General features: G+C 48.3%; 3 protein-coding genes across 4 annotated transcripts; 1 reads left to right on the forward strand and 2 right to left on the reverse strand.

The window, feature by feature from the left end:
- Nucleotides 1-49,423: 49,423 nt before the first annotated feature.
- On the forward strand, nt 49,424-78,692 carry ARHGEF26 (Rho guanine nucleotide exchange factor 26). Its single transcript, XM_050977912.1, has 15 exons — nt 49,424-49,954; nt 50,099-50,515; nt 51,889-51,925; nt 53,946-54,091; nt 57,446-57,502; nt 59,389-59,549; nt 65,383-65,535; nt 66,048-66,177; nt 67,286-67,360; nt 67,942-68,031; nt 70,773-70,927; nt 72,722-72,937; nt 74,195-74,262; nt 74,452-74,556; nt 75,318-78,692. Exons 1-15 carry the CDS (start codon nt 49,424-49,426, stop codon nt 75,458-75,460), a joined length of 2,484 nt encoding a protein of 827 aa, XP_050833869.1. The 3' UTR covers nt 75,461-78,692.
- A 138-nt stretch (nt 78,693-78,830) lies between these two features.
- DHX36 (DEAH-box helicase 36) lies at nt 78,831-94,657 on the reverse strand. The gene is made up of 25 exons (XM_009088980.3): nt 94,410-94,657; nt 94,131-94,252; nt 93,020-93,221; nt 92,320-92,358; nt 91,016-91,186; nt 90,473-90,552; nt 89,533-89,607; nt 89,242-89,408; nt 88,599-88,680; nt 88,005-88,145; nt 87,412-87,514; nt 87,015-87,102; nt 86,096-86,151; nt 85,925-85,989; nt 85,302-85,445; nt 84,698-84,815; nt 83,973-84,071; nt 83,231-83,404; nt 82,859-82,945; nt 82,124-82,207; nt 81,925-82,024; nt 81,749-81,839; nt 81,223-81,343; nt 80,486-80,638; nt 78,831-79,879 (listed from the first exon to the last, which is right to left on the reverse strand). The coding sequence occupies exons 1-25, from the start codon at nt 94,623-94,625 to the stop codon at nt 79,694-79,696; spliced, it is 2,964 nt and encodes a 987-aa protein (XP_009087228.2). The 5' UTR covers nt 94,626-94,657; the 3' UTR covers nt 78,831-79,693.
- A 739-nt stretch (nt 94,658-95,396) lies between these two features.
- GPR149 (G protein-coupled receptor 149) lies at nt 95,397-113,241 on the reverse strand. Of its 2 annotated transcripts, XM_009089390.4 has the most exons (4): nt 104,238-105,340; nt 103,207-103,399; nt 102,194-102,591; nt 95,397-96,198 (listed from the first exon to the last, which is right to left on the reverse strand). In XM_009089390.4, the coding sequence occupies exons 1-4, from the start codon at nt 105,216-105,218 to the stop codon at nt 95,644-95,646; spliced, it is 2,127 nt and encodes a 708-aa protein (XP_009087638.4). In that variant the 5' UTR covers nt 105,219-105,340; the 3' UTR covers nt 95,397-95,643. The 2 variants fall into 2 exon arrangements, 1 of the variants encoding a protein (XP_009087638.4); XR_007778252.1 differs by lacking the exons at nt 95,397-96,198; nt 102,194-102,591; nt 104,238-105,340 and adding an exon at nt 113,191-113,241 and having other exon boundaries at nt 103,266-103,399.
- Nucleotides 113,242-131,691: the final 18,450 nt, after the last annotated feature.

A 131,691-nucleotide genomic window follows, 5' to 3' on the forward strand; every position in this document is an offset into this window, starting at 1 on the left:
TGGTTTCAGTAGCAATCTGTTCTCCACTGACTGTCACTTTTTAAGTATCCCTCTAGTTACGTCTCTGGTGCCCTTTGCAGTGAGTATTTTTAGCCTGCCAGCAGAACACAGGCAGAATAAACCTGGACTTTCTGGAATACCATTTGTTCTCTTGTGTTTCAGAAGACTTAAAAGGTTGACTAAGAATTACAGTTCTGTAGACTATGCTGCTTTGTGCTGCTGTCTTTATCCATCTGTAGAGCTCCCCATCTCTTCCACAATGGGCATTTTGGTGTCTGTCAAGTGCTCAGGAAAATGGACTCATTTATGTTTTCCTGTCCCTCTCACTAGTCATTTACAACCATTTGAAATGGATGTGTATTTGCAGCAAAGAAAACTCAAATTCACTAATTGATGCACAAATACGCTCATTTACATGCAATTTGGGTTGGTTTTTTTTTTTCAGAAATGCATCTATTTGCATAAGTAAAAGCTCTTTCCCAAATATTAGTGTGAACAAAAGCCGTTTTCAGGGATGCCAAAAAATGGCTGAATAGAAAAGCCAATTCAGAATTTGCATAATAGTTACTAATTGTTTTCCTTGCTATTAGCCTGTCTCTGCTTAATAGGCAATATTGGCTTCTGTTTCCTTTCTGGGTGCAGTTTGATGCAAGAATATTGAGCTACTGTGGAAGATCTTAATAGTTTAACTTACCTAGTGTGCATTTCCAGGCCTGGTTCCACACAGGAGCAGAGCAGTGGCACTGGCAGAGGCCAGCGTGTGGCCCCTCGCCAGGAACGTACTTCCCTCACTGGGGGAGGACTAGGAGATTATTTATTCTCACAAGGCATTATGAGGTTTGGGGGAAATCTCAGGTTATTTGGGGGGAAGGAAGATGTATCTTGGTTACATCCAACATCTTTGGTTGAATGTTTCGTTCTTTCCAAATAGTATTGCTAAAGCCTTGAGAGAAATTAGGGGAAACGGACGCAGTTCAAATTGGCAGTAAATAAATAAATACATAAATAAATAAAGCACTGCTTTGCTCCAGTCTATTTTATCAATTTCCTTCATTTAGAGATACAGAGAAAGAACTCACGTGTTTTTACTGTTCTTGGTATTTATTGCAGCATTCCTGTGTTAAAATGTGTTAAGTCAGTATGGCTCAAGACCATTAAGTCAGACTGAGCTATCAACTGTCTGCAGGAAACACAACCTGGTTTGCTGGGCAGGGATTTGTTCAATAGAGAACTATTGATTCTCCTTAGAAATAAAGGGAAGGAGAGAAAAGCAGAAATGTTTTATGCTAGAGCAGAAAGGATAATTGCTTTATTTCACGGATGTTTTGCTGCACCTTAATAACTTCACTGTTAAAAACTAATTACTTCATTTCAGTGGAACTGGGGATTCCAGTGTGCCTGCCTGGAGCAGCAGTAGGGAGCAGGGAAGGTGGAACAAGCTGTGCTTCACCTGCAGCATGGCCCCATGGCAAAGGGACTGCCTGTGCTGGGAAACACTTGGGGCTATTTAGAGCGTGCACAGTGAAAGGATTCAGAGAAGCTGTGCAGATTCAGGAGCTGGAGAAGATTTGTAAAGCACAGGAGAGAGGAAAATCAAATGGCCTGCTTGGAGGATTATTGGGAAGTGTAACTGAGATCCCTTTTTAACTCAGATTTGTCTGTCAGCATGGGATAAAATCTGGTTTGTGCTACAGCAGTTATTAATAGAAGAATTGCATTTCCTTAGAAAGCTGAGAAGCAACAGGGTAATTTTGGGCGAGTTTACCACAGCAAATTGCAAAGATTTGCAATTAATCCTGAGAGGAATGCATTGGGTTTTTATTTTAAAGATCAAATTTTAGAGGGGATCTGCTAGGTTTGTATAATATTTATTCAAATACATATACAGAAAGGAGAAAACAGTGTGTCTGCATCTGTATATACTCTTGTCACTTAATATTCTGAAATTCAATATTTAGGGATGGAACACTGTATTCAACACCCTCATCCTCTTAAGTCCAGTATAGCTTGGGAAAGCTGGCATTCCTTGTCATCAAGGGTTCATTTTTAGAGTGCCAGTTTGGGTTGCAGTGACCTGCTGTGAGCATGCCGTGGTAAAGGTTTGTTCATCCCTGCTGCAGCCCAGCTTGGCTGGGGTGGAAAGGGGCTCTGCCTTGGGAATGTTCACCCTGCCACCACCACTCCTCCTGCTCCCCTGCAGCCAGGTGGAAAGCTGGCAGATGACAGCAACCACACTGCTGGCTCTTTCTCTCTATTATCAGGGCAGAGAGATCCCACTAAGGACACCTCCAGTCTCATCTCCTGCACCATTCTGCAACCCAGCCAGTTTTGGGGGTGACAAAGATTTCTTCCCTTATTTGCAACTCTTTTTCCTTCTCTTGCCCATACTTCCTGCTTTTCACAGCAGTAGCTGTAAAAGAATTTCAGGAAGTGAATCTATTATCAGTCTTTACAGATGTTTCTTCAACTTCTTGCCCCTTTCTGAAGCAAATCTGTTTCCTTTGAAGAGGCAGTGCCCCTTTCCACGGCCCCAGTGGGAGCTCAGCATCCCCTGAGCAGGGCTGTGACTGGCCTCAGGAACACCCTGGTGAAGTTCTGGCTGGACATGTGCTGCTGTGTTCCTGTCTGCTCAGGAAAAGTGTGACACTGTGGTTTCCTTGGTAAGAAACGTATCTCTGCTGAAAAGGAAACATACTTCCTTTAGACAAACGGTGTCACAAAGAAACCCAGAGGCCATTCAGAGTGGTGAGGCTGGAAGTGTTGTGTGTGACAAGGTCTGTGCCCTGTCCCCCTGGGCACAGCCTGTGCTGGGTCAGTGTGCCATGAGAACTGTGTCACCCAGCACACAGGTGACTGCACTGCCTTTCTGTGCGATGCTCTTCCCTCTCAGCAAATTCCAGGATGTCTGACAAAAGGAAAGGGATTAGTGCTACCATTTCCAGTGTGCAAAGGAAGAAGTAAAGCAAGGAAGAGTTAAATTTGTAGGAAAGAAACAGAGTGCAGTGTAAGATTCAGGTCTCCTGAGACTGTTTTTTCTGTCATTCTGTTACATCCTATTGCCATTTATGATGATCCTTTTTTAGAAATAAATGGTGAATTAGAGCAAGAGAGATGAGATTTAATTTATTTATTGGCTAGTGATGTTCATCCATTTTTTGTTGGTTGCATTGTCCAAGGTGCCAAAAATATTTTGTGTAATCTCCTTTTCCTAGATGTTTCTAAACTGTTTATCAGTTTAAAAACATCAAAGATGAGCAAGTCAGTTGCGATATTTAATTTTTGCGTAGTCATTCAGCAAAGATCAGTGTAAAGGCTTTATCCTCCACAGTTTTTAATTTCATGTAGATAAGCAAATGCTACATTAATCTTTTCTATGTCATGCTTAGCAGGGGTCACCATCCCCATTAACCTTTTGACCCACGTGTGTCTCAGCCTGGTTGGTTTGGGGGTGTGCAGTGAGGTGCTAGTGGGTGGTATTGGAGCTATCAGTGCAAACATCTCATGTTGCCAGGTTCTCTAGAGAGCAGAAGAAATTGCTTTACTTTAATCTCCTCATTTAGTGTGAAAAAAAAAATCTAAAAATCAAAATTTACAAATACAGTCTTGGCAAGATTGATCATCCTGTGTTTTAGTCATGGTGATTTCAATGATGAGATTTGTTTATTATTATTGCTACAAGTATTGGGGAATTTCCTTCTGCAAAATGCATCTCTTAATGGAGCATTCAGCAATCACCAGTTCTCTCTAAATCTGTGGTATCTTGCCTACTTTTTTAACCAATATAACATAAACCTGTGGCATAAAGAGGCAGGAATAACAGGATTGGTAAAGAACTAAATTCGGATTAAAGTCTCCTGATACCTTTTGCTTTTATTTGTATGCCATCGGTATGAACGATCGTTATCATAATTAAATAAAAAAGGCACTGTGTGAATTTTATATTCCCTTGATGATACCACAAAAACAATTTACATGAAATAAATGTGATAGTTGCTATAAAGTCAACTTCCGCAGTAGCTTTTAAACTTTGCTGTAAAAGACTTTGGTGGTTGTACCGTTCCCAGTGAATTAGTCTCTTGCTTTTTAGTTCATTGTATATTTTGAAGCTATAAAATTAATATTTACAGCTGTGTTATTGTATTGCTGTGTTACTCGTTGCTGTATTAATGAACAGTTCATCACAAATAGAAATAACTTTATATTCTCCTACAGCTTACTTGTCAATGCTATTTATTTCTATTATATTATTTCAGACATCCTCACCTTAACAGCACTTGGATATCTGTAAATATTATGCTGCTTTTGGGCAGGACTTAAAATGCTCAGTAGCTTCAGAATTACAGACCAGTTTCCCTTTGCTGTTAGAATATGTCAGCTACACATAATTTTAAATAAAATTAGAATACCAGGTGTCATGTGTAAAGCAGGGTGTGTCTTAACACATTGTATGAAATGTGGTATTTTAGACAATATTTCACTCCAAGGAGATATTTCATTTAAACCCTTGATGATTTTGTATTTGCCTCTTATTTTCTTTCAAAAACTAGAAGTCTGTTTTGACAAGAATTTCACACATAGAAACACTAATAGCATGGTAATTCTGCTCAGAAGCTGACAGTGCACAACTGGCATTGGGATAACCCCTTTCCCTGGTTGGAATTACAATCAGCCTTCAAAACTGGTGTTTAGGAGACATTGTTAATCTGCCTTGTGCTTACTCACTTGAACAATAAGATCAGTTTAGGATTCCCTCAGGCAAAGTGTAATAATGATTTGTCACTTTTGGAAAAGGACGTTTCCATTTATTAATTTTCACTTTCTGATGGGGACTTGGGCTTCAGCAATTGTAGTTTTTTGAACACACAGTGTTTCATCTGATTGAATTTTTCCCAATGCATTTGTGTTCTGCGAGTTTTGTGGCAGAATTGTCAAGACTCTAGAGCTACATCAAAAATTCTGAGCATCAACTGGGCTTAATTCAGTGGAAATTTTATTTCACAGCCGGTAATTCCAGAGCTGCCTGGTGTAGCTGTCCCGGAGCGTGACGCTGGCTGTGAGGAATGGTTTTCCTCCCGCAGGATGTCGGCTGTGCCTCGCGGCTGTGCCAGCTGTGAAATGTGCTCAGGAGACACCGGGGAGCCTCTGCATGAGCCAGAGCCGGGGCAGGAAGCTAGGGCTGCTGGTGTGAAATCCCTGGAAAGCGAGGAGGAGGGGGCCCAACCCCTGTGGGGCCGTGGGCAGACAAAAGGAGACTGCTGGAGGTCGGATCAGAGCTCACAGGAGTCTTCTCTGTGTGGCAAAAGGAGTCTGTTATCCCAGGGAAGGGATGGGGAAACCATTATAGTTTGGAGAAATTTTAAAAGGCCGTAGAGAAAACATGGGAAATCACAGTGTAGAACACCTTGTGCATCATGTCGTGTGGCACAAGAGAAACGGGGACGAGCCTTTGGGAACCTCTCCTTAATCCCAGGAGAGAGGACGTAGATCTGCACTTCTCCCTGACAAGGGTCAGATCCCAAATTAGTCTGTGAGTCTTTGTACTCTCATACTTCTTTATGCTGTCTTGATGTCACCTGAGAAAACAGTCCAGACTGATAGCATGGCTTAGCTGGATGTTTGCATCTCCTTCTGCCCTTCCTTCTGCTCATAGGTGATATGTATTTCTGATATTACTTCAAAATTATAGCAAGGGTTTCTGGGCCATGTTAACTTCATTATTAGCAGTGTTGAGCAGAATATCAAAGCAAAATTGGAGAAAAAAAAGAATTTGAAGGCAGGGCCTGACTGTGTTATTTTTAGCACTTTTTGGAGTGACTGTTCTTAACTGCCAGGAGCTGACAAGCAGGAGAAACACAGTGTGAATCAAGATGTTCACTTGTCATCTGTTCACATGTTTAATTTGTGAATTTGACATGCAAATGGTTCCTGTGCCACTGGTGTTGATGTGGCTGAGTGATGTACCAGCCGTGCTGGTGCCTTAGAGCAGCTCTCTGGGGGCTGGGATCTCACAGAAACGGGAACTCCAGTCATGGCCTGGAGGCCCTGTGGGGCTGGGCATGAGGCATCCTTGTTGCATTGCCAAGGCAGGACAGCCTAATGTGTGTTGGTTCTCCGTTGTGAGTGGGCTTGTTTATAATTTTTATAATAAAAATAGAAAAAAGAAATCCCAAGAGGAGTTTTCAAAAGTAGGCAGTATTTTTATGTACGCTGAAAGTGGGAAAATAGTCAAAAGCCTCCCAAAGAGAATGAATACTTCTCACTCTCCAGTAGGCTCCAAGATGTTCAGCAGGAGACAAAACGCTCACTTGAATGAGATCCTTATTTTCAGGTTTCTCCCCATAGCATGGGGTGCTGCCCCCTAGTCCAGGCATGACCATCCAAGGCCTCCAGGCCCCTGCTGGCCAGTGTTCCTGGCACAAGAAGCCTGGCAGTGTGACTGTCACAGGAGAGAGAGAAGACTCATCACACAGAGCAGAGGGAGAGGCTTTAAAAATCAGCAAATGTACCAGGAAACGAAACGGAATAAATTTCTCAAATAGTGGAGATACAGAAGGAGGAGGAGAAAGAATGCATGAAGATGGATTGCTGCAAGAGAATGAAGGAAGCTACAAGTGAAAAGTGAGGTGAACTCAGAGAAAAATGGGGTGAATTTAGCAAGGAAAACAACCATACCTCAGTGAGTCTGGAAATCAAAATGTCAAGATGTTGTGTTAAGAGGTTTAATAGTTCTATGATGTGCTTTGTGGCATGTACTGAGATACAGCAATTTCATATAGTCAAAAAGACAATAGAAATGTTTCCACTTGCCAGTTTTTCCCAAGGCTTTCTGGTTTTTTACACTTTTATGTCTATGGGGTTTTTTCACATGGCCAAAAGATTTCCCAGTGTAATGTGTGTGAGGGCTGAACAGTGGGTACAAGTGGGGTCTAACAAGATCTGTAGAAGAGTAATCAGCATCTACTAAAGCTAGAGCTGACAAGATCCAGCAGCAGAGCCTGCAGAATGGCAGAAGGGCACAATATCCTTTATTCATGTCATGGTGCCCATTGTGGCTCCAGTGGATGGCAAGAAGGGGGCGAGATTTCCTGAGCTGCAAAATGTCCAGGATGACTCGCAGCAAGGATTTACTCTCCTACCGACATACACACTGCTCCTTGTGCAATTGTATGTGATATTTTCATTTGTTTCTTGCCCATTGCCTGGGTCCAGTGCATGGCTTGTGCAGCAGCCCCACGAGGAGGGCCCAGCATGAGCCCCTGGGGCTCCTCCCTGGCTCTGCTGGGACAGAAAGCCCCACTGCCCGTGGCCTGACACTCGGCAGATTCTTTTGCTTGGTCTTGGCTTTTTATCTGAAAGAGAAACAGCTCCCACCTTTGTGTGGAGTAGTGGGGAAAAGGTTCCATTGCTTCAGCCCCTTCTGATAGGGATGATATTCCAAACACTTCAGCAGCTGATCTGGTGAAGGGACAGGAAAACATGTTGTATTCCATAGTACAGCTGGGCTCCAATTCCACTGGATTTTTTAAAGCACTAGTTTAATATTTTTGTCTGTGATTCAAGTTAGCATTAAAACTCTGACAACAGCTGCTGCTTAATGTAGAAATGGCAAATAGATTTTAAAATCCAAGACATTTTCCTTCCCAAATCACTTACATTCTTCCTACAGTACCTAATGATTGCTGCTGGCTCATAGAGCTAATGAATTGGATTTTAAACTCTGTATTTGTTACAGTTTATGACCCCTAATTTAGAAGGTATATGAAACGTGGAAAATGGGTACAGAAACAATTCTCCACTATTTGCATTTCCTTGTCTGATGATATGTAAGGGACTGATTTTAAAAAAATATTTTCCAAGTTCAATATATGAAGGCATTGGCACATATTGATTTATTATTATTGTTATAAACAGATTTTAAAAAATTCCACTTCTTTTGGGAAGGAATATGTTAGTAAAACTAAATGTTACAAAGTAAGCAAAATATTTCTCTAAAAATATCAGATGATCTCAATTTTGGGAAGGGCTAAACCTTCAGTGCTGTATTGGCCTTGCAGTGTTTTATTACTTTTGTATTCCAGTAATTCCAGAGGCTTCACATGGGGTCAAGATGCCTGTGTGCTGCTGTTCCCTGCATAAGCTTAAGAATCAAGACCATCAGAAGGGTACATTAATAAAAATTGTACTAAAGGTGATCAATAAAATCAGGCTATAGAAGTCCTGATCAGCGTTCATCTACTTGTAGCTGTTTTCCTAATTAGTGCACGTGGGCCTCTTCTCTTTGTATTTAGTTCCAGTGGAACAGAGCAGGGGCTTTCCAGAGGAGTCAGATGGTCAGGATCACTCACTGGGAACCCCCAGTGTGGGTCTTTGCCTTGTTGTGGGGTGGCACCTCTGCAGACATGTGGCTTTGGGGCTGGGTTCTGCAGGCAGACAGCACGTCAGTGTTGCAGAGCAGAGTCCATCTGAGGTGCAGAACCCTTCATCCTGAATAAAGTGTTGCAGTGGGGTACCTGTGTCCTCACCAGTGGGAATGATGATTTCAACCCCAGCCATGGTTGGTGTGTTTATCAGTAGCTAAGTGGCTACATCACCAAAAAATATTCTTCTTTTTTTTAATACCTAATTTCCTTCTTATCAAAGTGTATGACTACTGCAACTTCCTCATGTGAAAACGAGAGATCTGACTGTGCTGTCAGGGGATGGGAGGATTAATGACTCATGCTAACTGTATGCTTGGAATATGCTGTTTGGAAGACTGTAAATATCTACATTCAGCTTGAATGATCTGGAGTTAATGCCCTGGCCGGGCATTTACATCCTCCGCAGAACTGAAAGTACCAAAGGCTTTTGTGGGACCCGTCTGAAGACACAGTTCCTTCCTCTTCTTCTCCCAGACCATACAGCACTAAGTGATGATTAAAAATCTCTGCTAATGCAAGAATTTGAAAGTCACACAAGCTGTCAGCTCAGTCGGACAGAGTTGGAGCTGTGTGGCTCTCCCCAGAGACCTTGGCACTGGCAGCGATCGTCTGCCAGCCCTCAGTCCTTTCATTAGTTCTGCTTGTCTAAAGAGATTTTCCTTGGCTGTTGTGGCTGCTGGTGGTTTCAGCCATCCCCCATCTGGCTGCAGAACATGCTTCCATCCCCTCCTTCCTGGAGCACAGCAGAGCCACAGCCAGGGGCTTGGCCTGGCTGGAGAGCCTCCCCAGCTGCCCAGATAGTGCCTTCCCTTGGAGACACTGCCTCCCGAGGGCTCAGCCACCTCCCTCACTTCCACACTGTACTGCCTTCAAACTTGGCCTTTCCTGCTCTTCTCGAGCCCTGCCCTGCCCTCTGCCCTGACTTTGGTTTCCAGCCATGCAGCCCTGCTTCTTGTCAGCGTTCCATGGAGTGCAGCATAAAAAGCTGACAACCTGGCATTTTTTCCCTATACTCTGTAATTTAAAGCTAAATATGGATCCGGGTCTGCCTTGGCTTGTTTTGGAATTGCCTCTTAGTTATTTTGGCACCGTTTCCCTACTACAGAGTAGTAGGCTGCCATGTGTATAGACTGTTAGCTGTCATGGATGTGACTCACTGTTCACTTCAAACTGTACCTGGATTACAATCAATCAATGAAACATAACCTGACTTTCTGTATGGCCCTTCAGGCAGAGCCTTCGTGAGGCTGCCCCAGCACCTTACCTCAGCTAGCCCTCCCCAGTCCCTTGGAATTAACACAAGGTGGCACTCTCGGGTATTACCACTTTCAGATTCACTTTGCTTGGCTCTTAGAATCCCTACTTAACCCAACAGACTTTGTTTCCCAAATGATTCCAGAGCTTTTCTGCTTCAGTAAGATGGCTTTTAGGTATAATGAGTGAGAAAATGTAACCAAAATGCTACTGATGGCTGCAAAAGTCAAGCTGAACCCCAGGACCAGGAGCGTGTGGAATTCAGGCCCTGCTCAGAGTATCAGTTCCTCCTTTTTCAGAGAAAAAGTCCAACACCCCCCTGCTTTTGCTGGTTTGTTAGCACAGTGTATGTGTTAGCAACTTGTTGCTTAGATGTTTGTGTGAGTTTGAGTCAGATGTCATCTCTAAATGTGTGGATAGTGCTAGAACATAAGTAGAAAAGTTCATCCTCTGCACATTCGTTGGGTGGTGGGTAAACTGAGCATTTTGAAGATTTATCACTGGTTATACAGTATGAAAACTTTTCACCAAGTTAGTGATTTCTTGGAATTTGGATGGATCATTCTCCCTTATTTATCAGCTCAGATGAAGGCAGCCAGATTCCAGAAGATGAGAACAGTTTCAGCGAAAAGTCACTGACAGTTTAATAGAGAGAATAAATTTGTAGCTGCAACACTCACAATAGCAAAAATGGGTGTGTTTTCTGTTCTGATAATAGAAGCAGCATTGTCAAAAATATCAATGTGGGAAAGCTCTTGTGAGTGCTATCAATAGGGAATTTTCTGAGGAAAAATTATAGGCTTTGGCTGGTGCCTAGAGTGGATAAATTCCCTTTTCATTGGATATCATTACTCAATGCAGCTTCAATATTTACAGTTCAACACCTACAAGAAACTCAGGATTTATCTTAGGGACAAATTGGTCCCATTCCAGCACTCACAGAGCAGGGCTCACAGCTGTCAAATTGAGTTTCCAAGTGCATTTAATTTTGTTCCTTTCTTGGAATGTAGAGAGGACTGGCCTTGGTAAGCCCCGAAACTGCTCATGGAGCACTTGCTCTTTGCTCCTTCCTACTCTGCTTTAGGAATCAACCTGGACAGTCCCTGTTATTCCCAGAGTTCAGTGCTGGTGGATTAAACATAAAAATTAACACTGGGGCACGGTGAAGGGCCCCAGTGTGGGCTGTACTTTGCTACATCACAGATCACACTGCACACAGTCACGTCAGGTGACTTTGCAATGGATACAGGGCAGCAGATGTATGTCTCATTGTAATTTCAACTTTATCAGCTTTCTGTGTTTCAAAGCATATAGATCCTGTTCTTTCGACACGTGTATTACCTAAATGTTTCCCAGTCATTCCTTGGGCACAGCATCTCTCAGTTCCATAAGATGCTCCAGCATTTACACAGTACATTTCCTTCCTGTCGCAACATCCTGGAGCTATTTCTTCAGAGACAGATTGTTTGAGTTTCTGCAAGTCAAAGAATGTTCAGTACTGCAGAAGAATCACTGAAGCTACCATCACACGGTACTTCTGGCTGCACACACTGCATTCTGTTCATTTCTTTCACCTTCCAAAACCTATTTGGAGAGCTCCCTTGGAGTGCTTTAAAAATGTTAACACGTTGTCAGTCAGTATGTTGTCAGAGCTGTTCATTTGTCCTTTCTTGCTTACTTGGAGCTTAGAAATGATTAAGGAATGGAGCTGTTCCAGAGGCTTGTAAATACTGACAGGTTTTTCACTGCTCCCAGCTCCCAATAGATTTGGTCAAACTCAACAACAGTGAGCAAACACACAGGTAGTTCACGTACTCAACTTTCTCCTGGTTTTGTGTCTAATTCCATGCTAGAAGAGATGCCACACATTGTCTGGAGTGCAGCTCTGTGTGCCAGGCACAGAAGTTGGGTGGAGAAAATAAGTGCTCCCTCTGAGCCCTCGGTGCTCACAGAGGTGCCACATCTGCCCTGGGCTGGCCACACTGCCCGCAGAGCTGCTGGGTGTCTTTCCTTGTTCCTTCTCCAGGTGCTGTGAAATCACCATCCATAACAACTGATGGCCACTGCAAAAATGACCTCTTTCTTTAAACAACCCTCTTACTACTGGAGGTCATATGTTTTCTGTGAGAATCCAAGCAATGTTTTTGTCACAGGCAAAAAATGCTGAGGAAGAAGCTCTGAAAGAGCGAATAGAATGGATCTCTGTCACATTAAGAGCGTTCTCCCACTCTCATGATCTCAAACGTGGTATTTGAGTGGTTGCTCAAGAACAAACGTGGCCTTCAGCAGGGTGCCAAGCAAGGCAGAACTGTAGCTTGTCCTGCATCATCTGCACTTCCCATGGCTCTTGTCTGGAGGGCAGGGCTGGGCTCTCGAGCTGGCCACATGATAAGGGACAGGGAGTGCTTTCTTTGCTGTTTATGTCTCTGGCAGATACCAGGAGAGTGAGCAGCTCAGCTGGCCTTGCCTTGCCCAAGGCTGACTCCAGAGCTCCCTCCTGTGCACAGCAGTGATCTCCGTGATGGGATCCCAGAGGCTGCACAGCAAGGTGTCCATGCAGACACAGTCCACCCCTTCCCTCTGCTGAATGCAGAGACACAGCTAGGGCAGGAGAGCTCCATTCTGCACAACCCAAATGTTCTGTAACTCTTCAAATTATTTCCTGTGCCAAAATAATTTGGACATACATATTTGAGCATAAAAAATTGTAGTTCTGTTACCCTGTTTGTCTTTTTCCACACAAAGTGGAAGCTTGAATACACAGCTTCCTTGAACACGTGTAGATTTTCAGAGAAATATCAAGGAATTATTTCCTTTTTTCTGACTTTTAAACTCAACAGCCAATGTACTCAACCAAAACAGCAGAAAATACTAAAATGGATGTGAAAGGACAGTGCAAACCTCTTTCAAGGCCTACTGGTGTGCAGTGGCTCTGTGCTGCAAACAGGCCATGTGCTCCAGCCTCAGTTGTCAGAGCTGCTCTCTGCCTATGCTCTGGAGACACGGGAGCAGATGGTGCTGGAGCTGTGCCACCGACAAGGCTCACACATGCGAGTTTCTAAACAGAGACAAATCCACTGAAAAGGGGAGTTCATCTTACCCGCGGCTGCTTGGTGGAACTCTGAGAAAACTTCTCCAGGTGCTTGCAGAAAATGCGGCTTTTACTCCTGCTCTGAGAGTTTGGAAAAATTTCCAGACACTTGTGAAACCCCACAATAACCAGGAGTTTGGTATAAAATGAAATGATGTCTCAATCCTGAACTCATTCACCACTGCAAGTCCATCAAACGGCTGTTAAGGATTCTGCAGTGTGAAAGCTGGTAGGAACAACTTCTCTGAAAGGAAATAGCTCTGTGTTTGCTTCCACCCTCAGATATGGTTTTCTCTGATGTGAAAAGCAAGAGTTATACATTTTTACATTATATCTTGCATGACAGGTCAGGTTTTTAAAGAATCTTTGGTGAAGGATCCCAAGAAGAGCATTTTGAAAATGCATGTGCACTTCCCAGGGAGGTTTATGCCCAGTGTCCTCAGCCCTGACATGAAGTGATGGTGTGACCAGCTTGCAGTGCCCATTGCTCCCCACATCCAAAAGGCCAGGTTGAACAGGAAAAAAGCTTATGACTTTTAAACACCTACAGTTCATGAACGTGATAATAGATATTGAATATTACATGGTGTGACACCAGGCCTTCTCTGTGGTGGTGTGTGATCCCAGCAATTGGAGCTAAAAGTGGTGGTGGTCCTGGAGCTCACTTTCATGAATAGCAAAAAGATCAAATTCATAACTGATTAAAACAAAGCTAAAAGCAAAGTTTATGCAACACTGACCAGAAGGAAAATTGCAGCCCAGTGTCTATCAATTTGCTGTGTTTACACAGTTAATCATCTCCAGCGGCCAGCAAGTTTTATTTTAAAATCTTTTGTGTGTTTTGATTTAAAATATAAATATGGATGCAATATATAATGTTCAAAACTTATCCCAAAACATCTGGAGGCCATAAAAGAAAAAAAAATAGCTCAGTCCTTTGTAAAGATGAGCACAGCTTTGCAAATTGGCCATTGGAAAGCAGTGGCTGGACTCCCTGGGCCGCCCTTAGCAGGTGACCAAGCCACGATGGCCAGGCTCTGCAACTCCAGCAGTCTCTGCTCTGGAAGCACTGAACAGGGCATTTAAACTGTTCAGTCTCAAATCTCCTGTGGTTTCACAATATAAACCCCGAGCAACCAAATCCACAGATCATTCACATGCAGGGTAATGTGGATACATTTGGGGAAGGTTTGGACATTTTCTTAATGTGCAGATAAAATATTCTTTCTTTGTGTCACTTTTAAAGATAAACTAAAGCAGTTTGCAGTTCAGAATTGACTCAACCTGTATCTTTTGTTCTTGGAAAAGACCTTAGGGCCAAGCCCCAGTAACCTAGGTCTGAGCACAGCCACTGCCCAGAGCCTGCTGAGTAACCCAACTGTGATTAATGTCAGAAAACCCTAGGGTGTGAATTCCCAGCAAGCATGAAGGGATTACAGTCCAGCCCTTGGTGATGGAATGTCAGTGTGCACAACCTTTAAACCTAGCAGCAAGTCTGTGCACACAGGTACTAGTTTTGCATTCTTGTTTTGTCTGTGCAAAATTTTAACAGGACCATCCCCATTCTCAGCCCCTCTTTAGTACTGAGCTGTTCAGTGTTAAATAAAATTGGTGAATATGAGTATTTTTTACACACAAAGTAAGAAATTCAGGATATTAAAATCAGGAAGTAGCTGAGGTTTTTAGGATGCCTGAGAATTCAGCTTAATGCTGAATATGAAGACTAATACTCATAGAAAGTGAATAAGTAGAACCGACAACATATCAGGAGTTTAGTCTAGGTGGAGGTGAAAATGATAATCCATAGATTTGTGTGTTACTTTTGCCAGCACAAAACTCTGCCTTGGCAGGGCTTTGTTCCCCTTGCTTTCCCTGCTCGTTGATCACTGTCTCCTAGGTGCTTTGGCTGTTAACACAAGCAATATTTACCCAAATGTCACGCCTAATTGCACGTGCTAATGCTCTGTGCATGAGAGATGAGGAGTACAAAGGAGCTTCCTTTCACCTACTCCAACAGCGCAGAACAGCTTAAGATGCAACCTACATTTTACGGGGTGGAACTAAGATTAAAGGACAATTTTTCATGTAGATAAATTTTATCTACATATAAGTTTTATTCTGGTGACAGCAGCGTTTTCAGACCAGGACATACCTGATTGTACTGCAGTGTGGCTTAGAACATCCAATATTCACTCCAGAAACAAGCTTTTAGATACCAAAACGGCGAGGAGTACTTTTCATGGGAAGGTAGGAACCTGGAGACTGTGCTTAATAATGCCTTATGCTTAGACTCACTTGTTTAAAGCAAAAGGATCAGATCCTGGGTCTGATAAGCTCAAAAGGCATCTTTTGCCAAAAAATCCGGCAATTCAAACCCAAGAATGTCACTATGGTCTATTTTTGAAAATGTCTGGTCACCTATTGCTTATAAGAGTGTCACGTTTTCTCAGCCTTGTCTGAATGAAAACAGATCTGGAAGGGCTGGGAGCACCCCAGGATGTTTGCCTGCCAGGCAAACCAGCCCAGAGTCGTGCTGAGCATTCTGTTCCAGTTGTTACTACTGGTTCTGTTACTGAGGAGTATGACTTTCCTTGGGAGTGGAAGCAGTCTCTGCGGTTTAATTTCTACATGCAAGCAGTGCCCTCAGTAACTCATCTGGCAGACACTGGATGGAGCCCTACTCTCTGAGGATACCCGCTCCAGCTGCATCCGATGTGGCAGCGGGGATCAGAGAGGAAAAGCCGCCTTAATGAATCCTTCAGGCGTTTTCTCAAGAAAGGTTGGATCTAAAAATAGAGTGTGGAGCAGCAGCTGTGGCTCCCATCCCGGGCAGAGACTGGCCCAGCCCAGGCAGGACAGGGCCTTCCTCTGGGGCCGGCTGGAGAGACGGCGAGTCTGGGAATGGGGAAGTGCCTGAAATGAAAGGCAACGATAAAAATAAGTCTATTCCAAAAACCAGTCAATCTGGGTTTGATTGCACCGGAGAGGGGAGTTCCTCTGGAACTGGCTGCAAAGGGAAGAGGGCTGGAGCCAGCAGCTGAAGCCCCTAGGCACAATGACAACATGTTTTGGAAAGTTCTGGATCAAGTCTTTTGTTTCTTTATTATTCTGTGGTTGAGCGTATGCCTCTGCTGGAAACGCAGTTATGTTTCATGAACCACACTGGTTTATTTATAGATTTATTTTTTTAATCAAAATTATAGACTAGCTCTGCCAGTGCTTATTACACCAAAATAAAGTCAGGACAAAGCCCTTTGAAGCTACAAACATTTCAGGCCTTTCATTAGTATATTGAGGGTTTAATTCTTAGAAAGAAAAAATAAGCATTGGAAGCATAAAGGTAACATTTCCTGGTTGGTTTTTAATAATTTTTTAATATAAGTAAAGGCATTTTTGAGATTACTAATTTCCATTTTCTCTTGTCCTGCTTCCCCCAGGCACTAGCATCTGTCTCTGGTCAGAGGGACCCCAGGGCAGTCAGTGCCAGGCCTTTTCCTTTAAATTATGTTGCAAATTCAAGAGTTGCACACACACAACAGAGTAATCCAGGCTGGGTCCCGTTCTGCATGCAGAGAGGAATGCCTGTGAGACATTTTCCAGTGTATTGAAGAAAGAGAGTCTCAGCTTCTCTAGTACCATTCTCTTTCCGAGCCCTGAGCTTCCTGGAGTGTCTGGAAGAAGCAGTTACAGGCAGGAGTGTGTCAGCCACAGCAGGGCTGAGGAGACAGGGAGCAAGTGCAGATCTGCAGGAAAGCACCAGCTCTGCCTCCCAGTCCTGCTCACCAGGAGCTCTGGAAGCATTCCCTCACGTACAGGACTTCACAGAAACCTCACTTATTTGCTTTGTCCTCTCCAGGTGCTGCAAAGTGGTTGGTGATGGTGGCACGGGAAGGAAAGGGGCCCAGAAGTGCACAAAAGCTGTTAAAAATTTCTGATTGCTAAAAAACCATTACTTCCTGTGTCCTTCCTCAAATTCCTGGTCACTGCATGGGACCCGCCAGGAGGCAGCTCAGCTGTTCATCTCCCACCTCAGTGACACAGTCAGATATCTCTGGCAAACTCAGGATATCTCTTAAAAATAATTTTATTAGCCTAAGTATTTTCAAATAATTAGTTGTAAAAGCTATTACCAGCAATTCCATATGCAGGGCTGCAGCCTGAGTTTGGGAAACATATGGACATCCCGAACTGTAATGAGCAGGCACTGTCTTTAGAGGAGAAAGAAAAGCTGTTTTCCTTTATTCTGAAATCATGAAGTGAATGCTAATCAGAATAGTTACCATTTCAGCTGGTATCCATCGGGATTCAGGGAAACACAAAATAGCAGCATGTCAGTCTATTCCCAGCTGGGAATACAGTCCAACACACCACCTGGCAGCTTGCTCCTCTGGGTAGGAGATCTAGGAAAAGAGGAAGTATTAGTTGTGAGATTTCCTCTCATTGCTTTAGCACACTTCCTCTGGATCTCTGTAGCTGCGGTGCTTGTTGGGACATGGTGTCCTCAGTGGGCTCTGCACAGGGATCCTGGTGACAGGCTGAGAGCAGAGCCCAGGCTGCACAGGGCAGCTGTGACCTGCAGGGTCACCTCCCTGCAGAGCAGCTTGGCTTTTCCTGGTTTTCAATGGATAGCTCACTACAGCAAAAACAACCCCCCACAGGACAGCAAGGTGGGAGAGTGTCACAGGGTGGGAATCATCTCAGACCCCACGGGAGGCAGGAAGGAAGGAGGAGTGGGGATCTGCCCTCTGATAGCCCCCAGACTCAGCTCCGCTCTTTGAACAGGCCCCAGCTGAAGTCCCACCTCATATTCTTTTTCTGGTGTTCTACTTCTTTCTTCTATTGCTAATCATCAATCATCAGGCTGACCAAGCTTCCTTGTCTGGCAGGCACAGGAGCCAGGGCTTCCTCTGTGCATTTGCTGCCTTGGTTTTTAATTGCAGGAAAAGAAAGGCTGCTGGGGAAATCCAGGGTGAGATTTCTCATTCACTGACACTCGGTGTGTTTGTACATTCAAATTCTGTCAGGACCTGCCCAACCACTGTTTTAATTGCTCTGTGGCACATTCTGTCCCTTGGGTCTGTCCCTCCTTTGAACTGAGATCACCTTAACCCCATCCCAAGGCTGATGCTCTCCACAGACTTCAGTGCTGCCACAGGCCAGTAATTACAGCCTTAGTTCTGCTCTTACTTCAAGTGAAGCACTGTCAGTTTGTCTTTCATGGCAAAACCAGGCCTGTTCCACCTCACAACAGTTTTCTGAAAGCAACTCTTCCTGTTAAGTGAATTGTGTGTTTTCGTCCATCTATCTCTCTTCTGGGCTCAGGAATGTCAAGTTCAGTTCACTCTTATTAGTGAGTATTTACCTGTCCACTACTACGGCCAGTACTTAACACAAAAGGCAGAGAAGTTCTCATTTGAGGAATAAATACACTCGATGCAGACCGGAAATATTTTTGGCTCAAGAAATATTACTGTTGTGAAAGTAAACTGATAGTTCCACATATCAAAGGAACTCTGTAGTGTGGCTCCTGTGCTGGATGAATGACCACCCTGATGCTCTGCATGCAGAGGGACATTAGTTTCATTCAGGGAACACTAGAGGCAACTGAAGGGTATTTTCAAGCCATAGAGCAGAGACAGAAGCTTGTGAAGTACTGTCTACCTTTGGAGAGGAGCCAAGCACTATATTGAAGATGTCTGGATTTTTCCTGGGGAACATCCAATTGCTACAGCAGTTCCTACATGAATAAGTGTAAGCAACATTTTTCAAGGTTAGCTGGGGAAAAAAGAGTTGAATAAACCCGTCAGTGATTTTGAAGTGAATGCAAGGTGAGACAACAAAAATGCAGAATGAGCAAAGATCTAAATATTCCATCTGGACATTCACAACCCAGAAGGGATGGTGGTGGCTCTGTCAGAGGAGGCTGGGTGTAAAACAGCTTGGGCAATCCAGTCAGCTTCAGCACAGTGCATTTGTTGATCAAATCCACATCTTCCAGTGGAACCATCTGCAATGAGATTGTCTTGCCTGACCAGAATGTAATGAGAACACATTCGTGTGTGGCAGGACATGACTTTCTGTACTGCTGTTGACAGCTTCAATGGCTATGTTCATAAAATTGGAAAATAATCATAATGCTGTCCGTGTAGAAAGTGAAATATTCTGAGAAAGTTGAATTGTCTTTGAGAGCTCTAGGTTAAAGGGATGGAGGCAATGCAACACTGAATTACCAAAGGATTCCAGCCATGGAACAGCAGAATCCAGGGCATGGGAGGAAAAGTACAGAATTTACAGGAACTGTCTGGCTGCCTTGGAGAGAATATCTTGCAAACCTGTCGAATGTGGCCATTCCTTCAACATCTGCAGATGCAAGTAAATGTCTGATGACAAGTTTAGGTTCTGAATGGAACAGCTGCACTGTTATTAGAAGATTCATAAAACCTACAAAAGACCTCATGAATTTCTAAAGCCTCTGAAATGAAGAGTGTGCAGAATAACATCTGCTCATCTTTCCTGAGGTCTATTGTTGCATCTGCCCTGACAAAGAATCCCAAAGAATGCACATTGTTTGCATGTTTTCTAAACACTTTAGGAGACATCATTTTTAACAGCTCATTTGAATCTCCAGGAATATCCTTTGACACGAATCCCCCCTGCAATCAAACAGGAATTAAGAAGAAAATCTGTTCTTGTTTTACTATTTGAAAAAGAAATCTGCTGAAAATCAAACAAGTACGGTTGCCGGAGGCACTGATGGGAATGGTCAGGAGCTGAATGATTGGTCCTTTTCTGTGGTTTTGCTTTGGTCACACAAAGCTTTTGCTCCCGCTAGTGACTGGGGGGAGGGAGAATACCCAGAATTTTCAATGCCTGCAAAAACATTACAGGGCTTCAACAGTACTGAAATAACTGAATTATGGTAACAGGAGTGTTAGAAGAGCGTACAGGGAAATGTACCACTTCTTTTTTTCCCCTTCTTCAAAATATTTCAAATAATAACAGATGCAAGAGTGGTAAACCAGAAAGTAAAATTTATGCCCTGTTATTGATTTAGCTTCCGAATAAGCTTTAGTTCTTCATCCTTCTGAGTGTTATCCAAGTCAGAGGGGTATTTTGTAAGATGGAAGATTTTCTGTGGAGAAGGTTGAAAAAGGCAGTGTTGTAGGATATGCTCTATAGAATCACGGAGCTATTTGGGTATTGTGCAGGAAAAACAGAAGTACTGCTGCTGCTAGAAAAGCCACTGTCTTTCTTCACTCCATCACCAATGAATAAACAGGGCTTCATTTAGTGTTGGACCAATGGGATCCTGAGATTTAATATGTTTGAAAGAGGCAACACAAAGAAAACTTGGAACATTTGAATTTTTCTAACTGGGTAATTCTGGTTTCCTTCTCTATGACCTTGTGAGTGTCTTGGGTAATCTCAACAAGATACAGGGAGTTCCTTCTTGACTGACATTTTCTAATTGTCTTTTCCTCTCTCTCTCTCTCTTTTCTTCACACTCAAGTCAGTCCTTATTAAAATAAATTCAAAAATTTTACATAATTAAAACTGATTACTGTAGTTAGTGGTGCTGAAAATGCAGTTTATTGGCTGTGCTGCCTCACAGATCCTCCTGCAGAAGCTGAAAATGTAGATCAGAGTGGTGGAATGCCTTTAGAATCTGCTCCTCTAGTCTACTCCAAACAGGTCCAGATGACAGGCCCAGTCTCTTGGACTGGACTGGAATAGGATAACATTTCAAATATGAAAAATAAAGTGATAATTTTAATCCAGATTGATAATATTATTTTATTGTTATTTTTAATGTACATAAATATTATTTCAATATAATCTCTAAATTAGGCTACAGGCCTCTTTGTTACTTTGAATAATTGGTAATTGAAAAATCTTTCCCATCTGTTTATAATAAAAAGCTTCTGTCCAATATCTGCCAGAGAAGAAAAGTCTTTGGTGAGAGAGAATCTGTGGCTTGGAAAAAAATGTGGTCTCTGTTCAGAGGGCAGAAATCATTGGGTGCACCTGCATTATCTGCCTGTTCCAATTTAAAATTCACTCACTCCAGAGATGCTTTCCAGGGAGGAGGAAGGGCTGCCAGCTCTGCCTCAGCCTCATCTCCACATCCCCCTCTCCAGGCATTGTCTAGCCCTGCCTGGATTTAATTTATTATTACTGCATCATTAATGAGAATCACACATTCATCTGAGAATCACACCACACTTAAATTTTACCTAGTAAAGTCAATTTGCATTTTGTTTAGTCCATTCATACTATGGAATCTTCTATTCCACCTTCCATTGGCTTAGATACATGAAGAACTTGAGGGACTAAATAAATCCTTATATGTTCTACACCATGTTATTCCTGTGATGGCTTCTCATAGCAGAATCAGGAAGTTTGCATGTCAATCACCTGCAATCCGTGATGACCAAAAGGTCAGCCTCAAGGATCCTGATAGATCTGTACTTGGAAGTGCGTCACTCATCATGCTCACATGGAATTTCAGTTTCATCTAGAAAGATCTCTTCAAAATTAATGCAAGCAAAAGATTCCTTTTACCAGGTCAGAAATACCCGAACCCTCGGGATCTGGACAGTTTTTCGGTCACCATCACATAGAACTGCTCTGAGCCTGGGTGCTACATGCAGAGTTCACAAGCATTTTGGTGTTTTATCTCTTAGATGTGGACTGGCAGAAGGCAGAGTGCTGGTTTCAGCAGCAGAGTGTCAGTGCTGATGCCAGCCGGGGCTCGCAGTGCCGTGCAGGTGTGTGCGGGCTGCAGCGCTCCTGGGATGCGCTGGGACTCTGAGCAGCAGCCAGGAGGGGAGGCCGAGCAGCGGGGCGCTGCGCCAGCTGCGAGGCGGGGAAGGTGCCGCTCCTGCCCAGCCCTGCCCGGCTCTGCCGGCTCCCCAGGGCCCCGCTGTGGCCCCGCATCCCGGAGCAGGTGGGCAGAGCCGGCACCAAGGGCGGCCTCAGCCGCGGCTGCCTCCTCCGGGCATCTCTGCTGGCTTTGTTCTACCTCAGCTGCGGCCAGCCTGACCTGACAGCTGCCATCAGGCATGAATTGCCCTTGGAGACATTAACCCGATCAATTATTCCATACTTGTCTTTAATAAATTCTCATTTTGCATTAATACTGAACGACAACCAAAGGAGAACCACTGTGTGTGCAGCTCAGGCCATAACAAACAGTCCACGGAGTTTGTCCTGGCCAGTGTCTCTCATCTCCTCTTTGGTGATATGGACTGAGTGTGATGAGTGTAGCACAGGGGATGTGGCAGAAAGCTCTCTCTGCAGCCATCCTTCCCTGGTGCACAGTGAGAACCATGTGCTGGTTTGTGCCCTCAAAGCTCATTAAATCCTGCCTGCATTTAGGTTTCTCTGTATCCCTCGTCTCTAGTCACAAATGCATTTGTTACCAACCAAAGCAGTGAGGAGACACGTCTGTCTGCACCTTGAGAGGACACACGTGTCTGAACCTCTGCCACTCAGTCACATCCTCCTTTGAGCCCCTTGGTGGAAAATACCTTCAGCTCTAAGAATCAGGAGTCCCTTCAGCCGCTGAGCTGTGACAAAGTTGTGCCTTTAATCAATGTCAGAGCCAAACACACGAAGGCTGCAATGGAGTAAAGGCTTTGGAAGCGCATAGCGTGTCAGAAGGCTGCCCTGGGGCATCTGAGACAGTGTCTGGCAGGTGACTATTTCCATGGCAGCAAACCCAGGCCAAGTTCACGGCGGGGACACTCAGAGCCAGCCATCTACAGCTCCAGGTTATCATTTGCAAGCAGTGGGAACAGTGATACATGGAATGCAAGAATGTCCTGTGAATCGTGTTTATTGATGCAACTTCCAATCTTCATTTCATTGGATATATCAAACAGCTCGAATAACGCTGGCAAGGAATTATCAAACAATTACAGGATTAATTTGCCCTTTCAAAATTTGATTACATGTTTTGTGTCATCTTATCCTGTCACTCAGGGAAATCATAATTATGTTTCCCTGCAGCATAAATGTTAGTGAAATGTGCTGTCCAAGTCAATCAGTGTTATGAAGAAATTAATCTAACCCAATTCCTGTTGCTAATGAACTTTTCCATTAGCTGTGAGCTCTTGTCTGTGGTCTGTGCTGGTCAGGCAGAGCAGCTTCAGCAGCAGCTTTGCTGCCTCTGTCACTGTGTCCCCATGTGAAGATGGCATGGAGTGAAGGTTTTTGTGGAGAGCTGTGTCCCCTGACCATGGATCAGAACATGGGCTTTTGGTGTGATGGATCTGCAGGTGCATTCAGGCAAAGTTAGAATATGAATACCCAAAACGAGACAGGCTGAGCCTGGCACGGTGACAGCAGCACAGGGTTTGCCTCTCACAGTCCTACCCCACATTTGACAGTGCACTGGCAAAGGGTTTACCTACACAGCAATTAGAGAGCACAAGTTCACTGTACCAAATAATTTTGGTAAGAAATTTGTTTTCTGTGCCGGTTCCTTTTAAAACCTCCATGATTTGCTGCCCCAGTCTCTTGGACATAAGTGACTGGGGAGTGGTGGAGATGGAGCTGCAAACACAACAGTATTATCAGGAGGCAAATGTTGCAGATTTGAGAGTCCCTCCTCTTTGTAACTAAGTTAGACACAGAGTCCATATTACATTATACTGGTCCTCTATGAAAAGCTGTAGGATAAGTTAAAATCTGTATTATATTTGATAAAATATGATAGAAGACACAATGTAAGAAAAAGTGAAGTGCTGTGATGTAGCCCCATATTCCTGCTCATTACCTAGCTCCTCATTCTTCCTATTGTAACTCCTTTCACACTGTCCTCTGGTTCTGGAATTATTTCTTCAGCCATTCCTCCAACAAAGCACTTGAGGGCAGAGACAGTCAGTTGCTTAGAAGACGCTTACTTAGGTGCCAACACTTTAGGTGGCAGTTAAGCATGAAAGAAATAATACTGTGGCATCCTCACTGCAGCTTCCTATCTGAGTCAGCAAGGAGGGAGTTGGTCTTTATTGAGTTTCTCTTTAGCATATGATTAGTAGAGAGGTTTTTTTCAAGTGCTTTGCTCATGGATGTTTCATGTGGACTTTTGGTTTCCAAGAGAACATTCCTCCTCACTGAAAGACAACATAATTTTTCTGACTTGTCTTTTCATTAATTATGCCATGACTTCCCCCTGATAATACAGAAGGAAGATATTTCATTTCCATTTTAATAGCAGAACTCCGTTCTGTACAGTGATGAATGGTTGAGATCCTGACCTGGCCTGAAGTCTGCTGAAATCAATAAATACCTTCTCTTGGCTTTTGTTGTCTTTGGATCAGGCTGTGGAGCATGATCCTGTCCAATGAAGTCAGTGGGAATTGTGTCTTTGCTTTCACTGAACACTGATGAAGACATTTAATGAACAGTGCATTTCATGGTGGCAGGCTGTTTCTCTGGTAAAATGAGCTACTGGCAAAACCCAGCATGCCTGGGGACATGATGCTATAGGTGGAAAAATGAAAAGTCAGATGGTCAAGTCTTCTAGAAATTCACAGGGCTTTTCCTCCTGTGTTTAGTGTTTCTTTATGACCAACATGACAGCAATTGTTGTTCCAGATATTGTTATGATAAAATTTCATGTGTCACTCAGCAAACTGAATACCTCACTCTCCTGGGACATTCAATCGTCCCTGAAGAGTCATTCAAAAATATTTTGTTGGCAATTTGGATTTGGAGATTATTGATAATTTGATGACAAATACAGTTTTTCCTTTCCCTTTCCCAACCAGAAAGGCTCATTTAAAGTTTAGGTACATGGGTTCTGTGAGCCTGAGGAACACAGAGCAGGTTCTCAAAGCACTGGTTGTTCCCCAGTGCACAGGAACCACCATATCCAGACCACAGCTCCAACAAGAAGGGGGAAGAATGGCTGTAAGGTCCACTGTTTCCTCTTCAATGCACGGGGAGCCTCTGGAAACTCATGAGGACATGAACTTTCTGTGTCCGTTCAATTCTTAATTGCATGCTACGTGGTTACCACATCATCTACATGTGGCCCCTGGCTTTGCAGCCAGCTCATTTCTGAGTAGCTCCCTGAGTAGCAGGTCACAGACAGCCTGACCTGGGCCAGCTGCTCCCTGAGGTGCCACCTCTCGAGGCTCTGGGAGGCTTCTGTAGGGAAGGCTGTCATTAGACTACAGAAGCAGGCTCTGTATTTAAAGCCTTGCTTCTGTATTTGAAGTTAACATGTTTAAGTCCCAATTGTAGGCATACAGACACGGGATTTTAAGACTGTTCCCTTGTTTAGGCTCATGGCAGGGTGAATACAATGGCTCCATGTTATCTGGAGCAGTATTTGGATGAGAGATATGTCGTCAGCTGAAGTTAACCTGCGTGTGTCTCAGAGGAAGACAAAGAGCATTAAATATGCCAGCTGGAGAGCACGTGCTGTTTCCTTTGCTCCCCTCTGACCCTGACGGTCCCACAATGTGCAGCTGTGTAGGGCTCAGAGTGTTAAAGGAGCAGGAGGGTTGTGTGGCCTTAGGCCTGTTAAGCCATTTAGGCAGCCCTGGTGTGTCAGTAATCCCCTCCTGGATTAAAGCTGGGCAGCAGCTCCTGCTCAGCCTCCTGGGCGCTCCTGCCTGCTCCATTTGATTTGCTCAGGTTAGCAATGGCTTCATTAGGGAAGGAATGCTTTTGGGAACAGAACTCCCTGGCCAAAGCTGGTGGGAGGCTGCTAAGGATTAGTCCCCCCTCCTTATCTCAGGCATCATCTCTGGAAAGTGCTTGGAACAGAAATCACTCGCCGTTGGAACAACACACAAAGACATCATCAATGACTCCAGTTTACCCTGCACACTGGGCCAGAGCTGCCTGCTCCCTTTGGATGCCCAAGCACTCCTTTGAGCAGGCTGGACTGGGAACATGGCTGGGAATTGGTTTATTCCACTGTCGCCTGAGGACTAAGCCAGACCCTTTTGCACCACCCTGTACCAAAACAGATCCAGTGCAAAAGTGAAACTGAGAGAGGTGGATGTGTGCTCCTCCTGAGTCCCTGGGCCTCAGCTGTCCTTGTTTTCTGGTTCTGTAGGAATGCAGGCAGACATTCCAGTATGAGTTTGCTGGCCCCTCCCAGCTCAGCCCCAGATGTCAGCCCTTCTCTTGGCTCCCTTCTGCACAGGACAGACCTCACCACTCCAGCTCTGAAGGCCCCTTCATATGGAATCCATTGGCTTCAGCAGCAGCAAAGTCTGAGCCATGTTTTGACATGAGAAAACTCCTTGTTTTCTTTAGAAGGTTCAGGCAATTCCCAACTGTCTTCAACCGCTGATGACAAAATCCCTTTTCCACTCCTCCAGGGATGTAAGCCCTATCCTGTCTCTCCAAATGAGGGAAAGACTCCTGCTGGTCCTGAACTTTAGGAATGGATCTGCATGTTCATTAACTGCCTGAACAGTAAATTGAGTTTAAGCATCCATAGCACTATTCATTTTTGTGTTCAAAGCTTTGGAAATCCATCTTGCTCGGCAATTATATGGAGAAAGCAAATAAAGCAAAAGGAAGCACAGTTACAGAAATGTAGAATATGTTGTATCTAAAAATGCATTTAACCTCAACTGAAAAATCAGAATAATCTATGCCAAGATCTGCTTAATCACAGAGAATGGAAGGATAAAACATTCTTGATATGTGAAAAGCAAAGCTTTGTCCAGTTTTGGTCCATGTTGGAAACTGATCAGCAGTCACTGGTAAGGGCACACACTGCTGGGATGGATGGGAAGCAGGTGAGCTGCTTCAGATTAACATTCTGGTGCAACCAGAGGGGCTCAGCACGTCTGAGTAATCGACTGCAAATTGGCAGATGGCTGTGGTAAGAGGATTACCATGAATCAAGTTAGATGGCAAGTGTAACAAAGCAATAGCAAGCAAAAAGAACATTGCTTTTTTCATTCCAATTAAAAACTAAGTGAACACCAATAGCTTTGAAGCATGCTGAATGACAGCAGCTTTTGATGCCAGCTCAGAGCTTCCCCAAAGCTCCTCTTCCCTTTCCCCTGTCCTGACCTCCCTGGGGCTCTGCCCTTGCTGCCTCCACTTGCACAGAGTGTCTGGAAGTTTTTCCCTGCTGCATTGCTCTGGCAGCACCTTGGCTGCTGGACTGTCACAGGCAGAATTGCCCTTGAGGCACACCAAGAGAAGGGCCCCGACATCCCTTGTTCTTCCCAGCATCACCAAAAAGCCTTGTGAATGCAATGTGTCAGGCCTTGAGCCATCCCAGTGCCCCAGCCTCTGAGCACGTGGCACTGGGGGACAGGGATTGTTCACTGGTGTGTGTTTGCTCTGGCACCTCTTCCCTGGTCCGTTCAATGTCTGGTCCCATCTCCCCTCTGCTACCAAGGGAGGACACAGCCCACTCTAGACAGATCTGAGACAGCCTGAGTTAAGTTTTAAAGAGCTCAACTCCGGGCTGGCAAGAGAAGGTGGAACAGGAATCATCTCTTCTTGTACATGTCCCACAGGACACCCAGCCCTGGGCAGGTCATGCCAGAACCAGCTGCTGGTGGAGAGGGCTCTGTTCCCATGGGTGCTATTCCCAGTTCCCCTTCCCCAGCACCAGCTGATCCCATTCAGTTCCTGAAGCTCTTTGTATTTTATTACACTTCCAGCTGCAAGAATTTCAGAGGTCATAGAGCCATAGAGCCTGTTTGGGAAGCAAAGGCTGATAGTTAAAAATGAGACATTCCAAAAATCAGTGTGTGCTTGGTGCTGAGGGAAGGCCCCCAGGAGCCACAGCTCCCTCCCCACTTCTCTAACCAAAAGAAGGTTGGTGTGGAAGGAGGCAGGTTGGTGAAGAGCAGAAGGCTTAAGGTTTGCTTGGCTCCACAGACCCTGAATTTCACACAAAAACCCAGGATGGCAAAACACCTGCCAAGGAACAGATCTATTTGGCTCATCAATTGCTTGATTTTTCTGTAGAGATTACTACTTAGGTCAAATTATTACCCAAGCAAGGCCGTGTAATGTGTCAAGGCAGACAAGTTTTCCTACAGAGCATGGTGCAACATGGAGTCTATTTTATTTATCACCTGCACAGTGCTTACATGTGCAGTGGTGTCCATGTCACAGGGGTGTCTGACAGAATGAAATAGGTGCAACATGCAGTGGTGCTTCGTTCTTGCAGAGAGAGCTCAGAAATAACAGTCTGCTTCCTTGCCTCCCTTCCCTGGGTCCTGGCCCTTCTGGTTTCCAGCTGAGGCCTCATTCATACCGAGAGGCTCCTTTTGGGTCTCTCTGTTCCAACAGCAGCAGGGAGGGTGAGCCCACACAAGGCATCCTCTCTCTCAGACATTTGGGCCATTTTGATGTGCTGCACCCCAGATGAATTCAAAGATGAGCTCGTATTTCTCAGAGGAAGCTGACACATTAGAAGAGTGAGAGGTGGCATGAAATCTGTGGCACTGTGTTGATGAGCTCTTTTGGTTCCTTCGTTCTCTAGTCTCACACTCATTTTAGACAATTTCCAGTAGTAAGGGCTTCCTAAGAGTGGCTTCCCCTGTGGCCAGTTCCCAACTGGCTTCCCCTTTCTGTCCTTCCTCTCCATTCTGTTGTTAGTTCCTTTAGCTCTCACTCCACTGCTTTCCCTCCAGCTGGGGGGTATTTCCTGTGACTGCAGAGGGATTAGGTTTTGGGAGCATGACTTTACCTGGCCAGGTCCCCAAGCCAAGCCCTGACAGCACCACCCCATGAGGGGAGCGGCTCCAGCTGCCAGACAGGGCTGGCAGCAGCTGAGAGCAGCAGCACTTCAGTGGCAACAAATCATCCCAAACCAGTCCTGCCATGAGAGGGAGACGATAACTGCAGCCTGGCTTGCCAGCTGCCCCAGCAGGACTGCCAGAGCCAGCTCTATCTCCAGCTCCCCATAGGAAGGAAGGCAGCAGAGGAGTGTGTGAGCCAAGCCAAAAAGATAATCCTTGCTGTGGCAACACAGCGTGTCTGCAGGCAGGCAGGGAGCTGGCCTCTGTGAGGATAGCTGCCTTGGTAAATCCCCCAGGGATGTTCCAAACTGCCGTAAACCTGGCACTGCTGGCCAGAGACAGCTTGATTATAGCCTTGAAACTGGAGAGGAATGAGGACAAAGGTATCACTATAGAAATAAAACATATATCATTATATACAGCTGACACTAACATTAATGGAGATCTTTTCAAGAGTTTCAGTGGGCCCAAACCATTCAGTCTTCAGAGGAAGAAAGTGCTAGAGATTTTGAAAGACTGTCTCTGTTCTTGGTTTTCTCCCTGAGATGTTTCCCTTCAACTGGTGTCTCTGATACTTGGTGTTTCTGCTAAAGCAACTGGATCATTTTGCTTGTTGTTAGTTCAGTTTAGGCAGAAGTTGGTAGAAGGACTAAGCAGAAATTCTGCACGAGGTTTCTGCCATGGAAATGAGGCAGGAAAATTCCCGTCGAAATGGCTCAGGCAAGTGCAAGGGAGGGTCACCAGCTCTTCCTCGGGAATGGATGGCAATTGCTGCAGTGCCACTTTGTGGTGGGATCGAGAAACAGATCCGCGGGAAATCTACCTTCACCGAGAACAGCTGCGGGAGCGAGGAGCTGCGGCACTGAGCCGTGGTTTAACGCGGCTCACCTCGGGTCGGCTCTGCAGAGAGAAGGGTCACGGTCTGACCTACGGGTGGGTGACCTCCAGCCTTTGGCGAAAGCGAGTGGGGATACCCAAAGCACTACTGACCTCACCAGGCTGCCACCCCCCAACCTCTGCAACCTCCAGAGCAGAGCACGGATACTCAACCTCCGGACTGTGTATCCGTGTCTGAATCTTCCTTGCAGTGTTTCCCACACACCTGCTGGTGCTTCTTTCTGCCTTACACATCTTCAAAACCTCACCAGTCCTTGCCAATGTGCAGAGACCATCAGAGGAACTGACAAAGGGATCAGAGTTTCCTTTTTCTAATTTCCAGATGGATATGACCAACCCCTGAATTCTTTCAAAATTCAGCAAAAAGTGAGGAGGCCACAGGTACAAGAAATGGCATTGAGTTCAGGAGCTTTACAGCAATAATTAGCAGTGGAAATTGCAATGACTAATGACCTCAGTTTAAGTGCTGGTGGCTGGGCCGTGCCCCTGCACGTTTCCCAGGGCAGGAGGAGCAGCTCAGCCCTGCTGTCCCACAGAGCAGCCGCTCCTGCCCAGCCCTGCTCCCCCTCGGAGCCGGCTTTGGGCAGGGCTGGTGCTGACAGAGCAGAACCGAACGTGCATCCACCTCCTGCCTTGTTGTGCAGGAACACCAAGGCAGCCTGCGGGCTTTTATCTCACCTCCAGTCACTGCTGAGCTTTTATCTCACCTCCAGTCACTGCTGAGCATGATGCAGGGTGACAGGAGGGTGGCTGGGGCAGAGCAGCTCGCTGTGGGAAGCACCAGTGTGGGACCAGGGCAAGGGCTGACAGGACGTGACTGCCAAGGTCAGAGTTAGCTGAGTAGGTGAGGAAAAGCAGCCGCAGGCATGTTCTTGAGCAACAAATACATTGGCTAAGGGCCTGGGGTGTGATACGTGGGCAGTTTCAGCCCTGCCGTGGCCTGTGCACATCCTTAGAGGGTCCCTGGCGGGCAGGGGCCGTGCCCTGCCCAGCCTGGCACAGGGACGGCACCTGCACACCAGCCGGGAGCAGCAGGGACACACGAAGTGACGCCTTTGGAAGTGTTGCGGCAGCCCTGCTCTGTGCCACGGCCCGCAGCTGGGGCTGTGCAGCTGCTTAACTCCAATCACAAGGGGAAATCAAGGCTGCAGCTACTGCTGCAGAAATTCCAGAAATTCCTGCTTCGGGTTGCCTGTGATGCAAATCAGGGTGTGAACCCGGGAGAACCAGTGCTAATGCTGATCTCTCTCTGCTTCCTCCCGAAACGACAGCTTGCTTTTCTCTAAAGAAAATGCACGGCTCCAAGCACTTAAGTTCCTGGGTGATTTCTGCATTACCTGGTGGGAAGGACTGGGCAATCCTGCACCAGCCACAGTCAGGCATCACCTAGTGATTAACTGCAATGTTGGGTTTGAGCAACCTGCATTGTTCTAATCCTTGAGTCCAGCCCACTGGCACTCCCTTAAGGACTCTCTGAATGCATGTTCCCTACCTGGAATGGAAACCTCTCTGTTTTCCAGAGACACTGTTATTTGAGCCTTTCCCAAATTCTGGTAAAATGTCTTTGACAGTTACTCCACAGCCAGGGACTTGTCACAGCACTTTTAGATCTCCAGGTGTACTCTTCATTTTCAAGTTCAACACATGCACTGTAGTTTAACCAAGAAAAAACAGATTTTTTTTTTTTTCATCTGTCATCTCTTTATCACTCGCTCTTGGTGAGTGACCAGAGAATTCATAAGGGGCAGATGCAGCTCTCAGCTCCAGTGAGGAGATTATTTATAGTGTGTGCCAAAGCTACACCCTGGCTGCACACACCAGGCAGTTCTTACAGGTGTGTGCCACTTCTCTGAAGTAGTCTGTAATACAAACTCCTCTTGGATTTCTAGCACATCACTGCACTCATAAATATTTCTGAGGTTAGAAATCAGATGAACAGCTCTGTCTAGTGGCACTTGCAATAACTACATGAGAAGGTCGTTATTTCTAACAGAATTCAGCCCATGTGTTGAATCAAGTGAGTCTAAAAATAGCTGATTGGCTTGCTTTTCCACATGGCAAGTGCTCCAAGTACTTCTGGAGACACGGGATAAACATGTGAGGCCACACTCTGCCATGAGCTTCCTGTTCTTTTAAGAGCTTTACTGCCTTTATTTAGTTTTCACCAAAAGCAGTAAATCCCAGAGGCTTTGCCTTTTCTAAAGCTGTGATTGTGATTTGAGGGCTCTGTGCTTCCCTGCCCCTGAGGTGTTTGGTGCTGATGTCCCAAATCCATCTCAGCTCACCAGCCTGTTGTGTGGCACAGTCACTTTGCTTTGGGTTTTGGGCAAGTTCCATGGTAGTGCTCTGTGTAGTTCTTAACAAAACCACACAACTGAGGAAATGGTTCTGGACCCTGCCAGAACCTGGGCTTGGGGATCCCTCACTTGACCAGTTTTCAGCCTGGACAGGTCCTGGTTCAGGACCTGGTTCAGGAGAGTGAAGAAGCCCCAGTTACAAACAGGACACCAGTGTGCCCTTCTCTGAGTTTTAGCTCCCAGGATGTGGCCAGATAGTGAGTTACCTTTGGGCTGCTTGTTCTGTACAGTGAATATAAGATGTATGATACTGGTTATTCCTTACAACAGCTCTCTGGGCATCTTGCTGCAGTCCAAAGTGTTCTAAAACACTGTAAAAATTCTAAATTGCCTCAAATTTTCTAAAAAAAAAAGCCACAAAAGCCACCAAAGGATAGGAGTTTTTTTTCATGAAATGTAAAAATTATGAAAACATTATTCAAAGAATTTCTTTATTCTCATGATTTTGGTACAGCAAATTCATTATGTGATGTATGAAAGGGGAGCAGCAGCACCCATAGCAGCTGGTGGCTATTCTGTTACAGCTTTGGGTTTCCTGTCTCCATGGATGCTCTGAGTGCACCTCTGGGTGTGCTCAGGTTGGCACAGAGCTGGTGTTCCACCTGGAGAAAGGGGACAGTAAGTGTTTGCTGTGCTTGCAGGTGTCCTGGTATCCCAAGGCCTTGGATGCCAGCGCTGCCAGCCTGAGTGTCCTGAGGTTCAGGTAAGTGTGCCATTGCACTCCCCTGTGCACAGAGCTCTTTGGCCTCAGGAGCTCCCAGGTGTTAAAGCCTGATCTCTGACAGGTCTGAGCAGTCTGACACCCACCCACTGGGTCTGCCTTTTCTTCCCTGTCACACTGAGCTGCGAGCTCAGCAAGCTTTGGGAGCCCAGAGCAGCCCACCTGTCTCCTCCACGCCCACACACTCACTCTTACCTACCCCAATTGCTGCTTAGAGAGTGATTTAGGTGCACTTGTATGTCAGATGCTGATGGTAAAACAACACCTTTGCATCAAATGGGAAAATGGGAGTAAAGGGAGAAGGTAGTGAAGTTGCTGGGGTTTGAACTGAGTGGTTTGTGTTGGATGTGTGAGTGTGAGTCCATGTGCAGTGCTGCTGGGTCTGACTGCAGCCCCTGTGCTACCTGTGTAATCAAAACTAGAGAGCACAAATAATAAAGAGAACACACTAATTACTACAGGGTAAGGATTCAGCATGTATCCTTGTGTAGTGACTTATGTGGCACCAGAGGTCAGAGCCTGAAGAGGGAGATGAGGGCACTGGAACTTGCTCAGCATTTTGGGTGAGCCACAGCATATGTGCTACCCCTGTGCCCAGGTCACAGCTGAAGACCAGATGCTGCAGAGATTGCAAAGCAAGTGGCACATTCTTTTATATTTAAATCTCTCTTAAAACAAGGGCTCTGCCTTTTCTTAGCAGGCAAGGCTCTGTTCCTTTACCATGGCAAGCAGGTAGAGACAGAAATAAAGCTGTGACTGGCTGGGAGTCATGTCCAGCACAACTTTCATAAGAGTCTAAACTTGCAGGTTTTTCTGAAATCTCCAATGAAGCCAACAGAATTTCCAAAGGAATGCATTCCTGTTAAATCTGCTCCTCCCTCCCTCCAGCAGCATCCTGCAGCCCTGCCTCGCTTTGCATAGCAGAGCCTGGAGATAAGGAGAGAAGTGGTCACAGAAACCTGCGCCTCCCCTGCCCACGAGGGATTCCGGGCTCCCATTCCATTGCCTTCTCTTGCTTTATATCCTGGTTCCCTGCAACTGCTTCTCTGTGTGTGCCCCATCACCCTGGGCTGTTGCCTTTCTCTGCCAGAACCCTGAATCTGGGGTTTTTCAGTTATTTCTGTCCAAAATGTAAAGCTGCGAGTCCTGGATTGTGTCTCCTTTCCCTCCTTCTCCCTTGGGCTGAGTTTTCTTTCTCACATCTCCTTCTCCAGGTTCTGATTCATTTCACTGTTTGTGAGCTCTCATTTGGCATCTCCCATGCTGTCTGCCTGCCAATTCCTTGCAATCCCCACTGTCTCTCCACTATGTTACTTGGATGTCTGCCAGTTCTCAGCCTTTAAACTTCAGTATTTCTAGGATCTGCTCTCCTGAGATTTTTTTTTTCTTTTTTTTTTATTTCCTCTCCCTTTTTAATATTTCTAACCATTTCTCCTTTGGCCCTGTGCTGAACTCTCTCTAGGCACAAGGAAAATAAGAAGGTTCTTTTGAGACCTGACTTGGAACAGATTGAATTCCAAAGGGTGGTGCAGAGATTTGTTGCAATATGCTCCTGGAGGCTTTATTCAAAATGCAGGGGCTCTCAGCTGCGTCTTTAAAGGGATAGTCTGTAGATAAACCAAAATTCACAGTTTTAATATGCTCCAGTGATCTATATATGCTAAACACTTTCATTTTTGACAGCCTTGGGAAAGGCGGGAGTTGACAGACAGCGTTATTCTGATAATTTTATTCAGTGTTCTTCCTATTTGCTATAAAGGGCATTTTCCACAAACAATCAAGTACAGCTGAATGAGGGAAGCTTACTAATTTACAGGGGAGAAAAATTTCTGGGACGTTTTTCCATGCCAACCCTTTGATCAGTACTACAAATTTGGAAAAAGTATGTCAGTTCTAATGTGTACATCCATGCCTCCCTATGGAAGGCATCTCCTCTGTTCTCCTTACAAACACATCTCTGAGCCTTCCTTCAATCTCACACCTGCTCTGAAATTCTGCTGCTGCTGAACTGTGGGTCCAGCTCCTACCAAAGGGCTGGATTGGGGCTTTTTGTTGTAACAAAGAGTGCCTGGTATGTTATCTGCATGGGGTGTCCTTCCCAAGCAGGAGCCTGACCAGGAGCTCAGCTTCATGCTGGGCCTGTGCTGGCCCCAGCACCAGCCCACAGCTTCCCCAGCAGCTCTCCCACCCTCCTGGACACAGCCCCAGCTCCCGGCCAGGAGGTTTATTTATCTTTGCCTGAGGCTTCACATAAACTCCAAGTCCAGTAATAAACTGTGCAGCTTTCTCTGTCACAGGCTCTTGAATACTCTCCTTCTGATTTAGTGTTTCTACAAATAACTGTTTTCTATTTACTCTCCTGAGCTGCACTGACAGCAGTGGGACTCTTGTTACAGTCTGTTGTGTTTCTTATTAAGGCCACATGTGTTCATCACAGCTGAAATACTGCAGTGAATACCAGAGGAATTATGCCTTAAGTGGAGTCTGAAATGTAAACCTCAGGAAACTGCTCTCCAGTGGTTCATCCAAACTGCCTTTCACTGGTTTGCTTCTTAATTTCTTTTACCAAGACAGGCTGGTCTGTAAGAACTGTTCCTGAGCTGTCGCTGAACAGCACTCGTGCTGAAAGCCCTCTGCCAAGGCTCCTGCAGCAGCCTCGGAGAAGGGAGGGGCAGGAGGGTCCCAGAGCAGCCACAGGGTTTTGCTGGAGGCAGGAATCTGGGGTCACAGCCCGTTCCTGCAGGGTTTGCCAGCGGATGCTTTCCAGGAGGGAGCAGGGTGCCAGAGCCACCGTGGATGGTGGCTGATAGCTGGGGAGGCAAAGGCAGAGCAGGAAAACCCTGTCCCTCCCTGTCTGTGCAGTGGTAGCATCATCCTCAGGAACAGGGAGCAGCAATGCAGGGTGGAAGGCTGGAGCAGATGAGGACAGTGTGCACCAGGCATCTCAGGAGGCAAAAGGCACGGGAGATAAAACAGTGCTTGGAGCTCGGGGTCAGCCGACGTCCTTGCAAGTCATACACGTGTTGCTTGGAGGATCTGTTTAAATCGGTTTATCTCTTACAAACCGGGGTTTTGCAAGTGATTTAATTGCTGCTTGGGTGAATGCTCATCCCTGCAAAGCACTGCAAAATGAAAGCAGATAATAATTAACGTCTAATAGCAATTATCAGACTGGGTGTCTTTGCTGCAGCTCTACTTCATGTGGGCAGAACTGAAATGGGATTGGGTCGGCAATAATTTACCCTGCTTAGGAATGTGGGGCTTGCACTCTGATGGACTTTTATTTATCACTTGTCTCCAGTGAGATCAGTCAGATGCAGAAAACCCTCAGTGAAGTCAGCTTAGGTAGCTTTTGAAAGCAGATGAAAAAAGTTGTTATGAATGAGCCTTAAGTTTCCAGGGAGGCTGGGCGAAAGGCTTATCCATTTATTATCCAGTACTTTAACCAGGGTCACTTTGGCTTTGCTGAATTCTATCTCCTCAAGGACAAGGAAACCTAACTTTCTCCATTTGCTTTTTCACATTTCTCCTGCTGCAAGGCTCTTTTTTGAACTATATTGTAAAATAAGGCGAAAAAAAGATTGAATGCAATTCTTCTGTTGCTACCAGGGGAAGCAATGACCAAGGTCAAACACTTTCACACTTTTTCCACCTTCAAAGTTTTAGTCAGACTTCATCTGGAGACTTGTGAAGGTTGGTTGAAAACAAGCTTATCAGTCTAGGAATGTAAATCATGAACAACTTCAGCTCTTTATCTTCCACAGAATTTAACTGCAGAGGAAACAAAGGATTAATAGGCCTTGGATTCTGATGTCCCACAGGCCACAGTGCTGGGGAGGGGATGGACAGAGCTGGGGAGGGGATGGACAGTGCTGAGGGGGATGGACAGAACTGGGGAGGGGATGGACAGAGCTGAGGAGGATGGACAGAGCTGGGGAGGGGATGGACAGAGCTGGGGAGGGGATGGACAGAGCTGGGGAGGGATGGACAGAGCTGAGGAGGATGGACAGAGCTGGGGAGGGGATGGACAGAGCTGGGGAGGGATGGACAGAGCTGGGGAGGGATGGACAGAGCTGGGGAGGGGATGGACAGTGCTGGGGAGAGGATGGACAGAGCTGGGGAGGGATGGACAGTGCTGGGGAGAGGATGGACAGAGCTGGGGAGGGGATGGACAGAGCTGAGGAGGATGGACAGAGCTGGGGAGGGGATGGACAGAGCTGAGGAGGATGGACAGAGCTGGGGAGGGGATGGACAGTGCTGGGGAGGGGATGGACAGAGCTGGGGAGGGATGGACAGAGCTGGGGAGGGGATGGACAGAGCTGGGGAGGGGATGGACAGAGCTGGGGAGGGATGGACAGAGCTGGGGAGGGGATGGACAGAGCTGGGGAGGGGATGGACAGAGCTGGGGAGGGGATGGACAGTGCTGGGGAGGGGATGGACAGAGCTGGGGAGGGGATGGACAGAGCTGGGGAGGGGATGGACAGTGCTGGGGAGAGGATGGACAGTGCTGATGCCCTGTAGCTGCTGCTGGAGCTCACCCTGCTGCCCTGCAGAGCTCTGCACTGCAGCACCCAGGGCAGGGGGTAAGGCAAGGAGCCTGACAGGAACTTTCTCTCAAACTGGGGACATCCAAACAGAGCCCTTATTTACTAAAGTGATTAAGTCATCTGTTCATTTTCACTGACTGGGGCTTGGCCTGTGAATACAGAAGTTGGAACTGCCTGTTCTTCACTTGTTTTTCCATGTCTTGGATAATTCTCTCTCCAGTCATGTTTTGTTCCATCTCATCCATTTCCCTGTAAGACACAGTGTCTATTTAGCAGTGACTTATGAAATAAATGAATCTCCAAGGCAGGACACTTCTGCTCTCTGTCTTACCCTTAATAGGTATTGAAATGTCTGAAATAATTCCTAAGTCGTTTAAGAATCTAAGTAATTATTCCTACTTTACATATGATTAATTTTTTAAAAGGACTCTTTTTTACAGTTTACTCTTTATTAAGTGAACAGTCTTTAACAGTGTTTATCACAAAGGCACATTTAAATCTATTCTGTTCCATTCTAGTTTCTCAGAACAGTCTTTTCACTTCTCCATAGAAAACGGGAATGGACAAAATGTGAAGTATGTGTGAGTGAAACGATGGTGCATGGCCTGGTGGAGAAATGGATCTTTTAAAAATAGTATCTTGCAATCCTTGTCCTAATGGATTGGGAATGGGCCTGTTCTGAGGTCCTTAATGTGGGGCTGGTGTAGCTGCCAGCCCAGCTGCCTCAGTTTAGCTTTGTGAAGAGCTTTCCCTACTGTATTTTTTAAATACAGAACTAAAACCGTGCTGAGCTTTTCTTTTGCTCTGACAGGAGCTCTTATGTGTGAGCAGTGGCTGCTTTCCATTTGCTATCCTGTGCTGCAGCCCTGTGCAAAGCTGGCTGTGTTTTGGGAACAGCCAGCTCTGGTTACTGGGAGCTTCTGAAGGAACAGCCCATTTTGGGATTCATTACTTGCCTGTCCTCCCTTTGCAGAAACAAGGGAAATATCTCTCCCCTTCGGGAGGGAGCAGGACCATGGAGAACAGTCCCTGGGGTAAAGGGAGTCCTCCTCCTTGTCAGTGGCAGGTTGTGAATGCTTGTGTTTCCCCAAGAGCCAGGGCTGTGCATGAGCTGCTGCTCTGGGAACCCCAGCAGGCAGAGGGCAGGGCTGGCACAAAGAACCTGACACGAGGGGATTCCTTTGCTAATGAACAATTGTGAGGGTGTGTGAGCACGCACAGGTATGAGGCTAATGAATCCATGTGCTAGAAGAGGAAAAGAGCCTGCATTAGGTTTGCCTTGCTCAGCACCAGGCCTGGCACGGCTGTGTGCCGGGGAAAGGAATGCAGAGCTGAGTGGGCACAGAGCCAGAGCTCCCCTTCCAGCCCTGCTTCCCTCTGGGACTCCCTCATTCCGCAGGGGTCTTGCCAATGCTCTGACGGCCCTGAGAGGTCTCTGGGATCCTTCCAGACAGATCCTTCACAGCTTCTCCAGCAGCCCTGGTCCTGCTCAGTGGGATGTGCCTGGTTCTGCCCTTCCAGCTCTGGGGGCATCTCCCAGTGCAGTGGCACTGTCCCTGCCCCATGTCCCCTCTGCATGCCTTTCTGTTGCTTCCTTTTCTCCAGGGAATACAGGATGTCCATCTGTACATATAAGCACAGATAGTTAATAATGTGCCTAAAATGCCCAAGTAATTCCTTCATTGAAGTATGTGGAATAAAAGCAGTGTTTCCAGACTCATCCCCAAATAAAGCATCCCTCCTCCCTGTTCCTGTGCTGAATGCCAGGGTGCAGCACCCTTGGTGTGAGCACCTTTCCCTTACACACTGACACACTAAGGCTGGGGAATTGACCCTGTCCTTGGCTCTGCTGGCAGAATCAGGATGGGGACATTGTCCTGTCCTTGGCCCCACTGGCCTGTCCTGAGCAGGATGAGGGCTGACACCAAGGCCTTTATTAGCACATCAGAGAGATTCCCATGGCAGGGATGGAGCCAAGGGCCCACCATCTACAAACATGATTTAATGGTTTTTATGCATTAAAGCCATACTTCTGTTGAGCTTTCCGCCAAGGAAGGAAAGAACTACAAATGTGCTTTATGAAAACAAGGTGAATGAGCAGATTTGGGACAGTCCAGTCCTTCTCCCTTTCCATATCAGTTTCCCGTGGGTATAGAACTCCACATAAAAACTGCAGGTATTTAAACTGAAGACTTATTTCCTTGCTGTGTTTGACCTGTGTATGTGATATAAAAGACAGGAGAACTTAGAAACACTTATTTTCATTAGTTTTCTCTTCCTCCACAAACCTGTTTGGCTCAAAACAGAAGCCATGTAAACAATGCCAAATATATTGGTACCTAAATCCCTCCAGGTGCAATAATGCGAGGAAACCAGGTATGGACTGTTGTTAAAACACACTTTTCTTTCTAAAAACATAACCATGGATTAAATCAGTTTGGTAATTAAGAACTGGAATTTAACTGCGCAAAGGACAAAGAAAGGTTTCTAATTATATTATATTAATATCATGTATTCACTCAGAGTAGGACTCTGTGAGAAAGACTATTTTTGGACTGAAATTTTAGAGCAGACATCCTTTGCTATAATAGATCATATGTCTAGTAAACCTCCTGTGTTTCAAAGACCAGCTTTCCAATCTTTGTGTCCCAGGAGCTTGTTCTTTATGCGTTCTTTTCCCCTATTGGAAGCATCCCAGTTTTTGCAGCTTTAGTTTTGGATGGACAGTTACAGTGAGGGAGTTTAGTCCAAGAATATCAGTGTGGTTTTTATCATTCTGATTAGGCTGCTCTGTTAATGGTTTACTTAAAACAAAGAGATCTTTGCTGTGGTGTTTGCTGCCCAGTCATAACTATCTGGAGTATTTCAAGTATTCCTAGCTTTTCACGCAAAGGATAAGAGCATCTGCAGCTGGCTGTCCTTTTGTGTGTATCTTGCTTCTGCCTTAAATATTTCCCTTGGAATTCTCAAGAGCTTTGGGAATGATTTTTTAAACTCTCAATCCCTGGCTGGCTATAGTTGGACACCCACAGGCTGTTGTATCTTGTGCTACAGGCAAAACCTGTTAAAAGGATTGAGCAGCCTCCCTCAGAGCAGCTGGATTCTGCTCCTGAACAGGCTGGGTTCTGGCCCTGGACATGCTGGGTTCTGCCCTGGAGGAAGCTGGGTGCTGTGCTGGGCCCTGCAGCTCTGGGGACACTGTTCAGTGGTTAAAATGTACAGCAGGGACTGGTGCTGTCACTGGTCAGTGTTTCTGCCTTGCCTTCAGATTGAACCTGAGCATCTCCAGTTCTTGTGACGTTTGAGGCTTTCAGCAATACAAAAAATGGCTGTTCCAGACCCAGTTTCCTCCTGCCCTGAGGTGCTGCAGTGAATGTTACTGTGGACAGAAATCAAGTTAAACATCAACAGCAAAGCAAAGAGGATCAGGGTACAAGTTGAACGGTTGTGTGCCTGTTTCATTAAGGCATATGCATGGTTTTATGATCTGAAAACACCCCATTTAATTAGTGTTTTGTTCTTCAGATCGTTAGCTCCTCTAAGAAAATATTTATTTTTATCTAAAAAAATGATGCTATAAAAGAAAGTTGTTGCACTGTTTCTAGTGGTGACAGTTTGCACCTTGCCATTTCCCTCGATGGCCCAAGGTCAGTGCTGAAGCTGCTGAAGGACTCCCCTCACATCCCAGCTGGGCACAAGGAACTTCATTTTTATTGTATACTGATTTAATCTTGTACTTGGCATTAGTTTAAAAACGAATTCTAAGTCAGCACACTCCTTTGGGAGCATTTCCCAAGGAGCTGGGACGCTGTGAATCCCTCGTTGCACAACTGGAGAGGTGTGGGCCGGGCCAGGCTCGGGCTGCACTCTCAGACCAAATTCCTTTCCCGGGAGCTTTATTGTGCAGTCCCTGCCACGTCACAGGAGTCCACAAGGTACAGGCACAACTGCACCCTGGGAAACCCACAGAAATACAGATGGAAAAAATCTTCTTTGCTAAACATGAATATTCTCTCCCCTCAGTACACAACAGTTCACCTCATGAAAGCATTTCTATCTGATTTTTAACATCTCTGAGCTTAAAAAATTGTTCTGTTCAACGAACCCATGTAACTCACAGTGAGATGACTAAATCATGTACTTTGGTTATTTTGCTACTTGAAAAATTGATCAATTATAATACAGAGCAGGTAGGTATTGAGCAGAGCAAACTGGCTGGTAACACATGTTCTCCTCTTCTGTCTTAGAGGGAAAAACATTTCCTTCTAGTGCCTGGCTTTTATCACTGAAAAACACGGGATCATAAAGTGCATCACAGCATTCCCAGGGAATGTTATCCATGGCTGCACTGGCCCTGCATGGGGAGGTGCTGAACAGGGCTGGGCAGTGCCAGCTGAATTCAGCACCCTGGGGCAGAGCATGCCAGCGGCTCAGTGTCCCACTTCTTATTTGTCTAAATTCTTAAGAGAGAAAGAACATGCAGAAACAAGAAGAACAGGAAGCCCTGAGTCTCACAGCAAACTGTTCCTTGCAGTTCTCTTTTTGGGGTTTCCAAGCAATGAAACAAAAGGTTTCTCTTGCTTTCAGACTGCACTTGAAAACATTTTCAGTCACTTTATTTCTCTTTCATCTCCTGAGAAACTGAGTAAAACTGTAAATGAAACAAAAGCACTTTGACACCACAGATGAATCCAGAGGTATTTAACGGCTCAGAACTTGCTAGGAAGAAGCCAGGCAACATTTTCTGAGAAAGAAATGTTCTTGCTGTATGCCTGGTATATTAATTCACTCGTACCTTCCATATCCCAGAGGAGCATAATTCAACATTAAAAACCCCTCCTTACAAAATATACAATAGCAGCCTGTAAAAATGAAATGCAAAGCACAGTAAGACCATGTACAAACATGAGCAGTGCTGAAACGGGAGTCACAATCCACAGGATTGGACAGGCTGAGTTCTCATCACTTAGAAGGCCACAGAGCACTGTCACTGTGCCGTGGGGGCACTCTGGGGCTTCAGTCCTTGCAGATGCCATTCTCAGCTCTCCAGAGAGCACAGCCAGCACTGCTGGGGCAGAGAGCAGCACTGCTGGATCCTGCACACAGAGAGCACAGCCAGCACTGCTGGGGCAGAGAGCAGCACTGCTGGATCCTGCACACAGAGAGCACTGCCAGCACTGCTGGGGCAGAGAGCAGCACTGCTGGATCCTGCACACAGAGAGCACAGCCAGCACTGCTGGGGCAGAGAGCAGCACTGCTGGATCCTGCACACAGAGAGCACAGCCAGCACTGCTGGGGCAGAGAGCAGCACTGCTGGATCCTGCACACAGAGAGCACTGCCAGCACTGCTGGGGACTGGCGCTGCTCATGCTGCACACTCGGGAAGTGCTGTCCCCAAAGAGCACTTCTCAGCCTGCTGGACTCTGCACACATGGAGGTGCCATCCCGGCCCGAGGGCAGCTCCTCCTTTGTTTCCATGGCCACCGCGGGGACGCCGCGCTCCTCTCGCGTTCCAGGTACTTGTAAGGTCCTGGCAAAGCCGGTGGAGCTCGGAGCAGCGTGTCCTCACGCTCTGGGAGAGGCTCCTGCCTTTCCAGCTCTTCCCAACTAGGTAAAGTATGTGGAAGGATCCTGCCCAGCCTCTGCTCTGTGCCGGGCCCACGCTGGCCAGCTGACCTGCTGGAAGAAATCATTTTGCATGGCTCTCGTGCCAAGTTTTGTCAGAGTAACTTGAAAGGGATTTAAACTCTTTATTAACATTTATAAACCAGTTTATTCTCCATGGCACTGATGCTGGGCAAGGCTTCTGCTTATTTTGGGTCCAACCCTGCCTCTGCAAGAAAGCCTTTTGCAAGGTCTTGATCACCTTCAGTTTGACTTAAGGAATGAAATCAGTCCATGACTAAATTTGAAACCAACTAAAAAGCAGTAAAATTGTTTTGTCTGTGGGGACTTGTTTCACTGATAAAATGAACGGTCTCAGCCAGATTTGCTGCACAGGCAGAGTTCACTGGCCATGCTGCTGCATCAGAGGCCTTGGCAAAGCAGGACTTGCTCTATCCACTCCTTTATTCCCTTCCTTTTGAAACCAGAATTCCTTTCTTTTGGGAATCTGTTTTTGGCTCAGTGAGTGTCTCTACCCCCTCGTCTCTCTCTTTTCAGTCTAGTTAGAAGTGCTGTATGAATTCTCAGACTCTCACTGCTCCTGACCCGCTGCTGTTCCAACTGAAGGCCTTTTCTCTCCTGCAATATCCTCATTTACACACCCACTCTCCTTTTGTCCTCAGGACTGCACCTATCAGGTCTAGAATTTCAACTCTCTTCTGTGTGGTGACAGGTCAGGAAATAAGTCACAGTAAGGTGAAGGATGAAAAAAGAACTTAGATAATATGACAGAAATTATTTCCAAATTAGAAGAACACTGAAGTGACTGCTAGAAAATTAGAGCTTGGATCTGACTATAAAGGAGACAACTCCAGAAACTGAGCTTAGATAGACCTTAGAATTGAATTTTGGCACGTCCAACAGCAGAATAAATCCCACTAATTAAAATGTATTTGAGCTAATTAGTAGGATCAGAGTTGAATTAGGAACACTTTTAATAGCTTGGAGAGGAAAGATAACAGGAGAAGTGCCAATTTTTCAAAATGTTTAGGAAAGGCGCAGGGGGAGGGGAAGGGTGAGAGAGGCCTCTCTAAGCAGATCAGGGAATTGGGTCAAACTCGTGGTTATTGAGGTCCAATTAGGCCCAATGCAGCCCAAAGGCCAGGCTGGCTGAAGGCAGGAGTGAAGGTCCCCAGCCCCTGGCAGGCCAGGCTCTGCACACATCCATCCATGCATAGTTTCCACTGCAGGACTGCAGCCAAGCCAGGCGTGGAGCCTGGCTGTGGGGAGCACAAATGGGAAACTGGAATTGAAGGGGGAAAGGCACGCTTCAGAGCTTCAGCTCATTAGAGAAAACCAGACACAAGCTTCCCTGCCTCGCACTCCCGATTTCCTCACTTTCTGATGCTGTTGCTATGGCATTCATAAAATTCCAGCATTTCAATGCAGCAAAGGGGAAATCTGGCACATAACTGCAGGTTAATCAGTTGTTTGAAAGGAAATCAGGTTCAGCATTTCTAAATTCACCCCAATTACAGAATCACAAGACCAGTTAGGTTGGAAAAGACCTCTAGGCTCATGGAGTCCAACGTTTGCCCAGCCTCGCCTTGCCAGCCAGAACGAGGTGAGCCCTGCAGCCAAGGGAGCCATTGCCAGGGGCTCACATCCCTCACCTGAGAGAGTGGGGCTTGAAAAGCCTCAGCCTCTGCTCACAGCAGCTGCTCTGTCTGTAGAGGCAGAGGGGTCTGTGGAGCCCCAGCATGCCCAGTCAGCAGTGGGCACCTGGAACCTCCTGGGATGGGCAGGGCTGGCCAAGGGCTGGGAGGCACAGCCTGAGAGGGGCTGAGAATAGGTGACTCCTCTTCCCCTGCAGAGTGCCAGTGATGTGTCACACCCAGAAACTGCTATCTATCAACAAGGAAACAAATAAAAAAATATTAGAGTTCTTTTTATTTTTTTTTAATTTCTTTATGGGCAGAATGTTCATTCCTTAAAAAAAAAAAAAAATAAAAACCACACCAAAAAAACTAGCAGTAACCAAACTTGGGGAATAAGCAGCAGCCTTTGGAGACCTGTCCTGTCCCCCTGTCACTTGCTCAGGCACTTCTGTGCACAGCTGACAAAGGGAGAACAAAGCAGAGCCAGCCCTGAGCTGCACACGCTGTCCGTGCAGGCTCCCAGCTTGCTCGAGTTTCTAATGGCAACCACAAAAACTCTTCAGCTATGGCAAGCAGTGCCTCCATCCTTTTGTTAGGTCATGTTTGAAATCCTGCAAACTCTTTAAATAGCAACATCTTATGAAATACATTCATCAGATTAAAGAGCTTTTATCTACATTTTCTAGGACTTTCTCTTAACTGTTCTCCTATGGAAAGAATGGCCTTTGAGTTACTGAGGGGAAATTCACTGTCAGAATTTTAAAATGGAATCGTAAAACTGGAAAAAAGAATGTATATAACTAAACTGGAGGTGAAGGGACAAGTTTCACAATTCTCCTTTAATATTCAGATTCATTTCATATTCACTGAACAAAAATTAGAAATAGGTGTAACTCTTGGAAAGTTTGGTAATCTTTGACAGAAATTACCTACTTTAATGTTAGACTGACCTAATCTAACTGGGCATGATTATCTACCTTGAAGCCTGTGGGAGTTTTACTGGTGAAAGTATTGGGAGATATAAACTGTGTTGGAAAATTAAAAGCAAAACCAAAGAAGAGCATGTAATTCAAGCAGGGTGGGAAATGTTTTTCACATCAAAATATGAAATACACACACACAAAATACGGGAAATGTTTTTCACATCAAAATATGCAATACACACGCACAAAATACGGTTACCATATTGAAATCTCAAACACTTCCAGTTGGAAAGTTCCCAGTCAGCTCTATAAATGATGGAGCTGCCAGGCACTTTCCTTCTCTCACAGAGGAGACAATCTCTGCACTCACCTCTGAGGCAGCAAAGGAAAAGACATGATCAGAAAATTGGCTGTGAAACAAGTAATATTATTCTAAATATTAGCAAATACAAAGTTCATTTTGCAATCATAGACAAGAATTTGTAACCTCCATGACAAGAGTAACAGAGACAGCAGCACCTCAGCCCTCAGTTGTGTTTCTTGGGTGCACATTCTTTCTTACTTTTTTTCTTTTATCCTGGTTCAGCAGTAAAACAGCATCTTGTTTCAACTTTGATGCTCCATGTGCATTACCAGGTCCTTTATTCCTGCAGTGCAATGAGATGTGCTTTTCCTCTAAAGCTTTAAGTGAATGCTGCAAAGCTTTCTATTATTGCTGAGTATTTTAGCAACACCAAAAAAAGATAATTAAGAGGAAAATAGGAATAATTAAATGCCTTCTGCCATCCTGGATTGATTAACAGTTCAAATTTGGCTGAGCAGTGTTCAGAGTAAAGTCTCTCACAGCCTACGTACAGTTGTAGAGAAAAGAAGGAGGGGGCAGGAGGTCGGAAGGCTCGACCCTTCCTGAGTTCTGGCAGTGCTCTGGGATTGCCTGTGTTGCTGGAGTAACCGTGTTCTCCTTGGGAAAATCCTGCTGCTTGCATTGGAAAGAGGCTCCACTGCCTTGGTTCATGTCCCTGGAAAAGCAGTGAAACCAGTGACAGGGGATCTCCCCAGTGCCTGGCTCTGTCTCACTGACATCTCGTCTTTTCTTTGCTTGTGGTGACCCCTGTCACTCCTGGGCTTGGGAAGGGTTTTTGTGGCACAGAGGGAGCCTTATCCCCCGCATACTAATTCTGGGACAGAGACTTGCTCTGAGCAGAGCACGGCTGGCTCTTCAGCTGCCTGTGAACAGACCAGGGAAACAGAAGAGTTTCAGAAGAATGTAATTTATACTGCTACTCCCTAGCTGGCAGTTAATGCTGATGGGACATGCAGTCAATTCCTTTGGGGATTAACCAGCAACTGGGCACTTCTCCTGGAGCCACTCCCACCCTCCCCTCTCTGGGAGGCACAGAGGGGACAGATGTGCTGGGAATGCCCCTGGGGAGGCCAGAGGCAGCAGGGATTGGGCCCCAGCCAGCTGCCAGGGTCACCTGCACAGCAGGACATGGCCAGGACCATCCTGCAGGACCCTGTGCTTGAGACATGAAGCTTTTGGGTCATAAATAAAGCCAGGTCTCACTGCTGGATTTGCTCTTTGCACAGAGAGGCAAAGCGTGCTTTTGATGTGGATGTAGGGAGAAGAAGAATAATCCTCCGTTCTCCTTGGAAGATTTTCAAGCAATAAAAATGTTCCCCACTGAACACAGCTGTGCCCACCTGCCTCATGCTGGTTTTGATAAACAGGGGCTCTGGGTATCATGGAGCATTTGCCTGCAGGCAGGTATGGACATGCTTCTGGTTGGGTGCCAGTTCCTGGCACCAGCTTTAGGTCTTGTGGCTGGGAAATGGGAGCTCTCCCTCACAGGTGCTCAAGGTCCATGTGTGGGTTAACTGCAGGGCTGTGGAGATGGGTGGAAAGCTGCCCTGCAGGTTCCTGCCCCATGCCAAGGGTGCAGCATTGCAGGCTGTGTGCTGGGCAGGGAGCTGGCCCCAGGGAAGGACTCGCTGCCCTGCCTGGGCCCTGAGTTTGGGCACTGCCTCACAACGGTCCCAGGGATTTCACTGAATCCCTGCCTTTGTCAGAAGGCTTAATAACCACGTGTACATTTCTTTCTTCTCTTAAATTACAGAGTTGGTTTTACTTTTCTTATGATGGCAATTTCATTATTGTAAGGTTTTATTTCTCTTTTACTGTGCATGAAATGGAACACTGAGGTGGCTGTTCAGGAATCAAAATTATTCCTGTAATTGTAGCACAGTGAATAAGAATGTGCAAGAGAATAATCTTGTAAAATCTGATTACCTCAGCCATTAATAATTAGGATGAGTTAAGTAATATGCTGCAACTATATCCAATACCTTGGCAATTGCATGTGGAAAGTTGAGAGATAATTTTAGAAATAATTCATTGGGAAATCCGAAGTGACAACTAAACCAACATCTTCGGTTCTGCCTGTGGCTTCTCCCTTCAGCTCTGGCTGTTTGAAGTTGGAGTGGCAATTTGCAGTCTTGTCTCATTTGTGGACATACACATTTGTTAATTTTAATTTCTTTGTGCATTGCTTAATTGGATTCTAAGCAAGATTTTTTGTTTTACTGGCTTCTTCTGGCAGAAGAATTAATAATACATCTGAAGTTTAAGTGCATGTACACAGAGTTGTCTGGTCCTTACATTTTCTTCTATATTTTTTCTGATTATTAAACAGGCTCAGTATAAAATTAAATTTTTGTATATTTAAAAAAACAAGAAAGCACTTTCAATCTACTCCAATTTTTTTTCTTATTCAGTGATATATAAAATCTGGCAAATTCAAGTCTTGCAAGTATGAGGACAATTACAAATCTAACAAAATTTTTCTGTCCCTTCTCCCTTCAAGTTCAGCCAGGAGCCTAAGTGGGTGCCCATCTGTAAATAAGCAAGTCGTTTATTGAGCACCCCTGCAGGGCAGAGCTGTCACTGTGTGGGCAAGGCCTGGCCTCCTGCATCTCCAAACATACCAGCTCTTTCTGCTCTGCCAATTACACAGGAGCAGAATCACACCTAGATTTTGCTTTTCATGGGTTTGTGGGAAACCAGACAATTCAGCTTCGTGATTCAGTACTAGGGAAGCATTCTATGTTGCATTTTACATTCCTAGCCAATGTGGCATTTAATAGTGGAGCTGATTTCTAATGTAAATGCTCCTTGTGCTGTGACAAAATGGCTTTTAAAACACAGGACTCCTTATTTTTTCCAGTGGAAGCAGATGGAGATTTTAACTGTAGAGGAGCAGATAGCAAAATAAGGGCGTGTTGTAATTATTACTGAATCTAACAGAGCAGAAAAACACCCATGTCACTTTATTTCAGGACTCTGTGCTGAAGCTCTCCCCTCCTGAGAGTGCAGGGACCCTTGGCTGGGCTGCTAGAGTCGGCAGAACTCGTGCTCTGGCACAGAAACGAGCATATATTTTGTTTTTGTTTTTAAAATCTACTTTGCTCTCCATTGATAGATGTTTAAGCTATATGTTGTCCCAAAGTCACAGCCAAGTTTCACCATTTTTACAGACACAGGTTTTTCAGGGTGATGCAGTTTGTAAAGAATTCCCAGCAGATACATTGTCGACGTCCCATTTTTGTACCACGAAGCTGCTCCTTTCCCAGCTTTCTCCCAACTAGCTGGCAGGCAGTAAGGCAGCCCCAGCCGGCCAGGTGCCTCTAAAGAACGGGCAGGTGTAGGGGCACAGCCGGGGGGTGCCGGTGGTGGCACCACCGCACAGCTGAGGCACGGCGGTGTGCCCGGCGAACAATCCAACACCTTTCCCGGCAGGACACCCGCGGGTCCCCGCCGCAGAAAGCCCGGGGCTGTGGCTGCCGCCAACCGCGGGGCTGGGAAGCGCTGCCCGTGCTGCCCGTGGCTCTCCTGACCCAAGCCACGGTAACGCGGCCGGCTCCTGCCGAGAGCTCACCCATCTCACCTCGCAGCCGCCGCTACCTGCGCGGGGCAGGGGAGGGCCCGGGGACAGCCCGGCCCAAGCGGGGCAGGGGCTGTGCCGTTGGCGGAAGCGCCGCTCCGCCCGCCCCCAGCCGAGCCGCAGGTGGGGCGGTGCGGCTCTGCCCGGCCCTCCCCGCCGCCCAGCCCGGCCCGGCCCGGCCCGCGCTGGCCCCGCGCCCGGCGGGGCTGTGGCGGCGGACGAGCCGCGCTCCGCGCCGCCTCCCTCGCGAGCGGCGCCGGGCGGGCGGCGATGGACGGGCAGCCCCCGGCGGGCCCCGCCGCGCCGCGCTGGAGGCGGCGAGCGACCCCCCGCCCGCAGCCGCTCGCCTGGAGCAAGCCGCGGCCGCAGTCGTACCAGAGCCCCAGCGGAGTGCTCGTCACCGACTTCCCCGTGGAGGACAGGTGCGCCTTCTCCGTGACTCAGCCCGCCGGCACCGGCACCCCGTCGCCCGGCAGCCCCGCCATGGGATCGGTGTCCAACGGGACCGTGCGGCCGCCGGGCTCCCCCGCGCTGTCCCCGGAGCGGCGCTCCCGGGTGCTCGCCCTGGCACCGGACAGCCCCGTCGGTTCGACCGCCAACGGCACCATCTCCCCGCCGGGCAGCGGGCAGGGCCGCCGGCCGAGGCCGCCCAGGACCGCGGGGCTGCCCGCGCTGGCCCCGCAGCAGGAGCGGATCGTGTTCGGAGCCAGCGCTCAGCCCGCACCGTGCCCCCGGGCTGCCGAGCCCCCGGAGGTGCCGGGGGGATCCCCCGGGAGCGGCCGGGCTGCCGAGCCCCCGGAGGTGCCGGGGGGATCTCCTGGGAGCGGCCGGGCTGCCGGGCCCCCGGAGGTGCCGGGGGGATCTCCTGGGAGCGGCCGGGCTGCCGGGTCCCCGGAGGTCCCGGGGGGATCTCCTGGGAGCGGCGGGGCTGCCGGGCCCCCGGAGGTGCCGGGGGGCTCCCCCGGGCGCGGGCCGCCGGCCGTACCGTGCGCGGAGCCCCCCGCGCTGCTGAGCACGCACAGCCCCGCGGCGCGCAGGGTGGGCTCGCAGCAGCTGATCCCCCGCAGCCTGGCCGAGAGCCGGCCCGCGGGCCGCGCCCAGGGCCACGAGCGGGGCCTCAAGGTGCGCAGCCTGGTGGAGACCCCCCGGCCGCCCCCGGGCAGCGACCCCGAGGACGAGCCCGAGGGCGGCCCGGGCGCCCTGCGGCGCGGGCTGCGCTCCACGTCCTACCGCCGGGCCGTGGTCAGCGGCGTGGACCTGGACGGCTCCGCCAACTGCAAGAAGAAAAACAGAATGTCCCAGCCCATCCTGAAAGCGGTGGTTGAAGATAAAGAGAAGTTCTCGAGCCTGGGGAGGATAAAGGTAAGGTGATAGGTGAAGGTGTTGGCTCCGTGGGAGTGTGGCCTGCTGATCCTGCGTTTTTCATAAATGCTGTGAGTTTTAAGATTGCTTTGTTTGCTAACGCAAAACTTTTCATAGTGGCTGTGAGTTTTAAAAGTGCCGTTTTCCAAGTGAGGTGTTGGAGATGGCGGGCTCTGTTGAAATTCAGGAGGTTCAGAGCCTTTGCTGGCTGCCTCCTGCTCGCCTCTCCTGCTGGATTCTCCAGCTTTCACAACTGAACCACGGCTTAAAACCTGCGTCCCAGAAAGGAGTAAAAAGGAAGAAAAAGGAACATTGTCTTAATAAAGTCTGTGTGCTAGAATAGAGACAGAAAATGAACTACCTCTCTTCTCTGAGATACTGCTTTTAAAGTATTTTTAAAAATCACTGAGTAATTTTTAAATTTATAGAAATCATTTCAGGTATTTTAATGCCTGAAAGTAAAAGCAGCATGCCTGTTTTTAAATCTTGGTTGTAATCCCTTAGAATCCTGTAATAGAGTTACACTGAATGGTAATGTATTAAATTATAAAGACATACTGATAGTGTTCTTTTACTTATCATAATGTAATATTGTATTTCCTTATTTTAGATATAACTTGTTACTGTATGAAATGTATTCATAGATTTCTGTGTAATAAAGTACATCAGACCAAGAGCTGATGCTGTAGCTTTTAAATTAATTATCAGGTTTATAACAGTTTTCAGCCAGTTTGAAATTATGGTAGTGGGTGCTTCTGTGAAAACACTGCAAGCGGTGAAATAGAAATTGATGAAATTGTAAACAGCTGCAGAGTGTGGTTTGGTTTGGTAGCAGACTTAAAACAGTGAGTTAAGCTTAAGATAGGAGGAGATGAAACTGCCTTGTCCTTACAGAGCTCTCTGCAAGTGATGTTTTATGAAAGAGACTCTTGGGCCCTGGGACTTGCACGAGAGCAGCTGTTTTATTTCAGAGGTTTGCTGTGCTCTCAGAAGGCTCCTTTAGGAAGTGCTCAGAGGGGTTTTGTTTGCAGAGTGGAAGGGCAGCCTCTCAGTGCAGCCTCCACAGACAGCCCTGGGACAGAGGGATGAGCTGAGTTCACTGAACCCCTCTCCAGCCAGTGTAGTGTGTTTTTGAAACACAGGGAAAATACATGTAAACAAGGCATGAGAGAAATGAAACTAGGGTAGCTTTTCACTTTCTCTGGTGACACAATTGTTTTTACTGAACTCTTGTCCAACACATGAAATTTACAGATTAGGGCCTGTTGATTTGGTGCCCGAGTCTTGAATAAAACAGATGTTCTTGTTACTGTGATTATTTTGCATTCTCTTCCCTCTAACATATCTCTCTTTTCTCTTAAAATTATCTGCAGAAGATGCTGAAAGGACAAGGGACATTCGATGGGGAAGGTGAGCCCTGTTCTATCCAGACTTGTTAATAACTCCCAAGGGAAATGAACTTCAGGATTGTTTTGCACACTTCCTTTCTATGGAGTCAAAGACTCAGTACCTTGTTTTTCAGTAATGCAGCTGAGATGCAGGACTATCTTAGGGCACTAGACCTACCTTAGGGCTATTCTAAAGACAGTGAAGTGGCAGAGTAAAAAGGTGTGTCAAGGGCTTCTTTTCCCCGTAAGCTCCTGTCCCTCCCAAGACCTGAGGTGTTGGCTGTGTTTGCCTCAGCCCTGACAGCTCCATGCAGTTCCATAGTGGGCTCCCCCAGGTGAGACTGCCTTTCCTGCCTGTTCCTGGGACTGTGCCCAGGTGCAGGACATTTGATCCATTGGGGTTTGGGCCCCCTCTGCACACCCCTGAAGGTGCAGGACCTTTGATCCATTGGGGTTTGGGCCCCCTCTGCACACCCCTGAAGGTGCAGGACCTTTGATCCATTGGGGTTTGGGCCCCCTCTGCACACCCCTGAAGGTGCAGGACCTTTGATCCATTGGGGTTTGGGCCCCCCCTGCACACCCCTGAGTCCTTACCCTGGGCTGGGGATCACACAGCTGTTTCTGCCTTCTCATCAGCTCAGGCTGCTGGGCTGAACCCTTGGGCTCTGTAAGCATTTTCTTTTCTTGCTACTTAGGCTTCAGATATAAGTGTCAGAAAAACAGTCTGTGCAGCTGTATTTTTGTGTTACTTGTTAATTCTGGGGTTTGCCAAATTTGCTGTTTGCTGCTTTTCCCGATATTTCAACAAGAAAACATCTATGATGAGTCCACAGAAATTCTGTTACAATAACTGCTGCTCTCTTGGCTTTTCCCTGTTTAATGCCTCTTTGAGGTCATCTCAGCTGCTGTGTTACCTTCTTCTAGTTTCTGTTTTCAGAGCTGTGTTCTCTTTGCATCATCCCCTTTCCTACTCTTATTTGTATCTATTCTCACAATATCTCCTGATGATGTTTTCTGGATTCTCTTCCAATGGTGCTGTCTGTCTTGGATGATCCCAGCTAATAACTTTCTCTGGAATGCCTCCCACAATTCACTTGCTGTGACAGTTTCCTCTGTTAAAAGTGTATGAACTCGACAGGCCCTTCCCCAAGAGCTGCTCCAAAGGCCACACCTGGTCTGAGCAGGTGGGACAGACCCACCCAGCCAGGTGAGGGGCTGCAGGAGTTGGGGCCCTGCCTGGAGCAGCCAAACTTCCACTTCAGTTCCCCCTTCTCTTGTAGGGGAAGACTGAATGTTATTCAAAGCCTTGCCCATCTAAAAGTACTTTTCAAAGCCTGCCTACTTAATAGCTGTTGGTTTTTGTGGTGTTGAATTTCTGTCCTTGCTCACTGCTGTTGCCAGGGGTGTGTGGCTAAGGAGGTTGGGAAGCAGCAGGGTGCCCCATGCCTGTGTTCCTTTGCCACTGATAGTTCTGAATTAAGGATGGCACAACTCAAATACACCAGGAGAGTATTTGTTCTTAAGGTTCATAGGTCTCGTTTTTACTCAGGCTTTTAACTTTCTATTTGGAATAGTTCTGACCTCAGATCTCTGAAACTGGGAAACAGTGAAATGTGAAGACAGTATTTAGAGTTGACAGAAGGGTTGGCCTGGGCAGTGTGCTTTTCCTGGACATGAAAATAGTGAGACCTGCAGATCAGTGACTGCTCCACTGACACACAATCCTGTTTTCTAATTGCTGGTTAATTACAGAACTGGGTACAGCAAACCAAGGAAGAAAAAATTGTTTGCTTTTTTTTTTTCTTGACAAAGGCCACATCTGTTCTTTAATTCGGTCTGGGAGGATCTTTGGGTACAGTGATCCATTGTCACTGTACTGCACCATTGTCCAGCCCAAATCAGTTGCTATCTTTGTCTCGTGGAGTGTGAGCAGCACAGTGACACTTTGGTTTCTTTCATTGTTTAAATGTTACTTTAAATTTTTATCAGAGCGACTAAACTAACTTTCTAGCAATGACTGACATACTGTTGTTATTTGGCAGAAAATGCTGTATTATATCAGAACTATAAGGAAAAAGCTCTGGACATAGATTCTGATGAAGAGTCTGAGCCCCAAGAGCAGAAGTTGGATGACAAGGTTGTTTTTCACTATAAGCCCCTGAGGTCAACGTGGAGCCAGCTCTCTGTGGTGAGTTGTATGGCCAGAGACAGGATCTCAGGGTGGGTTGAAGCAAAGTCTTCTCTTACTCGCTACTGGAGTTTTTGGCTGCAATTTGTCATCATCTTTTTCACCTCCTAAGAACGACGTGGCGGTCCCAGTCAGTTACTGGTCTTTGTTTCACATAAAAAAACAATGAAACCAAGTTCATTTTAGAGTCCTGTATTTGGCAAAGACACAGCTTTACTGATTCATTAAAAAAAGGGTTGTGTGAGTTCACTAAAAGGGTGAATTATACTAAAGAAAGGCTTCAGTTAGTTACAGTCAGGTTGCTGCTGAATTATTCTAAATCACTGCACACCAGCTCTTAGGCTGACTCGAGTGCAGATGTTTAATGGAAAGCATTTTGAGAAGTGGAGAGCAGAGCTGGTGGTGCTGTGCTGTCCCTTGCACAGGCTGGGAAGTGTCTGCAGGGTTTTGGCAGAGCAGCATCGTTAAACAAAGTAAATTCAGCTGTTCTGGTCAGGGCTGCAGTCTCAGTGCCTTCCCTGCTCATAACCTGACAGATTACTGATCACAGACAGCTCTTTCTCGTACGTGTGAATTTGGGACTGAAGGAACCACAAAAATTCTGTGTTTCTGTGGTTATTCTTGGTCCATTGCTGTGGCTTCTGGAGGGATATCCCTATAATGAAAGGTTTGGGGTTGTTCTTTGTTAACATAACTTGTAGAATGTTGTAGATGCTCATCTTGGCATTAGAGAGATTATGCCATGACAAGATCACCTGGAGTATTTGACCATCAGCTCTGTATATCCCAATAAATGAGGGATTAAGCCTCAGGGAGATCCCCAGAGGCTGCTTAGATGGTCTGATTAGCAGAGCTGTCTTACAGATGCTGATGACCCTTTGCACTTTAAAGTATTAAAAGATGAATCTCTCTGGTTCAATAATTATAAAGAAGGCAAGACAATGTGGTTTTGTAAATATGTGCTTTAATTTTCTTTTTCCAACAATCAAATATTTAAAATACAGTTCATTGGCTTCATGTTGCAAAAAAAAGGTGTTTAGAATGAAGTCAAATTGGTTTTCTGCCTTCTGGGCAAACTAGCAGTTAAATGTTCAACAGCTGAGGTATTTTGGAAGGAATGCTATTTAGTAATAATAATGATAATTTCAAAACACTAATTTGCTTTGAGACAGAAATAGCATGAAGACCATCTCAGGAGGAGAACTGTTCTGTGCTGTGCTTCACTTACAGAAACTTACTTGTTTTTTACTGCTCCTCACACAGAAACTTGTGCACTGTCTGTATTTGATTTGCAAAATGGGAAGTGGAGAGTATATGGGAGAAGGTGGTGCATGAAGAAAACAAAATCTGGGAATGTGATACTCATAGTGACTGTTTATAACTCTGGAAAAATTACATGCTGTCAATGTGTATTAAGAAGTTAAAAAGTGAGTCTGGAGTTGTTGCAGGAAGTCAGCTGGAAAATGTCAGTCCTGGGTTTCAGCATATGCTAGGAAAGGAGGAGGAGAATGTCTCTGGTGTTAAGAGCAGTGCCTGTGCTGGGAAGGCAGAGGGATCCCCTCTCTCTGCAGGAGGCTGCCCTGGTGGGAGCTGCTGCAGCTCCACCACTGTGCCTGAGGGTAGTGCCCTTCAGGTGTGGAGTGCTCAAATTCTGTATGAGAACAGTAATAGAAAAGGCTGTTTCTGTCTTTCTGAACTGTATTCACACATGTTGAGCTTGGTTGTGACTGGTTTCTCATTCGTGTAAAAATCAGGTGCTGTGAGTGGCTTTAGGGAGCCACTCTCAGGTCACTGTCCAGGGCCACTCCCAGGTCACTGTCCAGGGCCACTCCCAGGTCACTGTCCAGGGCCACTCTCCTGTCCAGGGCCACTCTCAGGTCACTGTCCAGGGCTGCCTCCTTCCAGGGCCACTCTCAGGTCACTGTCCAGGGCTGCCTCCTTCCAGGGCCACTCCCAGGTCACTGTCCAGGGCTGCCTCCCCTCCATGGTGTGACCATCTGGGGCCTTCAGGGCTGATGTCTGCACTGGCTCCCCTTTCTCTCCCTGTATCAAAGGGCTTGTGGTCACTTTGGCTGTGGTGCACACTTAGTAGATTCCTGGTGAGTTCCCCCTTTCAGCACCTCCTTGTTTTGAAGGAACTTTTTGTCCCTGACTGGAGTTCACCTGTCCTCCTTTCATCCTTTGCTTCTCACCTCCATGCTTGAATCAGTCATTGCTGGGGAAAAGCCAGTCCAGTGTTAGTAGCAGTGATGTTGGGCCTCTTCCATTCCTTCTGATGATATTCTTAGCTTAAATTAAGTTTTTGTTTGCTTAGTATCACACATGTGATTTTTTTTTTTTTAGATTATTTCAGCTTAAACATTTTGGACGCGTCTAAATTAGGTATTGAATTTTCTTTGACAGAAGTGGCCAAAGCAGTCTCCATATCTGGGGCTCTGTCTTTTGGAAGTGTTGCTGTTGATGGGGAGTGTAAGGCTGGCCCTTGGCCTGTGAGTTCATGTGCCCTGAATTCGTGTGTACTTAGTGGGACACACCCATGTGTGCCAGCTGCAGTTTGGAGCAGGAATTGAGCAGGTGCCCCATGGAGCTCCCTGCACTCTGGCAATGTCTGTGTTAACAGGGAGCACTGAAATCTGGGGGATGTGTTCCTAGCTATTTCCTGTGTTGGTGTATTTTTAGAAAACTCTTCCACTGCATCCAGAAAAAAGTTACATTGCACCTTTCAGTGCCATTGCACTTCCTCAGGAATGCTCTGAAGCTTTCAGGCTCCTGATTACTTTAATTGTTAAATAAAAAGCCATCTAATTAGCTCAGCATCCAGAAGTGTCTGCTTGTGGTGCTGTGGGAGTCTGGGAGCTGTGTTCCAGAGGCTAGTGGCTGCCACACTGCAATGTTGATGTAACTTCCACAGGCATTCACCTGTGACTCTGTACTTTGGTGTGGCACCTCCTTATGCCTGCTGTCCAGCACTGTGGGGCCTGCTGTGCAGGAATAAAATGAGGAATAATATATCCTTTAAAATTCTGGGGAGCAGGTGGAGCAAGAAGAGAAAGCTGTTGGTGATAGCACATTAGGAGCTATTGGAGAAGACTGACAGAAGTGGGTGTGGGGTCTGGTGTCTGTGATGTGCTTGTGCTCCACACAGAGAGCAGGGCCTTCCTCGTGTGTGGTGCTGTGGCCCTTTCCCTTCCCTTGCCCTGGTGTCCCTCCTGATCTGGGTCCTGTGTTTAGACCTCCTGTAGAGCCAGGCCCTCCTTGGTGCTTTGCTTTCTAGGCTTTGATAGTCCTGCATCTCTTTTTAATCACATTTTCCCACCAAAGATATTAAAACTGTCGATTGATTTCTCTCTGTAGGTGAAGAAGAATGGCCTGTCAGAAGCCATCAGCCAGGAGGAAAGGAAGAGACAGGAGGTACTCTGTGCTTTGGGGCTGGCTGCTCAGGCGTGCTGACTGCTGAGTGCTCTGGTTGTTGATCAGAGTTCCTTGCTTGGCTTCCTGCTCTCCAGTGAAGTGTCCTCTCTCCCCAGGGAGAAAAAATGAGCCCAGTGTGTGCTGAGGTGCCTGTGTCTATGCCAGGGGCTCCTGGGGTGCTCCAGCCTGGCAGCACCAGGGTCACTGCTGTGCCAGGGAAGGGGTGACAGTGACCTCCAGCTCACAGAAGGGGGATGTGGCACAGGAGTTTTCATAGCTCTGGGGAGCCAAGAGCAGCTTTTACAGAGCCCCTGGGCTCTACCTACCCCTGTGAGCAGTGCTGGGCACAGGGAGTGCCTGCTGGAGCCCAGCTGGTCCCTGAGCCCTGGAGCAGGGCAGGGGCCTCCCTGCCAGCAGCAGCAGCATCAGGCTGCTTGTCTGTTCTCTCTCTCTCTGCCCCTTGTGTCCTCCTCATGTGCTGTACCCCCCTTGCTCCCTGCAGGGGCTCTGTCACAGGGAAGGAGAGCTTGCCAAGCCCAGCCTGGCCAGGGCAGCTGTGTCCCTGCAGCTCCTCCCCAGGTGTGTCCTTCCACAGCAAGCAGGGCTTGGCTAGAAACCCTGCAGCATTACCTGCCATGGAAATCTGTCCCAGTGTCTTCTTTCCTCTTCAGGACATAGCTCAGCCTCCTCCTGCTGGGAAGCTTTTGAGACAAGGCATGTATTTCAGTGATATCCTTTAGGAGCCCTTAGTCTGTGTTTCCTGGAGCCATACTTGCATCCTTTCAAAAAGAACAAGTTCTTTGGATTCCCTTTAAAATTTAAAGTCTTCAATGTTACCAAAAAATGTTTTCATGCCTGAGGGTTTTAATTTGCATTTTAGAGGCCAGTTCTTTCAGTGGGAACCTAAATAAATATTTTTAAGCTGTAGTTACATTACCAATCCATGCTTTTGCTGTATTTCTTTTAAATTGCCTTTTATCATTTATTCTTTATCTGTTCTTTAAATTGCTTTTTAGAGCCTGTTAGATTATTTTCTAGTTATATACATTGTCACTGCAGAAAAATATATTTGTCTTCTGCCTTGATTAACGTCCCTGTCCTGTCTTTATACACATCCCATCTTTCAGAATCTGTTAGTGAGATGGATCTCTGTGCATATTTTGGCTAAAGAAAATGTGTCACAGACTGGTTTGAACTAAAATTATTTTCAGGAGGTCTTTCTTGCAAGCCTGAGATACCTGTGTATGTGTGTGCCAGCTGCAGGGTGCACGTGGCCCCCTGAGAGTGTAACTGTCCTTGAGGTTCACACGTCCCCTGACCCTGGTCTCGTGCAGATGAACCCCAGCGTGGCTTCAGGTGCCACCCAGGAGTGCCCAGCAGGCACCAGGGAGCTGCCCCAGCCCCTGGGTGTGTGTCAGGCACCCTGCTCTGGTTTTTGTGCTCCAGAACGTGTTGGGGTCATGGTGAGGTGATTTTCTCTCCCTTCCTTGCACATCAGGAGCCAAGTGTCTGCCCCATTCCTGCCTGTGCTGAGGACTTTGTTCCCAGGCTGGGAAGAGCTCCACCAGGGACCTCATCCTGCTCCCTCCAGCCTCACTCCTGGGCTCTTGGGGTCACACCTGCTGTTGAATTCTCTTCAGTCTCCTGGTTTGCAGTTGCATTGAAAACTCTGAATATAGACTTGTTCACAAAGACTTTTTTTCTTAGTATTAAATAACTTATTTATAATTAACAATGCAACTCTTATAGAGATAAATATTTAAGTCATAATCTCTAGTTTACATCCAAAACTTTGCTTTGCACCCCTGCTCAATGTTTTCTTTTTGTTTCTAAGGAAAAAAGCCCAGTCACTAGTAAGTCTCTTCTTTTCCCCCTTCACTTTGCAGGCAATATTTGAGGTGATATCTTCTGAGCACTCCTATTTGCTGAGCCTGGAGATTCTGATCCGGATGTTTAAAAATTCCAGGGAACTGAGCCTCACAATGACCAAAACAGAGAGCCACCACCTCTTCTCCAACATCACGGATGTTTATGAAGCAAGCAAAAAGTAAGTGTGGCATTTCTGTATTTACCAGAGCTGGGCATCCTTAAACATAGCAGCAGGTTTCTCTTTGGATGCTTGGTTAGCCATTTCAGTGGTGAGCATTTCTTCCAAAATTCCTGCTGCTTTGAAGGTGGAAAGTACAAGTGGCAGAGATCTGCACAGGAGTGTGAGCAGGGATTTGTGGGATTTGTGTCTGAAAATGGGGAGGGAAGGAAAGCACAGAGTGAATGGTAGTGGAAATCAGCATCCTTCAAATCTGAGCAGTTCTGGGCTAAATGCTGATCAGGCATTCAGGCCTGGTCCTTACAGGGCATCAGATAAAGCTTTGTCTGCCCTGCTGAGCTGATAAATTGGAGCTGGAGTTCTGTGCTTGCCCTGGAGAGCTGGCTGGTGCCAGGTGATGCAGAGGGTGCTGTCCTGGTGCCTTGCTGTGCTCTGGCACTGTCACCCCTGTGTGAGCACCCGGGCCTGCCTCTGCTGCCACAGGCATCAGCTGCTGCTGCTTTGGGGCACATTCCTTCAGTCTGGAGCCAGGGAAACAGACACACTGCAGATAGTGCCTGGAGAGGGGGAAATGGCAGATCTTACATGATACAAGTGCAGAAAAGCCTTGTTCTGACTGGTAATTACTGCCAATGTTATTTAATCCGGGCATGCATATGGATGTGCTCTCAGAGTACTTCACACTCTCTTTCAGAAAGTTGCTGGATGTGGCTTGGCTTCCTTGCAATTTGTTCTGTTCTCAGCAGCAGGTGGATTATGTATTCCACATAACTAAAGCATCAGACTGTCTGTGTTTTGCTCTCCCTGATTTGCAGTCTGAGGTGAGCACAGTGGCTGCAGTGGCTCCTGGCTCATGCAGGTACTGAGTGCTCACAGCTGTAGCTCTGTACGGCTTTGCATGGATCTCTTTACCTGTGCAACAGAGAAATATTGGCCTCCTTTCACAAGGTGGGCTGAAGGTTGAGCAAGGATTCTGAATGGTTTTTTATTTTGTTCCCCCTTCTTTTGTCCCCTTTGTGAATTCTTCAGCATTAAACCCTCATTTATCTTGGTGGAACTTGTGAAGGTCCATGTCCCCAGTCACAGTAAAGTAGTTTCTTGGCTTTTTTCTCTGAGACACCACAGTCTGTGGAATTTGACATCTGTTGTGCAGCAGTTTGACTTTTTTCTTCTGCAGTTCATGCAGCAACAAGATCTTGTTTTTTGGAGGCTGGTGTGCTGTGTCAAGTGCAAACCCAGTTCAGGAGCTACAGAGCAGGAGAACGTTTGGGTTTGGCTGGGCACCCTTCCTTTCTCCCTCCCAATCCCCTTTCTTTGTCTCTTGCAGTTGAGGTGTTTTGCCAGAGGCTGGGGGCTGTGTGTCCCCAGAGCCACCCCAGTCTGGTGGCACTGGTGTCAGGGAGTGCAGCTCATCAAAGGCTTTATTTCCAAGGAAAAGTTCCTTTCACAGGTACTCCTTACACCCAGTGTGAGGTGTTAAAGGACAGTGGGGGTGGGGAGAGCAGTACTCTTAGGGGAGCTCTAACATCCCTTTTGATTTATAGTCTTCAAAGGAAGTGGGAGGGAGAGGAAGAAAAAAGAATGGAAAAATACCACATTAGCCTAGAATTGTAATCTTATTCTTTCTTGTCTGTGGAGTCTCATGGTTTAAGAACTTGGGTTTTTATGACTTGGGGTAAAATAAGGAGTCATAACTCCTTTTTAAATGTAAATGAAAACATAATTTATTTCCCAAGTTTTGCAATACTGTTAAACTACAACAAAACTCTGTGCTGGCTTTGAGCAACGTCATTTCTATAAACCATGGAAGTGATTTTAAACCAGATACCAGCTTGGTATCTCCAAACTGTGCTTTCTATTTTCAAGGTGTTTCAAAGTAGCAAAATCCACCCTTTTGTTATGAAATGGAGCATCTGTCCCATTCTGCTGGTTTTTAAGGAGCCTTTGCCTAGTACAAAACCTGAGTGTGAGTGTAGTTACCCGTGGTTTTGGTTGCTTGGACAAAAGTTTGGTGAGCTGAAGAACCTGAGCTGATAAAAATACTTTATAAAAACTTCAGTTGAAGCTGCTTAAAGCCTCTGTCTAGGAACTTTGACTTGAAACATGTTTAATGGAAGCTCTCCAGTAACACCAGGATGGGCCTGTAGTGCCTGACAGGGCCATTCCAGGGGGAACAAAGCTGCCTTTGTTGGAAGCAGAATGCAGAGAGCAGAGACTGTCTCTGCCTATGGGAGCTCCCTGGAATGTCTCTGGCAGAGGAGGGGAGATGAATAACCTGTGCAGCACATGCTGGGTGTGTTTGTGGGAACTCCTGGAAGGTGGCTTCAGAGAGCTGCAGTTCATTGGTCCTTGTGTGCTGTGCTGGAGCCCAAACTCTCACTGCTCCAGCCCTGCTCAGGAGCTGTTGGACTGGGCTGTGGGGATGCCAGGGAGCAGCTCAGCCAGGAGTGAGTCAGGAATGCAGCCTGAGAAATCACTGTCAGGTCAGGCAGCTCCCCAGCAGCCTCTCTGGGGAAAGAGGAGTCCCAGGGAAATTAGGGAAGTGTCTTCAGGAGCAGTTGGTCTGCAGGGTCACTTCCCCAAGTTTATAGGAAGAAGGAAGGCTTTAGTATTTGTGCCTTCTCTGCCATTAGGCCAGCAAAGGGCAAATGCTTCTGTGATACCAGAGCAGCATTGGCAGAAAAAGATCCTGACAAAACCATTGTAACAGATTCTGTCAGGTTTTAAACTCTGTCTTAGTCACAGAATGGCAAGATTGAACACTCTGGTTGTGATGGGTTCATGACCTGGCAGAGACATTCCCATGTTGTGTCCATGACCTGGCAGAGACATTCCCATGTTGAGTTCCCAGTGTCTCTGGCTGTGTTTATTGGCTGAATGGACAACATTTGTTGTCCTGCAGGTCCCACCCGTGCCCAGGTGCTGTGGGCACCTTCCTGCTGTCTGGGGAATCTCTCTGGAGCAGGATGTCTTGGCAGGGCTGCTGTGGCCTTCCCCTGCCCTGGGTTTCTGCCAGGGCCCTGTGACCAGCTGGAAAGGCCAGTGGGACAGGCCTGGGTGTGGGCTGGTCACAGAGGGAGCACAGGGGCTGCAGGGCCAGCTGCTCCTGCTGTTGCCCAGTGAAAGGTGCTTCGTGGGCTCAGTCTGCAGGCTTAGGTGGGACATTTGTGTGTGTAGTTATGGGATGGGTTCCATTATTGAGACTGTGGGAACTCCCCAAACTGATTTCAGTTCTGCACTTTAATCACCCTCTCTCCAGCCTTTTTTATTTTGTAAAAACTGATTTTGATTCAGCATGAAAATTCTAGGAAATAAGACTATTTTTCCTATTTTTTTTTCTGTTTTAAATCTCCCTCCCCTCCCTAAATAACAATAATGTTGCAGGTGTTCAGATTCTGTCCCTGATGAGAAGGTTCAGATTTGGAGAGGTTAATCAGAAATCTTTGTTACCTCTAGCTGGTTATCTCACAGTGGCAGTTGTTACTTCAGTGCCCCTGTCTCCAGGAGCAAGAGGCTGAATTCTGCTTGCTGCCCCTCAGCTGATTTCTGTGCCAGCAGCACCCTGGAGCTAAACCTGCATTTCTGAATTTGGCCCTCAGCCTTCAGGAGTGTTGCAGAGTGGATGGTTCTTTTAAACAGTGTAAGGGCAAGATGAGGGGAATCAAATTCTGTCCTACAATGCTGTTTGACTTCCTCTGAATTGGATCTTATTTTAACCAGAAAAGTCCTGGATTAAACAAAGAGATATTTGAAGTAAATCCTTCTGACATTCAGCAAAAATAGCTGCACACATCACAGCAAATTCCTTGTTAGTTAAATTGAATGGAATCATTCCATCCCTCAGTCTTGAGCTTTATGGCAGAATCTATCCTAAAATTGTAAGTGAAAGGGTTTATGATGTGTCTGGTTCACTGATTGTATCTAATAATTAGCAGATTTGGTGTGGAAAACTACAGCTTTTGATTCAAACTTTAATGCAGGATTTCCTTATGGGACATATTGGGAGATGGGACTTTGATATACTGTTCCTCTTTGTCCCTCTTTTCCCTTTTCTCTTTTTTTTTTTTTCTGTCTTCTACTCTCCCATGCCTTTACTGTTCTTTCAGGGACTGTCTCTGATGATGTCACTGATGAAGCACCAGATAAATTCTAAAGGTGGAAGCAGTGGCCCAGCAGGGTCCAACACCTTGTCAGTGTGCCATAACACAGCAGGAAATGTTGGATTTCCTCATTTCCTGAGCAAAGTGAATTGGCAGCAGTGGGAGGTTCTCCCAGCCATAAACATGTCTGAGCAGAGAGAAACAAATCCCAGTGTGGGCTGGGGCTCTGCTGTGCCTCCTGAGACACTGCAGACTCCAAACTTACAGGCTCTTTTTTCTGTAATTTCAGTACTTATGTGCCCCTTGGGGCTGGTCCTGGCACTAACCCCAAACCCAGAGCACAGGACAAGTCTGTGGCAGCTCAGGATGTGCTGTGCCTTGGAGGAGGCTGGAGGGGGACAGGAGGTGCTGGAGGGCTCTGCCTGCAGCAGTGACAGGGCTGTAACCAATTCTGCTCAGCACTTGCAGGCAGAGCCCTGCTTATCAGCCAGTCCATCTGCAGTTCCTGTGTCAGAACACCACAAAAACAAAACCCAAACCCAGACCAAGGTCCACTTGATTGTCGTGGCTCTGGCTGAGCCAGTGAGAGCCTGGCAGCCCCTCAGTGCAGCAGCTAATTCTGGGCACACCTGGAGAGTGCCTTAATTGAGTTAAGCCCTGTTGCTGCACACAATCAGCTGCTGCTCATCCTGTTCTGCTCCTCTCACATGTTTGAGGTGTGTTTGCAAAGCAAACTCTGGAGAGCATCCCTTGAAAAAGGTGGCAGATTTAAGAGCCACAAAAAAATTGAATTAAGGGCTGAAATTAAATAAAGGAGATTTCAAAATATTGGAGCTTAATGTGAGCTCATGTGTTCTGAGTATTTCCTTAATGGTTTCTGTGCTGGATGAGAATTTTTGTATGAACTTGTTGACTCCAGGGAGTTGAGGATTCTTGCAGTGAATGCTGATGTACAAAGGCTTCAGCCAGGACAGCTTTTCATGTGTGAGGGGTGACCTGCAGAGCTGCTCTGTGAGCTGTTCCACCCCGACAGTGGGGGATTTCCAGTGAGCATCATGGAAATCAAGGCTTGTCCTTTGGGAGTGTTGGGAGTGCAGAAAGCAGAGGGAGGCAGCCAGTGGCCAGAGACTCACATGTGGGACAGAGACAGCAGGGAAGCTGTCAGAACAAGCAAGGGTAGGGGAAGAGCCAGCTCAGGATTTTGGGTTCTGTGCCCATTTTCAGTGTTTCCAGTCCCTGTTTGGTTCCAGTGGAGGACTGCAGGATGGGGAGCACCATGTCCTGCTCCACCACCACATGGCTTTGTCCTTGGCTCAACAGCCCCACGTACCTGTACTCCATTGAGCACTTCTGGTGCTGTGCTGCCTTTAATTGCAAGAGGAAATGTGTTAATGTGTGTATGAAGTCGTTTCATTTCTTTTCCAACCCTGTTTCTGGAAATTCTGGTCTGACCAGCTCAGTGATGCCGTTTGGTTGTGGCAGTGGGGGAGTGGGAAGTGGCTGTGCCAGCATGGCTGCTGAGCTGCCAGAGGCCAGCAGCAGCCCTGGGGCTGTGTCCTGGGGCTGTGTCCTGCCAGCACTGCCCTCGCTGCCCTGCCAAAGGAGGGACGGCCTCGCCCTGTCCCAGGCCAGCCTGGCTGGCATCGGTTGGTAACAGAGTTTGTGTCAGGGGCATGCTGTGAGGGGAAGATGCTGTTTGCATGTAAAAGTGAGCAATTGATTTTACCCCCCAGGTTCTTTGAAGAACTGGAGGCCAGGCACCAGAACAACATTTTCATCGAGGACATCAGCGACATCGTGGCGAGGCACGCGGGCTCCACCTTCGACCCCTACGTGAAGTACTGCACCAACGAGGTGTACCAGCAGCGTACCCTGCAGAGACTGCTGTGAGCATGGGGGGCTCCTGGGGCTCTGGGGTGCACCTGTGCCTCCCTGCCACACCTGGCTGTCCCTGCTGGGCACCCTCCTTGTACCAGCAGCGCACCCTGCAGAGACTGCTGTGAGCATGGGGGGCTCTGGGGGCTCTGGGGTGCACCTGTGCCTCCCTGCCACACCTGGCTGTCCCTGCTGGGCGCCCTCCTCGAGGGGACTGGGTCAGCCCCCTCCTGCCAGGTCATGGCTCACATTCCCCTCCTCCTCAGTTCAGTGTCACGCAGTGTGGCAGTGGCCCTGTGTGGCACACCTGGGTCTGCCCTCACAGTCAGGGGTGGCAGCTCCTGAGCTTTAATGTCAGTGCTGGGGCTGGTGGATCTGAGGCAATAAAGCTGAATGCTGGGGTGGTCTGAGTCCTGCAAATCACCCTTCCTTTTTATAAAATAATGGTTTATTTAAAATGTAGCAGCTCACACAATCGCCTGGTAGAACATACCATTGAATTGTTTCATCCTCTCTCTCCCAGAGCCACAAACCCAGCCTTTAAGGAGGTGCTGTCCCGGATCGAGTCCCACGAGGATTGCCGGAACCTGCCCATGATCTCCTTCCTCATCCTCCCCATGCAGAGAGTCACTCGTCTGCCCTTGCTGATGGATGTGAGAGCACCTGCTTCCCTCCTTCCCTGCTGCTCGTTCTCGCAGTGTTAACATTCTCTCCTACTCGGTTCTGCTTCTTTCCAGTCTCTTCCTGCCTTCTCCCTTACGCCACTCCTGGGCTGTGGATTATGGAATCCTGCTTCAGTTGTTTGCTGGCTGGGACTGGGCCCTCCTGCTCCCCCATTCACAAGTTAAATACTTGGATGTTCTAGCAGGAAAACTGTACAGTAAAGGGTCAGAATGGTTCTGAAACTCAGGAGGAACCAGCACAGGAATTGTATGTAGTGCTAGGATTGAAATGCACCCTGCAGCTGAAAAACGAGACCTGCTGTCCTGTGGGATGGGTGAGGGCCCTTAGGCAGGGAATACTCTTGGGAACCTGAAGGATGGACTCCATTCCCAAGGGAGCTGTGTGTGAGTGGCACTGAGCTGTCCCTCCCCGCGCAGTGACCAGGGACTCAGTGATGGAAATGCCAGGGAGTGTTTGTCAGGCAGAATTCACACCAGGAGTGGGGGTATTTCAGTTAAGGTGCCAGGACTAAGTGGGGAGCTGGACCACCAGCAGGAGTGCAGATCGTGATCAGGCTCAGATTCCAGCACTGGTAGGAGCCAGAAACGGAGCTGATCATTTTGCTTTGTATATTTTTAAATTGAGCACTGATGAATTTGATCACTTGGACAGTTAGTTCATTGATGGACACTGAATTCTCTCTTCTCAGCAGTACATTTCTAGGTAAAAAATGGAATAATAATCCAGTATTCCTGCAGAGTGTCACTGGGGGTGCCTTCCCCTTCTTGGTTTTTTTTTCCTATATCTCCTTCCCCTCTTTGGTTGAAATAATCTAAACAATCAAATCAAGCATTTTATTTCCCACTCTTTCAGTTTTGTTTTTTGTTTGGAGATGGTTGTATAAACTTTGTCTTGAGAGGTGCAAGGCATCACTTTATTCCCAAACCTTTCCAGGGAGGCATTCCTTAGTGTGACCAGTGTTCCCTCTTTATCTCAGTCCACAGCTGTGATTCAGCTCCTGGATTTCAGTTAAGATGTGAAATCTCTGTGGGTTGCAGTCTGTGCTGCTTGGTCCTCTGAACTGATGTTTTGTTCCAGACTATTTGCCAGAAAACCCCAAAAGATTCAGCAAAATACGAGAACTGCAAGCAGGCTCTGAAAGAAGTCAGCAAGGTACGTTCTCAGGTCACTCCTGAGTACTTCCAGGGAAAAATGGATGTTTTCCATGCATAAACAATGCAAGCAGGAGCACTGAAGGCTCTCATTGTTGTATTTAAGGAAGGGCACTGGGGACTGGGTTTGTGCAGAATTACTGGCTCCTGCTTGGGAAGAGATCCCAAAGCGGATGCTGCTGTGGTGATTCTGGGTTTGGGGGAGAGCAGCGTGGGAAGTGAATCCAGCTGGGAGGAGGGTGTGTGTTTGGAGCTGATCATCAGCCTGGGTCAGAGCAGTGGCCCTGCTCAGCCAGAACTGGGGCTGAGCCTTTGTTCCCCCTGGAGAATCCCAAATTATGGGGTTCCTGTGGGATCACTGGGCTGAGGGGGAGCTGGGAGCAGTGCAGCCACGGGGCCAGCCCTGGTCTCTGTGGCCCTGCAAACACCAGGCTGAGGGGGATGTGCCCCTGCTGGGTGTGTGCCCCAGAAGTGCCTTTGTGCCCCTGCTGGGTGTGTGCCCCAGCAGTGCCCTCCCAAGGGGGCAGCAGGTTGTGCTGGAGGCTCAGGCCAGGGCCCTGCTCAGCCCTGTCCCGTTTGCAGCTCGTGCGTCTGTGCAACGAGGGCGCCCGCAAGATGGAGAGGACGGAGATGATGTACACCATTAACTCCCAGCTGGAGTTCAAAATCAAGGTAGGATGAGGATCATCTTCCTGACCAGCCAGGACAGTGAATGGGGGAACTTCACAGCATGGTCATATCCCACAGTGATTCTTCAAAAGTGAACTGTTGTGGCATGACAGAAATTCAAACTTCTGGTCAAGTATTTTAATTTTATTAGAAGGTGATGCTACAGCACAAGGGATTTTGAATAAATGCTGAGTGTAGAGTATTCTTTGCTGTAAAGATAAAGCTGCTGTGAAGATTTTCGCATTAGGAAAGAGGCCAAAGGCTGCTGCTCAGATTTGCTTATGTACCTGATGGGAAAGGTGTGCCTGGGAAACACTTCCAGGCCAGGGAAGGACCCAGGGGGTGTTTGTCCTTCCCCTCAAGGGTGGGATATCACAGGTTTCCTTTAAAAACTTCCTGTACAATCAGTCTTTTGCAGCAGACCCGGTCATAGGTAGGGGAGGCTTATTGGACTTTCTTCAAGTACACTTATGGTTTCTGTTCAATGTTTGCTACAATCTCATTTCTGTAATTGATGTCTGATACCATTACAATGGGGATTCTTTTGGGAGAAGATTGTTTCATTATCAGGCATGTAGTGAGTGGAGGTTGGTTCATGGTTTTAAAAGCACAGCTCTTGGAAGGCCCTGGGTCAGGCTTGGGGCAAATGCTGCCTCCAAAAAGACATTCTCAACTTGCCTAAAGTATTTTTATTCTCAAAATTTGTCTGAAAATTGTTAGTAATAATATTTGCTTATAGCAACAGCAACAACAAACACAGCACTTCTGGGCAAGTGACACCAGAGCATTTCCTAGTGGGTGGTACCAGACTCAAGTCTTCAGTGAGTCCAGCCCAGTGTGGGGGCTGCAGGGTCTGGGGTCCCCCTGCCCTGGGGCTTTGTCTGTTGTGCTTCTGTGTGAGATTTCCCTTTGTGCATCCAAGCCCCAGCTCTGCAGCCCCTCAGGCCCCAGGGCAGGGATCCCAGCTCTGGTTAAAGCCATTTTTCACTTCTGAGAGCCTCTTTTCTGCAGCAGGGCCATGGTGCACGTGATTTGGTCCTTTGGCAATTAAGGAAAACTTAAAGTAAAACCAAGCTGTCTCTGGAAGAGAGTCAATTAGGAAAATGAGATGAACTCATTTGGAGTACAGATTAGAGGAATTTTTGGTTCATCCTCAAATAGAACTTTTAAAAGTATTTTTTGCTTGTAAACCAATCATCATGGGACTGTAATTCTGTTTTATGGCCATTATAAATTAGTTAAAGTATTTCTGTTCTTGCCCAGTCTCACAGAGTTTTGGAGATTTGTTTATTATTTAGTTAGATGTAACTGTGGAGAGCTTCATGGGGGCCCAAGGGAAGTGACTCAAATCTCGTGGTGCTTGTGTACATGGCTCAACTGTGGAATTCAATTTTTAATTAAGTTTCAGCAGTTTTTGTTCTTAAATTTTACATCTTTTGCACGAGAGAAGTTGTGGGGGTTTGTTTTAGGGAGTCAGTGTTTGTTCTTCCAGCAGTGAGATCTCAGTCCCAGCGCTGGGTTTGGCTCAGCAGGTACAGGCAGGCTGCAGTTGGCTGGGCCAGGGATTAACAGATACAAAAGCCAACTCCTGCAGAATGGGGGAGGCAGCTGACAAGCTGCATGAAGGCATGTTTTTTAAAAGTATGTGAAAGGGCTGAAATGAGGGGAAACCAGGCAGTTGTGTTCATTAGTGTGGACCTTGGTGTGCCTGGAGTGTCTGTCATCAGCCCTTCTCAGTAAAGCCTGACAGGCAGCTGAGACCCTTCAGGAGAGCAGCAGGGCCATGGGGACATTCCTGTGGTGCTGCCGAGGAGAGCACCTCAGAGGGGAGCAGGGAAGGAGGCTGTGCCTGCACCTCCCAGGTCAGGGGGGCTTCTACACCCTGCCCACCCTCCTGGGGACACCGGCACGGGGAGTGTCACCTCTGCTCCAAGGAGAGCAGTGGCACGGGGGGTGTCACCTCTGCTGCAAGGAGAGCAGTGGCACAGGGGGTGTCACCTCTGCTCCAAGGAGAGCAGTGGCACAGGGGGTGTCACCTCTGCTGCAAGGAGAGCAGTGGCACGGGGGGTGTCACCTCTGCTCCAAGGAGAGCAGTGGCACAGGGGGTGTCACCTCTGCTGCAAGGAGAGCAGTGGCACAGGGGGTGTCACCTCTGCTGCAAGGGGAGCAGTGGCACAGGGGGTGTCACCTCTGCTGCAAGGAGAGCAGTGGCACAGGGGGTGTCACCTCTGCTGCAAGGGGAGCAGTGGCACAGGGGGTGTCACCTCTGCTCCAAGGAGAGCAGTGGCACAGGGGGTGTCACCTCTGCTCCAAGGAGAGCAGTGGCACAGGGGGTGTCACCTCTGCTGCAAGAGGAGCCCTGAGGTGCCAAGGACACTCCCACATCCCCACTGCTTCAGGAGCTGCTCTCACCTGCAGACACATTGCTGAGGTCAGGCTTTGCTCTGTGCCCTCAGGAGCTCTCCCAGCCTGTTCCAGCCCCAGTGGATCAGTCAGGTCTGTTCATTTCTCTTTTCCTTGAGCAGTGGTGACAGGTGCCCCAGTGATTCCCAGGTATTTGCAGCTGCTGCCTGTGTGTTGTAGCAATTATGCAGTCCCTCAAACTTTGGTAACCTCTTTGTGTTTGTAATCTCTGAGCTTTGAGTTTATTCAAGCTTTTTTCCCAAATAGATTGTACTCTGTTGTCTGTTTTTTAAAAATTCTCTAATTTGGAAGGATTGCAATGTGATTTTCTTGCCTTGCAGCCATTTCCATTGGTTTCCTCTTCTCGGTGGTTGGTGAAAAGGGGTGAATTAACAGCATATGTAGAAGACACTGGACTTTTTTCCAAAAGAACCTCTAAGCAGCAGGTGTACTTTTTCCTCTTCAATGATGTCCTCATCATCACCAAGAAGAAGAGGTAAGCGCTTCACTTGTAGAAAACTGTTTTTGTGTTCAGTCCTCAAATCACAGTGACTTTTAACATGGTCCTGGCTCTGGAATGAGTTCAGGAGTTATTTGAGCCTCTGTCTTGGGTTACAAACAACAAGTAACTGCTTGTTAAACAGAATTTACTTTTGGCAAACACAGTTGAGATTCCAAATTGTCAGAGGAATTAAAACGATGATTCTTTATGCCCTAGCAAAGACAAGTTTGGGAAGGATAAAGTACTGGGGCTGTCCTTTCCCTGCACACTTCGCAGGATGGCAGGAGCTGAGGCTCCCTGTGAGTGCTGAGCTCGGCTGAGCCCTGCTCCCACCCACGGTGTTGCCATGGCACCACAGCATGGACACAAATGTTTGTTGCTAGTTCGGGTTGAATGTTTGTGCTTTTCCTCGAGCAGCTGAATCCCAGAAGATTCTTAACATTGCACTAAGACACCTCTCCTCACTTGGTGCTCAGAATGGGCATTTCTGAGGCTGCACTTGGGGCTTTACCCGGAGTTCATCTCCAGCCCTGGCTCAGCAGCCACTGCCCGGCTCTGCCCCGGCTCCATGTGCTGGAGCTGCTGGGGACCTGTGGCTCTGACCTGCTGGAGGTGCTGCAGAGGAGGGAGCCAAAGGCTCTCCAGTCACAGGGCTGCTCCCCAACGCTGGGCAGGAGGGGACACGGGGCTTTGGGATGTGTGCAAGGCTTTGAAGAGGGATTAAAATCCACTTTTCCCCACTGTCCAGATTTTAAACTCCAGGTTTATTGGGAATGTTTCTCCTGACAGTTGTCCTTGTAGCCCCTGCTGTGTGTAGACACAATCTGATTTTTTTTTAAATGATTAAAAATGACATGATACTTGCCAAGCACTAATGCAGCATCCTGAGAGGAGCAGTCAGTGCCAGCAGGTGTGGGGATGCTGGATCCTGAGGAGAGGTTCAGCCCAGACGTGGCTGGTGCTTGGGAAGGGTCAGCCCAGTCCTGCTCACAGCCCTGGCTGTGGGTGGGTCAGGGCATGAGCTGAAATCAGTGCAGCACTGACCCAGGGCTCGTGGGAAATGCACTGACTGCTTTTACTTGTGTTTGGGTTCCCTCAGCACGAGTCTGATCCAGTGGGTTCGTGGCATGGAAGTGAGGAGTGGGAAGGATTTGTAGAGGTTTATCTGCTGTTAATTAGTAAGAGGTTCTGTTATGATTAACTGTGCATGTGTACAGACTAGTTGATTAATTGATAAGAAATGCATTTATTATTCATTGCAGAAATGCAGAGACACATTTGTTTTTCAGACACAAGGTTCCCATGTAGTGATGGCAGCACTCCCAGCTGGGATTGCCAGTTCTTCCCTTGGCCAAGGAGTTATTTAGACTAAAATACTGGACTGACTTCTTAAGAAAAAAATACACCTCCAAAAGTCCCCAAACTTGCCCCAGTCAACCCTTTCCCTGGTTCAGGGCATCTGAGCAGGATTGGTTCCATTAGAATCGTGTTGTGTGTCCATCATTTGGGAGTGCCCAAAGGCATTCTGCAGGAAGAGCCCAAAGCCCTGTCAGTGTTTATTTCCCAGAGCACCGGTGAAAATGTGCCCTGGGAGCTCAGCTGGGGCTTTGTGTCACACCAGACCTCTGGCAGAAGCTGGTTACCCCCGAGTGGAGCTGGGAGCTGCTGGAGGAACTGTCCCTATCACAGGGACACTGTCGGCTGTGTCTGTGACTCTGGTGGCTTCCAGAGGAACCGAGTTGGGATCTCAGCCCTAACTGGAGTTCTGTTCCTTGCCGTGCCCTGCAGTGAGGAGAGTTACAACGTGACCGAGTACTCGCTGCGGGAGCAGCTGCTGGTGCTGCCCTGTGACGGGGAGGAGCCCGGCCCCGGCTCCTCTCCCGGGAAGAGCCCGGCGGGGATGCTGCACTCCGGCAGGAGCTCTGCATCCCACCTCTTCAGGCTCGTGCTGCTCAGCAACCACGCCGGGGACAGGGTGGAGATGCTCCTGGGAGCAGAGACTCAGTGAGTACAGTCACTAAAGGGATTTCTGCACCTGGTTGTCTCCACAGACAGCTCCTCCTGCCCTGCCCAAAGTAGTGAATATTTATTTATTTATTTATGTTACTTATTCTGGTTTATTAATTTAAACTGCCGGGTAAGGCCTGGATTGCCCTGCCTGCAGAGGTGAGTGTAGCTGTGCCTCGGGCAGGTTCCTGTGCAGGGCCAGCCCTGTGCTGGGTCCCTCACCCAGGGGTCACTGCTGCCAGGTGGGTGTCACAGCACCAGGGTGTGGCACAGGAGCGTCCCCAGGCACAGCCAGAGTGCTCTGGGCCCTGAGCTGGGACAGTGCTGATGGCTGGATGGTGCAGCAGTGGCAGCAGAGCAGGGTTAGAGCAGGAGGAGCTCTGCTCCTTGCACACCCTGAGGAGTGCCCTGCCTAAGCAGCAGCAGCAGCAGCCAGTGCCTGCTCTGGGATGTCCACGTGCCATCGTCTTCCACACAGCCTCCCAGCACTGAAAGAGTTCATTTGTTCTGGGGGAAGCTGGAGGCAGGACAGGGACATGAAAGGGAGTGCTCCAGACATGTCCCTGCCCGGAAAAATCGATAGTTTTAGGTTGGCTTTCAGAGTTTAGAATAACTGTGAAAGGAACTGAAGATCATCAGTGCTTTCTATTAAAGATCTCTTTATGAAAGCAGGAGATGATTCAGACTTGTTTGGAAATGCAATTTTATTGGGGAAAAAATGCAGGACATTTTTAGTTGTCTGGGCTTTGTATGAAAAGACATTTTGTTCTGCAGACTTATTATTGATTTGTTCTGTGCTCTTTGCAGTATAAATAGCAGTACAGCTGATCATCACTCAGAGCAAGAGTCTGAAAAAAATTCCTGTATTTTAAGTTACCTATTCTTATAGTCTTATCTTTTGATAAGGATGGGAAGAGAATTTTCAAGGTCAGACAGTTCAGAGAGTTGAGCATGCCTTGGGAATAGTTTTGTGCAGGTAAAACTGAAATGTTTTCTCTGATCCAAAGATTTCCAGCCCAGTTTGGTTGTGTTTCACCACCTCCTGTGGCATGTGGGTCCTAAGGAGAAAAGCACCAGTGTTAGGTGAGAACTTTCTAATGCCCTGAGAGGAAGGCAGAGCATACACAGAGCTGGTGATACACAGGGGTTAGCACAGGTGCTGAAGGGAGAGATGCTGGCACTGGAGAAGTAGGGGCAGCCTCAGAGCTGACCACTACCCAGGGCATGAGCTGAGACACGGGTTCTGCTTTGCAGGAGCGACAGAGCCCGCTGGATCAGGGCGCTGGGCCAGGACAGCGACGGGCAGCACACGGACAGGACCAGTAAGTCACAGCTGCTGGGCTCTGAGTGCTCTGCAGGGCAGCCCCTGCCCTCGGTGGGGCTGGGCTGGGCTGCCCTGAGGCATGGGGGAAGGTGTAAAGTGGAAATGTTTTCAATCAATGGTGGTGTGGTGTAATAGAAGCCCCTGCCCTGCGACTGGTTCAACTGAGCCTGGCTCTCTCCTTCCCCAGCACTGGCTCAGGTGGAGACCATCAGAACCTACACAGCCAAGCAGGCCGATGAGCTCTCTCTGCAAGTCGCTGATGTCGTTCTGGTTTATCAAAAAGTGAATGACGGTGAGTGAGGATTTTGCTGTCAGTAACCATTTGTCACCTCTGCAGGGGGATCCAGCTACAAAAACTTGTTTCCTATTAGCACAGGGCTGCAGTGAGTAAAAGTTCAGCTTCCAAGGAAAACGTGAGCGTTTGGGTTCAGGTTTCTAAAGGAAGCAGCAGATGTAACCAGCTGTAGAACGTGGCTGCTGGCCAGTTGTGGCATGGGAGGTGTCCACAAGTAGGAAATTGAATTTGTCTAAAACTACACAGCTCAGACATTCTAGTGAGTGCCAGGGTTGTCCAAGAGAAACAGCCCCAGTCTGTCGTGCCATTGCCTGGGCTTTCCTCCTGCAGCTCTGGCACAGGGTGGTTGCTGAGGTTTGACACAGGATCAAGTATCCCAAGATCACTGTGGTTCTTGCCCAGACCTGCCCACAACTGCACTGATAGCACCAAGTGCTGGCTCAGGGATGCAGGACACTGTCAGTACTTGAGGGACTAAATTCTAACTTGCTGTTGCTCAATTACCTGTGAAATCAGAGATTCTGTCACTGTACTGTAGCATGACTTCAAACTATATTTGAACGACAAAAAAGACAGCAAAATTGTGCAATGCTTTGCACCTGCTATTTTTTACCTAGTCTGGCTGGGTCAGAAACATCTGCCAAAGCTATCCTGAACTGGCACTTGATTCCCAGTCAAGGCAAATGCAGAATGCACCTCGGTGCCCCCAGGGTGGGGTGGGGTCAGTGCAGAGGTGTCACTGCTGTCCCTTCCTGCAGGCTGGTACGAGGGGGAGCGGCTGCGGGACGGCCAGAGGGGCTGGTTCCCCTCGGAGTGTGCCAGGGAGATCACCTGCAGGGCCACCCTGGACAAGAACATGGAGCGCATGGGGCGCCTGCTGGGGCTGGAAACCAACGTGTAGCCTGCTCCTCAGGCCCAGCTGGGGGCTGCTCTGGGACAGGGGACACAGAGCCACAGCCCAGCAGCAGCACGCTGGAGACTCAGGATCCCTGCTCTGAGAGCTCCGAGCTGAGCCCTGGCCCCAGCAGCAGCACCTTGCAGCATTGTCCTGGGCACTCTTGCAGCTCCTGCCTCCTTTTGCCCTTGCTCCATCTGGTTTTGAGCATCTGAAGCTGTTTTCAGCAGTCTGGGTGTCCTGCTCCTGAGGAGCTGCAGCCCCAGACCCTGTGCCATGGGACACTTGCCCTCGTGCCAGCAGCCATGGCCCCTGAACTCGAGTGCCAGCTCTGCCCTCTGTAAAGGCTGACCTACCTCTCCAGGGCAGATGCAGGGCTGGCCCTGGCCTGGCACAGGCAGAGCTGGCACCACCTCGTGAGGACTCTGCAGCTGCACCTCCGTGAGGCTGCTCAGACTGCTCCAAGTTCTGCTGTGGGCAAAGGATTCCTGCAAGCCAGAAGAAGGTACCAGCCTCTGCAGAGCAGGTGCTGCTGCTCCATCCTAGCACAGGGATTTTACTGCACAGTAACTGCTGGCAGTGGGGGCAGTTTCTGGTTTCCTCAGCTGTCGACTGAGGTCCTGCACTTGCCTTAGTGCTTCAGAACAGCACTCAGGTGATGGGGAGAAGGTGAACTGCACTCCCTGCTCTGGAACACATGCACTCGTGGCTGAGCAGAGTTCAGGGCAGGTGGCTGGAGAGAGGTGTGAGTGTGGATGAGAAAAACCCTCCCTTTCAAGGACCAGCTGCTGCCTCAGCAGTGTAGAAACTTGTACTACCAAGGCTTTCTTCCTGTTGCCTTCCCCAGCCTCTGCTGGTTTTTATCCTGCACGATGCTGATTTGAGGGGTGAGTGAATTGAGTGTTTGTAAAGATGTGTAGCTCTAATAATTTAAACTACATTAGCAAGGCAGTAATTTTGTACAAAAATACTTACCTGGACAGTGTGACAGTGGTTATACAGCCCTGCAAATTAATTTATAAGTGGACTGATAAAATAGTAATGAAACTGTAAATTGAACAAAGACTTATTTAACATAGTAAAAACACTGCTACTGTTTTAACAAATTTTACTGTATACGTGTGGATGTTTAACACATAACTGAATGTATAAATCCAGGCATTAATTTTATTCAGATTTTTTTAATGCACTGTATATATTTTTCATACCTAGTTTTTCCAAAAATGCTGTAATGTTTTGTAAAGACATTTTTCATTTTTTCCTATTGTTGGACACAATTCTTCAGGAATTAAAAGACTTCTATGATTTTATAGGACAACAATCAATAAAGTGTTTTTAAATCCTTACTAAAAAAAGTCTTGATTTTGTTTTAAATGCCATAAAGCCACCAGGTGATAATGATGTCATTTTTGTCAGAGAAAGGAAATCTCTTCAGTAGACATTAGCATTTTAGATTTTCATGTTCTGTAAATATAAATAGCACAATCTTGTGTCCTACCTCATCTGTCATAGATGCCATTTACCTGTTGGACTTGGAGCAGTGGCCTGGGACAGCCTCTCATTGCTGAGACACCATGAAGAGGGAGATGAGAAAAGTCTTCAGTTCCCTCTGCTTCGTGTAGTTTGGCACAGTTCAGCTGGAGGGGACCTGCAGCCCTGTGCAGTCCAACCCCCTCAGGGCTGACCCAGTGTTAAATCCTGTTCCTGAGTGTTCTTAACACCCTCAGACCTGGGGCATCACCACCTCTCCAAGGCCTGTTCCAGGCTCTGTGCATTCCCCCAGAGAAGCTCTGCTTCCTTGTGTCCAGTCCAAACTCACCTTTAAATGCCAACTCCCCAGCCTCCTGTTCCTGGCTGGGAGCTCAGCCACTGCACACTGTTTTCATTAGCAAAAAAAAAAAAAAAAAAAAAAAAAAAAGAGTCATTTTTAGCCCTGACTTCTCTACTAGCACTGCTGTTGCAAAGGAAATAGTCTGAAAACTCAAGCCCTGCACTTCAAACACACACAGACACACTCTCCTTTTTAACTGGAGGTGGGCTTGGCACCAGTACCTCCTTTTTAATTAGAAGCTGAGCAGTGACAGATGTTTGTTACTGTACCATCAGCTCTCATTTCTGCAGGGCATGGAATGTGTGTCCCCTTCCTCCTATAACCTCCCTGATCAGGAAGCAAGCTGCCAATAAAAGGCTCTCAGTGGCCCAAATGAAGTCTCCAAGTGAGCTGAGGTGCTTCGTGTGCCTGGTGGCTCCACAGGGGCACCTGGTCAGAAATCAGTGCCCACCTGAGCTGAACCTGGCCCAGCCTCTCTGCAGTCACTGCACACCTAAGAACAGCTCCTAAGAACATTCTTGGTGCTGTCTCTGCTGCTGCTGTATGCCAGCCCTGCAACATAACAAACAACATCTGCTGACCTTTAACAAATGCTGTACTGCAGTGTTGTTCGTGACTTCCACAGCAAAGAGAACATTTGTTTCCACCATGCAAAGCTAATTTGCTGAAAATAAAAAGGTAAAAAAAGCACAACTTTAGTCACCCTACACACGCTCAGAATGCACCATCTGCTCAGCATCACACTCACAGGCACATACCTTAAATCCTGGATCAACAAAATATTCACAAAAGTTCTTGGGTTTCCCAGGTGTATTTTGTTTCTAAAATAACACACAGAGGCAAATCAAGTGGCTAGAACACAAGTGCTGGAAATAAACAGTAAATCCTGGCACCAAGGTTGAGGAACTCTAAGGCTTTATCTGCTGTGATCTGCAAATGATTTTCAAAGGCTGTATCAAAACTTCATCATTGAGGCAAACTGGAGATAACATGAAGGTCAGGCAGAATTTACTACGTCACTGAATTGCTACATTCCATAACCCAGACTTCTAGAAGGTGCTGGAAACTAAGACAGAAGCAGACTTCATTAAATACATGACCCTGACCACTCTTTGTCTCGAGCTGGCTGTTTAAAAACCAGGTTACAAACCTTCCATCACTATCACCTCTTCCACATCCCAAAATACCCTGACGTGGCCGTCCCCCCCAGAACGCGCCCGGCCCCCGGCCCTCTCTGCCCCTGCTCAGCCTCCCCCGTCCTGGGGCAGGGTGATTCTCCTCCTCGGCCTCCTCAGTTACAACACCTGGGGGTGGAACAGTCAGGTGGTGCTGGGGAGGGAGGTTAAACGATGTCTTTGGTGCCGCTGGCAGTGGCAATGAGGAGCTTGGCACCCTCCATCCCTTGTTAACCCAGTGGAAAGCACAGTCCAGCCACTACCTTCGACTTGAGCTGCTCTGCTTTCCTCAGAACAAAGCATAAATCCTCCTGAACTTGATGATTAGGGTCATTTTTGCAAAGAAAAAAAAAACCAACAAAGCACCAAAGAAGGGAGAAAAGTTGTATTTTCAGGCTTTTTTTTTTCTCAAGGATAAACCTCAAAATCCTTAACAAACTTTGTTATTCAAATAATCTTCCATAGCTGGAGATCATTCAAAACAGAACATTCAAAACATTGAGAACAGGTGAAATAAGACTTGCAATAAAAGACTCTTAATGGAATACTATAACCCATACATGAACTTCTTAAAAAAATACAAAACAAAAACAACAACAAAAAAAAAGCCCTCAAATGCAATGAAACCTTAACACATAACCCAACATGACTTCCATCTAACCATGCTTTCTGCAATCTGCAATTTCAGTCAGTAGTGATGATGGATGGGGACAGAAAACAAAGGAAGGTTAAGTGAACGGGATGAAATGCAGAAAAGGAGAAGAATTTCTGAAGATTATTTCCTCCCACCGTACAAATTCAACAAGTGTTTTCAAGTTTAGTTAAATTAAGCTGTAATTACCTTCTGTGGAAGTGCTGGTGAGCAGACTGCTGCACAGCTGGAATAACACAGCAAGTGTAATTACTCACCACACCCCATTAAAAGAAAAAAAAAAACCAAAACAGTTTAGGTATTACTAAGCAGTATTTTAGCAGGGTTTTAAATATCTGTAACCTGATGGGTAGGAAACCCAAAGAAAACAGCTAGAGCAGGACAAGAACCTTACAGCATCCAAGAGCTGCCCTTCTGTCCCTGAAGCCACACCGAGCACAGAACACATGCACATACACACACTGCCAACTAGCTCCGGCTAACTGCTCCTCAGGATGAGGAATCCACCAGCTTCCCCTACAGGAGTTGTTCTCTAGCTAAAGGACTGCTATAAAAAGAAGGTGCTGGGCTGCAGGCTGGGGTCAGCTGTAGCGCTCGCCCTGGAAGCGCGGCGCGAAGTTCCTGACGCCCTCGTTCTCCTGCGTGGTGATCAAGTCTATGATGGCCGTCAGCACTGCTGTGTCCCTGCATTTGATATCATTCCAGTCCACGGGCTGGGGCCTTTCTATTTTCTCTTGTAGAAGATCATCAAGTTCTTTTCTCAATTTCTGGAAGAAGGAAAAAGGAAAGAGAGGGGTAGTTAGAGCTACACGCAGCATCCACAGAGAGCTTCCAGTGCCTCGGGCCCCCTGCTCTCCTGACCTTTACACCTGCTCTCCTCCCCTCTGTTCATTTCCACACTGCTGTTTTCAGGACCAAACACTGGCTCTCAAAACCCAGTCTCTGATGAGAGATAACCACCTCTGGAAGTGATGCCTCTAACAGCCCACTCAGCACTTAGCTAATTACCTCAGGATTAAAAAGACTGGTTTAAAATAAAAAATAAAAATTTTTAAACCGAATCAGGTATGATTTCTGGGATCTAATATTAAACAGTTCTATGGAAGCCCTTCCTGTTAACTGAGGAGCCCCACTCTCCATATCTGCGTGGATATCTCCTGTACTGACCAAGTCATCCCACAGCATCTGTGCAAAATTAGATAATTTGATCTCTTTTGCTTACGTGGTGTAAGAACTGCTTGCTGGGAGTGCATTTCAAACATCATCTCCCTGAGTGATAATCAATAGGCCCACAGGAACATCAAACCCAGAGATCCCTAAGCAGAACCAGCATTACACTGAGCCTTCCAGGTAGATTATTTTGTAACAGTTACCTTGACCAAGTTTGCTATTTTTTCTGGAGACTGGAAAACAATCCACTCATCCACAGCGATGGTGTCCTGGTCCTTATCCTTCTGAATGGATATATCCCCTCCAAAGAACAAGAGGCAGTATGGAGACACCTCTGTACAATCATACAGGTAAATCTGCACAACAACAGAATTGTCTGATCACCCTCAAAATATCTCCAGTGCCACCAGTAATCCTTAATGAGACTCCTACAGATTTCCACAAGATCCTTACTCAGTTACTCACAAATTCTGAAGAAATGCACGAAGCAACTCAGTTCAAAAAAAGTTACATGAAATCAGATTGCACAAGGGCAAAAATGGTCCCAAGTCTTTCAGTCTTTCACACAGGGTGAAATCAAACCAGATGCTCCATAACAATGAGAGGAAAAAACATCAGCATATTGAGAAGTGTTAAGACTGTATTGAAATGAAGAAAAAAAAAACCAAAAAACTAAAAGAATTTACACCTGTTACTGCCAGACTTGAAAAAACCCCAAATCCTCAAAAAAAACCCCAAGAACTAAACCACAGAAGTTCATTATTTGTGGCACAATACCCCAGTATCACAAAGGAAATAATCTGATGGTGTGTACAAGGAATGGCCCAGGACAGGCTGGCCCCAGAACAAGGCTGTTCACGTCCCCTCTGAACCCTGACCCAGCCTCATTCAGGAGAGGATAATGAAACAAATGAACCCCACAAGCACAGCTCTGACTCACACTGCTGGTCCTCATCTTCAAATGGTACACCAGCCAGTTATAATGGAACTCTGTCTCCTCCACGTTCACTGATTTGGGATGGATATTAACTGATCCATCTGTCTTGGTGCACACTTTCACCCTTCAAAGAAAAAAAAAAACCAACAAAAAAAAGTCTTATAATAAAAGTGATAAATAAAAGTGATAAATCAACAGACCAGGATCCCTGGGGTCTCTTTTCCCAAATAACCAGAAGTGGCAGTGAGTGTTTGACCTGCTGCTGTAGAACCCCTTTAGAGCAGTGCTACTGAGATGTTGGGACATTATGCATGGCATGAGAAGGTCACACAAGTTATTTCAGGTGTTAGCAGGAATCCAGATGCTAAGAAATCAACAATCCCACCCTTCTCAGAGGAAATTATGCACAACCATGACTCAAACTCTGAAGTGAGATTCATTCATGCACTCAAGCCACTGCTTCCCCTTGCCAAATTATGCCATGTAGAAAACACCTTGACTACAAACCAACTTTCAAGCAAACCCTCACATTTTTCTCTTTTTGCTGAAGCTGGGCCGGATCTTTGCCACTTTGGGATAGAGGCCAGCACAGATGACTGCTTTGAGCAGCTTCTCATTACCTGCAGGAGACAGCAAAGCAAGTGAGGCACTTCTGCAAGCTGAGATTTCAGCTGGGATAAATTCTCCCTTTCCCTCCAGGGGTACCTGAGTTGGTGTTGGATTTGGGATCCTTGGGGTTTCTACTATTCACAAATCCAGCTGCAAGGAGATGCTCAGCAAACTGCCCTTTCATGTTATGCAGCATCTAGGAGACAACACAAATTGCACAGAATGATGCTGAGCCAAAGGCTCCTCCTCTTCCCCACCCACAGGAGCCTGTTTGACCCTGGCAGGATGCTGTTACCTGCATGGTGTTTGAGGACAGGAAATATTCCCAGCAATAGTCCTTCTCATTCCTGAAACCACAACTCCGAGCCTCTTCCCAGCCCTAGGAATGAAAACCAGAGTTGTAAGGTGTTTGTAAGGGAACACTTCAAACTTAAGGGCAGCCAAAACTGGAGGTCCACAAACAGTCACATGTTCCCTACCAGGGAGAAAGTAACTCCTTTGATCTCTCTGTATATGTGCACACTCCACAGTGCAGAAAAGCACAACTTCACAATGTGCTGAATCACAACCTTCCTGTTTCCCTGGTGGGCAGGGATAGCTGGGTGTGCTTGCCAGGGCACCCACCCTTTGCTGGATTTAACAAAGTTTAAGTTCTGGGCAGTAACTGCATTTTCCAGGCCCTTTATTTCCTCCTCTCCTCACCACAACACAGTACAGCACAATGCCCAACACCTCTGAAGTTGGCTCCAGCCTCTTGTAGAGGCCAGAAGGACAAGAGTGCACAACTTCAACAAGGTAACTATAACACTATGCTTTCTTTTTCAGACTTGTCCACCAGAAATCAGGCTACTGAGCCTGGAAACAAGAGTATGCAACACTAGAAGGGTGAAAGTCAGTTTGGTTTTATGTTTCTGTAGAAGCCAAACAAGAAAGCCTACAGAGCATAAGCAGATCAGCTTTTTCCTTAGGGTCAATAATATTACTCAAATTAAAATTCTAGAAGAAAAAAACCACATGAAAACATGCTTACAGTGAAGGCATTCACCACAGTCAGATGGTCGCTTTTTGAGTTCTTTGACAGCTCCTTTCTTCTTGCATCTGCGATTTTCTCTTTGCCCTAAAAATTAGAACCTACATAATACCTAGACTGACATGACAGTTCTCCAAATTCAGGTACATCTGAACAGCAGTACTTTGCATGTAATACATGAAAATTATAGTTTTTTCAAATAGCACACAGGAAAAATGGTAATTCATACTATGCAAAGGCAATCTCACTAGTAAAAATGTAATTACCATGACATTAATGAAAGTGCTCTTAAGCTATAACACCTCACTGAGCCCCAGCATCCTCCTGAGATTCTTAAATTCCCACAGGTAGTTGTTGTCTGTGAGACTTTACCAGAGGGATGACAAAAGGGTCCTTGAAGCTGAGGCTGGCTGCAATGGTCAGCACGGGGTCCAGGCAGCAGAACAAGGCTCCAAACAGGATCATCTTCCCAATGTGTGGCTCCACAGGCAGCCGTGCCAGGTGCACACCCAGGGGAGTCAGCTCCTCCTGCCTGTCCAGAGCATTCTGCCAGGACAAGGGCAGAAAGGAAAGAACAACACACCATGAGAAATGGGGAGGATTTCCTTAGGAAGCCACCAGTACACAGGTATCACCCACTGACATCCAAACTAGATTTTCTACCTATGGCTACAACTCATTTGTACAAATATCACCAGAGCAAGGAGTCAGCAGAACAAACGTGCCATGACCCTCTCCTTCCTCAGCAGCCAAGGGAACAATGACACAAGGAGCTTCTCCCACGTGCCTTATCTGTCTCCAACTCCTCACTGACCCACCTGCAACAGAAGGCAGGGAGGCAGCAGGGCTACAGAGGAGGGAGTCCCATCAACACCTGCAGGGAGCTGAAGTGCAGGGTCATGTGTCTGTTTGGAGTCATTTACAAAGCCCCTCAGAAGCACTCTGCAGGGCCCCTAAGCCTCATGGATTGTGTGGAATGTCCCCTCTGTGCAGTGAGGGTCCATCAAGGCCCTGCACAAAGGGTAAGGGGCTGCAGTGGCCAGAGCTGTGCAGTCCCACCTGCCTGGTGACACCCACAGTACCATGGCTCTGAACAGACAAAGCAAGGCTTTACCAGCTCCATGAGGTGATTTATGGCCAACATCACAGCATCACGAGACGGGGGGTCCATCAGCTTGCTCAGAAAATAGGCAATTCCACCAAGCCTCAGGATCTGAAAGAAAAATCACAGCAGCTGGAGAAAGATGGTTGTCTAAAACTGGTTAGCAGCAACCACACTCATTGAAATAGTGTGAGTAATTCACAGCCCCAGTTAGAATTTCTTTGGTTAAGAACTAAGGACAAAAAAATGTACTAGTGGGGGAACTTGCAGCAGAAGAATCTATTCTTCATTCAGTTCACATACACATGGCAATCCTTCTGCTTTCATGAGGAATTCTATGCAAACTGCCAAAAAGGAAAGTCACACCAGTTCTAAAACTACTTTGTAGTAAAATTCTTTTAAGAGATCATATAAATTGGCTCACTGACATTCTCACTGAAGCTTCTCTGATTGAATGATATGTGATATTTGGGGGACAGCACAGCCCATACTTTTGTTAGTGGACATCACCCTTTATTGATACCAGACCATTCTGTTTCCCCTGGGTTTGATGCACCCAGACACAAATGTGCATTTACAAAAGTTGCTGCAATTATTGGCTAAATGCACAGCATTTCTGGTGTAACAGAATTTTGGCTGAACAACCCTAGGCTCACAGTTGCATTAACTTATTCTCTCAACCACTTATCCCAATGGAAAAGTAGATAGTAAATATATTATAAGATTCCTGCCTTTACCTTGATTTGTAAGCAGAGTTCTTCCAAGGGTGTCCTCAGGATCTCTGGTAACTGATAATCATCCAGCAGGCTGGCACGCAGCCCGTTGTACAGATGGTAACAATGGCCTGGCTGAACCCTGCAATGATTTAAAGAAACTGTTCTTATGGGTTTGGTCATTTGCTGGGGGCTTTTTACCGATGAAACTGTGACATTATGGTTCTGTTTCTTACAAAGAGCTTCCCAAAACTCCACAAGGAATTAGAACTGAAGTGTATTCAATTGTAAAAGCCACTTCAGTCTACTGAAGACCCACCAGCAGGAAAGAGGCATAGAGAACACAGAAATCATTTTTACACCATTTCCACTTTACTGTATCAGCCTCATAAATCAGGTGTGAGGGTTGTGACAAAAATTACAACAAAATGCAGGACATTCTTCTATAGGAGGGAAACTCTGGAGTTAAACACAGCACAAGTCAATTCAGCTTCCTAGGAAGGCAAGGGAATTATTCCCTGCCCAGGAACAGGAGCCAGCAGCGCCAGCACGTGCAAATAATAAAGAACCTTCAGCACTGCTGGAAACTCAACATCCCCAAACTTCCCTAAGCACCCCCTGCTCCCACCTTCCTGCTCGACCCTTCCTCTGCTTGGCATTGGCTTTGCTGACCCACTCTGCTGCCATGGTGCTGATGTTGTTCTGCGTGTCAAAGTGAGTCTCCTTTATCTTCCCCCCATCTATAACGAACACGACGTCATCAATTGTGATGCTGTTGAAAGAAAAGAGGAAAAAAAGGCAACTTTTCATCTTTGCAAGTGTGAGCTAGGATAGGGTCTGGCCTCTCTTTATTCCCTCCCAAAGTCAGCAATTAAAAAAATCTGTCTTTGGAATTTCATTAAGAACTATGTTACTGAACAGTTCAAGAAAGAGCTGATTTATTCTCCTTGGTCTGGCAGAAATCCCCACTTGGAATCTGAACAGAGGACAGGCAGCTCAAATTATCCTGTACAAATCATTCAAGGAATTGTTTAGTATTCCTGTAGTTTAACTGTTCAAAACAACATAGTTGGTTGAATTGTTTAAAACAATTGTAGGAAAACTCTGTTTAGTCTATAAATATTTCCAAATTAATAGCACAAACACAAATGTATTTTTGGGAACCCCAAACTGGTCTATACTTTAAATTATCACTTCCACTTCTCTTGTTAAACACAGAGCTTCCCTGGCTCTGGACAGCCAGGCACTTACCTGGTTTCTGCAATGTTGGTTGCAATCACAATTTTCCTCACTCCTGGCGGGGTCTTCTTGAACACCTGTAATTATCCAGGGCCCATTTATGTCTTTGCCAAAACCAAACATCTGCTTCATTCTTTTTTTTTTTTTTAAGTTGTGAAATATTGCAATAAAAGAGAAGCATACCTGAGTCTGGTTAACAGTAGGCATCAGTGAATGCAAAGGGATGATAATAAACCTATCTGAAAGTTAAAAATCAGTAAAAGATACGGTGTAAGCACAGAAACTTCCAATTTTACAGGAAAAGCTATTAAATCAACTACGCAGAACAGAGAAAATAGGCTGCAAGTCAGGCTACTGCTTCTTGCTCTGACATCACAGGTATTTGTATCATAACAGCAAATTCTAAAGGAAAAAGGTATAAAGGCCTTTTTTATGATGCTATAACATGATGAGTTAAGACAATACATTAAGTAACATATGGTAATAAGTTATGTATAGTAATTGAGACTTCCTTTTTAAATTCTGAATATTAAATAATGGGTCAAGTTTAATACACAAACTGACACTCAATCTTTCAATGAACTGGAGTTCTGTATCTATGGAATGTACACAACCACACTGCAAGTCACCATCTGAACAGCCAAGAGCCCAGCTAAGACAGGTGAGATGGAAATGTGAGAGATGCAAAAGGACAAGTTAAAGTGTGTCAGACAGGCACAGAGTACTTGAGAGTTGTAAGAAATTCTCAAATCAAGGGGATTTAAGGGAACTATCAGCAAAGCAGGGGAAGCTGCTCAAGGATGAAGCACAGAGGAAGCAGACACAGAGTGGAGTTTAGTTTCAGATGGGAGTTCTCCCAGCTGCAGGAAAGGACAAGAGGAAGATGATGCAGGGCAGGTTGTTTTTCAGATTGTCACCCCCACATTGAGAAAAATGAGTTGCTGTTAGCAGAGGAAAGGATAGCAGACACACAAAAACTGCTGAACACTTTGGAGAGGAGACAAGAGAAAAAATTAATCCAGCCCAACTGCAGCAACCCCATGCAAAAGGAGTCTGCCCCCAATGCCACTGCCAGAAGTCCCAGAGAGAGTTTGGGTTTTACCTGACTTAAACATGACTTGAGACATCAAGAGCTCATGCAAAGTGCTGATGTTATCCCAGCCTGGCAGAAACACCAGAATTGCACCATCCTATGGGGAAAAGAGGCAGTGAAGGGAAGAGAGGTCAGAACACATCACACACTGCACAGAGAGCTAGCTCCTTGCACACTGACATATGGTGGGCATGTGAGATGTGAAACCTCACTGACCCAGCCTGGTACAGTCTATCAAGGGTATTTTTTTCTATAAAAGAGCTACCTCCATGTATCTATCTGAACATAACAATAATTCAAAACTGTTCAATTACTCAGAAGAGCAAACAAAAATTTCTCTTCTCTCTGTGTGACCAGCCAAAGCCATTGCAGCTCTGGCACTGCCCCCAGCTCAGTCCCACTGTACCTCCTCTTCCAGCACAATGTGTCTGATCAGTGCTGCTACAAGGTCCAGGTCCACCTTGTCATCATCCATCATTTCCAGGGCACTGATTGTACTTGCTGAATACCTGCAGGAGGGAAAGCACAGACATGCAAAGCCAGGGCTCCTGCTGCCTGGCTGAGTGAGCCATGAACCCACCTGCAATCAGCTCAGTTCTTTGAGCAATTCCTGCACTTCCAAAGTGCTCTCCACATTTAGTTCAGTGTGATTATTGTCAGTTCAGAACAGCTGTAGAATTACCATGTCAGGACTGAACTTTTTTGAAGCACTTGCACGACCTCTCCTTCTCATTGATGAGCCAGGGACTGACAATTTGTACTTAGCTAATGAACTGAAATTTAACTTGAACAACTCAGAGGCAAAGGGAGCTAAATCTTGCTGTCTCTAAAGCATTTCACTAGTTGCCAGCCAACTGTACAGACAATTCCATCACCATTTTCCACAGCAGCCACTACCCCACTGTTACTAAAGCCCAGCAACACCATACAGCACTCATTTATGGCTGACACTTCAGAGCTGCCTGAAAACCAAGAGCAGAAGAGAAACTTGGGCCCAACCTGCCCTGCAGCTGCCTTAGGTAGCCTGGCCACTGCTGCCTGTAGATCTCCTCCTTCTCCTCCTTCTCTGGCCTGCTCATGTGGCCCTGCATGAAGCCCCTCCTCCAGTGCAGCCGGCGGTCCGTCTTCTCCGGGGTGTACCTTTACACAGCAGGAGCAAACACAATTCCATTTCAAACTAAGGGAATTTAGAGCAGCTGCACAGTTTTCCAAACCATGGACAATATGCTGTGCTTTAGCTAAATCACATGTAAAAATCTTCAGTTTCTCTTCTGACAGAAATCTTACAAAAGCACGACCAACCCTAGTAAGTATGAGAACATGTAGGGAAAAAAAGTGAACAGCAAGAAAGACTAGCTTGATTTAGTGACCTGAAAATTCACCACAGCAACAGAGAAACTGTCCTCCCCCTCAAGCCAATATTCCCAGGTAACTGTGTGCCACCTGTAATTGCTGTACAGGGACCCCTTAGGAGGTTTCCTGTTGAAAAATACAGGCAACTCTTCTTTATGCCAAGTTAATCTTTGAGCATACATACACTAAGCTAAGACTCCCCCAATACTCTCTGAAATGATGTTCAGAAAAAACACTTGCCTCAACTTCTCAATGACATCTTCCAGCAGATATTCCACCACTGGGAAAGTGAACCCAGGGATGTGAATCATTGGGCAATGGTCTGTGGAGGGAGGCAGAACTCAGTTTTAAAACTACTGACAAAATACTGCACTGAAAGAGCAGAAACAATAAACATTCCTCACTAGTTCTGCAATACAGCTGCCATGTCTACAGGACATTTCCAATTGTCAGGAAAGATGTCCAATTCACCCCCAAACAAGGCTGCTGAATAAAAAAGGACAGGCAGCAGGCAGTGTTCCGCACACCAGGATATTCAACTGGATATATCCAGCTACTGGAAAAAGCTGTGAGACTGAACAACTTAAAGTTCAATCTGCTTGCCCCCTCACAGCAAGAATGCTAAAACATGGTAAATATTTACTAGGAAAACACTCTGTGGATTCTGTTTCCATAATGTGTCTGAAAAGCAAAACCAGAAGCAATATCAGTTCACAATGAGATAAAACTGAGAGAAACTGCACCTCCAGCAGCTGGCAGGTATTTGTAAAACTGAAGTAATTTCCTCTTTTGACACAAATCAATTCTATAATTCAAGAACTGCACTACACTGCAGAAGCCTCAATTACTTAAGAAGAACATTTCTAGGAAGCATTTCACCTACCAAAGTACTCGGAAAACTTCTCTGCATTTAAAGTAGCACTCATCAGTATGACTTTCAGATCCAGCCGAACATTCAGAAGATCTTTGATAATGCTCATTAAAACATCTGATTGAAGATTTCTTTCATGGATTTCATCAAGAACTACATGACTGATGCTGGACAAGTGCCTGAAATAGAAGAAGTTAAACTTTTGCTTTTAGAAAAAAGAAAAAGCAGAGCCATGACTGTTTGGAACAGCTCAGGACTCATTCCATAATTGCACTCAGGGTCTCATTAAACAGGAGCTCTTACTTATCTGACTGGAGCCACTGCAGGACAATTCCTGTGGTACAGTACAAAATTGAACCTTGTTTCCTTGGCAAGCGACTGAAAGAGACACAATAAGAACTCCTCAGTTTTCCTCTGTATTTAACAAAATGCTTTTAAAGCCTTAAACCCCAGCTGCAGGTGCCATTGCAGACATGATGCAGATTGTGCCTCACTGCCTCCCTCCCTCACAGCACAAGGAATTAGGCCACTGTTGCATCACTTTTGTGGCTGGGAATGGAGCAGGGAGAGGCCCTGACTTGCCAGGCACCCTTTGCCATCTCCTGCTGCTCTCCAGGCTCAGCACAGAGGGCACTCACATGCACAGCACTGGGAGCAAAGAGTAATAGCAGAGAGATTCTATGAACCCCAATTAAAATGCTGGGAGGGCTCAGCTCTCCTCTCTCACCAGCAGCTTTGCTTCAACAAAAGGGTTCCTTTATGTGCTGGTACCACTTCTGATATTTTAATTATAGCCAACTACAAATGCAAAAGCTTTTGCTCTGCAAGCTTCTGTCACTGCACCTATTACATGGTCCCAGAGAATTAGTCCATAAACATGTGTAGCAAATGCACAGCTTTCCACAGAAATATGGTTTGGAGCATTCTCTCCTTTAGTATTTTCACTTTTCCTTGAAATTCATTGATTGGGGACATCAGTTTTATTTCTGCCCACAGCAGAACCTTTTACAAGAGCTGAAAACAGGACTTATTAGACAAAGCCTAACTTAGAATAGTCACTGTCACATGGGGCATAAAACACAGTAAATGCACTTAAACCTTTTCCTAAAATTCAAAAGTCTCATTCCTTCCCTGCAGGATTCCTTCAGGGGAAAATACCAGCAGGAAAAGAGTTCTTTCTTTTTAGAACTTTTCAAATTGTCCCCTTTGGATAACAAGAGGCCCTCACCACGGAGCTGCTCACCTCTGCAGGCGGATCTGGTACCCCGTGCTCCTGCCATTGCCACAGCCCTCTGCCCTCTCAGCAGCCACTCTCTCAGCCACCTGAGGGGACAAAGAAAATCAGGCTGATCTGTGACTGAGCTGCTCACCAGAACACCTGGTACTGAGAGGTTTGTAAATAAAGAAATGCCCTGAAGAGCACATTTTCTCCTCCCTTGAGAGCAGCAACCCAGGGACAAGACTCTGGAGGAACACAGGGCATTAGCAGCAGGTTCCCCTTTCAGAGCTCGGCCACCTGACACTGAACTACCAAGGAGAGTAACTACTGAGCATTTGAAAGCCAGATTCTTTCCTGCTCATTAACACACCTCTAGAGGGCCTGACACAACATTAGTTTTTATCTTAATGGGCATTTGCACTGCCCAAATCCATTAAAACCACAGATATAACCCATGACTACAGTCAGGGAAGAAGGAGGCTGCAGTGCCAGAGCTCCACGGACACCCAGCCAGTTAGTGCAGGTTGCCAGCAGTGCTCTTTGCAGCAGACTGGGCAGGGCACTCACGGAGATGGCGCTGATCCTGCGGGGCTGTGTGCACACGATCCTGCAGGTGGAGCCCAGGCCCCTCTCGATGTGGTCGTCCAGGATGAACTGGGTCACCTGCGTGGTCTTGCCGCAGCCCGTCTCGCCGCTGATCACCGTCACGCGGTTGCTGTTGATCAGCCTCACCAGCTCCTGGCCCACACAGAGACACAACCATTGCTGCTGCTGCAAACACACTGCAGAGGATTTTGAGAACTCTCTGCTCCTGTGGGATGAACTCTGAGCAAAGTATCAACAGCTGAAGAAATGCTTGGCTGCTTCCTGTAATACTACCAAAGAAGTTAAAGTTAAATCTCACAGAAGCCATTTCTTCCCATGCGTAGGGTTTAAAGCACGCCCAACCTCAACACTAGCTTTAAATACTTCAGATCCTGTATGAAAGCAACGTGGAAGAACTAAAATGAAAGCCTGAAACTCATTTTTAACTTTCCTGCTTGGCTCCTGTAGATCTTTGAAGGCTGAACACAAGAGTCTGCCCTGTTGGACTCCAAGCCTGCACAAAATAAAGGTTTTCAGCACAATATTTTAACATTTCTTGCACCAACTGGAACAGTTTCCCAGCCTCGTCCTCCCCACCCCAAGGACTGTTAAGGGGAGTATGACTATTTTAAGAAACAAACGCTAACAGCAAGGACATTATGGCAAATAGAGGGACTGTAGGAAGGAGCTCACTAATCACCCACTGAGCCTGCAAAAGCAAACATATCAGAATACTCAATTTCTACTGCAAACAGGGGATATCAGCCTAAGAATTACCATCAATTAATAACAGCCCCTACTGTCACTGACCTTATCCTGTGACTGGGAAACTAATGGCACTGAGGGCCAGCAGTGCAGCCAGTAAGTCTGGTTAAAGCTAAAAAGGGTTAATTGGCATTATATTCAATTCTAAACTGGCTAATTGTTCAACAAAGGGCACAACTTTATACACAGAAGAAAGCACAACAATCTGAGTAACCAGGAACCTTCTAGAAGTTTAACTGGCAGAAAAAGAAGACCTATTATTAAATGTATGTAACAGCCATGTATTCCCATGATATTCCCAGTTACACTCCCATGAGAATGCTGTACTGAGCCCCACATCACCAGCAGTGAGCCCCAGCTACTGTCTGGAAAGGAACCAGCCCCAGGGTGGGAACCTGGGAGGCCTCTCCCCCTCCTGAAGGCCACGAAGGATTGCTGCCAGGCACAGGCACAAGTGCTCTCCCCTGTTTTGGAGCACTGCACCACAGAGTCTCTCTCTTTCTCTCTCAATGCACACTCACCTCTCTCATCCCGTATGAGGGGAGCTTCTCACGGAACCTCTGGGGAAAAAGAAAAAATGTTTCTCTTTAAACACCTTTTCAGCACTGAAGCAAAAGAATAGATTTCACCTCGATTAGATTTCACCCTTTAGTTTGGGCTAAACTGCAAAATAATGACAAACTGCTCAGCAACACTTGTATAAACACAGGCCTGTGGGAAATATCTTTAATTCCCTGTGTTGTTTCAGTTTTGTTCAATTTAGGTAAATTATTTCAGCCCAACAGTTCAGTACATTAATCAGGGGCAAGAGCAGGGCCAGGTATGGAAGAGAGAACTGGTGCTCAGGGAAGACAGTTTTCTGTACGTGGCTGTTCAAAACAAAACCTCTGTTTTCAAGAGGCCATTCCTTCAGAGCCCAGTGTTGTGCTTTCAGTTTCAGACATAACTGCAGGGACACCATCCATAAAAAGAGAAACCCACCCAATAAAACAATATGTCAGCTTCAAACTTCAGATTCTAGCTGTTTCTGAAATTTGTAACTTCCCATTTTAATCACTGTTCCATCAATAGGTATGAATTTTATTAATTCTAAAGATAATTTTTAGCAAAAGTAACGTCATGACAACTTCCTAGTAAATTACAAGATACTACATTTTGAGGTTAGCTTTATTAAAAAAAAAATCCCATGCAAAGTTTTCAACTTAACACAGGGAAAAGTACCTGCATTTCAATATATCTGGGATCAGATCTCTTCTTCATTAAGTCTTCTTTAAGTTGCTCATCTAAATCAGCATCCTGCTCGGTTTTTTCACAGAGAAATTCCACATCCAAATCCAGGGATGTTTTTTCCCAGGCTGGGGTCTGTCTTACAGGAGCTTTCTCAGCATCTGGTTTCACTTTGGCAGGCTGTTCTGGAGCAGGGCTGGAATCACAGAACAAGCACTTCAGACTCCCCCAGCTGTGCCCGGCCACATGCAGAGTGCAGGTAATTACATCCAGCAGCTAATGAACCGACAGTCCATGGGAACAGAGAACCATGGAATGGTGTGGGTTGGAAGGACCTCAGAGCCCACCCAGTGCCACCCCTGCCATGGCAGGGACACCTCCCACTGTCCCAGGCTGCTCCAGCCCCAGTGTCCAGCCTGGCCCTGGGCACTGCCAGGGATCCAGGGGCAGCCCCAGCTGCTCTGGATCTGTCACTACAGTGAAAATCATTAAACCAAATAACGTCTCAAACTACCAACCACCAAAAACCTGACATCAGGATCTAAGAAAGAACACGTTCTTCGGTATCAGACAAAGCCCCAAAGCAACAAAACATCATCAGAGAATTACTGTGTGATCCACTGCCCCATAACTGCATCCCTCAGGCAAATGGAGCCCCAATCCCCTCATTCAGCACACCAGCCTGTTCCAGCTATTCCTGCAACTCCTTAATGACTCCAGAACAGACCCTGCGAAAATGTTCCAAGCCTGCACAATAACTGAAAACAGAAGCCAACAGCCACCTCTGGAAGAGTAATTCCAGAGGCCAAGAGAGCTGAAAAGTCCCACGTATCCACGGTAATAAGCCTTGAGATGAGTTAGAAGTTTTATGAGTTTAAGTAGAAATTTAAACGCCCCAAACTCATCAATAATGAAAGAGTTTTACAGCAATGACTACAACCATTTCAGTGTGACAATACATGTGGAGAAACTGGAAGATACTTGAACCAGTTGAACCAGTACACGCAAAAAAGGTCAATCACTTCTGACACATCTTCCTGCCAGCTTATGGACAGTTTGTGCAATTCAAAATAAATAAAAAGAACTGGTAATTATATCTCTTTACCCTTCTTCATCCCCAGACCACCAGGACATGGCTTCTTGCTCTTTGTCATTTTTAGTCTGGACAGAATTCAGCAGCTGCACGATTTGCTCTTCCCTGCGCTCGTCCATGCGCACCACAGCTCTCTAGGGCAGAAAGCACAGCCTCCATCAGCGCGGAGCCGAGCACCGGCCCTCCCAAGGCCCGGAGCTGTGACCGGGGCTCGGGCACGACCACGCACCTCTGGTTCTGCCCACAGGCAGAGGCACAGCCCGCCCCACAACCCGTCCCCGCGTCCCTCACCTGCTGCCGGTCGGCATCCCGGCTCTTCTGGCCCTGCCTGCGGGCGTACCACAGCCCGATCTCGCGGCCCTTCAGGTGGCCGGGGTGCCGTCCCCGCCCGCCGGGCCCGCCCGCCGCGGAGGAGGCGGCGGCAGCGGCGGCGGCGCCGCCATCGCCGCCACGGCCCCGGCCCCGGCCGCGACCGCGGCCCCAGTCACGGCGCTGCTCGTAGCTCATGGCCGCGGGTGCCGGCGCGGCTCAGCCCGGCCCGGCGCGGCCCCGCCTCATCCGCCGGCACCGCCCGCCTCATCCGCCACCGCGCTTCCGCCCGCCCTCCCGCTGCCCCGCGGCGCACGGGACCCGGGTTCGAGTCCCGGCCCGAGCTGACCCACCCGCCGGGCCCCGGTTCGAATCCCGGCCCGACCGGACCCAACCGCCGGGCCCCGGTTCGAGTCCCGGCCCGAGCTAACCCACCCGCTGGACCGGGGTTCGAGTCCCGGCCCGAGCTGACCCACCCGCTGGACCCGGGTTCGAGTCCCGGCCCGAGCTAACCCACCCGCTGGATCCGGGTTCGAGTCCCGGCCCGACCTGACCCAACCGGCGGGCCCCGGTTCGAGTCCCGGCCCGAGCTGACCCACCCGCTGGACCCGGGTTCGAGTCCTCTCCTTGGCCCGCCCCGACCGGCCGGTGTGTAGTAGAATGGGGAATTTGTATAGTTTTCTTAATGTTTGATCTTCGTATACTTTCAGGCCTAATCAACAAGAAGAGAGACTTAATCCGTGAAACAAAGAGCAGCCAATGAGCTTTAAGTGATGTCCAGGTGTTAGAAAAACATTTCTAGTATTATGTCGATTTAGACACTGAAAAGGACTGCAAGTGAATCAAAACTGCTGTAACCTCCCACCTGTGGCGCTGCTCCCTCGTTTCCACAGGTTCCTGCAGACACGCCACCCAGTGCCAACAGACACCAAAGCTGGGGTTTAAGATTTTATTTAGGATTCCCTTTAGACCTACGTGTGCCTCAGATAAATAGGTATATAAATAAATAACTTAAAATCCACTATGGAAAGCTGTAAAGCACTTGAGTATTTGTTATCCCCTTGATACAGCAGTAACAGTTTGAATTGATTCAACAGTGCACCTAAATGAAATTTGCACGATAGGAAAAAACCAGCCGATAGTGTATTTGCTGGGGTAACCGACAGACAGCAGCACTGTCTGCCAGAGCAGTGAGGCGAGTGGATTAAACCCTTTTTCAGCTGCTGCCCGTCTGCTCCCGCTCTCGGTAGGCTTTGTTCAGCAGCTGTATCTCCTCCTGGTAGCCCGCCCTGGCCGAGTGCTGCTGCTGGCTGTTGCGCCGATGAGCCTCCACGGTGTCGGGGATGGAGATGCTGAAGTCGCTGTTGGACGGGACGAGCAGCGAGTAGGAGGCGCTTTCGCCCAGCTCGCAGCTCACGAAGCGGTTCTCCTTGCGGGAGTAGCGCAGGGAGGGCGAGCGGGCGTGCGCCGAGGACTGGCTGATGCTGCTGATGATGGACACGGTGTCCAGCGCCTCCTCGGCGGCGCAGATCTCCAGCACCTCCAGGTGAATCTTCACGCTCGTGTCCGCAAACCCCGGCTCCCCGGGGCTCGGCTCGTGCCCGACGCTTTTGGAGCGGTACACCTCGATCTTCTTGGCCGTGGGGGTTATCTTCTGCCCCTCGGAGCTCACCTCGTAGGTGGACAAGGAGAGCGTTTTGCCGCTGGGAGCCTGCAGGGACACGGTGCCCTGGAAGGCGCACAGGGGTACGGCCAGGGCCCCGCCCGAGCGCTGCAGGGAGCAACAGGGTTAGTGCTGAGACTGCCCAAAATCCAGCAAAATCTGCCACTCTGCTAACTGCCCAAAATCAGCACCAATCTGCCACTCTGCTGAGACTGCCCAAAATCAGCACCAATCTGCCACTGTGCTGAGATTCCCCAAAATCAGCACCAATCTGCCACTCTGCTAACTGCCCAAAATCAGCACAAATCAGTGAGTGTGCTGAGACTGCCCAAAATCAGCACAAATCAGTCACTGTGCTGAGATTCCCCAAAATCAGCACCAATCTGCCACTCTGCTGACTGCCCAAAATCAGCACAAATCTGCCACTGTGCTGGCATTGCCCAAAATCAGCACCAATCCGCCACTGTGCTGAGACTGCCCAAAATCAGCACCAATCTGCCACTCTGCTGGCATTGCCCAAAATCAGCACAAATCAGTGAGTGTGCTGAGACTGCCCAAAATCAGCACCAATCCGCCACTGTGCTGAGACTGCCCAAAATCAGCCCAAATCAGTCACTCTGCTGAGTGAGATTGCCCAAAATCCAGCACCAATCAATCAGCCACTGTGCTGAGAGTGTCCAAAATCCAGCCCAAATCAGCCACTGTGCTCCCTTGTTAACTCCTCTTACTGCCTGCTCCTTGCAGGATTTTACACACCTGGTATTATGACTTGAAAGAGTAGTGAGAAGTTTTTTGTGTTATTATACACCTTAGTGCATGAAGTCCCAAGTGCCTGTGACTCACTATGAAATCTACAGAATATGAAAACCAGCATTTAAATAAAAGCTGATTCCGATTCCTTCAGTGCAGGGTTATGTCCAGTTTAGTCAAACTCTTTGATTTGCCAGACTGAGCATGAGGCATCTGGAGGGAGAATGAGCAATCTCCACTTGCTGGAAGGAGCCCTCCAGGTCTGGAGAACGAGACATTTCCCAATCACTTTCTGAAAGTCTTCTCAAGCTTTCTCTTGAGAAATCAGTGTTTACTGTTCAAGTGAAAAGGATCCCTCAAGCCTCTGTCACTGCCCAGTCAGTAACCAGGGAGACACTGAATGCTGTCATTTCCCACTTGAACAGCTCCAGTGGAAATGTTCAATTCCAGACACCTTTACCTGTTTCTAAAGTACAGAATCCATTTGTCAGGGCAAACCATAATGCTGTGCTCTGGGGAGCACTATGGATCCAAGTGCTGGGACTAAACCCATGGTTATGGGGCCCAAGGGAGGGATAAATGCATTTATCCTGGGTTTAGGTACAGCCAAGTAGCACTGATTATTACTGGAATTACTTTCAGTATAAATTATTATTAATGAGAACAGAAAGTGACCTTTATCTGGTCCTTGATACCATTATTAAATACCCATTTTTGCTTCTCGTGACACATCCATGGCAATAAATAGGAATCCACCAGCAAACCAGACTCTTCTGGAGCATCCTGTGAAGTATTTTGCCTCCCACTCCCACGGTTCCCTGCAGTTCAGTCTTTGCCTTCAGCTCCCAGCCCTTCCCTCACCAAGTTCCACTGTGTGTGGAGAGGATTCCCCAGGTCAGGGCATCCCCCATGCAGCCCCTGCCCACAGTGCCTGGAGACTGTCCTGGCTCTTGGAGTCTGGGACAGGCATTTCACCAGAGATCTCCCTGTACCAGCACAGGCATTTTTTAAAAGCAAAGACCAAAAATCCCAGTGAAATAGATCACAAATGTCCTTGTTCCCTACGGAATGCTGATGCATTCTGAGCAGAGAAATCTCTGCGGAATCGATCAAGCAAATCCCCTCATGATTTAATTACACATCCACCTTCCAGAGCTCACAGAACACAGGAAGCAGCTGTGGCTGCCACGAGGCAAAACCTCCCCCAGCATCCCTGTGGGTCAGGAGCAGGCTCCCTGTCCTGCTCCCGCTGCCTGAGCAGGGTCTGGGCTGGATTCCCCAGGGAGGATGCTGTCCATAGGGAAGCTTGGGTGTATCTGAGGCCCACAGCAGCTGGAACAGGCTCTGACAGACAGATTTCCATTTGGAAATGGTCAGAGCAGCAGCTGGGGCTGAGTGGGACCCTGCACACCATCCCAGCTGGTTCTGCAGTGTCTGGGGACAGACTCAAGCACAAGGCCCTTGCTTGACTGTCCCTCCCAATCCCTGATTTCCCAGGCCCTGGAATAGCAGACAGGTGTGCAGCAGTGTCCCAGTGAGCACAGGTGTGCAGCAGTGTCCCAGTGAGCACAGGTGTGCAGCAGTGTCCCAGGGAAGCACAGGTGTGCAGCAGTGTCCCAGTGAAGCACAGGTGTGCAGCAGTGTCCCAGGGAGCACAGGTGGCCAGCACTTGTCAGGGAAGCAAAGGTGGCAGCAGGTGTCCCAGTACGCACAGTGTGTGCAAGCACTGTCCCAGGAAAGCACAGGTGTGCAGCAGTGTCCCAGTGAGCACAGGTGTGCAGAACGTCCCAGGTACGCAAAGGTGTGCAGCACTGTCAAGGGAAAGCAAGGTGGACAGCATTGTCCAGTGAGGCACAGGTGTGCAGCAGTGTCCCAGGGAGCACAGGTGTGCAGCAGTGTCCCAGTGGAAGCACAGGTGTGCAGCACGTCCAGTGAGGCACAGGGGCAGAGTGTCCAGTGAGCACAGGGTGCAGCAGTGTCCAGGGAAGCACCGGTGCGGCAGCACTGTCCCAGGGAACACTGGTGTGCAGCACTGTCCCAGGGAAGCACAGGTGTGCAGGCAGTTGTCCCGTGAGCAAGGTGTGTGGCAGCAGTGTCCCAGTGAGGTCAGGGATGCAGCAGTGTCCCAGGGACGCCCAGGTGTGCAGAATGGTCCCAGTGAGGCACAGGTGGTGCAGCAGTGTCCAGGAAGCACAGGTGTGCAGCAGTGGCCAAGTGAGCACAGGGTGCAGGCAGTTTGTCCCAGGGAAGCCACAGGTCACGGGACCTCTGCTCCTCCTGCCTGGGAAGGCCTCTGCCCAAGAGCACACACAGCTCCTGCCGTGTGCCGTTGCTCCCACTGGGCCCTGGTGCCCTCCCACACAGAGATACCAGCAATTCAAAACAGCTTGAGGAGTTGCATTCCTAATACTTGGTCAAACCAGCTTGAGATTGAAAAGGGTCATTTTTAGAATGTTTCCAGTAAGGGGTCCAGCTTTTTCTTTCCAGAGACAATGAGTTTTCTGTTTGTTTTAAAATAGAGGCTTAGTCTTCTACTTCCCTAAGAGTGCAAATTAGCTGCAGTGAAATTAATTACTGCAATGACCTGCCTTTTCTGAGGCTGGCTGCAGTACATGCAGAGCCAGGGGGCATGGCAGGAGGAGAGCAGCTCACCTGAGATGGGCTGAGCCCAGCACTTGCCGTTGCCTGTCTGGTGCAGACAGACCTGGATTTGTGTCTGTCAGTGCCAGGAGGTGCAGCAGAGCACCAAGGTGAGGACACCTTGGAGGGAGGGGCTGTGGGAGCTCTATCCAGCCTTGCCCTCCTGGGCACATGTCCCTACTCTCAGCATTCCTCTGCAGCTCCAGAGACAGCCAGTGGCACTGGAACTGCAGCAGGGACAGCCAGCACCATACAGAGGGCACTCGCCTCTGGCAGCAGGCTGAGAAGGTGAAGGTGAAGTGTTACACTGATTTTCCAGCCACAGGAACCTCTTTGGACATCAGGAACAAGTTCCAAGCAGCTGAGCAAGAAGAGCCCCGCTGGGGAGAGCTCAGCACATCAGCAGGGGTGAGGTGGTGCAGATTCCCACCAGCCAGGGGGAAGCAATGGGAACCTCCAAGGCCATTCCTAACTCAGCCTCTGTGCTGTGCCTGGGGTTCAAGGGAGTGCTCACAGCCTTCCTGCAGCCAGTGAGATGCTGTGTATTTCTCCTGTTAAGTACTCCTGCCTGCTCCTCAGTGAAGTCACCGGCACAGCCTCCCCCTCTCTTTCCTTGCAGGGCACATTAATAGGTCCTGTGCAGCCTCTTCAAAGAGTTTCCTTCAGGCAACCCACAGATGAGGTAGAGAAAAATAATCAGCAAGCCTGGAACAAACTGCCAGCCTGGGAGATTTCTGTTGCCTGAGGGCACTGAAGCATAGACAAAATAAGACATGACATATTTACACTCAATCTCTTTAGGAAGGGAGATACACGGGTATTTTATGAGATGTTAAAGGTATTTTTCAAAAATGCAGCCGAGCAGGAGTTGGAAATGACAAGTGCAATTTTCCCTCTCCCTCTCCATTACAGCCATCCTATCAGATGTTCAATAAACCCTGCTGCCTGGTTCTCTCATGCCACTACTATTCCAGAGAAAACACTTTGATAGAGCAACTCTTTACTCACAGAACAGACAATGAAGAGACAACCAGCTCCACAGTCATTACTGTCACCCCAAGGAAGTGCCACTCTCCAAGCCCACAGCTTCCAGAGGGAACCAAAGGCACCCTGGGTCCTGTCTGGCACCTGCTCTTCAAACATTAAACTCCATCAAACTGGCTGATCCCACATCCATGGGGATGGCTGCTCTCCCTCCTGCTGTCAGTTCTTACAGCTCCTCCTCTTGATGAGGAAATCAGCAGCACTCCAGCAAGAGCCCTGTATGATGGACTCTCAGAAGAGCCCCTGTATTTCCTGCAGAAGGATGTGCCCAGTCAATGCTGGGGGAGTCTCCCTCTTTAACACGTGTAGGAAATGCAGAGTAATGAGAACAGAGTGACTTTTCTTAGACTTTGGGACTTCCAGGCAGGATGAATAAAGGAGATGGTTTTCAGCTTATTAACATGTGGCCCAAATTGATCTTTCATCCAACATAAACCTGAGCAATGCACTAAAGTTATTTTTGCAAAGCTTGCAGGGGTTTCAGGCTCTGCCCTTTCCCAGCTGCAAAGCAAATGTCAGCTGTGGAGCTCTGGCAGCTCCTGCTGAATGTCAGACCAGGCAGAACTGTGACTGCAGAGCCTGGAGATTTCACCCCACAGGAGCTTCAGTGCCTGGCAGGGGGTTATACCTGGGAAGGTGTCAGAAGGGGATGAGCTGTGATTCTTTGTAAGGCAAGGAGGGAAGAGCATGTCCAAAAGGGCCTGCAAGGCCCCAGGGCACATAAAACACCCGCAGGCAGTCACTGCCAGCTGCTCACAAAGAGCTGCTCACACCTGCTGCAGTCCCAAGGCTGCAGCTGAACTGGCACCCGGGGACATGGGGAAAGGAATTTTCTTTTTTTATTTTAAACATCATCTGTAAACTCCTGCAAGGAGTAATGAACCTGATACAGTGTTTTCATTTACCAAGCTGTACATGGCACATGAGGCTTTGGCAAGAACTGGTAGATTAAAACCGGGCTGAGTCATCGCTCCCTTTTGCCCCCAAATGCAGGAATTCATCTCTGCACACTGCCACAGAGTGAGCACTGGTTTTTTATGAAAGGGATGATCAGTCCCATTTGAAATATCAGCCAAATTCCTACTGTGACTCAGATGATAAACTTGTGTTTATCAGATGGAGAGAGAAGCCCATATTTGAATACAAAATACACCTTATCCATCTCCTGTGCACGTGCAGAGGCTGAGCACGAGCTGATCGGGCTCTGAAGTCACCCTGCTTGGATTAGGTGACTTCCAGAGATCCCTTTCTCCATGAAGCCTTCCAGAGCTCCTGACTCACAGACTTCACGTGGGCTCTTACCCCACTCCCACCTGCTGTAATGCCCAATGGCCACTGAATTCCCTGGTGGAATTGTCTGGAAAATGTCATCTTTTGGAGAGAAACTTCCTATTCATTAAGATAAGGTAACATAATTCATACCTAATTCTTACCATATACAAATCATGCAGGTGCACACAAAATAAGAAAACCCCATGATAAGAAGACAAGTGAGAAATTACTGCAGGATCAACACCTGCAAATAGGTCTGTGGTTACTAAACATTATACAATGCCACGTGTGAGTTTTACTGAAAAATGGGACTCCTAGAAGTATCACTGTCAGTGAAAATCATTCCTGTTTCTTAGGGAAGCTCTCATTTTCAGAAAAGAACAAACTGCCCCTTTACCTGGCGAGGGTTCCTCTCGGACCTGCTCCGGCACCACTCCCAGTCCGAGAGCTCGGGTGGGGGGCTCTCCTGGTGGCACAGCCTCCACTCTGGTCCTTCAGGGAATGGGCCAGTGCTGGTGCCCTGCTGGTCCTGGCAGGGCCCTGGGCCAGTGCTGGTGCCCTGCTGGTCCTGGCAGGGCCCTGGGCCAGCAGCAGGGGTGCCCCGGGGGCCGTGTGTCACTGCCTTGGTCCCGCTGTCCCTGCCTCTGCCCGGCTGCCCGCAGGCAGAGCTCACCAGGCTGGCGTAGGACGAGGGCTTTCCATCCCTGCTGGCCTGGGGAGGGCTCTCCAGGGATATCCTGTAGATGCCACAGCCTTGCTGGAACGACAGGTTGAACTCAAAACCGCCGCGCTTGGCTAAGCAGGAAGGAAAGAAACTGTGTTAGGAGTTGGGACTGAAAAGAAAAATGAGATTACAAACACAATGCAAATGGCATGCTAAAACGTGGAATAAATTATCCAGCTTCTGCTGGAAACAGGCAATTTTCCCTTCATTAGAAAAATGAATTGTTGAGAAGAAAGACTTCTGAGAAGGAGCTGCCTTCTGGATGAAGTGCAGTGTTCTCTCTGGGAAAGTGGCTAAAAGGGCAGCAGGGGCAGCACAGGCCATTCTGCACCTGGATGATGTGTTTAAAGCAAGTGAAAGCCATGCACTGAGGATGGCTTTTCTCTAAGATTCAGGAGTTCTTTCTCCCTGAGCAAGCAGGGAATGTCAGGAATTCGTCCACTGATGGTAGAGGATTTTCACCCCAGACAATGGGAAACAACTCCCACATCCTCAGAAATATTTAGCCCTTAACATTTGCAGTTGAGACCAGATGATCCCTGTGAGCCTCTTCCACCTGACCCACTCTGTTCCTCCAGCTGTTTTTACGCAAAGCCCAAGGAAAACCAGGGCTCTAGAGGATGCCAAGAAGGTTACCAGGGAAGGTGTGGCAAGCTCTGTCACACCAACAACCCTTCCACACTTACTTTTGGCCCCTTGTGAAGCCACTGCATAGGAGTCCCTCCTGCAGTTGATGATGCAGCCACAGGGCAGGTGGAGCCAGTGCTGGGACAGGACAAACACCGGGGTGACTGCAGCAGCCAGCACGGTCAGCAGGAAGCTCAGTGTCTCAAAAGAAAGGCTCTGCAGCCCAGTGATGTTCTGGACAGCCATCTGTATCTGAAAGGCAGAGCATTTTGAAATTTAAATCACTCTGGGCACAGGAGATGCTTCCAGGAACAAGGAGAACATCTCACTGTGGATATGACACCACTGTAGGACACAGATTGTCATTGGTGTTTGCTGAGGACAACACTTCTGGCTCCAACAGACAGTGCAGGAGATGCACTGACTGCTCTCCTCTCATGCTGCATTTCTCAGAAAAACCCTCACTGAAGCTAAATACAGATGCTGAGCACCATTGAAGAGCTGCCAGTGCCAGGCAGTCCCCTGTGGCAGCGAGGAGCCCCAGCCTCACACAGCCCCGGGCAGGGGGAAGTGCCCCATGTTCCCTGTTCCCAGCAGATCCCTTTCTCAGGTTCCTGTTCCCAGACACACACACATGCCCACAGCAGCACTCCCTCCCGCCACAGCACTACAGGGTTTACAAAGGTGCCACCAAACTGCGTTTTTCTACCAAACTCCTGTTTTTAAACCCAAAGGATGTGTCTCAGAGGACAGGACAGAGGGGCACCTAACTCCCAGCCCCAGAATGCTGAGCAAGCCCTGTCCCACAGCTGGCACTACCAAGGGGGACCTTGCTGCCCTGCTGTTCACGTGACATGAATGACGTGATGGGAGAGTGTCAGAGCTCTGAACCAGGCTCTGCCAAACCCATGGGCACCAGTGAAACTCATGCAGTGACACAGACCTGCTGGAGAGGACTTCTGCTGGCTCAACTACACTACAAGGAACAGCTGCAATGGCCACTGCTCATCTCTTTCAACCCATGGCCCACAGGTGACGTCCCACTGAAATGTAAGTGAGCATTGCAAAGTGAAGCCATCTGAGAATTTACCATCATTGGCAGCCAGAGAAGGACTTTGGTCAGTGCCAGGATCAGCGAGAATCGTTTCTGGGCCAAGCCCACCGTGGAGCTCCTGCTCTGTGTGCTGCTCTCAGCCACACCCTTCCCAAAAACCGCCTCCGAGGTTCGGAAAGGCTCCGGGGTTTTGTCCCCAGGGTCCAGCAGTGGCACAGGAGGGGCAGCAGCTCCATCCCCCCACCGTGTCCCGGGGCAGCTGCAGCCTCCAGAGCCCCGGAGGTGCTCGGTGTGCAGCAGCTGGGGCTCACCTGAGCACAGCAGCTGCAGGGTGAGGGGAACGGCCAGCGCTGCCAGGAGGGAGAAGCACAGCGAGTACACAACGAACACAAACAGGATGTAGGAACTGGCACAGTCGGCAAAGCAGCCCCAGGACGTGGGGATGTACCTGCCCCAGCCACAGAGAGGCAAAAAGCACAGCAGCAGACTGACGGTCCAGATGGTGAGGATGGCCCAAACCATGCTCACACGGCGCTTGGAGGAGCTGCAGCTCAGCATCCCGGTCGTGCTGAGGGTGTAGAAGTTGTAACAAACTATAAGAGACCCTTTCAGGTTGCTAGAAATGCCCTGGAATAAATACAAAAACGCTGAGGTGGTGCACAGAGGCTGGGGGAGGACTTCTCTTGACCACTGCATGAGCATGAAAATAATCACTGGCCCGATGCTGATCAGATCATCTGCTGCCAAAGAGGTCACAATCATGGAAACCGTGGTTTTGGTCTGCAGTTTCAGCAGGGAAACTAGTGAATAAATGCTGCCCAGAAGGGCTGGGACTGCAATGGCAACAGTCAAGCAGAACAGAAAGACATTCCAAGTTCTCTGCTCACTGGGTTTGTCCGTAATGCTGTCATGCTCAGTCAAGAAGCTCGTCCCATTGAGTGACAAATTACCAGGAGTTACCGACATTGTCCTGGGCATGTTTTCCTTTGCCTTCTCACTGATTCTGCAAGTTTTCATCAGCTGAAACCAAAACTGTCAGCTCCACATCACAAGTTTCTTTGTTTTCCTAGACTGTCTTCTGTGGCATCTGATGAAGAAATATTCAGGTGGCAGCACCCCTAATGACCAGAACTCATGCTCTCAAAAAGCCAAGCAACAACGAAGCAGCAAAGGTGCTGGGAAAAAAAAAAAAAAAAAAGGAATTCTTCAATTCTTCAAGATCGTTCCGGTGCTGTCAGGTGGTGAACTGGGGCTGCTCGAGTGTCCGCATGCCGCTCCCCGTGCCGGGTGGCAGGCACTGCCTCACCGGCGAGCGCGGCTGCAGCGGGCAGAGCACGGCCGTGCCCGGGCTGGGGCAGCCGGAGCCGCATCGGGAGAGGCGGCGGGAGCTGCAGGAGCTGCGGCGGGAGGAGCCGTGCGGGCAGGATGGAGCGGGAGGAGCCGTGCCGGCAGGATGGAGCGGGCGGCAGGGATGCTGCCAGCCCGGCCCCTCCCGGCTGAGCGGCAGCGGAGCCGCGTCCCCGCCAAGCCACACCTCCGAGCGCTGCCGGCTGATGTCAGCCCGGGATGGCAGCCCGGGATGGCACTGCCCAGATGGCACTGCCCAGGATGGCGGCCCAGGATGGCAGCCCAGGATGGCACTGCCCAGCATGTCACTGCCCAGATGGCACTGCCCAGGATGGCGGCCCGGGATGGCACTGCCCAGGATGCAGCCCAGGATGGCAGCCCAGGATGGAAGCCCAGGATGGCAGCCCAGGATGTCACTGCCCAGGATGGCACTGCCCAGGATGGCACTGCCCAGATGGCACTGCCCAGGATGGCACTGCCCAGGATGGCAGCCCAGGATGGCAGCCCAGGATGGCACTGCCCAGGATGGCAGACCAGGATGGCAGCCCAGGATGGCAGCCCAGGATGGCTGCCCAGGATGGCACTGACCAGGATGGCGGCCCAGGATGGCAGCCCGGGATGTCCCTGCCGGCAGTGCCCAGCGGCTCCGGGGCTCGCACACCTCCTGCAGTGCCGGTGCTCGCTGGCTCCGGGCAGGATGGGCGGGATGCAGGATGCGAGGGATGCAGGACGGCCTCTGCCCTCCCCGCGCCATTCCCACTGCCGCTCGGGCACACGGGTGCTCCCGGGCACCTTTCGGGGTCAGCAGGGAGCTGTGGGACTGAGGCACCCGCTGGCATCCGCCCGTGACCGCTCAGCTTAGCCTGGGATCCGAAAACCTTCGTTCCTCGCACGACCCCACCCCGAGCCTCACCAGGTGCTGAGAAACTGCTCTGCTGTGCCCTCAGCCGCCACAGGCACCCTGCCCCGACGGCAGAGAGCCAGGAACTTCCTGCAGGGTCCCTCAGATCTCCTCCTCACCCACGACCCTGCCCTGCTTGCTCCCTCCCTCTGCCTCTCCGCAGCTCTTGGCACTGCGGGCAGAGCAGCCCGTCCTGTTCCCCCGTTTTGTTTGCAAGGAAATGTTCATCAGTGCTCTTGGGAAGAAAGGCACTTTTTATTGCCTTGCCCGTTCAAGGCAGGTGACTTATTACTTCAGTTTGTCTTCTCACACGGTGTATCTGTGATCTGAACTGCACCTTGCTACTCTGTGTCAGCTTTTATCATAACTTACTCTATGGTGGGATTTCCTCCTGTTATCACTGCCCCCCGTGTCCCAGATTTTCTAAAGAAACAGGGAGAATGGAATGACACAGCTCTGTCAGAAAGGCACAGGTAATGATGGTGCAGAAACCTGGAGGCAGGAGGAGGCACCTCTGTTGTGTCCTTGGCAGGACAGGGCCAGGCAGGCAGGGAGCTGCAGGTTCCTCGTGCCTGTTCTTTCCTTCTCTGCCATCCCTGCATGGGGCACATCCCAACACCAGAACTGTCCTTCAGTGTTTGTGGATCTATTCCTTCTCCTGCTGTGAATTCTCCTCGCTGAGGAATGGTCCCAAAGAGAAGATCCATTGAGATGGGAGCTCCCCTCTGGCCCCTCTTCACAGAGCCCAGCAGGCTGGAACTCATGCAGCAGCAGGAGGTGAGTGATTCTGGGTTTGCTGTGGCACCGCAGCAGCAGTGGAGCACCTGAAACCCAGAGTGTCAGTGAGGCCACAGCTGGCACTGAGCAAACCCAGCCATGCCACTGCTCAGTGCCACTCCTGCTTTGGAGGCTCCAAAATGTCTGTGGCATGTTGGAGACAAAGCCAATGTTGTGCAGTCTGCAACAGCACACCACGGTGGGAAACGGCACAGGGAGGGTTAAACAGAATCCAAACTGCTGAAGAAACAGTTATCCCTTTCTGAAGGGAGGGAATGAAAACAAGAGGGCATATGCTTGGAGTGACCCAGCTGTGACCCCATCTGGGAGCAGCAGAAAATCAGCTGTGTCCATGGGACTTTCTCCAATAAAGATAAAATTAATGGCTGCAGGAGCCATGTGTAAAGCTGCACATTTCCCTGCCTGCTGTGCATTCCCAGGAGCTCTGCCATGGGTTGCCTCAGCCCCTCATTGCTTCATCTTTACTTCCCCATCACCTTCTCTCCCACCCAGCTCCAAGGAAGGCAGAGGGAGCAGACTGGGAAATTCAGGCCCAGGACCTGTGATCTAATTGAGTTTTAGTGACAGATTGAAAGCTCTGGAACCAAATTCTGCCTCTAGAGGACCAGGAACTTGTGTAAGAACAGTGCTGGTTAGGACTGCTCTTACCTACACCCTGCATTTGATGGGGAACCTTCAGCCCAGGCTGCAGAGCTGCCACCAGCTGTAATTCCTGGGAATCTGTGCCTTGGGAAGTGCCCTGGCAGGGTCAGAGTCCCTGAGGAAGGGATGCTCGGGGGGTGAACACCTGACCAGACAAAGCTCTGCACCCTGATTAGCAGGTTTCAGATTGGGAACATGTGGAATATTCAAAGACCCATCCAGAAAGGAAGTGCAGAGCTATGCCACTGACATCAACTACTTATTAATGATTCCAGTCAAGAGAAAGAGCTCATGAATATTTCAATGGGATTGTGAGGGGAAACCTCCCAAAGACAATAAAATCACACTTAGCAAACAGCCTTTCAGCTGCAGGGACAGTTCCAGCCTCTCTGCTCTGTGGTTTCTGGGACTCAGAGTGACAGAGGCTGCAGAAGCCAGGCTGAGTGCCAGCCCAAGCTGGACAGAGTGTGTCAGCAGCACACCAGGCACCATGGAAAGCCTGGCCACAAACACCTTCCTTCATCAGCCTAGATGGAAACCATGGCTCACTGCCCCAGAGAGGAAGGTTTCAGAGAAAGATAAAAGAAATACTGCTTGAGAAGAAGCCAGAGTATTTTCAAACTCTGAATCTTTTCAATTCATGTGTTTATCTTATTCCCTGGGGCTGATGACGAGCTGGGCTCTGTGTTCACAGGCAAGTGGAGCCTCCATCAGTGTCACTGCTGGTAACACAGTGTCCCCATCACTGGGACAGCCAGTCCCCTCTCCTTGGGGACACCCCGCCCCTCCTGGGAGCATCACCTGGGGACAAGGAGGGACCTGCTGAGAGCTGTGCCCTGCAAAGGCACAGGCAGGAGCAGCTCTGGCAGCAGAGAGCTCTGTGCTGCTCCCACAGCATGGCTGCTGCTCTGGTTGGTGTTATCAAACATTTCCCACAGCCATGAACAGCCTGGGCTCCCTTTGGGCTGGGTTTGGGCAGAGCCAGCCTGGCCAGGGCTGGGAGAGCTGAGGATCCTGCCCCTGACACAGCACTTGCTTTGCAGAACATGTACTTATGAAATATGCATGTGCTGAGAGGTGATTAGGATGCAATTCCTCATTTGGATTAAAATGCTGCTTCCTTTATGTTTACTGAGCTTCACAAAACAGCCTGATTTGTATGCTCACATAGTATTTTTGTGAGGTTTTTTTACCAACTAAATTTAACATCACTGCTATGAGTGCAAAAATGAATGCAAATATGCAACTTTCTTTAGCTTACAGTTATTAACCTGAGAGACAAAGGGTTAAGACCAAGCCCAAAATGATGGCTTTATTTTTGGGGTGGGGTGCTGGCATTATTTTTAATCACCAGGAACCCCTTTTTCCCAGGATTACATGCCCAGATGCTGCCAGATGCATTGGGCCTGGAAAAACAGGTCACTGTTAGACCCTGAGCCCATTTTCAGTATCCTATCAAAAGCCCTTACTGCTAGAATTCCTGAAGTTGTTGGGACCTGCAAAAAATTTCCTAGTCTAGAGAAAATTGAAACTCATTTGGAGCAAGCTGCATTAGATGGCAAAATGGGCCTTTCTTTCTCACAAATGGCAGAGAACAAGCCCTAGGGGACAGAAAAGAGATTTATTTCATAGGAAAAGGTGCAGTAATTTTGTTTTCCTGGCCATTTCACCAGTGCTTTTATTACAGATTTTGTATTATTCACTCCTGTGCCAGCACTCCACCAGGGCCTGACATCCAGTAGCACAGCTCTGAAACTGAGCTGGCTCCTGAATCAGATTCTGTTATTATTTTAATGTCTCATCTATCAGTGCCTCTGAAAGACCTGCCAGAAGCCATTTCACAGTGAAGATATCACTGGTCTTTGAGCTCCTAACAGTGCCCTACCTGCTCTCCTGTTTTGAGACAGTAAATTTCCTATTTCCTTGGCAATGCCCAGCCTCCCCTCAGTCCTCAATTTCAATTAGAACAGAACAAAGATCTTAAGGCAGCGTTCTGGGATCACTCACTGGGTGTCTCTAACCTTCAGCAACAGGCACTGGGAAAACTGGGAGCTGGTCAAGTCTGGCACAGCTCCTTGTTCAGTGAGAACACGACTCTTCGACCCCCAAATCTGTTCAAACAGAACTGAATTCTTCCTACAAGAAAACATCTGCCAGTGCCAGGATCCCTCCACTCCATTTTGTCTGCTGATAAGAAAATTCATGGGAGTAACTGTGTGATTTCATTCACCACTCTTCAGTGAAATATTAATGAGCTTTTTTCACTCTCCTCTGCTTCTCAGAACTGTTCCACCCTTTATCTCCTGCCAGATTTGAATGAGGACCACGGCAGAGGTCACCATGACAATGGGAGCTGTGAACTGCTTAAGCACAGGATGGATTTATCCCTGAGCAGTGCCAAGGCCACTTACAGATGTAGCAGGAATCCTAAATGCCTGCTTATCTTCCACTGAAAACATCTCAAACAGCAAATCCTGATCAGAGCAGCAGCTCCCTGTGGGGCTCCTGGGGCACTTGGTGCAAGTGCAGCCACGAGCAGACAATGAGCATTGGTCTGTATGAATGTTAGGAAGACATTTCAGAGAAGAGACATTGAAGTAGGAAAGGGAAACAAAATGACTAAGCCAAATTCCAGTGGGAATTATATCAGAATCCAAAAAACCTGGAGTCAGTGGCTTCCCAAAGGCACAGAGAATGGCACAGGTTGTCCCAACACAAGTGCAAGGTGCAAACCAAGCTGCAGGTGAAAGAACAGAAGGAAGACGTGCAGTGCACTGAGCAGAGCCTCCAGGCTGAGGGCTGGCAGCAGAGCCTTGGCTGCTGGAGGAGCAGGGATCCCTCCTGTGTGGTCAATGGCCAGCTGCTGCCTCAGTGGGAAATCCACAGCCTGAGAGCTGCCCTCCAAGGATCTGCACTCAGGGAGGGAGCTGTGCCCTGCCCTGCTCCCCACCACCTCAGCCTGCCCCCCTGCACCTCCCTGCCCAGCAAAACCCACGGCAGGAAAATTCCATTTTCCACAATGTGCTAAGAAAAACTGGAAGGAAGATCCTTCTCTCATTTACTGTGCTCCCAGGAGAAAAGCCACCCTGCCTTTATAAACTGCATTCTCCAAGCTCAACAAGTAAAGGACTGTCCTTCCATCATAGATAGGAAACAATGAAGTCATTTCCATGGATATTTCCTTCTTTCCTTGCTGCTCACATCTGGATGGCAGCAGGCCAGGGAGTCTCCCTACATCACCACAACACCCAAGGAGGGCTTGGATTAGGGTAGGAACAATATGGGGGGAGATTTTTACTCCTTCTTAACTTCCTCCAGACTCATTTTCCCATAATGGATCGGTTTTTGTGATCTGTTTCCAGAGCAGATGCACTCAGGGTGAGGACAGCAGAGGCACAGCTGCCCTGGGCACACCAGGGCACTGCCACGAGGGGACAGACACTGATGGCAGGGACAGGGGCTGCCTGCACCCACAGCTTCTGTATGGGATCCCCTGGGACAGGACACTGCCGTCAGAAATCAGCATCTCCACCTCAGGCCACTGGAGGAGAAGTTTTAAAGATCTTCTGTCACCTCTGGCAGTCCCACCCCCCTGCTGAATGCAGAGACCCCAGAGCACCTTCCCAGGCAGGAAACCTTTCCCTGCCAAGCACAAACAGCAGCAGAAAGGAGTACCCCTGGCTGTCTCCTGTACCACAGCCCCTCCAGAAAGCCCCAGAGCCCACTGCAGCTCACACCAGTGCTCAGAACAAGCTGACTGCTCTAAATGGGACATTGTGGAACATAATGAACTTTCATTATTCATTCCCACTCTGAGATCTGCCTGAACATCAGTGCTTGTTGGGATTTCAAGTGGGATTGTTCAGACAAAATTACTGAAGAATTTGCAGTGTGTGAGAGGAGGTTCTGATATGATCAAAGAATACCAAAGCCTTACAGGGTCTCACATGACAACACTGAAGAATCTGAACTTTCATTCTGCTCACATGCACCTCATTTGCTGCTTTTATGACTGTTCAGGAGTGCCCAGTTCATGGCCCCTTGGTTTCACCTGTGTAGAACTTTCCTGAGATCAGAAAGTGAGGCTAAAACAGAACAATTAAAGAAACATTGATCTCATCACATACAGTCACCTCTGCCAACAGCTGGGCTCAGTGAGGGCAGGGCAGACAGGACTGTGCTGCACCTCTGCCTCGTTCAGCCCTGATGGATGGAGTCTAGTCCTTCCACAATCCTGAGCAGCTTTTGTTCTATTTTTACCTCCTCAAACATAGGATAAAGTCCCTGGAAGCAGAGTGAGAACATCAAAACAACTTCTGGAGCCAAAGTTCAGCCCCTGGAATCAAGGAACCCAACCTCTGACACAGCTCCCAGAGCAGGCAGCAGTGCCAGAAATCTCTCCCAGACCTGTATCTTGCTCTGCTAGAGCCTGGAGCAATCACTCCAAAACCTGCATCCTGTCAGGAGATATCACACTGCTAAAAGATTCCAGGGAACTGCAGCCAACATTCCTGCAGCCAAGGAAAGGTTTCCTCTCAGGAAAACAGTTGGAGATAGTCTGGAACTAATTATAACAGAATTTGGAAGAGGCCCTGAGATTTTCCAAAATAGGGAAATCCTTACTACTTAACTGCATTTATTTAGGAAATAATAAATAAACCCCCCAAAATTAAGGACAAAGCAAGTTGTAATTGGGAATATTGAAGGATTTTCCCTTCTGGAATTGGAAACTCCTGTGGAGCTGCTCTCGGTGCATGACCTGGTCCCAGGCTCTGGCACTGCTCAGCTCCCTCTTCCAGCAGAGGGAGAGGGGACACAGGAGAATGGGCATCCAGGAAAGTGGAGAATGGGCATCCAGGAAAGTGGATCAGGTGTGACAAGAACCACCACAAACCATTTTCCTGAGTGTCTGGATTCCTGTCCCAGTTTGGTGGCTGATGAGCATCAGGTTATTGCAACACCTCTCCTTGTCTTTATGCATTGCCAGGACTCCTGGCACAGAACAGGGACCCATTTTCCAGCTTGCATTTCTGGTTTGTTTTTTTTCATCTCACTTAATTACCTGTACATTTATACTGGTGATACAACTTATCCCTTCTAAATGTCTCTGTTCTTGCTCAGCTGCTTTGAGCAGAAAGGCTGGCACCAGAAATATGCAAGATAACTGCATGTACAAAGAAAAATAAATATATATGAGTCACAAAAAGCACAGCTCTTGCTCACATGCTGGCACTAAAAGAGCCAAGTTCTGCCTTCAGTCACCCTTCAGAGGAAGAAGTGACAGCTAAAGTTCAGACTCACCACCACTGGAGATGATGGAGTCCACATCCATTTTGATGACGAAATGGTAAAATATGAATGTTCCATGAAGAAGCTTCACTTCAAAGGCCTGGAGGGCAGGAATGACTGAAAAATGACAAGGGGGAATTGAGCTGAGGAAGCTGCTCCCACCAGCTGGCTGGCCCAGCAGGATGCTGCTCCCCCACACACAAACCCAGGGACATGGGAACGGGGAGTGCCACCTGGAATTGTCACCTGGAATTGTGGCAGCTGTGGATGGGGAAGCACAGAGCTCCTCTCCCAGCAGTGAGCAGCAGCTCAGGGCTGGGGCACAGGGAGCAAGGGAGGCAGAGGTGGCAGCAGAGCCCCAGGCTGCAGGCTGCACTCAGGCAGCCACCAGCTCCCTGCACCCTGCCCAGACTGCCAGCCCATGCTCCCTCCTGCCAGATCTCATTGCAGAACAAACCAGGGACTCTCCCTTCCACTCAGCTGCAATCACTGCTGATCACCAGCCTATTAAGCTCCATGGAATCGCTGAAGTGCTTCCTCTGGAATTAGTGCCGTCAGCAGCATGGCTACGAGTGGTTTCAGTCACTTCACCACACACTTCTCATGTTCAACTCTACAGAACGAAATAAAAATGGCATTTTGACACGGTGTGAAGTGGAATCCCTTCTTTCCCAGTGTCTGCTCAGTTCAAGTATTTCCTCTGTGTATTTTCTGGAGGGGGTGTTTGATGATGATTTTCCTGCACATTTTCCTGCTCTTTAGCAGTGAATCAGCAGCTGGAATGCCACAGAAGGGGAGCAGCAATCACAGCAAACACTAATGGTGCTTTAAAGGACTGCTGATAAATACACACAGTGTGAAAAACCTGCTTTGAACCAAAGAAACTGCACTAAGGACAGACCAGCTCCTGTGGGTTTTAGGCATCCATTTTTTCCATCAGGGTCCATGTCAGGACCCAGGGAAAGGGCCTGGAAGCATACAAGTGTTTCTCATAAAATCATTTTCATCTGTACATGTAAATTTAAAATTTCATGTAGTGAATATGCTTTCTATAACAATAAAGTTCATACTATGGCTGACAGCAGAAAAACACAAGCAAATAGGAAAAAAACCAGGTACAATAACACCAAAGCAAAAACCTACATATTCCTTACAAGTGCATTGATGTGAGCTTGAAATATAAAGGGGGAAATTTACTGTGCAAATTGCTTTTGAAGCCTTGGAGAGGTTAAACTAATGCCCCCAAATGTCAACATTAAAGGGAATTTTACGAAGAACCAGGTTCTTTCCCTGTACACAAAGGGAAGCTTATTTTGGAGGTAAGAATTCTGCTCTGTCCATTATTATTATTATTTTAAAAATACTTATTGTTAATCACATCTCCGTTTCTTATAGTCTTTAAAGTCATAGAATCACAGAATGCTTTGGGTTGGGGGGACCCTAAATCCCACCCAGTGCCACCCCTGCCATGGCAGGGACACCTCCCTCTGTCCCAGGTGCTCCCAGCCCCAGTGTCCAGCCTGGCCTTGGGCACTGCCAGGGATCCAGGGGCAGCCACAGCTGCTCTGGGCACCTGTGCCAGGGCCTGCCCACCCTGCCAGGGAACAATTCCTTCCCAAGATTCAACCCAAATTTCCCCTCTTCGAGTTTGAAAGAGGGGGGAAAGGCAAACCCAGGACAAGCCAGCAGCCTCTGGAAGCAGAGGCTGGAAGCACATGGAATGCCCAGTGTCTTCAGCACAAGTCCTCAAAGGTTTTGTGGCTTTCCTACGAGTCCAGACTAGACTTGTGCTCCGTGGAAAATGAGGAATGATAATCACAGGCAACTTTAGCCCAAGCAGCACACTGAGTGAGAAAGGAGCAGAACTGTACTGGCCACTTCTGCAGGATGAGGTGCTAAAACCACCCGGGAGCTGGGGGAAATAGCACAAAATGCATGACAGGTTTTGTCCTATTGCTAATACGGTGCAAATCCCCTCTGGGGTGGTTTCTGCAGCCGCAGCCCTCTGCGGGCTGTGCTCTGGCACGGACCCACGGCGGGGACCCGGCCCGGGCAGCCCCCGCTGCTCTCAGCGCAGCGCGGCCGGGATGCTCCTGCAGCAGCAGAGGGAGCTGCGGCCCCGCATCTGCAACACATCTGCACCACATCTGCACCGCATCTGCACCGCATCCCCATCCCGCAGGGAGCCCGGCCCGGGGATGCTCCTGCAGCAGCAGAGGGAGCTGCGGCCCCGCGTTTCCACCGCATCCCCATCCTGCAGGGAGCCCCGCATCCCCACCGCATCCCCATCCTGCAGGGAGCCCCGCATCCCCACCGCATCCCCATCCTGCAGGGAGCACCGCATCCCCATCCTGCAGGGAGCCCCGCATCCCCATCCTGCAGGGCGCCCCGCATCTGCACCGCATCCCCACTGCATCTGCACCCTGAGGGAGCCCGTCCCGGGCAGCCCCCGCTGCTCTCAGCTCAGCCCGGCCCGGGGATGCTCCTGCGGCAGCAGAGGGAGCTGCAGCCCCGCGTTTGCACCGCATCTGCAGGCTGCAGCGAGCCCCGCAGGCGGGCAGGGAGCCGGCACAGCCCGCAGGTGCAGGCAGGGTGAGCCGGGCCCGGACAGCCCGGTGCCTCTGACCCGACCCGGAGGAGACTCTGGGCAGGTGAAACCCGAGGTTTCCGTGCTAAGTAATTCAAGTTCGCCCAACTCTGAGGCAATAGCTAATCCCTCCTCATTTGCAGTAATCACCACCCAGTGAAGTTCTCTGAATTCTTTGTAGAGCATCAGTGGTTCATGGGCACTTCCAGGGGGTCTGTGGAGTTGTTCCTGTCAAGGATTTCCCAGTTTTCAGAACAAAAAGCAACCCCTGAGAGCTTTCAGGAAGTTTTGGGAACACTTCAGACCTCCCTACTTGTACTCGCTCCAAGTCCTCCTCTCTCATGTGTTTCTCACGTGGGGATTTATTTACACTAAAATGTGCTGTTTCAGGAGAAGCAGCACACACAGAATTGTATCCCCCTGTGCAGATGGGAGCAGCTGGAGCTGACACCAGCACGGGAGACTCAGAAATGCTGCTGAGCATAAACCCTGCAGGCAGAAATAAAGAGCACAGGCAGGACGTGGGGGAGAGGAGCTGCAGCCCCCTCGTTCCAGGCAGGAGCCAGCTCATTTAACTCCCTCTCACTCAGGACATGGCCCAGTGCCACTCAATCTCACACTGCCCAGAAAGGGCAAAGGATAAAAGGCAGCCCAGTGACACTTCAGGAGAAAAGGATGTCTCCAAGCCCTTTCCCACTGCTGTCACAACAGGAGGGCTGCAGGATGGAGGCTGCAGAAGGGTAGGTCAGCCTGGTCAGACACTGGAGTGAGCTCTCCCAGAAGGGACATCTTGGAAAAAAGGAACTCTGGCAAATTTCCATGTGGAAATCAATTCAGACATAAAGGCTCTGGCTGGACAGTGTCATCCAGCTCCCTGCATTCATTCCCACAGCCCTTAAGGGAGGTGACAGGAGGCTCTAAAGGCCAGGTGACAGAATTGGAATCCCTCTCTTCCACAGACCTTTGCTGCATCAGCCAGAAGGGAAGACTGAGATCTCTTTTTGACCCCTCCAAAGCCAGATTCTACCTGTCTTTCATTTGAGTTTCAAGCTCTGGTGTGTAAAGAATAAAAGTAATGGAAACCACATGGTCAACGTTGCCTGCAATCCCTTCACACTGCTCTAGAGTGTCTCAGAAGTTACAGGGCCTTGTGCAGTTTGCTCAGACAGAACAGATCTCTATCTGTGGTGCATGCACACTGCAGGCGTTTTGATGACAGACTTTCACTCATTTTTTCTCACAGAATTCTGTGGGACTCTGAATCAGACATGAACAAGGGCTGAATCAAAACCTCAGGACCTGGTTCACTGGACACTCAAGATGCAGAGTTAATCCCAGAGTGAAAAAAGTCAGTTTTCAGTGGAAGCTCACTGAACTGACTCACTTTAGTAGGTTTTCTCACCTTCCTGATATTTCTAGAACTTGGTCTTTCAAGCCTGTCTGTAACACAGCTCATCTGGAAGAGTGTCCTCTGCAGGTTCTGGTCATCTTTCACAGAACAGAACTGGCTCTGTTTTCCCCTTCTCTGTAACACCAGCTGGGATATGACAAGCTCAAACAGGCAACCTCTGCATTAATGAAGATCTGTGGTTCTGTCTCTTTATCATCCCTGGCTACCAGAACTTACAGGCATTATTTCCTTCCTGGCTGCAAGGAAGAGAAAGCTCTGTAGTGCTTTTATTATAATTTAATAATCCATCATTTCTTTAGCACTGCCCCACTGCTGTTGCCAACTAACACTTCTAAGTGGGAATACTGCCATTTGGAGCAGCTGGATGTGCATTTCTGTACAGCTGATAGGGAAGACAAGAATTGTGAGAGATCTCTTTTCTTCCCCCCCATGACCATCCTGGCTACCTGAGTTTATTCTCCACTGGGAATGAGAGCAGTGCTAGTCAGCCTTCCTCATTCTGAACTGTCCCTTGACAAAGCCTGGAAAATTGCTGATGACAAGCGTGTTATTTCCTGTTCTCTCACATTCTGGCCAGCTTCAAAGGGGGCAGCCAGCAGGCTCGATGACCTCAGCCAGCCCTACCCACACCTCAGACAGATCATGTCTTTGAGCTGCTTTCTGCTGGGAGCCCAGCTCAGAGCTCACCTGGAAACAGCCACAGAGCTCAGGGCCCTCCTGGCTGCCCTCCTGTGCAGCCTGTCCTGGCAAGGGAAGCCTCTTGTTCCCGTGGGCAAGGCTGCAGCTACCCCCCACTGTCCCAGAGCAGAGTCTGTGCCCTCAGCAGCACAGCTCTGCACAAGGGCCAGCCCCAGAGAGGCCACTCCAGCTGCAGCCTGGCCCCTTTCTGTGTGCCACTGCCCTGTGCCATGCTGTGCAAAGCAATTCTCCTTCAGACAGAGAGAGACTCCTGCAGGAGTGTGCACCCACCTGGGAGCTGGAGCAGGAGAATGGGCATGCTTGGAAAACAGGATGCCCTGGCTTTCCTTTGAGTTCTGGCTGTGACAGCGTGCCAGGAATGGCTGTCCCTGGGCACAGCAGGCAGAGCTGCCACCCTGGCCCTGCCAGCGTGTCCCTGGCATTGGCACAGCACCCCTGGGTGCTCACAAACCCCACGTGTCACAGCACAGGCTGCTCAAGGTTTCACTCACACACTAAACAAGGCAATCCCAGCTCCATTTGGGCTTCACCTGTTCAAGGAAGTGTTGAGTACAAGCTAACGAGGACTTAAGCAGAGATTATAATAAGGACTAATAAGCCTAATAAGGGCTCTAAGCAGAGATTCCACCCTGACTCATTTCCAGCTGAGACATGTGGACTGAACTGGGAGGGAAACACTCACCAAAGCACAGTTCAAGTCCTCAGGGCTGGGAAATCAACATTTCTTTAGCAGCAGCTTCTCTCCACTGTTTGCTAGAAGGAGGGAGAAGGAAAAAAAAAGTAGAAGTTTGGGAATAATTATTTTGCAGTGAGCCCTGCTCAGGCAAGTGCTTCTCCACCAACTCCTCCTTTAAATATTTCTGATAATGGGAGCAGATACTTACACCTGTGAATTACAGAGGTAATTTGCACCCACTTAGAGCTCCGTTTTGGGGAGGTATAAAAATACCCCAATAACAGGAATCCAGTCCATTCCTTATAACCATTATTAAAAATGAAACTAGAAATTATTTTAGCTTCACTAATAACAGGAAAATCAGGCAGAAATGTGCCTTTGAACATTCTGTGGCAATCTTGTCTGCCACTAAATATATGAACACTGTTCCTGCAAAAGTTCTCCTGGCTTTTTCATCCTCCTGCCCCCTTCAGCCACCCCCTTCACAAGAATGGAATGATGCTGGAAGGAAGCAAGGTGTCCCAAGGCTGTTCCAAGACATTTAAATGCTCAAGGTCACTGAACTGTTTCAAGTATGGGCTCAGTGACAGAGGCTGCATCCCTGCAATCCTGATCCCCTGATCCCCCAGGGTGTCAGACCCATCCTGCATGGTCCCTCCACACACAGCCTGGCTGCATCCCTGCATTCCTGATCCCCCAGGGTGTCAGACCCATCCTGCACCCTCCCTCCACACACAGCCTGGCTGCATCCCTGCATTCCTGATCCCCCAGGGTGTCAGACCCACCCTGCACCCTCCCTCCACACACAGCCTGGCTGCATCCCTGCAGTCCTGATCCCCCAGGGTGTCAGACCCATCCTGCACCCTCCCTCCACACACAGCCTGGCTGCATCCCTGCAATCCTGATCCCCCAGGGTGTCAGACCCATCCTGCATGGTCCCTCCACACACAGCCTGGCTGCATCCCTGCAATCCTGATCCCCCAGGGTGTCAGAACCATCCTGCATGGTCCCTCCACACACAGCCTGGCTGCATCCCTGCATTCCTGATCCCCCAGGGTGTCAGACCCACCCTGCACCCTCCCTCCACACACAGCCTGGCTGCATCCCTGCATTCCTGATCCCCTGATCCCGCAGGGTGTCAGACCCACCCTGCATGCTCCCTCCACACTGAGCCTGGCTGCACACTGGCCCACAGACCTGGAATATCAGGGATCCAGGGATAAATCATTCAGAGGAAAGGGGCTAACCAATAGACTCCAGCACAAAAAGGCATTTGTGTCCATCCCACCTGGGGACATTCTGTGTGCAAATCCTTTCTGATACAAATGCTGCATAAACAGACATCATTTAAACCCTGTAAGTGAGCAAGCTCAAACTTTTCATAAAGAACTGCCAAGAGAACAAAAGATATTTTTTTTTTTTTCCCCCAGGATTTCTTTCACATACAGTGGAACAACACTAAGATATTTTGGGAATGCTGCTCCCCCTGTAAAACTGACTCTAGATTCTCCGTGACAGGTAATTGTGGCAGGTAACAGAGCAGATGACCTGAGATTGTCCAAACAGATTAAAGTGAGCAGGAAAATGAAGGGGTTTGAAAGCAAGCCATTTGGATCATCCCTCTCTGCAGTTACAGCTGTCATACTCCACATGACAGCTACAACTTCAATTTCTTTCAGCTTGATTTGATCCTTGTGTGACAGTCCATCAAATTCAGGAGTCAATCCCAGAACTGTATCAGAACTTTCCCTAAAACTCACAGAAATCATACTCCTTCTAATTCTGTTAAAAGAAATAGCCTGAAATTAAAACTCTCCCCAACCCTTGATAATTATTTTCAGTGAGAGTGCAGCACCTCCCTAAGCAGATGTGCAGCTGAAAACCGTGGCAGTGCAAGGGCAGAGCCTGCACAGAACCCTCCAGGGGCTCTGGGAACCCTTCCAGGGCAGGACTGGAGCAAAGTCTGTGCTGCAGGAGGGTGCAGGCAGCAGTCCATCCCATCCTGGGCTGCCTGGCAGGGCAGTTGTGCCCCCTGAGCCCACCAGGCCTGGCAGGGCAGGACCAGCAGGGAGGAGCAGCCACGAGTGTCACTTCTGACCGGTGGTGAGCACCCACCAGGAACACGCTCCACCTTCCCTGCTGTGGGAGCACTTCTCTGATTCTGAAGTGCACTGTTGTGTACAGGATTGCCTTAGTGGTTCCATCCCAATCTCCCTCCAGAAAATGGAGAAAAACCCAAACAAGGAGTGCAGAGAGGCCCCACACCTTCCAGCCCAATCCTGCTGGCACCAGCACCTCTGATGTGTCCCGTAGTCCAGCACAGGAACCTGGATCAACTACAGATTGACAGGATGAGGAAAACCAAGAAAACTTCTCCCTTAGCACTCCTCATCAAGAGCCTCCATCCCAAGGACCCATGGGTTTAGTGTGGGGCAGCTTGCACATCCTGGGAGAAGACCTGAGCTGTCTCCAGGGAAGAGCTACAGGCTCAGCTGGCTCCTGGTGGGAGCCTGAACCTCCCCACACAGAACTATTCCAGGCATCCCGAGTCATTTCCTCTGTTTACCGTGCCCTGGGCTTTCCTTCTGCCAGGCAAGGGCTGCTGGGGCTTCACAGGGTGTCCTGGCAGTGCCCCCCTCCCTGGCACAGCCCCCTGGCCATGCTGGGACACACTGAGCCCCTGCAGAGCGCCCTGACACCTGGGTGAGCTCCTGGCACAGGGATCAGGCTTCTCCTTCACCTGGGGCACAGTTTGTGAATAAATCCTTCCCACGTGCCTTGAGCAGGCTGGGGCTGTCAGTCATGGCACAATAGCAGTGCCTCCATTTAATCACAGCCTTTCCATCAGCTGCTGCTTTGGGGGCTTCCACAAACCCACCCCTCTTCCTGCTGCTCCAGCCTCACCCTTCCTGGGATTTCTGTCCTCACTGGTTTGCATCTGACCTTCCAAAATTAATCACAAATCAAGCAAATCCATTCATGTTACTGGACCATGCCAAGTGTAAAGTAAAGCCACTAAAGGAATCCAACTTTATCTTAACCCAATGCAAACAAATCTAAATTGAGAATTTTGATTATTGAAAAGCAGATGGGACATTACATGACCACTGCTACCATGCCTGATTTATAAAAAGGAAAATACTATTTCATCAAAATCCATTCTTCATAGTTATATGAGATAACTAAAGCTCATTAAATCAGGTTATTCTCTTAAAATGTCCCATTGCAGTGATAGAGACTAGTGTAAATACAGTCTCTTACTGCAGGATAAAAAAATAGACTTAATTTTAATTCTTTCTTTGTTCAGGGGTACCTCAAACGCATCAACTTCATCAGCCACGATTCTGTGTGGTGGAAGTTGGAAGTTTTATGCAAATCAGGATTAATTCTCCTGGCAATAGCAGAGGGCCCCCATTTCACTGCCAGAGGTGTGCTGAGACAGCCCGAGTCACACAGGGCATTATGCAACAGGGAAATTAAACTTTCAGAGCGTCCTTTCCCAGCCTGGCTGTGGCTCCTCATTCACTCTGCAGCAATGATCTCCCAGGATCCTCCCAGAGAAGGAAATGGGTTAAACTGATGGGGTATTTTTAATGTGTGCTGACAAAGGTCCAGAGTGAATGTACAGCTACATTAGTTAAACTGGGACTGCTCTGCTCAGCCCCAGTAGGAATCTTTTATTATTTAAAGCTTCTGGGTTTTTTTAACATTTCCTTATGTAGAAAGAAGAAATACATCAGATGCAAATCCACTGGGAAAATATTCCTGCATTTTCTGTCAAATCACATTGAAGAAGCCACGAAAATTTGTTTCATTTTCCCACTATCTTTACACTTCATTTGTAGACAGTCCTTTTCCTTTTCTTTTCCTAATTCCACTGTAGGGTGCAAAGAAAGAGGAAAGGAAAAGTGCATTTTTTACTCAGCTTGCACAGAGTACCCCTGCACGGTGAGGATGAGGAGCAGTGACACCATTCCAGTCCCTGTGGTCTCAGTCCCCACTCTGACAGGCAGAGAACAGCCTGAAAGGAAAACCCAGACTGAGATCCTGCTCGGTGAGAAAGGGTCTGTTGTCACCGAGGAGGACAGCATGCCATGGGCTTTGTGGCTGGGGCAGGAAGGCAATAAAGCCATGGTCCATCAGGTCCCTGAGCTGGTAACCCCAGTCACTGTGGGTGCCACCAGGCTGCTCCCCTGGCAACCCAAACTCTCCTGTGCAGCAAATCTGCCTGCACTGTCATTCCTGGCACCCTTCCACAGGGAATCTCCTTCCTTTGCTTGTCCTTTGAGGGCAGAATTCAGCACTGAATTGATCAGACTGTGATTGCTTTTGTTCATGTGGGCAATCTGTGCTCACTCCCACTCAGACCTGCTTGGCATGTTGGCTAAGCTGCACGTGGTGCCCCATTCCCTCCTCAATTCTAAAATATTCAGGACTCATTTCTGGTGAACAACAGCACCGTGGGGACTTTTTAGGGAGACCCCAATCCCTATGGCAGCTGGGCTTAAAATTATCTATAGGTGCAAGTTCCCTGGTGAAAGAATGCATCAGTCTTGTATTACAAACAGCCTGAACATAAACAGCTTTTACTGTTATTGCTTTAGATAAAAATCTTTCACCCCTTCCAAGGTTTTATATCATTTCACACTTATAGGAAAATGTCCCAAAAGCTTTTCAAACGGGATTCAGCCACAGCTGCTCTATCATAAATCTAGAGAATTAAAACGTGCACTGAGACAGTTTGGCTAAACAACTTCTTAATTTCCTTCACGTGAGGCAGCTTGTATAAACAGGAACAGCAGCAGGGGTGGGAGCTTGCTCAGGACATGGGAATGGAGAGAAGGGGAGAGCAAAGCACCAGGGAAAGCAGCACTGGAGGGGCTGGAGGAGAACACGGGGGAGCCAAGGAGAATTAGCAAAGTCTTTGGAGTCAGAGAGCACGGGTGGGGAGGAGAGAGGGCGGGAGGGGAACATTCACCTCAGCCAGACCTGGTGAGATCACCAGTCCCCAGCTGTGAAAAGCCCCCCTGAGCCACTGGAGATCCCACTGGCAGTGGGAAGACAGAGCAGCAGAACCTGGCATCACCTGTGGGACTCTGGGAAGAATTTAGATTGTGCAATCAGAGAACAAATTTAGAAATTGCCTTGCAGTTTTCCCAACTCAATCCCTCCACAATTTAAACAAATCTCTCCCTGAACCTGATGGAATTCCCCCATTTCTGACTGGATCCATGCAGGCATGCTGCCAGCCCAAGGTGGGCACTGGGTGGAAGTGACTCCTCAGTGCATTGCAGATTTTAGCAGCCACACCAAGGAGCTTTCCATGAACAGCAAATTCAGGATTAACATCAACCCCAAATGTAGCATGCACACACCCAGCATGCAAACTGTTCCTCATCTTGTACAACCAGCTCAGCTGGCAACTGGCCATTCTTGTACAAATACCAAATACCAGCAGAAAGAAGAAGCAACAAGAACCCTACAGGTCTTACTTCTCACTCAATTAATCAGAACCATACAACAAAGACACTGTGGTTCATTACAGGGGGAAAAAAAATGTTATTCCTGATGGAAAACATGTTTTCTCCTGATACCAGCAACCAGATGGCAGCTAAACAATGAACTGTGGAAGAGAAGTGGGAAGAGTTTTCCTTCCTGCAGCTAGCATGGACAGAGGTTGGCAGTGCCAGGGTGCTCAGCCCCAGCACTGTCCCACAGCCCAGGGCTGGCAGGGAGCAGCCTGCTCTCAGCTGGACCCTGCTCCTGACAGCAGCAGCTCCTCGTGGCCCAGCAGGGAGACTGGAGCCATCCCAGAGCCCCCCAGCCTGGGAGGCCACAGGGCTCTCCAGCTGCACTGGCTCTTCCCTGGGACAGCTTCTTGGAGCTTTGAAAGAGTCAGTTTTATTTTAGCATCTGCACGGAGTTCTTCCCTGTCAGATCCAGTACAGTGATAGCATCAGCCTGTGCAGGTACCATTCCAGGATTGCTCCTGCTCTCATTTTAGATCTGGCATTTGTGTCCCAGCACTGCCATAACTGGTGCATGGGGCTGGAAGCTGAGAAGCCAGTTGTGTGTTTTCCTTCTCCACAAGGTCTCAAAGGCTTGGGAACAGAATGTCTCCCTCCTGCTGAAACACACTGCACATATCAGCACCACTTTATGGGCCTCTACCTTCCTCTGTCAGTTCATAAAAGTGCCTGCCAAGTTCTGCTTTTGGATGGGCTGAAGAGCCCCGGGGATGGCCCTGCTTTGCCTCTGTGAGGCAGAGCTCAGCCACACTCACCCACAGCAGGGCACAGCAGTGAGTGCTGGCAGGACACTGGGAATCCACAGCCCCCACAGGAGCCACCCCTGTCTGCCAGCACCAAAATCCTGGGAACAGCTGGGGGCATTAGACTGCCAGAGCCCACGGTGCCTGTGGCCCCAGCAGCACCTCTCTGGCCATGTGCCATGGAATAATGGGATATGTGGGCTGGCACTGACCCCTTCCTTCTCCAGCCTCCTGCTCTTCCTCAGCCAAGCCCCACCAGAGTCACTTCCAGGCTGGTCAAGGGCAGCAGGAAAGGCCAAAGAGGGGAGAACTTGAGTGTGAGCTTTGACTGAGCTGTAGGGTGAGCAGGAGAAGGGAGGGTGAGCCTGCTGCAGGGTGGGCAGCACAAGGGTGAGCCTGCTGCAGGGTGGGCAGCACAAGGGTGAGCCTGCTGGCTGCTGCAGGGTGGGCAGCAGAAGGGTGAGCCTGCTGGCTGCTGCAGGGTGGTGTGGCATTGTGCACTGGGGCAGGAGCTGCAACACCGATTACAGAGGTGAGAGCACAGGGAAATGTCCCAACTCTGATCCCAGAATTATTGCAGGACACCCAGGGTTAACGTGGCCCCCCCCAGGATGGTCTGTCTCTGCCTTTGCTCCCAGGTAAGGCTCTCAGGTGTCTGCAGGTCAGGTTCCCTCTTTCTCACAGAGCTCCTTTGGACCCATCTCACCTGGCTGAGGGGTCACCACTCAAACTGCAATTCCAGGGCCCCCCAGGGTCTGTCCTGCCATTACCCACTGCTGAGCTCAGCCCAAAGCAGGTGTCCAGCCTTACACTCCTGCTTCCACGTGTGCACAATGAGCCAGCCCAGCCTGGAGCAGGGCATGGGAGCAGCTCCCCAGGCTGAGCCCCACACACGGCTGGGACGGGCTCTGTTGCTGTTTTCAGACAGGCCAAGGAGCCACAAACACCTCTGACTGCCCCCAACACTGACTGGGGATCCCTGGGAGCCCTCAGGGCACTGGGAATGCCTGCTCACACTCCCAGGGACCCTGGCTCCAGGAGCACCCTCCCTGCTCCAACACCTCTCTGCCTCGCTGCTCTTTTCCTCCCGACTGCTCTTAGAGGGGCTGCAAGCTGACCTGGTGAGGTTTGGGCAGCCTGGGCTCAGCCTGGCTATCCAGGCACTGTGGATTTGTGGAACCAAGTCTCTACTGCACCTCTGGGCTTTGCCACAGTCCCAGAGCACAAACGCAGTCTCATTCCTGACTTTTCCCACTGTCTCTGCTACTGCCCCACAGAAACCACCAGCTGCAGAGCCAGTTCCTAAGAAAGGCTGCTTTAAAATAAAACAAAATAAAAGACTGCCTCATTTTAAAGCAGAAGCACAAGGCTCCAAGCAAAAACATGCACACAATTAAGTTGATTTGTTCATGGAAATGTGGTGAGCACATGAAAATGCAGCATATTTCTGTGCTGCCTTCGGCTTCTGACTTTATGGAAATTCACTCCAATATATTAAACCCTATTTGTCCTTTGAAAAACAAACCCCCATTATTAACTAAAGTGCCCAAACTGAATAAATATGATTGTCCCATGCTAGCTGGATTGCCTATTTTGATAAAACCCCCAAACTAACAGTTCATATCCACTTTATTAATATAACTGTTTTTTCAGCAGAAAAAATGAAAAAGACAATGGCAGAGTCTCTTATGTTGACATGCACATTCATCAGCAAGTCACCAAGCAATGTTTATAATCCAGACAGGCTTCTGCTTTCCAGACCAAACTGAGCATGAAATAGTGACCCTTACTGAGTGAGAAATCCCACTCCTGGGCTGAATTAAATCCAAAATGCCTATTAGCAGGTTGGTTCTTAAAATGAACAAAGTGCAGTTCCTGATGGAACAAGATGTTTCAGGATGAGAATCTGGGAAGGTCTCTTTCCTCAGGGGTCAGTCCCTGTAACTTCACACAGCTGTGCCTCAGGGCTGCATTTTGTGGGCATATTCTGGGTTCTACCAGAACAACAACCTCTGTTTCAAAAAAGAGTAATAAAGCTTTCAAAACTGAAGGGGGGGGGGGGACGGGACTAAGACAGACAAAATCTACAACCCACAGGATTTTTGGAGCATTGGATAATGGTTCATTCTCCCACTCCTTCTGACTCCAAAGGAGTTTTATCACTGACCTTGGCAGGTTATGCCAGCACTGAGCACTCAGGACTGTAAACCCTGGAAGGTTCACTCACAGAACCTCTGCCTTTAGTTAGGAAGGATTTATAAAACACAACTTCTGCAGAAATGCTGCATCTGGGTAACTGCTGCTGATTCTATTTTATACCTCACCCACCTGACCAGTTTCTTTTCAATTGGCATGTATACTCAGGTGCAAGAAAACACCTGTTTTACCAATTCAGGCACAGAATGTGACCCACCTCACGTGTTTGCTGAGAGGCTTGTGGCACTGATGTGTGTCCCTGTGTAAGGAGACTGCAGGGATCAAACCCTTCTCCTGCTCTGATGGTGCTTACTGAGGCCAAACCACAAAGAACAGATGAACTCCAAGATCAGCAGAATTAACTCCTGACAAACAATAATGAGATTCAAATTGAACCCTGTTAAACATCAATTAGAGCTGAGTGAAATAGTAATATTGAATTAGCAGCAAGATTCTTGGGGTTATTTAATACACTCAGTGAAAGTCATAAGTTGTGATATAATATTTAATTGAAATATATTTCTGTCAGCTGGACACAGTAAAAAGTTGAGAGTGTTTTGTTTGAAAGGGATAAAGTGTGTGTTTGGTGATAGCTCAAGGAAATGAATACTTGCATGTTAGAGTTGTGAACAGCTCCATCCAAGATGAAACTTTGCTGCCAGCACCTATCCCAGGCCCATCAGGACAGGTGCTGATCCATCCCAGGCCCATCAGGACAGGTACTGATCCATCCCAGGACAGGTGCTGATCCATCCCAGGCCCATCAGGACAGGTGCTGATCCATCCCAGGCCCATCAGGACAGGTGCTGATCCATCCCAGGCCCATCAGGACAGGTGCTGATCCATCCCCAGGCCCATCAGGACAGGTGCTGATCCATCCCAGGCCCATCAGGACAGGTGCTGATCCATCCCAGGACAGGTACTGATCCACCCCAGGCCCATCAGGACAGGTACTGATCCATCCCAGGCCCATCAGGACAGGTGCTGATCCATCCCCAGGACAGGTGCTGATCCATCCCAGGCCCATCAGGACAGGTGCTGATCCACCCCAGGCCCATCAGGACAGGTGCTGATCCATCCCAGGCCCATCAGGACAGGTGTTCAGAGGTTCTGCCCTGGGCCTTCCCTGGCCACTGCAGCTTGGAACAAGACATCCAGGCACAGATTTCTTTCCAGCTGGAAATGTCCCCAGTCTCTCCCAGCCCAGTCCAGAGCAGCTGGGTGGTCCCCAGATGGCCACAGTGACACACCCCTGTGCTCAGGGCCAGGTGATAAAACCAATCCAGCCCCGTCAGAGCTCCCGTGGAGCTCAGCCCCCTCACAGGGAAGAAAACTGACCAGTACTCAGGTTTCAAATATTAAAAGCACAAAAATACCACGGTGAGCTGATATTTCAGTGCCAATTCGATGGCAGTGCTGGCAGTGGGGAGGGCTCCAGGGGACCTTCCAGCAGGGACACTGGGGGTGCTGAGGCACCATCCCAGCTCCTGAGGAGAGCAGCCAGAGGAGAGCAGCAGTGCTGGATGGGCCCAAAGTCTAAAAACCCACGACAACACCCTGCCCTTCCCCTCACCCACGGAGCTCTGAGAGCTCTGAGAGCTCCGGGCTCTGCACGAGCACAGAGCAGAGGAGCCTGGGCACAGCCTGGGCACAGCCTGGGCACCACAGGAAGGGCAGAGCTCGGTCCCTGTGCCCCTGGTGTCCCTGGTGAGCAGAGCTCCAGCTGCAGCTGCTCCCTGCTGCACAGGCAGGAATAAGGTTTCCTTATTGCTCAACAAAAGCTGCTCTGTTGGGACGCTGTGGTTGGGGTTTGTGGTGCTCCTGCTGCCAAACACCTGCATTTGTTCAGACACAAGTGCAAAAGAATCACAGTTTGTGATTTGTGTATCTGTTGTCAGGCACCAACCCCAACAAGGCACCCAGTGAAGCCCTGGAAACTCTGCTCCTACACTGGGGTTTGTGCCTTCACACCCTGCACACCAGGAGTGGGCAGGTGAGTAACAGCAGCAGCCCCTCGAGCTCTGTGTTGGGCAGTTCTGCATTAGCAAAAGTACTGCAGAATGCTTGGGGGGTAATCAGACCCTTTGTTCAGTTTTGTTGTTTCTTTTGTATTTTAATGTCAGTTCTCACTTGCTTCCTTTTATCTGCATAGTGAGATTTTCCCCTTGGTTCTATTTGAAGTCACGTCTTTTATTTATGTACTTTATTATTATTACAGATAACGTAATCAATATGTGTGTTTTAAGAAGGACAACTTCATCTGACTTGCTCTGTTTGTTTAGGCTGAATTTATCCTACTGGCTGAGAAACTACCAGGAGACTTTTCAGAGTGCAGAGCTGTGCCTGTGCCCGCAGAGCAGCCAGCTGTAATCAGAAATCTGCACAGAAAAACCCAGCAGTGCCTTCCCCAGACCAAACACACCAAAACATTGTCTTGGTGGAGGCTGAGCTCAGCAGGGAGTCTGGACCCTGAGCTTCTCTGGTCCATCCCAGACCAGCTGCCCCCAGCTCTGACACCAAACACCAGCACTCGGGGGATAAGGCTGATGCAAGAACAGCTCTTCCAACAGCCCTGGTGCCCCTGGGCAGAGGCCACTGGCCGTGGCACGGTGGCACAGGGATGTGTGGTACCTGCCAGGGGTGCCACAGCCACAGGGGGACTCACAGCAAGAGGCCACAGCACAAAGACAGACACACCTGAGAGCTGGCAAGAGCTGCTCCCCTCAGTCCCTCTGTCCCTCTGTTCCCACAGCACGGGAAATCAGAAGGTAGCTCCAACAAGGAATGCAGCTGGGCTACATTAGCCCTACAAGGATTCTCTTACTGGCACGGCCATTTCAGCGCTGCCATAAACCAAATTTGTATCAGCAAGCCCAGGGCTCTTAATCTGGATTTATGACTCTGCTACCAACTCCATAAACCATCTACAGCCACTCGAGGGGCTGGATTAAAGTCAGCTGTGTGGGAAACAATGTGAGTCTGTCAACTTCAATGAGAGCATGTCCACCTTGCACTGATCCTGAATCTGACTCCAGAGAACGAACTGGAGCTTGACTCGGGACACACACACAGCAGATGGAGCAGTTCCAGATGGATTTTGGAAAACTGGATGACTCAGCTATTTCTCTTCTGATTTTTTTCATCTCTCCAGAGTTTTCCTGGTTCTCCTCAGGAGCTGAGTTTACACATCCTTCCCTCAGAACCTGCAGGCTGATCCCACCTTCACTTTACAGCAGCATTTTATTGAGCTGGCTCAGTCAGTGCCCAGGAGCTCCCAGAGCAGCTTGTCCTTAGGGATCCTGTCTCCTGCCTGCAAGGTCAGGGTGCTGTGGATGCTGACAGCTTTCACTCTCTCTGTGTTATCAGAGCAAACACAGCCCTGCTCCTTTCAGAGGGCCCTGGGCTCCAAGGATGGTGCCAGCTCTGGCTGTCACAGTTGGAATTGCTCTCTGTGCATGTTGTACTGCACCAGCATTCTGCTTAACCTCTGGATAACATAGCCAGTATTTCTTTCCATCCCCCACCGTGTCCTAAAATAACACTTTTTAAGCCCAATCCCTGTCATTCTGGGGAAAAGTGTGTATGGAAAATTATTATGTTGGGAACATGTATTTAAACAGCTGCCAAAAGTACACAATTTTAAAATAGTGAGAGCAAAGCACAGCACTGTGGGGTCTGGACAGAAGAAATCTTCACTCCAGAAAGCTTATTTCATATACACAGTAATTTCCCCAAATAAATAATGCCACAGTGCTAATAATGTTTATGGGATGAGACGGATCTCTTCTGAATGCCGGCACAAAATTTGAATTAACTGACAAGAGGCATAATTTACCTTGAGTTCTCTTCATTAGGCACCACTGGCAGCTTCTCCTGAACTAGGAGGAATAACAATTAACTTCAGATGGAAATATGAAATCTAAATTACAGTTGCTAAACCTAAGAAGAGTAAGGAGAAGATTCTATTATAATAAGATATATTCAAATTACATACACAGCACCTTTAATCTGGGAGAGTGGGCTCGTTAGGAATGACAGAAATGTGGATAGAGTATGAAGTTTAGTATTTCTTTATATTCCTCAAACAAGCAACACAAGACTGCACCTTGTTTTCTCTCAGTGTTTATCCACAGAAAATCCCAACCACCCTCTCAGCTGTTAGATACAGGCACAACTTATCACACATTCTACTGGGCCTATTTCCACCCTGCATCTTCCAAGGATTACTGCACAGGACACCAGGAACTGTGCTTGAAACTCCAAGAGAGTAACAACAGTTTCTCATCCTGCCATCTGTGATGAGGACTCCAAAAGCAGAGGAGTGAACTCCTCAGTTCGTGTTACTCGACTCCTTGGACCTCTTTCAGCTGGGGAGCTGCAGGACAAACATCCCTCCTGCCCCAAATACCCCTCCTGCCCCAAACAAACACCCTCCTGCCCCAAATACCCCTCCTGCCCCAAACAAACACCCTCCTGCCCCAAACAAACATCCCGTGCCCCAAACAAACACCCTCCTGCCCCAAATACCCCTCCTGCCCCAAATACCCCTCCTGCCCCAAACAAACACCCTCCTGCCCCAAATACCCCTCCTGCCCCAAATACCCCTCCTGTCCCAAACAAACACCCCCTGTCCCAAACAAACACCCCATCCTGCCCCAAACCACCCCTCTTGC

Source organism: Serinus canaria, chromosome 9, assembly GCF_022539315.1.
Source record: "Serinus canaria isolate serCan28SL12 chromosome 9, serCan2020, whole genome shotgun sequence".
In the NCBI taxonomy this organism is placed as follows: domain Eukaryota; kingdom Metazoa; phylum Chordata; class Aves; order Passeriformes; family Fringillidae; genus Serinus; species Serinus canaria.

What these genes read in the sequence shown, in the direction of transcription:
- GPR149 (XM_009089390.4), bottom strand. Translation starts at nt 105,218, where the DNA reads ATGAAAACTTGCAGAATCAGTGAGAAGGCAAAGGAAAACATGCCCAGG. An exon ending in TTCTCTGGCTGCCAATGATG is followed by an intron (nt 103,400 to 104,237) that starts GTAAATTCTCAG and finishes TCTGCCTTTCAG; the next exon opens with ATACAGATGGCTGTCCAGAA. An exon ending in GGCTTCACAAGGGGCCAAAA is followed by an intron (nt 102,592 to 103,206) that starts GTAAGTGTGGAA and finishes CTTCCTGCTTAG; the next exon opens with CCAAGCGCGGCGGTTTTGAG.
- DHX36 (XM_009088980.3), bottom strand. Translation starts at nt 94,625, where the DNA reads ATGAGCTACGAGCAGCGCCGTGACTGGGGCCGCGGTCGCGGCCGGGGC. An exon ending in GCAGGATCAGCGCCATCTCC is followed by an intron (nt 90,553 to 91,015) that starts GTGAGTGCCCTG and finishes TTGTCCCCTCAG; the next exon opens with GTGGCTGAGAGAGTGGCTGC. An exon ending in TGAAGATGAGGACCAGCAGT is followed by an intron (nt 80,639 to 81,222) that starts GTGAGTCAGAGC and finishes GTTGTTGTGCAG; the next exon opens with ATTTACCTGTATGATTGTAC.
- ARHGEF26 (XM_050977912.1), top strand. Translation starts at nt 49,424, where the DNA reads ATGGACGGGCAGCCCCCGGCGGGCCCCGCCGCGCCGCGCTGGAGGCGG. An exon ending in AGGAAAGGAAGAGACAGGAG is followed by an intron (nt 57,503 to 59,388) that starts GTACTCTGTGCT and finishes TTCACTTTGCAG; the next exon opens with GCAATATTTGAGGTGATATC. An exon ending in ATCATCACCAAGAAGAAGAG is followed by an intron (nt 70,928 to 72,721) that starts GTAAGCGCTTCA and finishes CGTGCCCTGCAG; the next exon opens with TGAGGAGAGTTACAACGTGA.